The 144,179-nt window shown below is 40.0% G+C and overlaps 2 protein-coding genes across 8 annotated transcripts; both read left to right on the forward strand.

The window, feature by feature from the left end:
* Positions 1 to 531: 531 nt before the first annotated feature.
* gmcl1 (germ cell-less, spermatogenesis associated) lies at positions 532 to 67,330 on the forward strand. 6 transcript variants are annotated; one of them, XM_039768392.1, is made up of 18 exons: positions 532 to 621; positions 4,977 to 5,064; positions 8,065 to 8,235; positions 20,932 to 21,055; positions 22,218 to 22,314; positions 26,040 to 26,132; positions 27,789 to 27,886; positions 31,526 to 31,638; positions 43,209 to 43,274; positions 50,230 to 50,314; positions 51,384 to 51,474; positions 51,633 to 51,776; positions 51,904 to 51,973; positions 52,226 to 52,270; positions 56,245 to 56,320; positions 58,658 to 58,803; positions 66,334 to 66,421; positions 66,701 to 67,330. In XM_039768392.1, the coding sequence occupies exons 3-18, from the start codon at positions 8,075 to 8,077 to the stop codon at positions 66,833 to 66,835; spliced, it is 1,632 nt and encodes a 543-aa protein (XP_039624326.1). In that variant the 5' UTR covers positions 532 to 621; positions 4,977 to 5,064; positions 8,065 to 8,074; the 3' UTR covers positions 66,836 to 67,330. The 6 variants fall into 6 exon arrangements, with proteins under 6 accessions (XP_039624326.1, XP_039624329.1, XP_039624330.1 ...); XM_039768393.1 differs by having other exon boundaries at positions 585 to 653; XM_039768394.1 differs by lacking the exon at positions 532 to 621 and adding an exon at positions 664 to 892.
* A 47,458-nt stretch (positions 67,331 to 114,788) lies between these two features.
* tgfa (transforming growth factor, alpha) lies at positions 114,789 to 133,066 on the forward strand. Of its 2 annotated transcripts, none has more exons than XM_039768398.1 (6): positions 114,789 to 115,084; positions 119,900 to 119,956; positions 122,172 to 122,289; positions 125,734 to 125,883; positions 126,627 to 126,736; positions 132,449 to 133,066. In XM_039768398.1, exons 1-6 carry the CDS (start codon positions 115,045 to 115,047, stop codon positions 132,454 to 132,456), a joined length of 483 nt encoding a protein of 160 aa, XP_039624332.1. In that variant the 5' UTR covers positions 114,789 to 115,044; the 3' UTR covers positions 132,457 to 133,066. The 2 variants fall into 2 exon arrangements, with proteins under 2 accessions (XP_039624332.1, XP_039624333.1); XM_039768399.1 differs by lacking the exon at positions 114,789 to 115,084 and adding an exon at positions 119,220 to 119,663.
* The last annotated feature ends 11,113 nt before the right edge of the window (positions 133,067 to 144,179 follow it).

Consider the following 144,179-nt stretch of genomic DNA (forward strand, 5'->3'; position numbering starts at 1 on the left):
TTTTTTTTAACAAAGGTTTACCAATTGTCCTTTTACTGCTTTAAACCTTCCTTTCAAACCATGCTGACTGCCTCACGGCGTACTAACTTCCATCTATTTTCCTCTTTTCGTCAGCTGCTTTTTCAATTACTACAACGTCTTTTGCCTTACCACCTGCCTCCTCAGTGAACTGCGTGACTCATCCTGCTTTCCTTGTTTCTTTTTCCTTACCCCATCTGCGAATCACCATTTTACTCAAAATTTAAATATATTTTTCGATTTCACAAGTAAAACCTGGCCAAATTGGAAAAGTAAATTTTTATCTGTTCAGAATCAAATTTGAACAATAGCACCCCCTCTCTTCCGTATACTTAACTTCTTTTGTCAACTTTAATTATCCGATAAATGTTTGTCCCAAACAGCGTTCCATACTTCTCTTTCACTAACGGTTCGCCATCTCATTGGTTAGATGTTCTTGGTAGTCAAACATGATTGGACAAGAATGAATGCAAACGAAGGCAGAATCAGTCAACTATTTGATTGGCGAATGTTTTTTTTTTAGCCTTGCCCTGTGATTGGTGCATTGCTCACGTGTAATTTGTGGTCATGAATTGGCTGTGGTGCAGTTCAGCAAGGCAGTGTGTAAGTTCAGCTTTTGTTGGTTGAACCTTGAAGTAAGACAATAATTACAGTTTTTTTGTTCTCTTAAAGTATTAAAGTGAAAATGATGAAAGAAATATGCACGTTAGATGTGAATGGATATATGTCGGTTTCGATGTGAATTTAGAAGAGACCGTTGATCGAAGAGTACAGTATTTGTTTACGTGGATAGCGGAAGCTGTTGTTTCAACGGCAGAAACATTCAGTGACTATTCAGTTTAGCTAACTTCAGTGAGGAGCTGTTAAAGCCTTGGTAAGATAACCCTGTACAATTGTACAATAAAAGTAAGGTATTCACAGTATAAAACTTAACTCGTGGGACGTTCAATAAACACGTTGAAAAAAGTAAAGATTGTTGCTATCGCCTGTTTTAAAGAATGATTTGCCAACATGGTCTTTTTTGTTCAGTTTTTTATTTATTCTTTTTAATTTTTAAGAGTTCATGCTATTCTAAATTATTGGAGTCACAAAGTGTCCCTGAGACTTTTTGACCGTGTACGGGTGGTACAGCTGGACAGGCTGTAACAGCAATAGATGCTTACGAAAATTACCGTTTTGGGGACTTCACTACCTTGTACAAATACTATACTATACTACCATCTTAAAAAGGAAGGGAATTTTGTAATGTAATATTTATTGTGTCTTTATATTGTAGGTGAATGTAGTGTTCTTAAAAGCGAGAGACGCGTACAAGTGTCCACAAGTAGATATCAAATATTTCTATCTCTATTTTTTTCCGTCTTATCTTACATATGATGATAGCTGAGTAAATGCTTGTATGACACCTTGAACATAATGCTTCATAAAGACGATGTCATCCCATTACAGTTCCACGTCAAGCATTTACTTGTGACAAAAATTTCATAAATTTATACTAGCGATGTCTAGGATGTTCAGTATCATCTCTTTTGCATTATTGTTATTGTTTTTTGACCCATCCTTAATATAAAAATATTTACTCGCATTTATGGGGTTATCATTGCTACGTTTGTAAACTATGGTGAAACTTAGTAAACAACAAGCAACACCTATCACCTCTCTAGGACCATAATTAATGAGAATAACCTGTTTCTTAGTACACGTTTGCCACGTAATCAAAAAAACACAGTTGCAGACCTGATGAGCAGTAAATTTCAAAATCAAGCTTAGGAGCAGAATATTTAGCAGGACTTATCCTTTCTCATCTTCAGGTTTATTTTTCCTGTTTGTACTTGTACAATTTCTCGCAATATCTTTGATGTCACTGTTCTTCTTTAATATCCTCAGTAAGAGATTTTGGCAGTTTCCAAGTGTAGCAGTGAGAGCCTGGATGTTTATTGGCCTCTTTTGCTTTCAGTCTGTTGACTACAGTGTCACAACAGAGCCTGTTTATCTGTTTTGTCTTCACCAGATTCAAATGAGAAAAGACTGTTTCAATACACTCTGAAGAGTGTGGCAACATGAGTAGCTGACACATGAAGCTAGATGCACGTTAAAATTTTTACTTCTGATTACCATCCAAAGATTCTTTAAGAACATTCCAAAAAGACATTGGTTCAAGCCAACTAAATAAGTGGCTATCAGTTTCTGAAGAAAAGTGCAGTGTTCTTCATTGTTCTGGTATCAATGACAGAAAGTGCATAACCACGTAAATTGTTTGAGTTACACTTAATCCAGTCTTTAAATTCATGATCCTTTAGCCATTATCATCGAACACTTGTTTGTAGTATGACTTCTTTATTTTTTTGCTGGTCCACCCATGTACAAATCTAAAAAAAAATCAGAATCCGATTCTGAAGTAGTAGATGTTGGAATTGCATGCTGATAGCTGTAGGGTAATTGAATTACACAGCAAGTAGCAATAAAATGTAAAATGCCAAAATCTGAAAATATCAAGAATACTGTGACTTCCACAAACTCTGACAAAATGGTGTTTGTCAAAGTGGCGTGTTGATGTGCACATTGTGTAGTGTGCACTATGTCAGATGTGACATGAAGGCATGTGTTACCCAATACCATGTGATATAATTTGGTGTTTTTTAGACTAGTAATTATGTCGTAGTGATGCACAGAGTTAATCAATTTCTGTTAGCACGTACAAAACAAATCAATGTACACAAGAAATTGTTGTTCAGAAATTGCAAAGAAATAAATGACTGAAATGAAGAAAAAAAAAAAACAGATCTTGGTGATAAAACATAGCTTTATGTGGAATAATACAGGAGTGGCACCATTGGTCCTTACCAATGCAAGTTCATCCCAGCAAGATATCAAAACATCTACAGTATAAAATACAGCTTAAAAATGGTACACAGCATTAGCCGGGGAGACGCATCTGCTTTAATGCACCAAGAAACTGGCTTCAGATCCAGGCCTAGTCACTGCCTATATGGAGTTTTCCTTCCACACCCTAGCCATGTGCTTGTGCCAGGTTAATTGGTGACATTGAATCAGCCTATTGTGAGTGAATGCTTCTAAATGTAGACTGGCGCCATTTACAGAACTGTGGTGCAGTGGTTAGCATTGCAGGGTCAAGGATCCAGTGTCCTTGGTTTGACTGCCACACCCCATGTCTGTGTGACGTTTTTGCCTGCTGGCCGGTTTCACTGTTGATTCCTAATTTTTCCTAAGTGAATGTGAAATTGCCTGAGCCCTGTCTTTTTCCCGTTCTGCCTTGTGCCTATTGCTTGCTGGTTTAAGCTATAACCCCAAGTTTCAATGACTTAGGCCAAGCAGGTTTGAGAATAGGATGTCCATTTTAACTAATTCAGGTAAAATTTGCGGATACACTAATTATGTGACTGAATTTTTATTTGACCAGTTGAGCTTTTAGTATTAGTGAAACTTTTTTTTTTTCTTTTGAATACAGTTTAAGAGTTTTCAGTTCAGTTTAAGAGTCACTTTTGCAGCAGTACTCAATAGAACAGATCTGGCAACTAATCATGTATATTTTAAATCAATCTTTTTCTTTAAAAGCTTCTGGTAATGCACAACATGTCCTGGTAGAAGTCATTCCAATTGATTTAATTAAAAAAGGAGCAAATTACATATTCATATCAATGTTTAGATAAAATGAAATGCAACCCCCCTTTACTCATTTTAAATCTAGATTTATTGTTTTGAAAGGTACTTGAATAGGAATTCACGACCTACTGTGTAGTGTGCCAAAAGTTCTTTTCTCATCAGAATTTTCTTCCAATGCTCAGGCTTCATTTATGCCATATACTTAAACGAAAAGTGCCCTGAAAGTCAAACTCAAAAGAGCTTCAAACAAGTGATAAAAACAATAACCGCAACAGTGGTAAATATTCAGATCTTGTAGTAAACATAGATATAGTGCACACACAAGATATGTAAAACAGCAGGCTGATCTGAGAAAAGCTTACAGCTATCTGAACATTATTTATATAGTATAGGCTGAATTAATGTCCTGGTGTTAGATTAGAGGGGTGTTAGGTCAAGCCATTTAGGGTGGCTTGGTACCTTAGTAAAACTGAAAGCTGTGGAATTTCAATGTCTGATGAAAAAGTCTTTGTGGTCGGACCACGCTGAGCCACAGAAATTGTGCACTGATACTAAACTAATTTGTCCAGGTAGAATTCTCATGTAGTACAGCAATGCAAGGTAAATAGAGTTACACTGATATTGTTACTGTTTTCAGCACTACGTATTTTGTGGTGCTTCTTGCCAAATATTCACTGGAAATTTGAACTCCCAGGAAAACCATTACATTTTTAAACATCTACATATCTTCAGACATGATGGAGTGATTAACACTGAATTTTCTAAAGAGAAGGCTTTTTGTTTTTCCATCAGATTATCAGATTTTTATTAATTCCATATGTACAAATGAGGTCAATCCTTTATGATGGCATATGTTGCTTTAATGATGCAGCAGTTACTGGTGTAGCTGGTTTTAGAGTCTTATCAAAACGAAATATTCAACCTTGGGTTAAGTGGGCCCGGAGACCAGCACTGGATAAAGCTGCTATTGCTGAGTTTTTATTGCCTTTTTTTCATAACTTACCTCTTTTCATTTAAAATTCAGAACTTGAGTAAAACATATAACATGATTCCATACATCTTAAAGTGAATTTTAAGATTATATATTGTGTATATCTTTTGCATATTTACATTTTTTTACTGTAAAGACAACTTGTGGGGTGATTTGTGAAAGGTACTGTATGCTAGATTTACTATCACATCTATAGCAACTGTTTTAAACATTATATCAGCATCCATATTTGATAGCCTGCAGGTATACCTTTAAGTTGTGAACTCTGGAAGTCAAATCATGGCTTTTTAAAATTACGTGTTAAATGTATAACTCATTTTTCTCTCTTATAAATCTGTTTTAGTTTGAAGCTGTATGTGCCCCATGGAGCTTGTAATTATGTCCTCTTGACTGGCAGAAGAACTCTCGGCACTGTATGGGCTTTACGAGAGGCAAGTTCAGAAGCTGCTTTCTTTTATCTGTTGCTTCAATATTGCTAAATTTGTTTAAAACCCAGCATACTGAAAAAGATCTTTGAGCTATCGGGACACCCATCATTTTTAACTTGCATTTATGTACTTGTTCCAATGTTGGTCTTGCTCTACTTCCTTTAGTGTGTAAATGCTGCAGCCTTGTGAGTGTTTACCATAAGGATTGTGGAAAAAAAAATAGGGAGATGTATATTTTTTGAGTATACTATATGCTTGAGGTGAACATGTAATGGGAACCTCTGATTTAAAAGAGAGCTTGATTTTAGACTTGTTTGTTTTCCTAGTTAGTTGCAAGGCAAGAGCTTCAGCCATCTTCAGGAAGTTTATCTTTAAGGAATGAAAAAGTAAACCAGTACAGGTATTAATTAGATATTCAGTGAGCTGAATAACCTCAGTTAGAGACAGAATTGCAGAGCCTAACCATCTAAATTTTGCAACTACAGTGCATCTGGAAAGTATTCACAGCGCATCACTTTTTCCACATTGTGTTATGTTACAGCCTTATTCCAAAATGGATTAAATTCATTTTTTTCCCTCAGAATTCTACACACAACACCCCATAATGACAATGTGAAAAAAGTTTACTTGAGATTTTTGCAAATTTATTAAAAATAAAAAAATTGAGAAAGAACATGTACATAAGTATTCACAGCCTTTGCCATGAAGCTCCAATTTGAGCTCAGGTGCATCCCGTTTCCCCTGATCATCCTTGAGATGTTTCTGCCGCTTAATTGGAGTCCACCTGTGGTAAATTCAGTTGATTGGACATGATTTGGAAAGGCACACACCTGTCTATATAAGGTCCCACAGTTGACAGTTCATGAATTGTCTGTAGACCTCCGAGACAGGATTGTCTCGAGGCACAAATCTGGGGAAGGTTACAGAAAAATTTCTGCTGCTTTGAAGGTCCCAAAAAGCACAGTGGCCTCCATCATCCGTAAGTGGAAGAAGTTCGAAACCACCAGGACTCTTCCTAGAGCTGGCCGGTCATCTAAACTAAGCGATCAGGGGAGAAGGGCCTTAGTCAGGGAGGTGATCAAGAACCCGATGGTCACTCTGTCAGAGCTCCAGAGGTCCTCTGTGGAGAGAGGAGAACCTTCCAGAAGGACAACCATCTCTGCAGCAATCCACCAATCAGGCCTGTATGGTAGAGTGGCCAGATGGAAACCACTCCTTAGTTAAAGGCACATGGCAGCCCGCCTGGAGTTTGCCAAAAGGCACCTGAAGGACTCTCAGACCACGAGAAACAAAATTCTATGGTCTGATGAGACAAAGATTGAACTCTTTGGTGTGAATGCCAGGCGTCACGTTTGGAGGAAACCAGGCACCGCTCATCACCAGGCCAACATCATGCTGTGGGGATGTTTTTCAGCGGCAGGAACTCGGAGACTAATCAGGATAAAGGGAAAGATGACTGCAGCAATGTACAGAGACATCCTGGATGAAAACCTGCTCCAGAGCGCTCCTGACCTTAGACTGGGGCGACGGTTCATCTTTCAGCAGGACAACGACCCGAAGCACACAGCCAAGATATCAAAGGAGTGGCTTCAGGACAACTCTGCGAATGTCCTTGAGTGGCCCAGCCAGAGCCCAGACTTGAATCCAATTGGAAAATCTCTGGAGAGATCTTAAAATGGCAGTGCACCGACGCTTCCCATCGAACCTGAGCTTGAGAGGTGCTGCAGAGGTGCTGCAAAGAGGAGTGGGTGAAACTGGCCAAGGATAGGTGTGCCAAGCTTGTCGAATCATATTCAAAAAGACTTGAGGCTGTAATTGCTGCCAAAGGTGCATCGACAAAGTATTGAGCAAAGGCTGTGAATACTTATGTACATGTGATTTCTCAGTTTTTTTATTTTTAATAAATTTGCAAAACCTCAAGTAAACTTTTTTTACGTTGTCATTATGGGGTGTTGTGTGTAGAATTCTGAGGAAAAAAATGAATTTAATCCATTTTGCAATAAGGCTATTTCATAACAAAATGTGGAAAAAGTGATGCACTGTGAATACTTTCCAGGTGCACCGTACATTATTTTAATAAATGCTATTGTTGACCAACTGTAACCAAGCGCTCTGCTGATGGAGTTTCACCTCTCTCTGACATTTTTATTATTTCTGCTTTATTTCAATGGTGATTTTCTCTTCTTTACTGTACCACCAGCACTTGCATCAGATTTGTGTTTCAGAGACATTCTTGAAGGGTGAAGACAAAAGGTTAAGATGAGCTCTTCTAGACAGCACTGTACATGCTATCACAGCAGGAAGGCACCTGTCATCAACACGTCTGATGTACTGAGAAGAGACAGCTTCCTGCTATGTGCATAACAGTACAAGCAGGTTTGCTATTGTGAATGAATGGGGGCGGTGCGGGGCGGTTCATCACCAGCCCACCTCACCGTCGCCTCTACACTACAGTATGCTGCCTGAAGCATCCACCCACCGAGAACGACCACGGTGCGGCAAAAGGCGTGTAGTGAATCGCCCACCACTGCCCCCATTCAACAGGCAGCCATCCGAGGCACACTACAATGCTACCCCCGCCACCCCGTTCACCCTCAATGGCCTCCATTCAGCCACAACCGGGTAACTGCTTGCAGCATCACCAGCCGCCCACCGAGATTGAATGAGGCAGCCATGTGTGGTGGGCGGGCAGGCAGTGAAATCGCTTGCTACCGGGAGCCGCCCAAGGGACACTACACTGCTTGAGCAGCGAAATCGCCCCCCTCCAGCCTCCATCCAGCCACCGCTGGCAGTGTCCCCAGGCTGAAGATAATGGAGCTGCAGTTACTGAGGCGCATGCGTCGCAACTGCGGACCCGTTTGTATGTCGTAGGTCAGATGTCCATAACCCGGGGACTACCTGAATATATATATTGCAGCTAAAGAAACACTTTACGTTAAGCATGAGTTTTGGAAATGGTATATGTTACCAGATCACTGTCCCGTATGTTTTTTACTCTTATAGGTTTGGTGGAATGGGATCTTGGAGTGCTAAATTTTGTGGGACAGAACGAGCAGACACCTCTACTGAGCAAAGAAAACCATATGAATGCAGGAAAAGGAAACGTAGGTCTACCTGCCAGTGTGACAGTGAGAGTGAAGAAGATCCAGATCGTCTCCTCAACACACCCCGCAGGTAAAATGGTAATTTAGTGGCATACTTCAGGTTAAACCAACTCCATTGTGGGGGAGAAAATAAACCTGAAATGCATTGGAAATAATTAATGAGTATTTATTTTCCTCATCAGTGTTACTGTCTTGTTCCCTAGTGCAGTTTTATGCTGTTAGTTAATCTGGTGTATCAGAAATACTACATACATAAGAACATAAGAGCAAACTAAAAGAGAGCAGGCAATTTAACCCAAGAAAACTCGCCAGTCCTATCCACTTAATTCTAACATCAATAACATCAAGTCCAGTTTTAAAGGCTCCTGAAATACTCCTGTTTTCCACACTACTCGGTAGCTTATTCCACGTGTCTATGATTCTCTGTGTGAAGAGAGACTTCCTAGTGTTTGTGTGAAATTTACCCCTTAACAAGTTTCCTGCCATGACCAGGTGTTCTTGTTGAAGTCATTTTAAGATAACATTCTCAAACCAGTGTACTAATTCCCTTCATAACTTTAAACACTTCAGTCATGTCGCTGCTTAATCTCCTTTTGCTTAAACTGAAAAGGCTCATCTCTTTTAATCTTTCATCACAAGTCATCCGTGTAGCTCTGGAATTGGTCTAGTCATAGTTCTCTGGGCTTTTTCTAGCACTGTTCTGTCTTTTTTGTGGCCTTTACACAGTATTCCAGATGAGGTCTAACCAGTACGTTAAAAAGCTTAAGCCTCCTTTGACTACACATTGTGCTGTATTACATAGCATACTGTTAGGCTTCTTAATGCTTATGAGCAATGTCTGGAAGTTGATGTAGACTTAGTTTATATACTATAAGTAACAAGTACAAGTTCTGTTTACAATATTTATAGTTTGATATTATTGGTAGGCATTGTGGTGGTGGAGTGTTTAAGACTTTGGACCTAGGACTTCAAACCCTGAGGTTGTGGTTTCAAATCCCGCTATTGACACTGTGATAATGGGCAAGTCAATTTACCTGTCTGTGTAACGCCATACATCCATATCAACATTCTTATTTCTACCTCATCTAACTTCTTTTCCAGTGCTCCCTTTACTGGCTATGTTTCAGCTCCATACATCATTGCTGGTCTTTGTAGTTTCTTATAGACCTTACCTTTAACCTTCGTCTTAGTTTTTTCGATCACACAATACTCCCGATACCTTCTACCAATTCTTGCATCTACACTGTAGCTATGGATTATGTGATTTTACATCTCGGGCTACTGCTGATCCTAGATATTTAAATTTATCCACTCTTTTTAATAGCTCTCCATGCAGGCTAACTTCTTAATCCTGATTATCATTAATCCTCATGTGTTCTGTCTTATTTCTATTTATCTTCAACTTTCTTCCAAAGCTTTTCATCATTTTTCCAATTTCCTGTAAGGCAACAGTGAAATAATAAGTGAAAATAATATTATTGGGTCATTGGACCTGCTTACCCCTGAACATGCAATTTGCAATTGTCCATGAGTAAAACACTCCTTAATTAGATCAATTCCTGCTTTTCCTAGTGACTTGGTTTTTGATGTTGGCAATTGCAACACAGAATTTTACAGAAAAGTGTATTGAAACAGGTAATTGATAGAAATAATGTGAAAATTGAGTATACATTATAATTATTAGAAGTTTAAGATTTTCATTTGTTTACGTTGTTCACTCAATTGTGCATGGCCGGTTGATGATTTTTTGTGGTCCCTCTTAAATGTCTGCAGATGTAAATGTTTTTACAAAGCAGTACTTGAAGTGGATATACATAAGTGCTGGTTCCCTATGTGTACGGTGTGAGTGGAGTATCAAGAGTGTCAAAATTTTTTCCAGTAATTAAGTTTCTAATGAGGCTATTCTCATGAAATTCTCACCAGACGTTGGTATAACTCTGGAAATCCACAAATATAAAGAACTCACAACATTAAAGTCCATAAATACATTTTTGTGTAATAAAGTGGAATAACACGGAGGAGAGGGGGAAGTATTTTACACACTAAGAAAAAGCAGTATAGAAAAGTAAGGAACCAGCTGAAATCCTTAGGTAGTTAGAAAACAATTCCACTTCCTGTCAGTGCAAATTGATATCGGCTGGGTTAGTACATATTGATGGGCTATAAATATGTGTTTTGCTACCAAGATGTCGCATAAGAAACATCTCATGATGGGTATAAGCAAAGAGCTCTCCCAGGGTCTTCACAACCTGATTGTTGCAAACCTTATCAATGGAACTGGTTTCAGACATATTTAAAAACTTCTGAATCTTCCAGTAAGCACCATCTGTTATCCGCAAGTGGATGGAATACCACTCCATCAACCGGCCATGCATAAGAGCTTCTCATAAGATTTCTGACCAGGGTGTCAGAAGGATAGTCAGAAGAGTAAACCAAGAGCCAAAGACCACATGGAAGGAAGTAGCGGCAGAAATACTTGGAGGCAGCAGGTACAATTGTTACACAGAAAACAATTGGCAGTTCACTCTACCGGCGTGGCCTTTATGCATGCTCACCCTGGAAGACTCCATTACTGAAGATAAGACAAGCTCGCTTAAATTTTGCTACACAACATTTAGACAAGCCTTTGAAATAGTGAAAGAATGTAATCTGGTCAGACGAGACCAAAGTTGGACATTTTGGCTGTCATACTACAAACCTTTTTAGGAGGAGAAATTGCACTGCACAACACCCGAAAAACACTACACCAACAGTAAAGTTTGGAGGTGGAAGCATCATGGTGTCGGGCTGTTTCTCATCTCATGGTACTGGCAAATTTCATGTAATCGAAGGAACGAAGAATGGGGCCATGTACAGAGATATTCTTTAAATAAATTTACTGACATCCACCAGGATGATGAAGATGTGGGTGGACCTTTCAGCAGGGCAACAATTCAAACCATAGAGAAAATGAAACTCTGAATTGGTTTCAGAGAAAGAACATCAAGTTGCTAGAATGTCCCAGTCAATCACCTGACTTAAATCCAATTGAACATTTGTGGAAAGAAGTAATGGTCAGGGGGCCGGGAGAGGGCCCCCCAAATCTTCAAGATTTAAAGACAATTACTTTAAAAAAATAGGTCAAAAGTACACCTGAGCCCAGCAGGCGAATGGTTCCTTAATACAGGAAGCATTTTGAAGCTGTCCTTACAAACAAAGGCTTCTCCACTAAGTATTAAATTAGCGTGTTCAATACTTTTTCCTTTTGTCTTTCCATATTATTACACATATCTATTTATGGCCTTTAATATTGTTAATTCTTTATATTTGTGGATTTCTTGAGTTAATAATAATGTCTATGTGAATTTTCTCACTGGAAATATATTTCCCCCACTGTATTAATGCGAGGAGTGCATTTCTGTGGTTCCCTATTAGAAATTCAAGTGCTATGATGTAAGACTGGCACTGGGACATTGCAAGATTTAATAACCATGATGGGTAGGGTGGCCGTGGTTTCGTGGAATTAGGAGGTCAGGTGTCCCCTTTGGAGTTACCAGTTATGCGTTCAGGTTCACAAAGTAAAATAAGGACGAATAACCATGATGAGAGTTGGTATGCTAGAAAACACTGCTGGTATGCATGCCAGTAATCAAAAGTAAAAAAATCTGAAATGCTGCCCCACTTGAGGCACTTATGCAAAAATCTTTATAAAACAACATTCTCAGATTGGCATATACATGTAAACAATATTGGAGGTCAGGAGTGGGATTCTTCTTTCAAAATCTGTAGATGTGAATGTATATTGCAATAGGGTATCAGGGTTTTCAATCCTTTTGTGATTGAAGCTGTAGCACATGGTCTTTCATGTATAAAAAATCCAATTGCTTTTCCCTTTGGGCTTTTGCACATGTTCATATAATTGTGTAACATTGATCGGGCCTATATCGTATATGAGGAACAAAAGGATCAGGGCTTACAGCTTTTGTCATATATGTAATCAGGAAAAAGATTAGGTACTGGGCGCAATTGAATTGGGACCTAAGTGTCTGAAACGCTACACTCATTCCAGTTCCTGCCTTGGTCTGAATTGGAGGACATCACTTTCCCTATTATTTCTCTTTCACTCACTTTTTGCTTTTAGTGAAGTAACACCTACTTACAGCCATGTTGCCTGGCACTGGCACTGAAGTTTTATGGTGCCCCTGATAACCATTGAACTTTGCATCTTCCTTGAGCTTTGCCGAACTTTCTCCTTTCATTTCTTATTTGATTGTAGACATTAAACATGACCCGTCTTTCCTGTCTAGGACACTGCCTCTTCTTTGGTCATTCATCTGCCCTATTAATTAGTGCTGCCTTTTGGTAGGTCATCGCTTCTACTCTGCCCTTTGTTTGTAAAAAGCATGCTTTTTGCACAGCACAGAGCATGCAAGTTAACATTATATTAATAAATATTGACAAATGTAATATTTGTCTAAAAATATAAAACATGTTAGCCATTTTTATTTTTTCGTCAACAAATCTCAAAAATTGATATGTCAAAATGTCCTTTTTTATTGGATAACTACTTGCCTAAATGTACCATTCTGTCAAATTTTTGATTTTTAACAAAAAGGGAAATAGTGGATGTGTTGATAGTGAGTGATTCAGTCAGCTTTGCATTATATATATATATATATATATATATATATATATATAAAATGTGTGTGAGTACAGTTGTACTTGAAAGTTTGTGAACTCTTTAGAATTGTCTATATTTCTACATAAATATGACCTAAAACATCATCAGATTTTCACTCGCGTTCTAAAAGTAGATAAAGAGAAACCAGTTAAACAAATGAGACAAAAATATTATACTTGGTCATTTATTTATTGAGGAAAATGATCGAAATATTACATATTTGTGAGTGGCAAAAATATATGAACCTCTAGGAATAGCAGTTAGTTTGAAGGTGAAATTCGAGTCAGGTGTTTTCAATCAATGAGGTTACAATCAGGTGTGAGTGGGCACCCTGTGTTATTTAAAGAACAGGGATCTATCAAAGTCTGCTCTCCACGACACGTTTGTGGAAGTGTAGCATGGCAAGAACAAAGGAGAATTCTGAGGACCTCAAAGAAAAAGAGTTGTCGATGCTCATCAAGTTGGAAAAGGTTACAAAACCATCTCTAAAGAGTTTGGACTCCACCAATCCACAGTCAGACAGATTGTGTACAAATGGAGGAAATTCAAGACCATTGTTACCCTCCCCAGAAATGGTCGACCTACAAAGATCACTCCAAGAGCAAGGTGTGTAATAGTCGGCGAGATCACAAAGGACCCAGGATACCTTCTAAGCAACTGAAGGCCTCTCTTACATTGGCTAATGTGCATGGCAGGGTTGCAAGGAGAAAGCCACCGCTCTACAAAAAAAAAATTGCTGCTCGTCTGCAGTTTGCTAAAGATCACATGGACAAACCAAAAGGCTATTGGAAGAATGTTTTGTGGACGGATAAGACCAAAAATAGAACTTTTTGGTTTAAATGAAAGCGTTATGTTTGGAGAAAGGAAAACACTGCATTCCGGCATAAGAACCTTATCCCATCTGTGAAACATGGTGGTGGTAGTATCCTGTTTTGCTGCATCTGGGCCAGGACAGCTTGCTTTCATTGATGGAACAATGAATTCTGAATTGTATCGGAGAATTCTAAAGGAAAATGTCAGGACATCTGTCCATGAACTGTATCTCAACAGAAGGTGGGTCATGCAGCAAGACAACAACCCTAAGCACACAAGTCGTTGTACCAAAGAATTGTTAAAGAAGAATAAAGTTAACTAGCCAACCCGCGGCGTACCATACGCCGCATAATCAGGCCAGTTTTTTAATGATTTTTAAGCACAGGGAGAAAATTAACATTTGAAAAATCGGTAATGGTAATAAATCGGCAAGAAAAGCAACATTGTAACAATGCACGGAACGAACCAACACACAATCGTCTGTGACTGAAAACTGGTGGACAGCCATCGCGCCTTCTCCTCCCAGATGGAGGGATGGGGGTGGATGGCGCTCAGGCACGGAGGGTGGAACGGGAGGAGAGGAGAAGGATGTCCATTCCGCTCCCTCCGTCATGCTAGTTTGCTGATGTCTCGTTCACTAGACGCTGCATGCTCATGTGCCCACCTCCAACTCGTCACTTGAGTCGTTGTCGTCTTTGCACAGTCCAGATGCACCTGTGACTCACGTAGACTTTTCGTTGCTCTGTGCGGTTTTGGCTGCTTTTCTATATATTAATCCACCAAGACATCCGACCACGGTAGTAGCGAGGAGAGAGGGGGGTGTGTACAAAGGGTAGGAGCGTATGAGTTGCACTTAGTGGGAATTCCATGGTTTGCAGCCTGAATGGGGTTCAACGGCTTACCCACGCCTCTCTGTGCCGGGTAGACGCACGTTCAATCTCATGCATAATTATTTATTGAATGCTAAACAGTTCTGGAAAGACACGGTTGTCTAAAATGGGTTGGTGTGAGAATACAACAGTAAGTGAATGAAAAGATGGAACTCTGGAGAGAGCAAAATACAACACAATAGTTAACCCACGGCATAACAAACGCCACATAATTATTTATTGATGGTTGAACACTTCTGGAAAGACACAGTTGTCTAAAGAGGGAGGGTTTGAGGATACAACAGAAAGTGAATGAAAAGATGGAACTCTGGAGAGAGCAACATATAATTGTCAGTGAGTGAAGACTGGTTTTGGCAGATACAGGCATATCTTTTTAAAAGTTTGTCCTTGTGCCTTATTAATTGTCATCGCAAATGCCAATCGAACAGGAAATTGTCTTCGGGTAAAAGTAAAAGGCAAATTAAAGGAAAACAATGTGAATTCAATGTCACAGGTGTTCCGTTTTATCCCGTCTCCAACGTCAAGGAACCATTGTGCGAAATGTTGTTCTTCAGGAACAGCTCTCATATTTGTTGTCAGTGTAAGAACATGCATGTGACGCCACAAAGGGTGCTTGTTAATGCAACTGGTGACAATAAGCGCGCAGGAGCCACGCATAATGACGGGGAGAATTTGTCGGAAATCTCCACCCAATAGTATTGTTTTGCCTCTAAAAGGCTGCATGTCACCCATGAGGTCACGTAATAACCGGTCAACTGCCTGGAATGCGTATGCGTGTGTCATTGGCGCCTCGTCCCATATAATAACTTTGGATTGTAGAAGATGTTGAGCATGTGGTGAGGAAAGTTTGATGTTGCATGTAGAAGTAGTAGTGAGCTTCAACGGTATTTTAAAAACAGAATGGGCAGTTCGTCCACCCGGTAATAATGTTGCAGCTATTCCTGTAGATGCTACGGTTGTAGGAAGGTCTCCCCTAGCTCTGATGGTATGAATCAAGGTTTTGTACACAAAGGTTTTCCCTGTTCCTGCAGGACCATCCAAGAAGAAGCATCGGGGATGGGAATTGTTCTATGCCGCATGTAAAACAGTATCAACAGCATGTTTCTGTTCTGTGTTGAGTTTGTCATAGTGTTCTATAGCGTGTGAGTTTTCAGCCTGAGCGTCGAAGGTGGGAGATGAATGACACAGTGGAGGAATGTCGGGGCTGGTGTAATTTGTGCAGGTTGAAGCCATGTGGTTGCAGCATGTCATTAATGTCAGCGAGAGCATACATGCAAGCAGTGGTTGTGGAATATTTTGTGAGAAAGTCTTCGGAAAGGGAGAGTTTATGTGTGTCACGTTGTGTGGTTCACCGAAGACACAGTTGAAAACGAACATTTCTCGCAAGAATCGTGGTATTCGTATCTGGGATGCCTCTGAAAGAGTATCATGCCATATTTTGTCATCTTTAAGAAGACCTAATTCTTGGCAAGCTTCTTTGAAAGTGTCACATTCAATACCATTGACTGTTCATAGATGGTGAAAACTTGTGATACCCACGCAACGGGTAAGGAGAAGTCTGAGGTAGTAACGTTCGGTGTCGTTAATGGCAACAACAGGCATTCTACCGATCACTTTTGTTCCTCCTCTGATTCTCTTTTTCCATTTTCCAGAGGATTTTTGAAATGTGTAATGTTGCGGAACATCAGTGTAATGTAACTCTACAGCTTCAGGATCTGTTTTGTTGAGTTCAAACCATGCTAACAGCATAGTGTTTTTGTGGACGTGTCTTTGGAGCGCTTGTTCCTCGTGACCCTCATGAAAGAAGACGAGTTGTTGTTCCGGCAAATAAACTGGTAGTCGGGTAATGACATGAGATTTTTCTGATAGGCTGTACTCGCTCAAACGCCACATAGCCTCAAGAGCACTAACATACCTACCGTCAAGGAAAGTCTGTATTTCGTCATGTTGAAAAATATCATCGGCTGGCTCCCGCGGCGTAATTGATGCAGCGTCGTGTCCTTTGTACACATACTTATAAAGATACTTGATACATTGAATGGACGTGCAAACTTCAACGTTAATATGAGCATTGAATTTCTGAGAAAGCCACGGATTGTAAGGAACAATCCAACGGTTGTCGATATCGTATTTGCCAGCAACGGCAGTTCTCCCTTGTCTTCTGCGGTATATGGGGTAGCCTTGTTTGTTTTCTTGAGTCTCCGCATTGAAGTCTTTCGGGAAATTTTTGGTACATGCGCCGTCTTTAATGCAAGGTGATTTGGCGTTGAGCGTGTCACAAGGACCATGCATTTAGTGACAATTTGGAAAAGTCGAGGGTGTATTTCAGGATTTGGAGGCTAAGCACGAACATATTTGTCTATATCATCCTTGGCCCTTATTTTGGATTGTGAGTCAAGTGTAAGTAACATATGGCAATGAGGTAATCCTCGTTTTTGGAATTCAATGACGAAGATGTAAGCGAGAACATTGCCGAAAATATTCCTTTCCAGAATATGTGTTAGAAAATGTCGCGCTTTGATATGAAAGACGCGAGCAATGATGTCAGGTCTGTGTTCTATTTGCTCATGATGGGAAATGGCGTTGCAGATTTCCGGCCATGCAGGATTGCAGGTGAAGGTTAAGAATAAGTCAGGCTTTTCACATTTGCGGACAATTGCCATCGCGTCTTGGTAGTTCTGTTGCATGTACCTTGGACTGCCTTGAAAGGTAGAGTGAAGAATGATCAATTATCCAGGGCGGAGGTCATGGTGATGTGCTTTCGCAGTGACAGCATCCATAAGTCCCCTGTATTGCTCTACACGCAAATCTTGTTGATGTGAGTGAAGGTAATGTAGACGCGCGCCTTCTGTTCTGACATATGCGTCGACGATGTATTGCTGAAAGAGTTTGCCACTGGAATGCAAGACACTGAATGAAGATCTCGTGACAAGCCTGAAAGCATAAAATTGGAGCTGTGTGACTCGCGTTCTTTTCGCGGTTCGCTTTTCCTCAACATGGGTTAATTGTATGTGCCAGCCTGGATCTCCGTAAGGGAATAGCAGTGGATAAACCATGGGATCACAGTTCATATTGAGAACAGAAATACGCTTGCAAGCATCTCCCCTTGGATATATGCAAATGTTGCGTTGTGCAGGAGGTTCCCCGTCTTCACCTACAAAGATAGCAGCAACATCAGTTTGACAGGACGGGGCGTTTATACCTTCTCATATCCAGACCTGGATTTTCCATAAACACCATTCGTACAGCAGTAACAGGGTTACCATGAGTGATAATGTCATGCATTTGCATGTAAGACTTTGTGAAGGGATTAACCTGTCGTATCATGTTGTCTAGTTGAAGCAACAAAATGTCACTGCAAGCACTATTACATTCCTTTTGCAAATGTTGACTGGTAGCCTCAGCAGAATTGAAGATATATAGCTGACCGTATTGTGGTGACTTGTCAGGATTGTTATATAAAGGAGAGACCTGGTGATAAATTTGACTGTGGATTCTGAAAGGCATACGGTCCTTGTCCAGATGGTTGAGCGATGTGTGTGCCCATTGACACGAAAGCTAAAGCGGAGTAGTATTCCCTGATATGATCACAGTAATTTCGGGACAGCGGATTCTTGCCAGTCAAGAGGTCTTCTAATAAAAGAGGGGGTTTGGATAGCGGTGGCAAAGACACCTTGCCGGCATGACAACACTTAGTGTAATGTCCGGATTTGTTGACCTCTGCTGGCCAATGAAGAGCATTGCAAGAAGCACATAGTGTGGAAGGTAGGCCAATGTTATGTTGTTTTGAAGCATTGTTGGCAATGTTCACATTGCATCATTCTGTTAGTGTTAGTGTTGCCCAGAGGGGACTGGGCGGTCTCTTGGTTTCGAATCCCTGCAGATTTTATTTTTTTTCTCCAGCCGTCTGGAGTTTTTTTTTGTTTTTTCTATCCACCCTGGCCATCAGACCTTACTTATTCTATGTTAATTAATGTTATTTTTATTTTTTATTGTGTCTTCTATTTTTCTATTCTTCATTTTGTAAACCACTTTGAGCTACATTTTTAGTATGAAAATGTGCTATATAAATAAATGTTGTTGTTGTGTTTTTTTAAATGTGCGTTCAGATATCTGTGCACTCTGAAGCTTTTGGAACAAAAGGTGCATTGAAAGTCCTGTGTGGAATGCGTGTGTTCAGGAGAGTGTGTCTTTAAATGTTTTTCAGGAAGAGGAGAGTGGGTAGGTGACGTCACATTAGTGTGGCGAGCAAGTGGGTGTGCACCCTGTGTGCACATACCGACAGAGTCAAAAGATGTCACCAGAAGGTTATCACGTGGGTATTTGAGAGGCATGAGAACCTCGTAATGCCCATGATCCAAAGGACCGCTAAAGAGCAGGGATATGAAGAGATGCTGGGCCAGATTGTAAACTCGAGGAGAGGCATGAGGGCGTTCTTGGAAGTAAATGCTGATAGTAGCTGGAAGGATTTGGGACATTGCCACAATTACTGCCTCGCCACCATAGACTCCGGACGTATTCATGTAGTCAGCGTATTGTTGAGCAGACTGTATAACAATGCCTCTGTGACTAGCAACAACGGACACCACGTCACCAAAGTTATCCCAATGTTGGCAAACAAAGCTAACAGCCATGTTACAAAGTTTCAGAGCAACAGTTTCGTCAATGACATTTTTCCAGAAAAACCCGCCTGACAGAAACAGTTACCTGAAACAGGAATTTCTATAACATTGAAAGAAGTGTTGTTTCCATGAAATACATTTGAAGCGGTAGCCAAGGAGGGCAAAAGAATAGTCAACGTGGCTCACAGCTGGATTTGGACCGCAGCACAGACCAAAGCGAGTGAGTATGTGTTTGATGAGCTGTTTGAGTTGGCGGGCAGTGGTCTGAGGTGTGTTCCTGAGCACGTGGGAGGAAGGGTAGAGTTTCTGGGCTGGGCTTCGTTGTTCCTTTCGCATGGTTTTTCATGGTGGACGTGGTCGGGTGTCGAAACTGAAAAGAATAATGAAAAGTCAACGTGGCTCAGACTTGCATTGGACTCCAAGCACAGACGAAAGGGACTAACTGGGTGATTGGTGAGTTTTTGCGTCCGGGCACATGGGCAGGCAGTGTGAATGCCTAGAGAGCGAGGGTAGACGCGGGCCGGTAAAAAAGGAGTGTTGGTGGGCAGGGAAATGTCTTCCATGTTCCAGCAGGAGCATCTAAAAAAACGCATGTTTGTCGCGGATGCGAATTTCTGTATGTAGTGTGTAAAACAGTTTGCTATGGTGCACGGGTCGCATCGAAACAAAACTCAGTTTTTAAAGACTGCTTACTTCATTGTGTTTTAATCTCCGTTGTAAAGGATTGTTTTAAGGATCACATGGGATACCCCTTGCAAACCATTTTACACGGTGCATTTGGCGATTCACCTCCGCGAGAAACATGACTCTATGAACAGTCAACATGGCTTGGAGGTGCATGTGGCCTCTACGACAGACGAATATAAATGACGCCGTTTTTTCTGTGTCGTCGTGTCAGAGTTGGTGGGCGTGGCTCTGCGAGTTGTCGTCGTATCCAATGGTCTTGGAGTTGGTGGGCGTGGCTCTTTCCTGCGTGCGCCATAGGTATCTTACTTGTTGGCGGCTTAGTGAATCCACACCCCTTCCAGCGTGCTTTCCATGGGTGTCTTGCCAGGTGTCTTACTTGTTGGCGGCTTAATGAATCCACTACCCTTCTGGCGTGCTTTCCATGGGTGTCTTGCCTTAGTGAATTATATATATAGATGTTTTGGAATGGCCAAGTCAAAGTCCTGACCTTAATCCAATCGCGATGATGTGGAAGGTCCTGAAGCGAGCAGTTAATGTGAGGAAACCCACGAACATCCCAGAGTTGAAGCTGTTCTGCACGGAGGAAAGGGCTAAAATTCCTTCAAGCCGGTGTGCAGGAATGATCAAAAGTTACCGGAAACATTGCAGTTGCAGTTATTGCTGCAATGGGGGTCACACCAGATACTGAAAGCAAAGGTTCACATACTTTTGCCACTCACAAATATGAAATATTTGATCATTTTCCTTAATAAATAAATGACCAAGTATAATATTTTTGCCTCATTTGTTTAACTGGTTTCTCGTTATCTACTTTTAGGACTTGAATGAAAATATGATGTTTTTTTAGGTCATATTTATGCAGAAATATAGAAAATTCTAAAGGGCTCACAAACTTTCAAGCACAACTGTATATGTATGCATACAGTATGTGTATATGTAAATATAAATAATAGCTACTATATTGGAGGCTTGTAATGTTAAAAACAGTGCAGTTTTTTTGCGTACAATCTGTACCATTAGCAAAAGAGAAATACAAATGCAGGGGTGTGAATTGAATAACATACTCAAGTGTTTTTATTTTTTGCTGTTTTCAGAAAAATGCTGAAAACCACATCAACTTATATTTACCAAACCTTGTTTCTAAATGGGCAAAACAGTGATATCCGAATCTGTGCTCTGGGACAGGAGTGGGACTTGCACAAGGTATACCTGTGCCAGGTATGTCTCTTGGAATTTAAGATCATGTTTTAAAAATCTTCATCTACCATAATATTATATCTCTCTTTTTGTCTAATAAAATTCTTTGGGGAAGACAAATTCATGTTCTTATGTTCAAAGAATGTAATTTTATTTAGGTCTGATCCTATCATCAGAAAGGAAAATGTGTAAGGAAAATGTAACACTATTTCGGGTTGGTCCAAGTCAAGTACTACAGCACATATTTAAAAAAACTACGCCAGATGCATTCTCAAACTGTAGTTTATACCAAATCTATACCAGATTGCATGTAGGTGTAGTATATGTGTCCTTCATTTCGGTCCTAAAGGGCTGTTTTATGGCATGTTAGTGCTTTCATTTTGCCAAGTTATTTCTGTTATTGTAGATTTTCTTTTCCAAGAATATTCTCTAAATTATTTATGGACAGGAGAAGAGAAGCAATTTATAGACTCTCATTATTTTCTTTTCCATTTCTTTCCAGACATTTTATTAAAATAAATTCTTAAAAATGAATACACAAACTTGTAACTGGGATTAAGACTTGGTGAGATGCTGGCTCTTTGTCATTTATACTGTGTATCATTAGCAGGTGATTAAGAAAGCAAGAATCTGTTAAAACCAGTGAATTCAGATGTTTGACTAAATTAAATAATTAAAATTAAAGATAACTAAAATGAAGGACAAAGTATTATTGAGCATTAATTTTAATTTTTCTTATTAGGAAACTGTGGAACAAAAGCTATAGCCATTGTGGCTCTCAGTGACCTTACTTGAGAACCCTGGTGTAGTATATGCTTCAGGGACCTGATTTTGATCAGTTTTCATTCCACATCCTTTGCCTGATTGGAAAAAAGAAAACAAGAGGAGGTTAGGCATACAGAGCATGTATGTGTGTGTTTTATGATAATTGAAAAAAGTATTTGCTAGTAGTTACTGGGAGCAGCACATGGAATTGATGACATCAGAAAGTAAATAAAAAGAGCAAGAGGATTTCTATAGTACTCCGTTCTTCCTATTTTACTGTTACAGTTTTTTTGGCTGTTGTATTTATATGGCATGGAAATACTGTGGTCAACTTGGCAGCACAAAACTTATTTTAAATAAATGCCATCTTTTAATTATTTATCAATGTAATATTTTGTTCTTTTTTGACATTTGGTAGTCTGGCTACTTCTCAAGCATGTTCAGTGGTTCTTGGAAGGAATCAAGCATGGCTGTCATCCAGCTAGAAATACCTGATGAGAACATCGATGTAGAAGGTGAGTTTAGTATATTAAGAGGACAGCAATTATCATGTTGATCCCTAACTATAATTTAATATTTTTTAGAAAAGCACTGATAAGAGACTTGTGAGCTCTTATTTTTGAAAATTCGTAGTATACATACTGTATTTACAGTGGTGTGAAAAACTATTTGCCCCCTTCCTGATTTCTTATTCTTTTGCATGTTTGTCACACAAAATGTTTCTGATCATCAAACACATTTAACCATTAGTCAAATATAACACAAGTAAACACAAAATGCAGTTTTTAAATGATGGTTTTTATTATTTAGGGAGAAAAAATCCAAACCTACATGGCCCTGTGTGAAAAAGTAATTGCCCCCTTGTTAAAAAATAACCTAACTGTGGAGTTCAATTTCCGTAGCCACCCCCAGGCATGATTACTGCCACACCTGTTTCAATCAAGAAATCACTTAAATAGGAGCTGCCTGACACAGAGAAGTAGACCAAAAGCACCTCAAAAGCTAGACATCATTCCAAGATCCAAAGAAATTCAGGAACAAATGAGAACAGAAGTAATTGAGATCTATCAGTCTGGTAAAGGTTATAAAGCCATTTCTAAAGCTTTGGGACTCCAGTGAACCACAGTGAGAGCCATTATCCACAAATGGCAAAAACATGGAACAGTAGTGAACCTTCCCAGGAGTGGCCGGCCGACCAAAATTACCCCAAGAGCGCAGAGACGACTCATCCGAGAGGTCACAAAAGACCCCAGGACAACGTCTAAAGAACTGCAAGCCTCACTTGCCTCAATTAAGGTCAGTGTTCACGACTCCACCATAAGAAAGAGACTGGGCAAAAACGGCCTGCATGGCAGATTTCCAAGACACAAACCACTGTTAAGCAAAAGAACATTAGGGCTCGTCTCAATTTTGCTAAGAAACATCTCAATGATTGCCAAGACTTTTGGGAAAATACCTTGTGGACTGATGAGACAAATGTTGAACTTTTTGGAAGGCAAATGTCCCGCTACATCTGGCGTAAAAGGAACACAGCATTTCAGAAAAAGAACATCATACCAACAGTAAAATATGGTGGTGGTAGTTTGATGGTCTGGGGTTGTTTTGCTGCTTCAGGACCTGGAAGGCTTGCTGTGATAGATGGAACCATGAATTCTACTGTCTACCAAAAAATCCTGAAGGAGAATGTCCGGCCATCTGTTCGTCAACTCAAGCTGAAGCGATCTTGGGTGCTGCAACAGGACAATGACCCAAAACACACCAGCAAATCCACCTCTGAATGGCTGAAGAAAAACAAAATGAAGACTTTGGAGTGGCCTAGTCAAAGTCCTGACCTGAATCCAATTGAGATGCCATGGCATGACCTTAAAAAGGCGGTTCATGCTAGAAAACCCTCAAATAAAGCTGAATTACAACAATTCTGCAAAGATGAGTGGGCCAAAATTCCTCCAGAGCGCTGTAAAAGACTCATTGCAAGTTTTCGCAAACGCTTGATTGCAGTTATTGCTACTAAGGGTGGCCCAACCAGTTATTAGGTTCAGGGGGCAGTTACTTTTTCACACAGGGCCATGTAGGTTTGGATTTTTTCTCCCTAAATAATAAAACCATCATTTAAAAACTGCATTTTGTGTTTACTTGTGTTATATTTGACTAATGGTTAAATGTGTTTGATGATTAGAAACATTTTGTGTGACAAACATGCAAAAGAATAAGAAATCAGGAAGGGGGCAAATACTTTTTCACACCTCTGTAGATCTAAACATTAAAGCCGGCAGAGTAGCCCGGACCTGAACAGTAAAAATACTGCTACCTAATTTTTTTTTTTTTTTTCCATCTAACTTTTTTTTCTTTACAAGTTAGAATAAAATGTAACAGCTAATCGCCATAACTGATCATTTTCAATTATTAGAGTTGTTGGCAATGGATCAGTTTCATCAATTGATTGATTATGTCATTAGGCTGTGTACATTGTGGTTCAGTATTGCATTACTACTTCATTCCGTTGCAAATGCATTTGAAAAGTGTCTGCCAGTAAGCAAATGACAGAAAAAATGGTGCAACATGTGTGTAGATCTGACCTTGTATGGCACGAGAACACAACAGTTTGAAAGGGAGAGATACTGTTACAGGGTCTGTGGAAGAGGAAGACTTGCCGTCATCCCATTAAATTGAATGTTACTTCAGTGTTATGTGATACAGATACATGGATGCAATGTTTGCTAGGCCAGGCATAATGACATTGCTTTCGGTTTATAATGAGGAATAATTTGAGTCATAGTTCAGCCCTCAACAATGCAAATAAAATATTTGCATATGCAACAGGCTTTCATGATAGGCGACCAAAAAATATGTATCATTATCCACTAGCTACTAAATGTTCAGAATCTCACCTGCCAAGGTTTTTTTTTTTGAGACCCCATAACTTCCCCAGCTCCATGCTGCACCGAAGCTATGTCAATGCAGGCAGGGATTGCTTGTCCATTGCCAATGCACCCACAGGTTTTCAGCCCTGCCGCGTAACACGGTTGATGCGGGACACAGTCTAACCCAGCCACTAACCTGGCCTCTTTATGGTTGTTTGCTGTGTTTGTGTGTATTAAAGTGGTAGCTGTCATTTGAATAAAGACCTTGACAGTGCCTGGTTTGATTGGAATAAAGCTGGGTTTCCTGAAGCCTGTGGGCCCAGAGTCTTCTCTTGGGTGCAATTCAGTGACTCCTGTGTCACATGGTTCCAGGAGTGGGGTCTTAACACTGATGGATCCTCGGCAGGCATACAATGTTCCTGTCCCACTAAAGCCAGATTAGGCTTCTGCAAGTACTCCTGCCCTTGCCCATCCCCGGGACATGCAGATGAAGATTGCTCCCTCAGATGACCCAGAGTGTTTTCCTACTTTGGTTTTAATGTACAGCAGTACTGATGCTCTGGGACAAGAGAGTCGGGGCAGCTATTTTTGCCCATTTTGACAAGTGAGGCCCTACAAGTGATGTGAAATCTTTCTTCCAAAAGGCTTGATGATTATGATTTCTTGAAGCAACAGATCCAAATGCAAAATCCAGGCCCTGTTGGACTCTCTTAGTGACATCTGCATAGTCTGCCATGACTTGCTTTGGGAGATTACCCACACATATATGGACCGGGTTAACATTCACTGTGTTCCTAGAGACGTTGAAGAATATGGGACTATTTTACTGTCTCTGATATTTAAGGGGAGGAACTTTAGTTTAGACCACTGTATCAGACACTTTACTCTAGCCTCTTTTAATTAGAGAGCGGAATGCTCTCTTCCTACACATCCTAGCCACCTGCAGGGCTCCCGAGACAAGGAGCTGGATGAAAGAGTGAACCTGATTTGTCCATTGAGGTAGGGGACAACCCCTCGCCTGAGGGTCCTGGACATTTGGAGGATTGTTCGCATGCCTGAGGGTCCAGGACAACTGGAGGACTGTTTGCATCAGGCACCCACACCTTCAACCTCCACAGGCATGACAAGAGCTACGAGTCCCAGAGAAACAGTTACTGGAGAAGAGCAAGGTGCTGCATCAGGCCCAGGAGAAGTGGGGACTGATACTCCGACTAAATTTGTGCGCTTGCTACAGGCCGACAGCAGCTTAGACTTTCCATTAAAACAAGCACATTTCGCAAATGGCTCTTACTGTATGGAGTGGGAAGGCCAGAATTTCAAAACAACACACTTTCTAATTAAAGATGGTTTCTTATATTGGGTGATTTCTGATTTCATAGGTGGGGGTCATCTCGACACAGAGAAGACCAGGGATCACCTCTCCAAACACCTTTATTGGCTGAATATGGTCCGAAATGTTGGACAGTTTTTTTGTAAGTCATTTTGTAATTTGTTTCCACTAGTGCTCCTCTGTCACCGATGCCAATTTTGGATGTCCCTTTTGAGAGGGTTGTGTTAGACATTGTTGGTCCTCTAAGAATGGTTATCAGTACATGCTTGTGTTGGTGGATTATGCAACAAGATACCCCGAAGAGGCCACTCTGCAGAAGGCCAATGCCCAAGCTATTGCTAAGACTTTATCAGAAATATTCACACATATTGACATTCTTCACAAGATTTTAATTGAAAAGGTAGCAGTGGGGTGGAAAGCGAAAGTTGCAGACTAGTTGGCCATTGCACTTTAACTTTTATACAATCTGGAGAAAGATACCGTGATGTGCAAGGACTACTGCAGCTAACCTAGTTTAGCCTGTAAAACGGATTTTGTGGCATGATCGCACCATTTCAAATGTGAAGGTCTAATCGCACACTCCCAACAGCAAATTACATACAGCAGACTTCTACAGTTTGTTAGCTGCAAGCAGATATGCCAAAGAATCTATGGTAGCAAAAGGTTTCCAGACACAAAAAGAAGAAAAATGATGCAGAAATATACAAACTTTTAGTTAAAATAAACCCAGCCTATTACACAGCAAAGGAAAAAATTAGTTTCACACAAATTAAACCATTTGCTTTACTGCAAAAGAAAAATACTCTGGACATGTGACAACAGAATGAAGAAGATGAGACTAATAAAATCATGATGGTCGAATATTGTGGTGGACGAATATTTACCTGAAGCTTTGTCAGTAAACTGTCTCTTTCAGAGAAAAGAAGAACAAAACAACTTACAATGTAAATTACATGTATCATTTGGAAGTAATGGTTTAATATGATTATAAACAAATAAGCCACTTTGTGAGTTTAATTTACTGACAATGTTTTGTATTTTTAAGAAAAGTGTGTGTTCATTGTACATCCAGAACCAGAAGTGCTTTATTTTTATTACTATTTATTTTCAATTTTTTATATAAATGTTTTATAAATAAACAATATTTTGTTTAAAATATCTTCAAGTATTTCTTTAGTTAAAGTACTATTTGAAAAATTTTACACTTTTTGTTGAAAAGTTCCATTGCATGCACTTTATGGGTTTTATTTCAAAAATTTTTTTTTTTAAAAAACACTCATTCGGTGTAATTAATTTGATATCTAGTTATGGCTAGTAATGATTAATTTAGGATATGAAAATTAGTATGTAATATTATCTTGAAACTTCATAAAGCTGTTTGCAACTAGTAAAGGTGTCTAGCATAGCTATTTTGTTAGCCATATTCTATGGCTAATTGAGTTGCTGTCCTTATGAACCATATATTTTGATTTCTATAAATATTCAATCGATTGCAATTTTGGTGTTTGCTTTTTTCCTTAAAACCTTATTCAGTAAGTATGTTTCCTTTACAAATGTGGTCTTAGCAGTCAAATGTAAAATTTTTGGTGCCTAAGTAAATACAAATGTGTTCCTGCTGTTACACAAGCAATTTCTTTCCACCAGTAGTTGGTTTCACATGAAATTATCACATTTGTACTGTGTTCCTAGAACATTATGTATACTGTACAGTACAGGACATACAAAAGTAAAATATTACAAATTGTAATTGCTGTAAATTTTAAAAACTTTTTGCTTTTTTCCCCTTCCTGTGTCCAAGCTCTACAGGTGGCATTTGGATCTTTGTACCGTGATGATGTCCTGATCAAGCCCAGTAAAGTAGTAGCAGTTCTAGCTGCTGCATGCATGCTTCAGCTGGTGAGTATTACAGTGTCAATACTCAACTCTCCTGAACAAACGCCTCCATATAAGCACAATGAAAAATGTTGTTTATGTCATCAGTTTGTTTTTACTTAAAGGGTATGAACATATATTAGAATTGTACATAAGCATATATACTTAAAGCCACCTCAGGGTATATTTACATTTAGTAATCCATATATGTAATTCACTAAGGGCATGCAAGACAGTGAGCGCACACAAGACAGAGAGCCCCGCCCACCAACTCTAACTAAGGGCAATCAAGGCAGAGAGCCCCACCCACCAACTCTAAGACCATGGCATACGCACGACAGAGCCCCGCCCGCCATCTCTAATCCTCCTTCTGCATCCACTGTTGCTCTCGATCAAACAGCAATAATTAGCAAACAAAGATAACTGGCAGTAACAGTGCAAAATTCACAATAGGTATGCCAGTTTGAAAAGATAAGTTTTGAGGGTAGTTTTAAAATGTGTTATTGAATCGACCCGTTATAAATGTATAAATGGATATAAATAATTGCGTGTAAACGGTTCACCAAAATCTGTTGTATGTAAACGATACTGTTTAAAACGTTATTGTTTTTTCATCAGAAAACCTGGTTTCCACATCTACCTGTATTAGTTTTAAGTGGTGCTTTTACCACTCGCAATAGGGCGGACACGTTGACTTATCGTGTCGACTGGGCAACACAGTGAATGCGGTGTCTATCTATATACAGTATGTCTTTGTTTTCCGTAGCCTGCTACAGGAAGGTACTCTCTCGACCATTGGCATTGGTTTCCCTCCTTGCTATTTTTGTTATACTGCAATGGTGATTTTCTAAGCCTTTGTTATACTGAATTCGTTTCTCACCCTTTTCCATTCCTATTCTTTCACCGCCGTATGCTACGGCGGGCTTCGCTAGTATAGCTAACATTTGCTAAAATAACACAACAGATATTTTCTGTAAATATGGAAAAAAGTGTCAAAAAATTTTATTTTCTAAACAGAAAATGAGCTGTTGTTGGCACGGCTCTTAAATTTATGCAAGTGAAAGCGTAATCATTATTTTTGTGTTAGCAAACAAGGGAAACTATAAGTGGCATATGTTTTTTATGTGTAAAGCTATAACCTAGAAGAAATAAACTTCTGCAGGCCCGCAGCTTAACAGAAATTTCAAAAGATTCCGTATGCACTAGCACTGCAAATTAACACCCATAAATTTTTTCAGTTTCACACTGCATTTCGCATGGGCATATTGAGTTATTGCAGTAATTTTGAAAGAGGAAATATGTGCAAATTGCAGTAAAGGGTGTTTACCATTCTTTTTAAGTTCATTTTAATTTTATTTCTTGTGGAAATAAAGAACACAATTTTTTGCTTTGCCGTACATATTTTCTGTTAGTTAATCCATCTGAAATTGTACATTTAGATGTAGGAAGCACTGTTGATCCACCACAGTGAGTAGTAATTAAGTAACCAAATAGCCGTAAACCTTTGACATGTGCCAAGGAACAAGTGCTGCAGATTGATAATGCAACATCACAAATTCGTTTTTTTTATATATTTACTACTTATACTGTTAATGAATTTGTGGCTCTGAATTGACCCCCTGTTTGTGTACATGTTATTGTGCCTTTTAATGGACTAACACCTTAGCTGGGATTGGTTTCAGACTTGTGTCCAAAATTGCTTGCAGAGACTCTGGCCTCATTGTCCTGAGGTGGACAAGAAGGTTATGAAATTAAAAATAAATGAATAGTTAAAATATATTTGGTATTTATGGCCTTTCCAAGAAGAAGCAGTGTGAACTTTTGCCAGCTCCAGGGAACTTGAGTGGAGAACCTCTAGAGAGGCCACATAAAAACAATGAAAATCCATTTCACTGGCAGTTACTAGTATCACTGTGGGAAATTTGAAACCATAGCTTATTTTGGCAGTTAGATTAAAAAGTCTGTTAGAATCTATAAAGGAGATTACTATAGTCTGATTGTTGAGCACTAAATTGTACCTCACAATGTAAATATGCAAAACATGCAATTAACTGGCAACCAAACACCATGGACATTTGTTATGGTCAGGTGATTCATCCTTTATCAAATTAATGAACCTGAAGCCTAGAATTCACGGTTATATCATTGTTGGGTCTATTTCCTTCAGATGTTATTCACGGTAAAATGTGAGGTTATTTCTAGTCACTACTTAGTCACTCAAAGGGATCACCTTCATCCCATTTTAATATTTCTTTTCTTCGCCCAAAAGTACGGGTCTTAAAGTATGGCTGTGGATCTGTCATGTAGTTATTATTTGGTTACTATGATAAGAAGATTGGTAATGTGTCATGGCCTTCACATTTGGCAGATCTGTGCTTAGTCATGTATCTAAGGTTCTGAAGCAGTGTTTCTATCAGCACTAGTTTAACGGTCTTGTGGAAGAAATTTCCAAATCATCTGTGTTGGATGCTGTTGGATCCTTTGTTACAGTACACTGAAGAGAAGAATAACAGATTGCATGCTGCAAACAAGACTGGAAAGTAGAAGTAAAATATTTAGTGTGTGTGGCAGGAGGTAGTGTCAGGGGAGTAGTATATGAAATGCTAGATCGATGTACTTGTGACTGAAGAATGGATGGACATAGTGTTTAAGATTGAGGTAAGATGTAGTTTTCAAATGAATTATGAAAACACTCCAAGTATATACTCAGAACTTTGGTAGGGAAAACGGACAGATGGATTTTGTATGTATATATAGTATATGTATATTTTTCATAGTGGAGTTTTTAACATTTGCATCATTATGATTTTTATTCACTTTTCCAGGTGTTCTGGTTATTTAGCCCGTTATTTATTTATATATGACCACACTAGTAAATCTGGTACTGAAGTATCTGCAGCCTTTTGGTATTCAGTGTCATTTGAACTGGTGTCTACTCTGTTAATTGTTATTATTAAGGTACAGTTAAAGGTGCAAACCCCACAGACAAAAGTTAATTAATAAAATAAACATTTGCAAAAATACATACATTTCTAATTTGTTGACAGTGAACTGTAAATCATACTAGTGCTCTTTTCTAAATGCAAAATAGAGGTAAAATGACATGCTGGTTAAGAAGTTGCTTGCAAGAAACACTTACTGCAATAAGGATACCCTCAGGACTGAACTTGGAAACCACTGGTGTAAGTTTACTTGTCAGCAAAGGTTTTCTTTTAACTGTCAAGTACTACTCTTGGGTGATTAGGTTAAATGTAGGTCAAAGATGTATACATGGCAGTGGTAGTAAGATGCATATGCATTGAATAAGTTCATGCAGATGTTTGTTTTTTGTAATATTATATATATTTCCTGCTATATGTAAGGTATGACACTGTATACGAGAATGAAATGTGGCTAATAAATGCAGCACATGATCAGAGCTTTGTGGGCATGAAACAAGAGATTATTGGTATGATAAATACCAAGGGTGCTCAAGACCATGGAATGTAACAGAAAGAATTTCAACATGTGGTATCCCTGGATGAATTCAGATTATTGGCTGAATGTTACTTGCGTAAAATCACTATGGTTTCAAATGCAGAAATGTATTTCTATTACCTTTGTATTAGCTATTTCCCTGCATATGTTTTTGTTCATATTGTGTACTCTTGCCTTTCCAAACAGGATGGTTTGATTCAGCAATGTGGGGAGACCATGAAAGAAACAGTCAGTGATAAGACAGTCTGTTGTTATTACACATCTGCAAGCACCTATGGCCTGGACTCTGTCAAGAAAAAGTAAGATCATTTGTTTTAATAATTTTTAGTTTTTGGAGTTTACTATAATTATTATACACAAAATAATCTTCTTGACCATTAACCACTTCCGTGTGAAAATTAAATGAAAGTTGTACAAGTACAAAAGAGAAGAAAAGGTTTAAATATTTCAAAAACAGAGTTTTAACCCCGAATGACTTCTTTTCTTTGTAAAGTTACTTCAGTGTTAATTTTTTCCCATTTTGGATAATACAAAACATTCCTGCAAAATACAGCAAAAAAAGTAATTTAGCCAGCAGTTAGATGATCATTAAGGAAAAGGATTTGATTTGAGATAGCACCAAGCAGGGCTACTGACACAGTATAAATTTTGTGAATTTGTTGTATATATGTGTTTGTGGGTATATATTCATAGGGCTGGTTACATGAGAGCTTTTGCTATGAGGTTGAATCGAATGGTTTGTTGCAATGGTGCATCCACTTTTCTTAACTTACATTACAGTTTCCTTTTCATCCACAAGATGGAGTAGAGTGCTATGATCCAAATAAAGCATGTTAATGCTTGTACTTGTGTCATGTGAGCAGGAAACTGTCCTTAACAATATGGTGTATTATGAAGAATATACTGTACCTTTTCATTAATAAATTTAATATTTTCTTTATGTGAAAGTTGTCTGTGTTGTCACTTTATTAATGAGCGGGATTATAATGAAAGGTGGTATAAAATAGCCATCAGTTTAAGAAAAAGCCTAGAAGGAATGTATATTTTCAGTCAGTCAACATTAAATTTGCACTAAGGTAATTTATGGTTGTTGACTGTTTAATTTGTGTACCGTGTTGTAGTTGATTCACGTTATAGAAAATATTACAACTGCTTTGGTATTCACATGTTTATTTGTTTTGCTTGCATTGGAACAACACTAAAAAGCAAGAAAAATGTCAAATCTAATGTCATTTCAGCACAGAACTGCAGAAATGAACTGGACAAAATTATTGTCACCCTCAACTTAATATTCGGTAGCACTTTGGGAAACTTTGGTAGCACCCTTTCGAAACAGAAACTGTGACCATGAATTAGTTTCTTACAACTCTGAATTGGAATTGTGAACCACTTTTCTTTTGCTATCCACTACAGGCCTCTTAAATTTGAAGGGTGCCTTCTCTCAACGGCTGTTTTGAAATCTTTCCACATGGATTGTCTTAAACCAGTTCTAGGTACTTTTTGAAGTATGTTTTGGGTCATTTTACTGCTGGAAGACCCATGACTTCTGACAGAGACACAGCTGTCCATCACTGGACCCTATATTGCACTCCAAAATTCATTAATAGTCTTTAGATTTCATTATTCCATGTACACAGCCAAAGCATTCAGTGCCATAGGCAACAAAGGAAACCCAAAATATTTGTGAACCTCCTACATGTTTGACTGTTGGGAATGCATTCTTTTCCTGGAAGGCCAGATTTTGTTTTTCGTAAATGGTACATCGATGTACTTTACATCAAGCTAGTGCTGGGTTGTATGACCAAAATTCTATATCACAGTATTTTTCGAAATTATACCAGTTTCGCTGTATTCAACTGTTTTTTTTTCCCATGCGTGAGTGAATGTTAGCCACATTTTCCACTGCAATTACTGCAGTGGACTGGCTCAGAATAACCTATTCCACTGTCATGTGAATTGTACAAAAAAAAAAAAAAATGTAATATGCACACTGGTATTAATAACAGGTTTGCATGGCCCCATAAAGTGATAGTTTTCAAGGGGGTGGCACTAATGAAGAGAATGAATCACATTGCATCACAGATGCAGTCAAAATATAGAACCTTTTTATTGAACAAATTTTGCAAACAACTTAAACTATAATTTTGACAACATATTTTCAACCATCCAAAGAGGCATTTAGACTTAGTAAAATATCCAGAGGTGCTTGTCAAAAACTGTATTACACTGAACATTTCAGGATGAAATGCATTAAAGCAGGTATTAAACATGCATGGTAGTGAGGCGGTAGTGCTGCTCCCTCACAGTAAGGGGTCCCCAGGTGTATGTTCAGTGTAGAAAACTTTATGGCAGGTGTGACGAGGCTCCAGAAAACTGGATGTATGAATGGGTATCGCACAGGTTTAACTGAAATATTGTGTAAATGTTGGGTTCGTGTTCTGGTGGTCGGAGACACGAACACAATTCAATGGATGTTGTTCTGAGCGGGCTTTATTTATTGTATGCGCGCTGTCTGTCTGACGTACCAAAACCCTAGTTCCTATTCTTCCTTTTTCTTTCTCCACGTAACCAATCACCACATGATAAACGTCTTTATGAATTTAAAACTAGTTAATAAATTTAGCCCATGGAGTATTCAGATCATTAAAAAAAATCTTCGTTATAAATGTTTAATTATGCCATCCATTCAGGGTTGCACCTATCCCAGCAAGCATCGTGTGCGAGGCAGGAACAGTCTCTGGAAGGAGCACCAGCGCAATGCTACCACTGTGCCAATGTGCTTCAATGTTTTATACGTGCTTTAATTCCTGTCATCATGAAAATGATATCAAGTATACATCTTAGTATTTGAATTGTTCAGAGAGTTGTAACATCATGAATGTAATGTATTCTTTGTCCTGTCAGCATAAGAGAAAGCCAGTTTAACACTGGAATTACCAGTGCCTACGAGAAAACATCGTAAATCCATCCCACCTTAAATCCGTTCGCACCGCTCCGTCAGCGTCTTTTGTCCTGTAAATGTGCCGATTAAGACAAGCAGCCTGCTATTCCATCCCCCCACCATCGCAGAACGTTCACAATGTCCTCCCAGCTCATGTCTTGTTTGATTATCTAGGAGTGAAGTGCTGATGTTTTAGAGTGGAAATAATAGATCGTTATTTGGAACACATGCATTTCATGTGTGTTCCGTTTCTACAGTAATCTATGTAAACACATTGTTAAAACAGAAACTTTTTTATATTTTAGTAATGTTGAAAAATATAGGCATAAACTGTAGAATGTGTGAACCCTGAAGTCCAAAGATCAAATAAACACTTTCACAAAAGGTTCAAGGACGATACAACAGCTTCCGTGGCGTAGCCGTAAGATTTGCTGACTTGTAATCAAGAGTCCACGGTTTGATCCTGACTGCCTCCTATATTTGCCGTTTTTAGTAGTGAGCTGCTCTTATCTATACTGATACAAGGCAAAGCCCTTACTGACTCACTCACTCACTCACTCACTGACTCATCACTAATTCTCCAACTTCCCGTGTAGATAGAAGGCTAAAATTTGACAGGCTTATTCCTTACAACGGTCGACAACATCCGCCATGTTGAACTTTCTTATTTACGGCCCCATCTTCACGAAATTTGGTAGGCGGCTTCCCTGCGCTAACCGAAACCGATGTATGTACTTATTTCGATGGTATGACGCCACTGTCGGCCGCCATATTGATCTTTCCAACGTCACTAATTCTCCAACTTCCCGTGTAGGTAGAAGGCTGAAATTTGGCAGGCTCATTCCTTACAGCTTACTTACAAGAGTTAAGCAGGTTTCATTTTGAAATTCTACGCGTAACGGTCAAAACGATCGACAATGTCCGCCATGTTGAACTTTCTTATTTATGGCCCCATCTTCATGAAATTTGGTAGGCGGCTTCCCTGCACTAACCGAAACCAATGTATGTACTTATTTCGGTAGTATGATGCCACTGTCGGCCGCCATATTGAACTTTTCAACGGTCTTTGTTACTTATGGGCCCATCTTCAAGAAATTTTATACGCGGGTTCCCAACACTAACTGAATCCTACTTGCGTACATATATACGTCCATAGCCTGCAGCTCGGTAACCGTGTGACGCGGCGTTGGGTCCCCCATCCCAACGCCTCCCACGTTGTTGGCTGCCTGCCTAGATAAGGCCGTCCATCGCTCCGGTTTCTACATTCCCTTCCTTGCTTCGCCACGGGATTCACGTCTCCCTGCTGATAACTACAGCCTTTTTATTTAATCCACGGCTTCTCCACTGTTTTATTGTTTGTTTAGTACAATTATAGTTATTATTTAGGTATTTTAGACTTACTTTACATTGTTCAGGTACCCATTTCCATTATCATTCCAACCGTACCCCCATTAACATGTCTATCAAGGTGATCACCATCGATCAAAGAATTGTCACTTACCGAGTGGTTTCCATGCTCGGAGATGGCACCTACCTTTTCCATTCTCTGTGTTACATATTGCACGGCCATATTAGGCTCACTCTTGATATCCGGAGGAACATTGTGTCTTATGTATTGAATGACTGGGACAGGTTTAAGGTGTGGACTGATAATGGTACAGGAGATAATTATACTACACAGGAGCACTATAAGAGTGAAATGCTTAAGCCCTTCACCTATGGTTCTGCATGTGAGTTGATGGCTGCCGCTGAATTGTTTGGTTGTCGCTTTCAAGTGTACCAAAATGGCCAAATATTTTACACCTTTCGACAACTGCCAGTGCCTCTTAAACATCTTAGACTCACAGGTGACGATTTCAGTTGTGGACACTTCGATGTTTATGAATGTTTAAACTCTCAAAAGCTGGATGTGAAGTTATCAATGAAACCGGTTGTATGCTTACAACGCTTGACAGATGCCGAATTTCACTTCAACACAAGTCCTGCAAATAGTGTCGTAATTGAAACAAACCATGAAACTCAAACCGATTATGACAGCAGCAATTCAAGCTGTGAGATTTGAAACAAGATTACTGTTCACATCGTCAACTGTACGTTGCATGCTCAAGAGTAAGCTCAGCACACAGCTTGGTCATATTACAACCGGAGGGCCGAACTCACAATGTTGTATACAAAGAGATCCTTAACAAATAATTATTGGTATATTTTCCCTCAGTTTAAAAAGGTTTAATTTTCTTCTTAATAAAAATTTTAAGGCATTACTTCGCCGCTGCGAAGCGGGTATTTTGCTAGTTGTTAATATTATACAGTACAACCATACATTTGGTTTGCGTCTGTAACAGACCGTGTACATTTATAGTACTGTACTTTTAAAAGTTACCGTTTTTTTTTTCTTTTCACTTTTATTCTCTCAGTCACAATCACAATACATACTACCGCCCTATGGATCTGAAGCTGTTAGTTTTTATTTGAATTATTATTTTATTTTCATGCAGACAGAGATTTATGGAGCAGAAGAATGTGGAAGTTGGCATATGCACAGATTTATGCATCTGAATTTTTTTGTGCTTACTCATATTTCCGCTTTTGTCCGTACGCCATGTTTTAGTGTGAATTCTATGCACGGCGCTATGCATGAGGCCCCTGGTTTTTCAGTTCTAACTTCACACAAACTCTCAATGTCTGTCCTTGTTTCAGTGAAGCAGCTTTTAGTGTATATGTTTTATTAGTCCACATAATCCAGTTCAGTTTGGGATGCATCAACACGCTTACGTATTAACAAAGAGCTAGTTTAAAGTTAACAGTCAGGTTAGCCGTCTTATCTTTTAATTGGGGAAGAAAACTGAAGAAACCCGGCAGAGAGAATGTGCAAACTCATTTTATTGAAAGAGAAAATAGGTTATTTACTTCTAAGACTGCAATAAGACTATATCAATACAGTTAATAAAAATGCCACACATAGGGGAATCAAAATCCATATTAATTTTTTAAACCACTGGGTTTTTGTTACAAGATAATCGTACACAAGAGAGGATTCATAGAGGAAGCTGTACAACATAGTTAAGTATTAGTTTGAACATAAGAAATTTAACAACAATAATAATAATAATGCATTTTATTTGACAAGAGAAAGGAGACCAATTCAGTCCCTAAAGTCTGCTTGTTTAGCTATTAGCTAAGCCATCCCAATATCTCATCCAGTTCCTTCAGCTACATGTCTCGCTAGTTTGTTCCAAATTCCCACAACTTTGTTTAAAGAAGTGCTTCCTGGCTTCAGTCTTAAATGTGTTGTTGAGTATGTGATTCACCCTTAAACTGAAATAATTCAGATGGATCTACTTTATTAATGTCTTTGAAGATTTTAAATACCTGGATTAGATCACCAAGCAGTCTTCTCTGTGCGAGTAAACAGGTTTAATTCTTCTAGTTTGTCAGAGTAGGACATGCTCTGAAGACCCAGGATGTAACTGGTTGTTCTCCTCTTCACAGCTTTAAGTACTGCTATGACAAAGGGATGACCATATATATGAGGCGGCATCAGCTGTTGCAGAGGCAAAAACTCGGGCATGGGAGGAGTTTGGGGAAGCCATGGAAAATGACTTTTGGTTGGCACCGAGAAGGTTCTGGCAAACCGTCAGGCGCTTCAGGACGGGAAAGCGGTGCTCCACCAACACTGTGTACAGTGGAGATGAGGACCTGCTGACTTCAACTGCAGACGTTATTGACCAGTGGAAGGAATACTTCGAGGATCTTCTCAAGCCCACCAGCATTTCTTCCTTAGAGGAAGCAGAGCTAGAGGACTCCGGTTTCCTTCCATATTGGGGGCCGAGGTAGTTAAAAAGCGGAGCCCCTGGGTTGGACGAGGTTCACCCTGGGTTCCTCAAGGCTCTTGATGTTGTGGGGCTGTCCTGGTTGACACGTCTCTCTAACATCGCATGGACATCGGGGGCAGTGCCTCTGGATTGGCAAACCGGGGTGGTGGTCCCCCTTTTTAAGAAAGCTGACCGGAGGATGTGCTCCAACTATAGGGGGATCACACTCCTCAGCTTCCCTAGTAAAGTCTATTCAGGGGTGCTGGAGAAGAGAGTTCGGTCGCAGGAGCAGGTGCTTGGTCCGCATTGCCGGTAATAAGTCAAACTCATTTCCGGGCTGCCGTTTGTTACCGACTCTGTTGATAAGTTTTATGGACAGAATTTCTAGGTGCAGCCAAGTAGCGGAGGGGGTCTGGTTTGGTGACCTCAGAATCTTGTCTCTGCTATTTGCGGATGACGTGGTTCTGTTGGCTTCATCGGACAGTGACCTCCAGCTCTCACTGGCGCGGTTCGCAGCCGAGTGTGAAGTAGCAGGGATGAAAGTCAGCACCTCTAAATCCGAGGCCATGGTTCTCAGCCGGAAAAGGGTGGAATGCTGTCTCCCGGTTTGGAACACATTACTGTTGAGTGGAGGAGTTCAAGCATCTCTGGGTCTTGTTCACGAGTGAGGGAAGAATGGAGTGGAAGGTTGATAGACGGATTGGTGCGGCATCCGCAGTAATGCAGGCTCTGCAGTGGTCCGTCATGGTGAAGAGAGAGCTGAGCCAAAAGGCGAGGCTGTCAATTTACCAGTCGATCTACGTTCCTACCCTCACCTATGGCCACGAGCTTTGGGTAATGACCGAAAGAGCAAGATCGCGGATACAAGTGGCCGAAATGAGTTTTATCCACAGGGTGACTGGACTTTCCCTTAGAGAGAGGGTGAGGAGTTCATTTTTCAGGGAGAAACTCGGAGTACAGTCGCTGCTCCTCCACATTGAGAGGAGTCAGTTGAGGTGGTTTGGGCATCTGGCCAGGATGCCCCCTGGACACCTCCCTGAGGGGTGTTCCAGGCATGTCTCAGGGCCTCTCGGTCCTCCCAGAGGAGCTGGCTGGGGAGAGGGAGGTCTGTGCTTCCCTGCTTAGGCTGCTGCCCCCGTGACCCGACCTCGGATAAGTGGTGGATAATGGATGGATGGATGGATGTATATATAAGATGCTAAGATTTTATTTTATTTACCCTCTGTCATTAAAATGAATCATATGACTTAGTATCAGTTATTCAGCAATTTTCTCACACAAGGTAATTTGCAATCAGAAATGTAATCATTTTTTGTAAACCTCTTCAGGTTTCCAAGATTACTTCTTTCAATTCTAAGTTTCTCTCTGTGTTGCTTCCTCTTATTCATGGAATGGAGTGTTATTTGGCCTACAGTACATGAATGTGAAGTATCTGCTGTAGAGTCCTAATAACATAAGGCCATTAAAGGTTAGCACATAATAAATTGATGCAAAAATAAGCGAGTTTTATTTTATATATATATATATATATATATATATATATATATATATATATATATATATATATATATATATATATAAAAACACGGTGGCACAATGGTAGCGCTGCTGCCTCGCAGTTAGGAGACCCGGGTTCGTTTCCCGGGTCCTCCCTGCGTGGAGTTTGGATGTTCTCCCGTGTCTGCATGGGTTTCCTCCGGGCGCCGGTTTCCTCCCACAATCCAAAGACATGCAGGTTAGGTGGATTGGCGATTCTAACTTGGCCCTAGTGTGTGCTTGGTGTGTGGGTGTGTTTGTGTGTGTGTCCTGCGGTGGGTTGGCACCCTGCCCTGGATTGGTTCCTGCCTTGTGCCCTGTGTTGGCTGGGATTGGCTCCAGCGGACCCCCGTGACCCTGTATTCGGATTCAGCGGGTTAGAAAATGGATGGATGGATATATAAACACAGTACATCACAGGCAATAAATTAGCTTGCTTGGTTTTCCGATATGATGTGCAAAGGTTTTTTAAAAGACAGTTGTCTTGCCCTTTTTGAAAACTGTTTCTTATTGTGTTACAAACCAAATATGAAATTAATAGAGACAAATAAATATGATAATTGTACAGTATTAATTATGCTATTTTCCTTTTGTTCAGAATATGAAAGGGCATCTTTACCTGTGTGGCATATGTGTTAATTTCTAAATTTCACAGTTTGCTACTCTTTTCCACCTGCACATACTAAATGAATAGTCTAAAGTTAGTTATTTTTTTTAAAAATAAGCAGATCAAGAAAACAAAAAAAAATTGGAAACCACACCCCCTACAGTTATCTCATGAGTGATATATCACCAAATGAAATACAATTATGTACTGGTAGCAGTCTGTACATAATTCATATCTACAAAGCCCCAGTGTGTAGTAAGACTTTGGATTCTCAAGGGTTTATAAGGAAATGCATTTTGTTACTGAATATAATCGGAAAATACGATGAGTATTTCATATATTGTGAGTTTTGAAAATATTTAAGTGTATCTAAATCAAAAAATCTAAACTTTTCAGAAAATTTGTAATATTTCTAACCAGTATTATGTGCACCACTATATAGTATTGTTCAGATGTCAACCTCACATTTCCATGTTACTTCCCAAAGTATTCTTGTTCTTATCTTTCGTTGTCTTACTTCAGTTGTCCTCAAAGAAACCAATAACTTTTGTTCAATACGAAGCAACCTTCTCATCCTGAATGTACAATACATTCTTGAGAGCCCCTCTTTCATTTGGAAGTAGTGCTAGAATATTGTATCTAAACTCCCGTAGACAGGCATATGTTTGAAGGGTGAAATATTCTTCCTGCGTAGGGAAACTTAACCCCAATTTCGAATTCTTTCTGCGCACAAGCTAACATTATCAATAGGAAAGCAGAGAAGTATACATTTTGCTATTTGCATATTGTTCGGCCTACTATGTACAGTGGGGTGGCATTAATTGCCCATTTAAAAAAAAAAAAAAACACCTTGCAGTATTGCTTGTAATTACTGAACCACATTAAATACATTTGCATCTTTAGGTGGTGTTAGAGGCTGGAACATTTTATGTAACCCACCATTCTTTGTATTATATTAATTGTGGCAATGTCTTTCTCTTGTGTCTTTCAGAAATTGAAGGGTTCATTATGCTAAATGTCACGTTGTAGTGATCACTCAGTGGTTCGTCATAATTCTTTAGTAAACATCTCTATCCAGAATAATTTGCAAAAAATATATAATATATATAAAACATTTAAATAATTACTAAGATTAGACTAAATAATTTTGAAGTAGTGCACAATAAACTTAGAATAAAGACTAGATTCTGGCTAGTGGTCTAATTAAAATATTCCCAGTTGACTGTCGATAGTCTAGCTGTAAGAGAGCAGGAGAAGAAAAGCCTATAAGGTGTCAAGATGTATTGTGAAAAGACATATATTTAAGGACTGCAATATTTTAACAATGTGTAAACTGTAAATACTTAACACTTTGCTGGAGCTGTTTTGATGCAGTGGGAAGTGTAATCTTAGTCTGAGGCTACATCCACACTACTGTGTGTCTATTTAAAAACAGCTTTTTTAAATGAGAACAATCTCTGTCACATTAACGTTTTCACATCATTTATAAAAGTATTTCCATCCACACTAAAACGATGAAACACACAGATGATGAAGATGTTCGCCTACCTGGAACATGCACATATTGGCAAAAAATCCTTGAATGCTGCTGGCCATGGGATTTATCACAAAGATGTAGTAATTATTTTTCAATTGCATACAGTACAGGCCAAAAGTTTGGACACACCTTCTCATTCAATGTGTTTTCTTTATTTTCATGACCATTTACATTGGTAGATTCTCACTGAAGGCATCAAAACTATGAATGAACACATGTGGAGTTATGTACTTAACAAAAAAAGGTGAAATAACTGAAAACATGTTTTATATTCTAGTTTCTTCAAAATAGCCACCCTTTGCTCTGATTACTGCTTTGCACACTCAATGGCCCCAAACACACCTCCAGGCTGTGTAAGGGCTATTTGACCAAGAAGGAGAGTGATGGAGTGCTGTAAATGGTCATGAAAATAAAGAAAACGCATTGAATGAGGAGGTGTGTCCAAACTTTTGTCCTGTACTGTATGTATGCAATATTCAGGCTTTACAAAACACAATTTAGATGCATACAGATAACTGCTGTATATCTGCTATGTTGGAGGAGGATGTTTGTCTTCCGTGAAGACTGACCAATCAGGGAACGAGCAGGATCTAATCAGGGAAGGGCTATGTAATAAATATGAACATATAGAAGAGTGATTAGACTTGGCATTTTTGTACATCTACATTTTTACCCCATCCACATTGCATTGCTGAGCTACTGTTCCAGAAGTATATGGCTGTGAAGAGTGTTTTAAAAAAATCTCCATTCTTGGGGTTTAGAAGCACTTGGGGTAGTGTGGACAAAAGACAAAAACTGAGACTAATATATGCATTTTTATATGAAACTGTAGTACTGTGGACAAAGCCTGAGCTACAATAAAGCTGTGCAAACAAAACAAAAAAGTGAAAAAATACATTTCTTCCACAACCCCACCACTCTGATAAGTGGTTAATAAATGAAGATTTTTTCAGTTCAGAGAAGCAAATGGAGTTCATGAAAGTATGACAGACTTGCCATAAAGACCACATATTAACAGTCTCATTGCTGACATGTATCGTTTTCAAGAACATTAATGTTATCTATATTTAATCATTTTGAACTAGATTTTAAGTATTTCACAACTTTTTTTTCGTATTTAAAGGGACATGTTTATTATTGATTATTTATTTTGACTTATAATATTATGTTGTAAGAGACTTGTATGGTACTTGTGTCTTCTTTCATGGTTGCTACTGAAAAAATTAATGTAAATAATGAAGAATCCTTTTCCCTTCCTGCTTCAAGAATGACATGTCCTCTTAGTTGTTTAAGAATTATTAACCTCCTTGTGATACATACTGATACCATTATAAGTATATCATATTAAAATTATTATAAATGGAATCTGTGAAATTAGAGTAAGGAAACTGTTGAGGAAATTGATATTGGTTCTTTAATGTGGTTGTGTCTTGCAGGTGCTTGGAATGGCTTCTAAATAACCTTATGACTCACCCAAGTGCTGACCTACTGAAACAGCTCAGGTAATTTATACAGAAAGGTTCTTTAAAGTTGACAGGTGAGCCCTGAATTACTGGATCTTTTCTGCATGATTTCCATTCCTCCAAAATAGTTTGCAATCATTTTAAATATTTCTGTGAACTTCAGAACCATGCTTTTCTGTTGCTGGCTACTTTAGATTGTTTAAACTGAAACTCATTATCTATAATGCTTCTCTAATGCTTATGAATATTGTCATTAGCATCAGTGCTGCATCAGCTTTAATTGTGTGCCTTGATAAGAACATTCACAAAGAGTCTAAAATGCATGCAGCTAGTAGAATGTTTGTTTTTTTGGTTCATAATTAAGAAGGTAACAGATTTTAAAGTAAATCTTTCCTTTTTGTCAAAAAGTGTTTGACAGGTTTTGTGATTTAACATAGGGAGCAATACTATTCAATTTTGAAGAAGTGATTGACTTTTTGTAAATATAAACATCATCAAGCAAGTCTTAAACATTTTATGCCACATGATCTCTTCCACAACCACCTTTTTCTCTGAAAGAAAAAAAATTACCTCCCCCCCCGGGAGAGGGGTGTGTGTGTGTGTGTGTATAATTTAAATTACACTCTGTGTTCAAAAGCAATTGTGAAAGGGACTTTAGGCATTGTATAGTAAAAGAAGAGATGTGCTGAGGAGAGAGTAATGAAAACAGAAGTAAAAACTGAAAGAGAGAGCTGACTAGTCAAACTGAAATGAAATATACAAGGGTGAATTTCGTACAACTGTAATAATATCGGTGGCATGATGGCACAGTGGTAGCACTGCTGCCTCACAGTAAATAGACCAGGGTTTGTTACCCAGGACCTCCCTACATGGAGTTTGCATGTTCTCCCTATGTCTACACTGGTTACCTCTAGGTGCACCGGTTTCCTTCCACAGTCCCAAGACATGAAGGTTAGGGGTACTGGCAATCCATATTGGCCCTATTGTGTGGTTGGGCTGAATGTTTGTGTGAGTTCACCCTGTAATGGACTGGCACTGTGTCCAGGGTTTGTTCCTGCCTTGCGCATTATGCTAGCTGGGATAGGCTCCAGCAGACCTATGCGACCCTGTTAAGGACTAAGCAGGTTATAAAATGACTGATTAACTGTAATAATAAGATGCTGCAGATGTTCTATCAGACGGTTGTGGTGAGTGCCCTCTTCAACACTGTGGTGTGCTGGGGAGGCAGCATAAAGAAGAGGGGCGCCTCACACCTGGACAAACTGGTGAGGAAGACAGGCTCTATTGTAGGCACGGAGCTGGACAGTTTGACATCTGTGGCAGAGCGATGGGCGCTGAGAAGGCTCCTGTCAATCATGGAGAATCCACTGCATCGACTTAACAGTATCATCTCCAGACAGAGGAGCAGCTTCAGCGACAGACTGCTGTCACTGTCCTGCTCCACTGACAGACTATGCGACTCTTCAGTTCCACCCCTGCGTAACCGTTAACATTATACAAAGTTATTGTTTGTTTTACCAGCATTTTTATCACTCTTTAATATTTTTTTTTTATTTTTTTTTATCAGTATGCTGCTGGAGTATGTGAATTTCCCCTTGGGATTAATAAAGTATCTATCTATCTATCTAATCTATTTATCACGTCAAATAGGCATTGTTTTATATTGAGTTCCTCAACTCACTACTTACATTCAAGATACTTGAAAATTAATTTTCTAAACCATTCACTATTAACTACTTTACATATTCTTGCCTGTGGCTTTTTTCCCATTTAACTCCTAGTCAAAGTTTTCTTATGAACATTAAGCATATTCTATTAAATGGACACACATTTTTAAACTTTGTGATTGTCTTTGCCTTTTAATATATTTTTATAGTTTATCTAAATGCATATTAGGCTGCTTCATACACTACTGTAACAACTACAGTATTTGCATGATTTTCACCTGTTATCGCCCCACATAGCTGGAATCTTCATACAATGTGAAAAATATGATATGCAATCTGTTGAGTACTACGATGAATTATGATAGTAGGCTTCTGTGTTGTTAGACACATTGTAAATGTCTCACATTTCTTTTGCAGATATACATATTATATAAAGTTGTGGCCTCTCTTGGAGTCTGTTTTTATTTAAACTGTATATATAAGAGCAGACAATGTGATGCAACGTCCTCAGACCGTATGCAAGAGTAGAGATTGTGATGTGTGTAACTTCCATGAGGTCTTGCATTTTGCTAGTCTATATATATAATTCACTAAGGCAAGACACCCATGGAAAGCACGCCGGAATGGGCGTGGATTCAGTAAGCCGCCGACAAGTAAGACACCTATGGCGCACGCAGGAAGGAGCCACGCCCACCAACTCCAAGACCATTGGATACGACGATAACTCGCAGAGCCACGCTCCCCAACTCGGACGTGACGACACAGATAAAACGGTGTCATTTATATTCGTCTGTCGTAGAGGCCTCATGTACCTCCGAGCCACATTGACTGTTCATATAGGCATGTTTCTCGCGGAGGTGAATTGCCATATGCAGCATGTAAAACGTTTTGCGAGGGGTATCCCATGGGAACCTTAAAACAATCCTTTACAACTGAGGTTAAAACACAATGAAGTAAGCAGTCTTTAAAAACCGAGTTTTCGGTTACGATGCATGACCGTGTGCGAGGTGGGCACATGAGCAGGCAGTGCATACTGAACGAGAAATCAGCAGACTAGCATGACGGAGGGAGCAGAATGGCCGTCCTCCTCTCCTCCTGTTCCACCCTCCGCACCTGAGCGCCGTCCACCCCCATCCCTCCGTCTGGGAGGAGAAGGCGTGATGGCGGTCCGCCAGTTTTCAGTCACGGACGATTATGTGTTAGTTCGTTCCGTGCATTGTTACAATGTTGCTTTTCTTGCTGATTTATTACATTACCGATTTTTTAAATGTTAATGTTCTCCCTGTGCTTAAAAATCATTAAAAAAGACAAAAGGTAGAAGGCGGTATGGCTCTACCTAACTTCCAGTTTTATTACTGGGCGGCAAATATACAGTCGATAAGAACCTGGACACAAATAGAAGAACATACACAGGCATGGACCGCAATAGAAGTAAAATCCTGCAGTACTTCTTTGTATTCCTTGCTTTGTGCACCAATAAACACACGTTATCGGCAATACACTAATAACGCAATTGTGCTCCACTCACTTAGAATCTGGAACCAATGTAGAAAGCATTTTAAGACGGAGAAGCTTCTTTCTGTGGCACCCTGCAAAAGAACCACCTCTTTCAACCCTCACAAACATGTGCAGTTTTTAATATCTGGAAAGATTTTGGAATTAACTTGCTTAGGGATCTTTATATAGACAACGTCTTTGCATCCTATGAACAATTACATTCCAAATTTAACATTCCAGCTACAAATTTCTTTTACTATCTTCAAATCAGGAACTTTGTTAAACAGAACCTTCCAGATTTTCCTCATCTGGCACCCTCATCCACGCTGGAAAATTTATTGCTCAATTTAAAGGAGTTAAGACTCCATCTCTACAATATATAAAATCCTTTTACAATCCCTTCCTTTCAAAGATCCAAGAGGACACTGGGAAAATGATCTCTCAATTAATATATCAGAAAAGGAGTGGAAAGTAGCAATGCAGAGAATTCACTCGAGCTCCATATGTGCAAAGCATACAATTATACAGCTCAAAATTATATATCGAGCACATCTGTCTCGACTAAAACTCTCAAAATGTTTCCAGGACATGATCCAACCTGTGAACGCTGCAAATTAGCTCCAGCCTCACTAGGTCACATGTTCTGGGCCTGCACCAAATTAACATTATTCTGGACAAAAATTTTTAATTACCTCTCAGACAGTCTTGGACTCACAATCCCTCCTAACCCATTAACAGCTGTGTTTGGGGTTCTTCCAGAGGGTCTTAAAGTGGAGAAGGACAAACAAATTGTGATTGCATTCACTACACTTTTGGCACGCAGACTTATTCTGATAAACTGGAAGAACCCAAACTCTCCTCTTTTAAGTCAGTGGGAAACTGATGTGTTATATTATTTAAAATTGGAAAAAATCAAATACTCAGTTAGAGGATCTGTGCAGACTTTTTTCAAAACATGGCAGGATCTAATCAGTAATATTTTGAAATAAGTTTATAAAGTACAGAGAATTTGTTGATTTAGGTATTTTTTAAAAGCCTTAAATTTTACACCGTTTGGCTTGCTCTCTCTCTCAAGGGTGGGGATTGATCTGTTCTTAGCATAATTCTTTTTTTCTTTTTTTTTTTGTAAAAATGTGATTGCTATGTATTGATTGTAATAAAATTAATAAAATTAAAAAAAAAAAAAATCATTAAAAAAACCGGCCTGATTATGCGGCGTATGGTACGCCGTGGGTTGGCTAGTTGTTTTTATTTAGCATTTAAAGCTGTTGGATCTTAGAAGACATGTTTAATAAATTATTTGCTAAAAAAGGTTTTGATTAAGTGGAGGTTTTGCCTTTTTAGAAAGTGAGGAGTAACTAGATTTAAAAAAAAGAAAATCTGAAAAGGATTTTGCAAAGCATAAATAAAAAAACTAGGTCTACTGTTTAATTAAAAATGTCTTCAAAGTTAACTGCATATTAATCACAATTAATCATATTTTCTTCAAGAATATTGGTATTTTTCTAAAAAGTAGAAGTAACTCTGTTGTTAATTTCTGATAAAAAAACGTGGTAATAGCTTTAAATGATTTCAGTTTACTGAGCTGTTTTCTATAACTGAAACAATGACCACCAAACACCAACTCCTAGGGGTTGCTATAATATTTGGGAATACCAATCCATATGGTTTGGACTGCTGTGTTGCAAGATAGCATACCAAAAGCACTTAACAGTTACACAAATAAATATTCAAAAAACAGAAATATAAAAGCATGCTTCAGCTTTTGTGCACAATCAGCACTACTATACTGTAGCTCAGGTTGTGCTATCACAAGTCAACGCCACAGCTTTTCTCTGGACCGTAAAAGTCAACAATTAGATTGTAAATATGTATAAATTAGGCTTTTAAATAGTAAGGAATAGACTAAAAATATGTATTTTATAGAGTTATTTATTTAGATGTTTTAATTACATGCCCTAGAATGTGTCATTTATGAATTACAAAATAAGTACTTCTCTTAATCTTCACCCCAAATGGGTGGAAATATTGGCATTATCAGTTTGCACTGATTATTGCCTAGTTTTATTGGTTTCACTATAAAATAGGCTAATGCAGGATAACAGTAGGTGACATACAATTAATTAACATCCACCTACCATGTCTGCTGTAGGGAGTTCTAAGTGAGGTATAAGGAATCGAGCGATTCCACTCTGTGTCATCTGCTTTTTAGTCGCATGGAACTGGGTAGCATGTGGGCCATGCAGTTTCAGGTCAGATATCCTGTAATGGGTAACCAAAAATCTCCACGGCAAACGTATTTGTTGGCAGTCTGCTTGTATAACTGGTTTGATTTTAATTCTTCTCATGTTATTCTCTGCACTCTAAATAGATAGTGTATGTATGAAACATTGTACAGTATATGAAAATATGGGTCAAATCGTGTCACTTGATGATTCAGTATGGTACACTGTATGTTGTTTCAGTATATGTTGATCCCATATTACAAGGGACATGTGACGTTTGTACTGGTGTGTAGATGAAGACCATTTTCAATAAGTAACACAAGAAAAAAATCAAGTGCTATTGATAGACTTGGATGCATTTGCCGCGGTTTCATTAAGCGAGGTCATATTGAAAAGATTAAATTAACACATTTAGAATTTACATTAAAAAATGTAGAGGCAGAAATTTTTAGCATTAATGGCAATCAGCAGCTCTAAAATATATATAGTGTAGCTGAACCTCACTCTTAAAGCCTAATATCACAAATTAACGAGTGTATGACTGATTAAATGCACATGCATTGTAACTTATTTTAAAGAGATTATCATGCAGTGGTTCAAATGTAGAAACAGTGAACTATCGTTTATTATTAAAGTCATTCTCCAGTTGATTTAATATTCAGCTTTATTAGTGAAATGCAGCCACATCTATTTATTAGTGCTTAGCATCCATATGTGTCTTTAAATGCACACACACATTTATCCACTAAAACAATGTGGGGAACCACTGAATGGCACATTTTCAAGATAGCCTTTTCCAAAAATCTCTGCTTTACACCTCCAGTTGAAGCCCCCTGAATGATGTCACAGGCTTCAGTGTCACGAACAGACACAGAAGGGTCTGCTACTAGAGGTCTTCACTGAGTCTCTTTTGCCAAGGAGAGAAGTCAGAAGAGTAACCAATGTAATTTCAAACAGGAGTGATGCAGTGGTTTCTGCAAATTATGAAATAGTTATTAAAATTCTAAACTAAACCAGCCAAGGACTGTGCCATACAGACCAACATAATTGTTAAGGATGTGTAATAAAATATCACGGTAAGTGTATCCATTTTAGAGATGAAAATAAAGCCATTTTTATGTTATTGTAATGAGGTATCGTGTTACATTTATAATGGATGGGTGAAAACCTGCCTGTCTATTTTTTAATCCCATTTAATTCAGTTCATCTCAAGAAAACATAATTTATCCAGCAGCATTGGTTGCTTCAAACAATGCAGCTCTGCAGTACACACACACACACACACACACACACACACACACACAGTTATGCAGAGGCAAGTTAAAATCACTAGTTAGCTAATTTGAATATTAAGCGAAAGAGAGTTGCACAGAGATGGAGAATGTGGGTCTCCTGGAGCTGTTAAGGGGCAGCACTGACTGCTTTTCCCACTATGCAGCACCAAGTAAAGTATTATGTAATTATTTTAAGATATACAATATGTTGAAATTCTTTACTGTTTTATTGAGCAGTGTGTATGTTTTGTGTCTGACTGTCTGCCATTCTTGAATTATTTGCTGTAACACTATCTTTTTTTCACTATTTCACTTTCTCTGTTGTTCACAGTGTACGTATGATGGAGCAGTTAGTGAGGTCACCAGATCTCTTTGTAATGCAGGTGGAGATGGATGTTTACACCACCCTCAAAAAGGTATAATAGTGGCATTTGAGTTTTTTTAAAAAAAACTAGAAAGGCATCCAATCTGATTTTGGTAATTAGTGACATCAAAAGATATACATTTATTGTTTGTCTTCCTCCATCTTAAGTTCTTCTAAAGATCTCTTTTAAGCAAGTGTAAACTCTTTAATTGCACTGATTATTAAAAAATAAGAAATAAAGATATGTGTGCTTTATTTATACAGCATAGCATGTAAGTTTGTGAATTTTATACATAGAAAACGCTTGTTTCCCCTTGGATATTCTTTTTGGTAATGCTAATGTTTCTTTGCAAGTTTTCGTATCTAATTTTGTTTTTATTTACACCTGGATTTGCTGAGTTTTAAAATGGTGTAATAAAGATGGAAAACCTTGCATCCATTTATCCAGCTGGAGCCTATTCTAGCAATCACTGGGCAAAACACAATAACAAAAAGTTAACAGGGCATCAGTCCATCTCAGGGTGAACACACGCACACACACAGTATGTCAATCTAATTAGTAGTGACAAAAATGGGTGTTTAATAAAAGCAGTGATTAACATTCCGGTCCCGCCATCCGTCTTTAAAACGTTCATGTAGAGCAGGAGTATGGGGCAGCTGGAGCTGATTCAAGCATGCAGTCAACGCAAGGCAAGAACATTTTTCAGGCTGGATCCCAACCCAACTCTTAACAGGTTGAACACACACACACTTTAACATCACCGATGCACTTGATCTGCAAGTCATTGGACTGTGGAAGAAACACATGCAAACATGAGGAAAACATGCAAACTCCATACGGGTAGCACCCAGGAGGTTAACCTGAGTCTGCTTACTGCAAAGCAGCAGTAACACTGTGTCACCTAGCACACTAACGTTATTAGAAAAATAAAAGACCAGCGTAGTGAATTTTGACTGTTCTTTTAAGACAAAAGGCTGATTGATGTCTAATTAAACAAGAAGTGCAAAATATAAAATTAAAATGAAAATCAGCATGGACAAGTAGTTCTTTTAAAGACTTTTAAGTTAGCTCTAATGAGTGAAAAATCAGTTTTTAATTTTTACAATCATGTTTGTTTCAGTGGATGTTTTTGCAGCTGGTACCTTCATGGAATGGAAATCTGAAACATCTCCTAGTCGATGCTGACAACTGGATATCAAAGCAGCAAAAAGGTGGGATTTTTAAGGTTTTTGGGTCTATATCAACTAGTGGTTATTTAGATGAACATCAGCATCAAAATATGCCCAGATTTACTTTTCAATATTCATTCTTTGTCACAGCATCAATGCTATAATTTACCCTTTACTCCTTTTCTGTCATTTGTTTTCAGAGTACCATGAGGAGGGGATTTCATTCTTAGAATCTGAGCGGGGTGCCCCGTTTACCTCTGTGTTCAAGCATATTCGCTTACAGTATGTCATCAATGATTTAGCATCTGCTAGGATAGCAGAGCGTGATGCCATCATTCCATGTGGTGAGTATTAATCCATTACTATATACTTAATAGGTGTTTTTATCAATAACATTTGTTGCTTGTTCCTACTTTTCTGTTTTTTATATAGTGTAACAAGCTCTTTATACTTGTTTTTATTTTTTTGTAGAGTGGCTACTAGCAGCATACAAACAGCAGTGGTTTGCAATGTTAAAGGCAGAGCATGACAGTGACTGGGAGTAAGTATCTAATATAGCCAGTTTTATGTACATTGTGTTGTTGAGTAAAGAAGAAAGGCACATGAAATAAAAAAGTGATTCTTCGATGCTGTACTTAATCTTTTAGCATTTAATTAACAGAATGTGCATGTCTGAGCTAAAGTTCTGCTTTTGTTAGATATAGAATGTAATTGTATTATGTAATTCTGAGTTTATAGTGCAGTTTTTGATGCTTTAAACATAACATTTTCAAACTTGCTTAATCTAATACAGCATTATGCAGGTACTGGCATGTATCCTGGCAGCTTTGGGCACAAGGTAGGTGCCATCCCCTGGACAGGGCACTTGTATAGTGTAAACACTACTCGCATGGACCAATTTAGAATTACCAATTACCTAACAAGTATATTTTTGGGATGCAGAAATAAAACTGAAGTACCCAGAGAACTTGCCAGATAGAAACTGGTCTGGCATTCAAAGTTTGTGAAGCAACAATACTAACACTGCAGTCAGATGATTCATTAAAACTTTACTTTTCTTTACTACCAAACTGATTGCAATATTGCTAAATATATTCTATATACGTTAAAGAGAAACTATGTGGTTGATTAGCTACTGTACGTTTTAGACTTCCTATACAGCATTAATTTTTACTGGAAAAGAATGTTTTAATTATTTTATGAATGCCATAGAGAACACATACAATTAAAACATTTCCTTTCTGAATCCCCAGATTAAAAGCCTTATTCTTATTTCTTAAATTCATATAACCAACTTAACAGGAAATGCTTTGTCAGCTTTATCAATATTTTCTTTGGTATCTGGAATTCATAAAAGTTCATTCATATATATATATATATATATATATATATATATATATATATATATATATATATATATATATATATATATATATATATATATATATAAAATATCCAACATCCGTTTGTTTGTTTGTCTGTCCACTTTTCACGAGAGAACTACTTAATGGGTTTAGATCAGGTTTTTTTCTATAATTTGCTTGAACCTTCTGTGTGATTTTGTGACTTATCTCATCACACCAAGTATCATAGTTCACTTGCAGTACATATTTATTTACTCAAATCTGACAGAGATGCAGTGGGGCCCTCCTCACTCACACGCCAGCCTTGGGGCGTATCTTACATCGGCTTAGCTAGTGAACGAGAGAATTACTTAATGGATTTAGATCAGGTTTTTTTTTCTTCCTAGAATTTGCTTGAACATTACGGTTGTTTTTGCAACTTCTCTCATTGCACTAAGAATCATAGTTCGCTTGTAGGAGTGATATATTCTCGCTAATCCGAGACAGAGGCTGTGGCTTGAGGGGAGGGGAAAGTGTGACGTCAGCAGTGGGGAATCGGTCTACCTCTGTGTTTTTGTAGCGTAACTTGTCTCCGCTTGGCTAGCAATACCTTTTTTTTTATTGATTTTCAAAGTTTGTCCTGTTTCACTACTACATGGATAGATCCATGAGGAACAGCTAGTTATTTATATATCATTTTTCAGAGCATTGGTTGTTAGCTCAAAGTATAGCAAAGACATAATATAAAATTATAAATAAGTTTTAAAATCACCAAAATTGAAAAAAAATATGGTAAATCGTCAAGTTGATGTAAATGAAGGAAATAAAGCAAAAGTTGGGAAAAGTATAATATAGCATCTTGTGTACAGGAAAGCAATCATAAGACATAGTGGTAATATTATATGAAAGGTTAAGTGGACATAACAGGAATACAAAGAATGTCACTAGAAGTAAGAGTCCATTCACATTTGATTGTAGACATGTTGGAGTTGCCTGTTTTAACCAGTCATCTTCTTGGTACCATTAATACTTATTAGACCCTGCCTCTGCCTCAATAGGCATATACAGTGCATCCGGAAAGTATTCACAGCACATCACTTTTTCCACATTGTGTTATGTTACAGCCTTAATCCAAAATGGATTGAATTCATTTTTTTCCCTCAGAATTCTACACACAACAGCCCATAATGACAATGTGAAAAAAGTTTACTTGAGGTTTTTGCAAATTTATTAAAGATAAAAAAATTGAGAAAGCACATGTACATAAGTATTTACAGCCTTTGCCATGAAGCTCAAAATTGAGCTCAGGTGCATCCTGTTCTCCCTGATCATCCTTGAGATGTTTCTGCAGCTTAATTGGAGTCCACCTGTGGTAAATTCAGTTGATTGGACATGATTTGGAAAGGCACACACCTGTCTATATAAGGTCCCACAGTTGACAGAAGTCAAAGAAATTGTCTGTAGACCTCCGAGACAGGATTTTCTCGAGGCACAAATCTGGGGAAGGTTGCAGAAAAATTTCCGCTGCTTTGAAGGTCCCAAAGAGCACAGTGGCCTCCATCATCTGTAAGTGGAAGAAGTTTGAAACCACCAGGACACTTCCTAGAGCTGGCCAGCCATCTAAACTGAGCGATCAGGGGAGAAGGGCCTTAGTCAGGGAGATGACCAACAACCTGATGGTCACTCTGTCAGAGCTCCAGAGGTCCTCTGTGGAGAGAGGAGAACCTTCCAGAAGGACAACCATCTCTGCAGCAATCCACCATTCAGGCCTGTATGGTAGAGTGGCTAGACGGAGGCCACTCCTTAGTAAAAGGCACATGGCAGCCCGCCTGGAGTTTGCCAAAAGACACCTGAAAGACTCTGAGAAACAAAATTCTCTGGTCTGATGAGACAAAGATTGAACTCTTTGGTGTGAATGCCAGGCGTCACGTTTGGAGGAAGCCAGGCACTGCTCATCACCAGGCCAATACCATCCCTACAGTGAAGCATGGTGGTGGCAGCATCATGCTGTGGGGATGTTTTTCAGTGGCAGGACCTGGGAGACTAGTCAGGATAAAGGGAAAGATGACTGCAGCAATGTACAGAGACATCCTGAATGAAAACCTGCTCCAGAGCGCTCTTGACCTGAGACTGGGGCGACGGTTCATCTTTCAGCCGGACAATGACCCTAAGCACACAGCCAAGATATCAAAGGAGTGGCTTCAGGACAACTCTGTGAATGTCCTTGAGTGGCCCAGCCAGAGCCCAGATTTGAATCCAATTGAACATCTCTGGAGAGATATTAAAACGGCTGTGCACCGACGCTTCCCATTCAACCTGATGGAGCTTGAGTGGTGCTGCAAAGAGAAATGGGCGAAACTGGCCAAGGATAGGTGTGCCAAGCTTGTGGCATCATATTCAAAAAGACTTGAGGCTGTAATTGCTGCCAAAGGTGCATCGGCAAAGTATTGAGCAAAGGCTGTGAATACTTATGTACATGTGCTTTCTCAGTTTTTTTTATTTTTAATAAATTTGCAAAAACCTCAAGTAAACTTTTTTCACGTTGTCATTATGGGGTGTTGTGTGTAGAATTCTGAGAAAAAAAACAAATTTAATCCATTTTGGAATAAGGCTGTAACATAAAATGTGGAAAAAGTGATGCGCTGTGAAAACTTTCCGGATGCACTATATAAAGAAAGTTAGAAACCCATGCAGTGAATAAAAGATATTTCTTCCCACTTTAGCAGAACCAGTCCCATCTGGACATTCCAGTATCAGCTGATAACTGCTTATAAGGTGCCAGTTTTTCTAAGAAAATACATGCGTGTTGAAAAGATACCTAATCAGGCTCTGCTAGGCAGAAATGTAGTTACACTCCAAATGGAAGAAGAATTGTTAGATTTATTTATTAAACCACAAGTTTCTAGAGTCTGGTATAGTCAGGTCATGCCAAACACACATCAGGGGCCTTCCTGCAAAGAGGGGAGGAGTCGTTTTAATCCTCCTATACTGTTGTCTCCCCATCTGTTCCAGCATGTTTGGTATGAGGAGACAGGGTGGGCATTACCTAAAGGAAAAGATTTTTATTTGGAATTTAAAATTTGAGCACTTGATAAGTTATTGTATTAAAATACACTTAGTGGTAGCTAACATAATTTAAACTAGTTAAGGCTGCTGTTTTACAATTTCAGGAAACTGGTTTTAAATCTCATTCTGGTCTCAGTCCTTGTAAAATGTTCACATTTTCTTGAGTTTCAGTGATGGTTTTCTAAGGAAACTCTGGTTTACCTCCAGCATCTCAAATATGTGCAGGTTAAGTTGATAGGTGACTCTAAACTGAAAAGGGTGTGGATGTGTACCCTGTGATGGACCGGCACTCTGGTTTTCTGCCTTGCACCTGATATTTTGGTTATCGGTGAACCTAACCTGTTTTCAGTGGGCACTTTAATAGCAGAATTCTCTTTTATCCCATGTTTAATGTCTTCTACAGCCCACGAGATGTAAACAAGGAGGAGTTCGAGTTAAGCAGTATGAGATGTGGCAGGAAACTGACCAGGGATGGTGATGTGAGTACGGCATACCATTCTTAATGTGACAAGAGTCCCTAGGAAAGGAGTCTAAACTGGTTTTATTTTGGTTTGTTCTAACAATAAATCAGGTTTGTGAAATAAATCAGTTTCTCTTACTCATTAACAATTGCATTCTGAGCACTGTTTTCAACAGGTATCTTTTGTTAGTGTGTTTTATGATGCAGGAAAGGGAGTACAATCCTGGATGAATTTCCATTTTAGTGTTGGGTGACTTAGTGCAAGCAAACACAGGAAACAAATTCTGTACTTTTCCATATATACTGCTGCTCAATTTGCTTATGTACAAACTTAAAATACAGGCATTAAGAAGATTTAAGATCGCAGGTAATGGAAGAGAGAAAAAACAAAATATACATTCATATGCAAAACATAGAGAAAAAAGTATAAAAAAGAAGTTTCTCTTTTGGAGTATTTGCTGTTGAACCCTTTCTTGAATATTATACATGACGAAATTAAAAAAATGAGCATTCCATAAAGATAACAGATAAAGTCTTGCTGGTCACACCCCTCTAAGTTTAGCCTGACATATTCTCTACCAAGATGGTTAGAAGAACTACATGAATATCTGAGCACATTATTGTGTTATAGATTTAATTTTAAATGAATAAATTTGATATTTTTGCACATCAGTATACACACGATAACCCATAATGACAAAGCAAAAAGATGTTTTTGGAAAGGTTTGCAAATTTATTAAAAATCAAAAACTATGCCTTGTGATGTGTGTAGAACTTGATTGGAGTCCACCTATGACAAAGTGAATTGAATAGACATATTTTTGAAATGCACACCGCTGTGTATATAAGGTCCACAATTTATACTGCATGTCGGGACATAAAACAAGCCATGAAATCCAAGGAACTCTCTGTAGACCTCTGTGATCAGATTATGGTGAGGCATAGATCAGGGGAAGGGTTTAAAACCATTTCTAAAGCTTTGAGCGTTCCCATGAGCATAGTCACCTCAATAATTGAGGAATGGAAGAGTTTGGAACCACCAGAACTATTTCTATAGTTATCCATCTGGCCAAACTGAGAAACCGGGCACACAGGGCCTTGGTTCATGAAGTGCCCTGCAACTCTGTTAGAATGACTATTGGTTTTTGAAGTCCTCTGCTAAGATGGGAGAACCTGTCAGAAGGATGACCAAATCAGCAGCACTTCATCAGTCAGGTGTTCATGGTAGAGTGGTGAGACGGAAGCAAGTCTTAAGTAAAAGGCATATGACTGCCACGTGGAGTTTGCCAAATGGCCCACCATGCACCTAATACCATACTACCTGTGTGAAGCATGATGATGGCAGCATCATGTGATGAAGATGCTACTTAATGCCAGAGACAGGTAGACTGGTCAGAATTAAGAGAAGGATGACTGTACCCAATACAGAGAGTTTTTTTTTTGAAGAAAACCTGTTCAGAAGTGCATATGATCTCAGATTAGAGCAACAGTTTATCTTTCAGTACAACAATGATCAGAAGCCCAGACCTAAACCCCACAGAACATGTGTGGAAAGATCTAAAGATGGGAGTTTACAGATGCTTTTCTTCCTGAGCTTGAGAGGATCTGCAATGGGAATGGGATAAATCGCCCAAATCTAGGTGTGCAAAGGTTGTAGAGACTTACCCAAAATGTCTTGAGGCTGTAAATGCTGACAAAGGTGCTTCTCCTAAGTACTGAATACTTATATGAAAGAGAAATTTCAGTTTTTGATTTCTAATAAATTTGCAATCCTTTGCAAAAACATTTTTCACTTTTCATTATGGGTTATTGAGTGTAGATTGATGGACAAAAATGGCAAATGTATCCATTTAAAATTTAATCTGCACCACAACAAAGTATGCAGAAAGTGAAGGGGTCTAAGCATTATCAGAATCTGTTTGCAGGATAAAGATCTTTTCAGTAAATAAATGGCAATAAACTTGGACATTTTAGCATTTTCACTAGTAAATTCTCTCCTTCATATTAACAAAAGTAAACCTCTGTTGTTTACTCCACATTAAATGGTGTAGTAAGCATTTGCCTAAAATAAATAAGGTCTTTGTAAGAAATAGTTCATTTCAGATGATTTTAATAAACAATTATGAGATATATGGTAATATAGGCCCACAAGTTATTTAGCAAAGGTACCTTTAAGTATATTTTTAGTAACTAAATAAAATCATTTTAGGTCAAATGTTTGCCTTTATTTTTTACTGGAGTGTTTTCTAGGATTCTAGCAGTTTTCTTTCTATTGATGGAAGTTTATCTAAACCAAAAAATGGATATGCCTTAACTTTTCAGTGTGATGCATCAATAGTGTCTTCTTTCTTAACAGTACTGCTGGAGGTGGACTGGGTTTAGTTTTGGCTTTGATCTGTTAGTGACGTACACCAACAGGTTTATTGTCTTCAAAAGAAATACACTGAGCCAGCCTTGCAGTGGTTCTGTCAGTCTACAGCCCCACAGGAATATTACATACAGGTACTGTTTGTCATGTTTGTTTGTTTTTTTTAAATAATAGTTTAAGTTGTAGTTTGCATTTAAATTGGTACAAATAAATCTCATTCAAGAGGAGGAGGCTTTGGGAAAGAAAAAGATTTCTGTACTTTGAGACAGCTGCTTATAGGCACTAAAGACCTTATTTTTTGTATCCCCTAATCAGTTGTCTTTTAAAAAAATACATTCAAAATATCCACTCAGTGGAAACTATTTTAGGTACACCAATCTAGGTTCGTGAATGGAGCACTTTGCCTGAACTCTTTGAGGCATGTTATGAGCAAGGTTTGGAATATTGGTCCATTATGAATTAATAGCTTCAGTTCTACTTCCTGTGGATTTTTATGCAATGCATTCCTGATGCGTTTCACTTCATCCCTATTGGCTTATGATCTGGGAGCTGTGTATGTCATTTGAGTAAACGGAAATTACTGTCATATTAATGGAAAGAGTTTGAGATGATGTTTACTTTGTGACATGGCATATTACCCTGCGGGAATTATCCATTTGAGGAAGGGTAGATTGTGGCCTTAAAGAGTTGTGCATGGTCAGAAACAGTACTTGGTTATGTTGTATCATTCAGAGCTTATTTGGCAATAAGAGGCCTAATGTGCACCACCAGCCTTTGTTATTGACACGGGGCAGAATGGATCCATGGGTGAATGCTGTTTGCACCAGATTCCAATTCTATTATCTACATGTTGCTGCAGAAATCAAGATTTGTCAGACTGGGGCAACAGTTTTCCAGTCAATTTATTTAAGTTTGGTGGCTTTGTGCTCACTGTAGCCTTATCATCTTATTCATAGTTAATATTAATGGAACACACTATGTTTTTCTGCTGCTACAGCCCATGTGTTCAGAGATGCCCTTCTATGTAGCTGGGCCATAGTCCCTTAAATCACTTGCTTCATAAACATATCGAGTTAAAGGCACATGATTAACTAATTGGAGCAGGGTAGGCTGTTTGCATTAAAGTGTGGGCGTTCAAAATACCAGTGTGATGAGGTAGTTGAAAAAAGCTTCTGACTGTTGCAAATGTATGCTAAGTTTCTAACTGTAGCTTTTATAGGAAACATTATTATTCTATAATAATTGGTTGGTAATTAATCATGTATAGAATTGTAAATTTTGTAATCTAGTATAGTACTAAGCAAATAAGGGTGCAAGCGAATGAAGATGTGCATCTGTGTTGTACATTATAACTGAGATCCCACAGGGATCAACATAAATGTTGTGGTAATACAACATTTTTACTCATGACAAAAATTGGCAGTCGTCATTTGGAAAAGCTAGATGGCAAGTTTCCTATAATGAAGGTAAACTCCAGTTAAAAAAAGGTGTTTTTTTTTAATATGAACAAAAAAAATACATTATAAAAAGTAATCTGTCTTGTTTACCTATCCAAAATGTAATTGTTCCGTTATATTCTTAGAAAATGGACAGGGCACATATGCAAAGATCAATGACATCTAGCCAGTAGAGCTCAACTAAATTGGGTGATTTTTCACTATCAAAGCTTCAATCAGTGATCACTAAATTGGCCAACCAAAAATACCACTTTTCGTTAGCCTCTGCTTTTCTAAGCTTTACAGCAATTTAGTTGCGGTGTTCCTGTATATGCAGTATTACAGTAGTTGAGCTTTTTGTTTTGTTAGTTTTTTTTTTTGTTTTTTTTTGTTACTTCAGACATTCTGTAAACAGGGAGCAGAAAGGTAGACTACCAGTGGGAAAGAAGACAGAAATATTAGCCTTTACATTAAAGAAAGTGGAGTGATAAACTGAAAAAAGAGGAATTGTCCTCTGCAAGTAGACAACTAGCAAAAAATGCTTTAATGAATTTGTGCCTTTTTATTTTGTCCTTTAATTTAAATGGACACTGCTTGTCTGAGTTCAGTTGGTGAGCAAGCTTGTGTTAAGTACAGCAGCTCATATTTTCAGTTAGAAAAAGATAAAGCTAAAGACGAATTTGAAATTGCTGCTCTGTAAAGAAACGTCATGTTAGCTTAACAGCAAAAGTGTCTATTTAACTTGTAAACATGTTATGGTTTTATTCTCTTGATTAAAAAACATTTGAAAGATTTGTCCATTTTTTAAGGGTTTATACAGTATTTATTATTTGTGTGTGTCATGGTACTTCAAAAATGGTAAGAAACAAGTACTATATAAGTAAGATGGTGATCCGTATTTATAATCTAACCTCTAGAATTAGGAATGTCTAGCTAGCAGATTGTAAAAAAATAATACAACACCTTCATAGTAAAATCTATTAATGCATGTACAGTCATATGAAAAAGTTTGGGAATCCCTCCTAATTCTTTGTATTTTTGTTTATCAATGGCTGAGCTTTCAAAGTAGCAACTTCCTTTCAATATGTGACTTGCCTTATGGAAGCAGTAGTAATTAGCAGTGACATTAAGTTTATTGGATTAACAGAAAATATGCAATATGCATCATAACAAAATTAGACAGGTGCATAAATCCCGACAGAGATATTACATCAATACTTAGTTGAGCCTCCTTTGCAAATCTAACAGCCTCTAGACATCTCCTGTAGCCTTTGATGAGTGTCTGGATTCTGGATGGAGGTATTTTTGACCATTCTTCCTTACAAAATCTCTCCAGTTCAGTTAAATTTGATGGCTGTTGAACAAGTCAGGGGACCGTGACGGCCATTCCAGAACATTGTACTTCTCCCTCTGCATGAATGCCTTTGTAGATTTCGAACTGTGTTTTGGGTCATTGTCTTGTTGGAATATCCAACCCCTGTGTAACTTCAACCTTGTGACTGATGCTTAAACATCCATCCATCCATTTTCCAACCCGCTGGAGCCAGTCCCAGCCAACACAGGGCACAAGGCAGGAACCAATCCCTGGCAGGGTGCCAACCCACCACAGGACACACACAAACACACCCACACATCAAGCACACTCTAGGACCAATTTAGAATCGCCAATCCACCTAACCTGCATGTCTTTAGGCTGTGGGAGGAAACCAGAGCGCCCAGAGGAAACCCACGCAGACACGGGGAAAACGGGCAAACTCCACGCAGGGAGGACCCAGGAAGCGAACCCGGGTCTCCTAACTGCGAGGCAGCAACGCTACCACTGCGCCACCGTGTACTTGAACATTATCCTGAAAAATTTTTTGATATTGGGTTGAATTCATCTGACCCTCCACCAAAGTAGGTAGCAGGTGTTGTTCTTGGAATACGGTGTTCTTCTTCCACCATGCAAAACACTTTTTGTTATGATCAAATAACTTGATTTTTGTCTCTTCAGTCCAAAGCACTTTGTTCCAGTATGAATCTGGCTTGTCTAAATGAGCATTTGCATACAACAAGCGACTCTTGTTTGTGGTGTGAGTGCAGAAAGGGCTTCTTTCTCATCACCCTGCCTTACAGATGTTCTTTGTGCAAATTACACTGAATTGTAGAGCGATGTACAGATACACCATCTGCAGCAACATGTCCTTGCAGGTCTTTGGAGGTGATGTGTGGCTTGTCTGTAACCATTCTAACAATCCTGTGCATATGCTGCTCCTGTATTTTTCTTGGCCTGCCTGACCTGGGTTGGTTTAATAGCAGCTGTGCCTGTGGCCTTCCACTTCCTGATTACATTCCTTACAATTGAAACTGACAGTTTAAACCTCTGAGATTGCTTTGAGTAGCCTTCCCCTAAACCATGAGACTAAACAATCTTTGTTTTCAGATCTTTTGAGAGTTGCTTTGAGGGTCCCATGCTGTCACTCTTCAGAGGAGAGTCAAAGGGAAGCACAACATGCAATTGACCACCTTAAATACCTTTTCTCAAGGTTGGACACACCTGTCTATGAAGTTCAAGGCTTAATGAGCTAATCCAACCAATTTGATGTTTCAAGTAATTAGTATTGAGCAGTTACAATTCAAATCAGCAAAATTACAAGGGGACCCAAATTTTTGCACAGCCAGTTTTTCACATTTGATTTAATTTCATACAACTAAATACTGCATCACTAAAAATCTTTGTTCTGAAAACACCCCAGTACTCAGATGTTCCTAGCAAATGAAAGACATACCACTGTTATCTTTTTTGTTGAAAGTAAATTATTATACAGGCTGAGAGGGGTTCCCAAACTTTTTCTTATGACTGTATGTTTACATTTTTTAGCAGTGTTTAACTTCCAATATCAATTAATTGACTTAGTGTGTGGGAATATTGTTTTTTCAGAGAAATGGTGAAGACTACTTTATTTTTAATTAAGTTTTGTTTCAGATAAGTACATTGCAGACAAGATGAAACAGGATAACAAGTTGTAATTATGATAAGCATTTTTTTCTTTTATGTCTCATGTATTATGGATAAATATTTTCTTTTATTACTTTAAGCATTATTTTAAGGGGTTTGTATTTATTTTGATGTTTTTATGGTAACTGAACAATAAGCCTACATAATTTAATTTTGTTAATAAAAATGAATAGGTAGCACCTGTGGTCTGTAGTTTAATTATAAAAACACTTTAATACAGAACATAAGGCTTCTCTGTGTCTCGTCATGCACGGATAAAGATTAAAAAAAAAAAAGAATTGGAATTGGCCAATCCAGTATCATTAAATCAGTATCAGCCCTAGTCTGATCAGAGTATCCTTATTAAAAGCAGAGGGGATTTCATTGATGCTTTTCGAAAACTTTCCTATTAAATTCACAGAAAATCTCCAGTCTCACACCTTCACATGGGCCCTGATTGGCTTTCAATTTTACTCATAGGTCTTGAACTTTCGCCATGCTTGGAATTCTGGGAAACATTGTTTTAATGTAATTTAAGAAAATGTTTTAGGGACATTAATGTGCAGAGTGGCACATGCAAATGAGACAATCAAATTTCATATTTTACTTTTTATTTATTAGAGTGATTTGTGAAATTAGCATGTTTAATGTGTAAAACATACATTACTCTTGTATTTCTTTTATATGTTTATGATTCAAATTTAATATACTGCAGACCATTTAGCAAATCAAGTCAAATCATCTTATAAAGTGGAATTTATTTGAATTCAATTCTGTTTCCAGACATTCTAATTCCATTCCAATTACATTTCCCATCATTCAATTCTAATTCCAATTCCAGGAAGTGAATTGGAATTTACCATTCATTGTCAATTAAATTCATGAATGGCACTATTTTTTAAACTTAAGCTCCATTTCCCAAAACTCTAAACTCATATCCATATCTGCACACTCAACTCCCTCAACTTCAAACTTTCAGGTCAAGACTAAACTCTCTACTCAAAAACCATGTAATCTCACATCAAAACCAAACTTTGCCTTCAGACATCACACAAAAGCCCTCAAAAACACACACACTACAATATACACTACAACATAACTTTACATCATGCTGAAATCAATTCAAAACACTACTGCAAAAGCTAGATACTGCAGTTAGTAATGTTACTTATGTTGCTGAATCTGGGGTTGTTGGTGAACCAGTCAAGAACCAGAGCACCCCGGTGGAGACTGACTTTTTTCCAAATTACAATGTAGTACGACTGTTCTGGTTGTGCTGGCTCCCTCTGATCAAGTTGGTATAAATGATCTCGGAGACCATCACAGAAAGCCAGTAGAAGCATGGTGTCACATAGACCAAGGATGGCATGTCAGTGAAGGACCCCTCAGTGGATAATGGCGGCACACATTGTCACATTCCCTCTTCGTTGACCAGGGACATTCACAATGGCCCGTTGGGTAATTGTGTTCCTCCCCCCACTCCTCCTTTTAGTAAGGTTGAAGCCTGCATTTAATAATAATCATAATTCTTTGCATTTATATAGCGCTTTTCTCACTACTCAAAGCACTTAGCAATTGCAGGTTAAGGGCCTTTCTCATGGGCCCCACAGAGCAGAGTCCATTTTGGCATTTGCGGGATTTGAATCGGCAACCTTCTGATTGCCAGTGCAGATCTCAAGCCTCAGAGCCACCACTCCACCTAGAGTTTAAAACAAAGATGAGCTCATGAGGAGTGTGTCTTGCTTCTTTTTGAAAGATTCTTCTTAAAAGATAACACAAACTACTGTAAATGGCTACCATCAATCGCATGAAAAGAAAAGGAGGCCATAAATAGTTTATTCTACACTGTATAGTCAGTACAGTATTGTATAACATATTGTAACATATAACATATTGTACACTTTACACAGTATGAAAAAAATCATGCCTGCACATATTCCAGGCGTTGGTTTATAAAAGGATCACGATAGGCGTGCATATGAATCTGGCACACTAGTTTGTTTTTATTAGATTGTTAGACACTAACAAACTGACAGAAATAGTGTTTGTGTGCCCTGTGTTTGAAAGCACTTAAGTGCTGGAGCTAGAATTGGGTAAAAATGGCTCAGACTCCCCAGCCCTGCATTAATGCACTAGACCTGTATACATTGACTACCACATTGCTTCCAAAAATCGATTTATTTTGCATATAGTTCATTGTGGACATGCACTGAAGTGAAAGTGAGACTTTAATGTAGTGGACTACTGAGTGAGCACAGCTTTTAATAATAAATACATGCATGCTGTAGGATAAGAATGGTTTATTACATAGGTGGGTACGCCTGTCTGGAAAGACAGATAAATTGGCCGACAGGGCGAAAAAATAACTTTGTGCCTGGCCAGTATAAAATAATGGACTGACCAGAAGAAGTTGGGAGTAGTTCAGTCCCTCCATACATCAGGTGGCAGTGATCCTCACATGGGAACCCAGTTGGGGCACCTGCTGGGGTTCTTGGGTTAAGGAGTCCGGAAGTGCATTCCTGTTGGGCTCCCTACATTCCAGTAGAGGGGGAGGACCTCTGTACTTTAATTATGACCTGGACGTGCTTCCCAGAAGACATAGCATGGCCCCAAAAACATTCCCAGGTCCGGCAGTAAAGGAAGCCTGCTGCCGCACATTGACAAGTCAAAGTTGGGTCGGAGCATTCCGCAAAGGAGGAAGGATTGGTGATATATTGTTCATTTATTGTATTATTGTGGTTTACATGTGGAGAGGACCGTGGAAAGTGCCTTGGGAGAGAATAAAAAAGCCTTTATTGTATTCTAATAACATGTGGTGAGTAGCTGGGTCAGTGGTTTGGGGCTTTCTGATGCCTCCTTGTGTTCACAATGCATAGCTAAGTTCTGGATCTGTAAATCAGGATTCTCAGCTGATTTGGAGCAAAAGTGAAGACTGGCAAGGATGTATTAATGAATTCTGTCTTATTAAAGTGTTCTTTAATCTCAGTAGCCAATCACTCCTTTTTTTATTTATTTATTTATTTTTTTTAAACACTGCTATCCCTTTCCCCACTTATTGTACATATAATTGTGACTTTGTTACTGTATTATTCTTGGGCAGTTTGTACCTTTTGGTTTTCCTTGTCTTTCTGTTATGTAGTAGCAGAAGCTTACATTAGGGGAGAGTATATTCATAATTTTTATATGGTCTTAATTTTCTTTTTTTGTGGGGTGGTTTAAGCCCACTGTAATTGTTACGTACTTTTTGACAGGTTGCGATTGGCTTCCTTTGATGTCAGTGGTAAGGTTATCTTCAGCCGCTCTACTGGTTGCCAGGTGCTCTCACTTGAGAAGGACCAGGTGAGTAATGTAACACCACTGCGTATGATCAAGGTGGGAGTTTAGTGCCGTCATTGGCTGCGTTTCTAAACCCACAGCTAGAACAAAGGAAGCGGTATTCTGGCTTCAAAACCTGCATATAAGTTATTTGTAATGTTTCAGCACAAATAATTTATCTCGCAGGGTTTCTTCTTCCCTTCTTCTTGCAGGGTGTCGGTCTTCTGTTTTTTTGTTTCTTGTTAAAAAGCATGCAGCATCTAGTGAATTGCTTACCATTTCTTTGACTTCTCCTTTTTGCAGGAGTATGTTGCGATGAACCTGGACAGCCGACTGCTTGTGTTTCCACTGTACATTTGCTGTAACTTCCTCTTCACACAGCCTCGCAACAGAGGACAAGAGAGTACAAGACAGCGGGGTCAAAGTAACTCCTCTTGACTGCGTGTCTTCCTCCATCCTGTCTACCATGTAGTACGTTACCAGTTAAAAGCCAGTATGTGACATTTTGCCACTTTAAGAACTTCTAAAAATACCATTGCATTTTATATAATGTGTGTATATATATATATATTTTTTATGCTTTAAAATATTAAAATGCAATGTGGGCATAAGAACTCAGTTCCATTTTCACTGATTTACATTGGCTCATCATTTGAGGGTTTGTAAACAAGTTGTGCGACAGTGTTGCAAGTTGTTTAAGCAGTATTTTGTTAATCTAAAGAGTATTTCTTCTTTTTTTATTTTACAACTGGATTTGGAAGTTAAGACATTCCTTTGCATCAAAGCTCGAACAATGGCTACATTTTGTTCTTCCTTCTGTATTCTCAATTTTCTGCCTTGTTTTTGTAATTTATGAAACTTTGCTAAAACAAGGAAACGCATCTGTTGCTGTGTCTCCAGGTCATTCAATAAAAACCAGACTAGTTTACCATCTGTATTGTTGTACTGTATTAAAAAAAAGAAGATACATTTTGTGTATGCAGGGGTTTATCAGTGTACCGAACGGCAAATGGCCTACAGGACCACAGTAAATCTACCTAAATGTGTGTGTGGATGACAATATCACAGGAATATGTAAAACAGAGCCCCGTGGCTGATGTTCATGATCATAGTTGAAATAACATGACATAAGATGAAATTATAATGGCATTCTTTAGAGTATAGCTCATTTGCTGCGAAAACGTATGTTGATACTTAATGTACGTTATACATGACTCTGCTGATTTTGGGAAAAATATGCTTTGAGCAGATGACTGTAAAGTTGATCATTTAGCTATTAAGATAAAAAACCAACTTGTCACCAATCGCAGCCACCCGTATAATATTCCCTGCCTGCAAATGGGTAAATTGCTAGCACTGATGTGCTCAGAACGGAGCCCAAAACAGAAATGATTAGGTTAGTCAAATATGGCGGCTTTAAAGGCCAGAAAATGAAGTGAAGTCATCGAGGGCGGAAGTGGAAGGGTCCTCTTCCATAAGGTTTAGACCCGGACATGACATCATCAAAAGGGCTGGAACCGGAAGTCTCTTTGGTCATTGGTTCTTCACCGGAAGTGATGTCACTCTGTCTGGAACCCAGACGTGACATCATCAGGACCCGGTGGAATTTCCTGTGAATGGTCTGCAGGAATGTGAGAAAAAAGTTCAATCAATCAATCAATCAACATTTATTTATATAGCACATATTCATACAAAAAAATGTAGCTCAAAGTGCTTTACAAAATGAATAGAAAAATAGAAGACACAATAAAAAATAAACATAAGTCAACATTAATTAACATAGAATAAGAGTAAGGTCCGATGGCCAGGGTGGACAGAAAAAACAAAAAAAAACTCCAAAAGCACTCCGCCACCCCTTGGTCTGGTGTGGAATTGCTCTCATTTAGACCCTTTTAGCTGCCTACCACATGCTTTGTAAAAAACTTGACCGTGTCTGTTGTCAAAAATAACTTGATCTCCTCTGCTGAGCATGGTGACGTCAGGGCTGCCATTCTTCCCATTAAACTCTTTATCAGTAAGAGAGCTATGAATTTGGAGTCTCAACACAATCTTGTGAAGGTGAACCTCAGGCTTTCTTGCATGCGTTGGAGTTGAGCTCTAAAGGGGTCCTCCAGGATAAATCTCTCTTCAGTGTCCCAGCAGATCTACTAGATTTCTGCTCAAGAGGGGACACATTTTGTGTTTTGTAAAAGACGAGCCCAAAGTCCAGATCTTGGCCTGATAAAATGTGTTGTTTATGTAGTAAGACAGCCGACACCACAAGAGCAGTTGAAGCCATTTTGTAACAAAGAGTGGCCAAAATCTGCAAGGCAGACGATTAGTAACTAGAATTGCTGTTGGCACTGCCCTACCCGCCTAAATTAAAACTTACACTTTTGAGCATGAGCTAGTTTTTGCTTACTGATTTTTCTGCTACAGACGTGAAGTTACCTTAGACATAAACCTTTCGATTTAGAAAAATAGGACTAGGTTTGAATGAACAAAAATCTATTCATAAAAATATAATAAAGCTAGAAAGTCTTGACTCTGGTGTGTAACTTGGAGTCTTGTGTCCTTGTGGTAAAGACAAAAGAGGGTCTTGCAGCAAAATACTTTCTAGATGTGTATGGGATGTCACAAAACAAGCAAGCAACTTTGAATATTGACTCTGGGTCTTAACAAAAAAAATAAAGTATTTTTTTAATAATAAAGTTCAGCCAATTAGATTGCAGGGCACAGAATAAATACCCATCCATCCATTTTCTAAGCCTTTCTCCATCACAGTCATGGGATGCTGAAGCCTGTCTTGGCAGTTCGGAGCACAAGGCAGCAGCCGCCCTAAGCAATCCACCAGTCAGTACCTGACTCATACTGGGCAGATGTAAAGTCTCCTGTCATCCTTTGAGTACAATATAATCCCACATAGTCCAATTTAAGACACAGAGCACAAAGTAATGGAAATTAAAAAAAAGAAACCAATGGAAAACCTGCTACATTTTAAAGGACCACAAAGCTGAGCCAAGCTAAGTTTCCATAACGCGCTCCGCGTATCCAGCTTCCCCAGTACCTCACTGTCGCCAGCATTTGCTGTTTCCTTTTTCAGGTGGTAAATAGTGGCTATGGCAGAGCTGCATCTGGTGGTGAGCTGGCTTAACAATTTCTTCCATAGTTTGAAATAAAAGCTCTCATAAATATATGAATTTAACAGGCAATTTTAAAAGACGATTTAGAAAAATAAGTTTCACTTTTTTTTTCCTTTTTTCATTTGGTGATGTCTGTTATGATTGTTTCACTTACGGAAATGTCAGCGTGTCATAAAAAAGACATGATGCTTTATGTGCTTTCCCTGGAATCTTTATTATTATTGTTATTATTATTACACCTCCTCCCTCACGTAAACCAACTGGGAAGTTCCAGATGTTGGGAAATTGCTGTGACAGCTTTTCTGTGACTTTTGATCTGGCTTTGTTTATACGTGTGCTTTGAATAAGAAGTTCACTTGTAAACTTGTGGAGTAATCTGCATATCTGAGAGGGGGCTATGGCCTGCAAGCCACCTCTGCACTTCAATTGGTCCAAGCTTAGCTTTTCTCAAGACTTCAGCGACAGATGAACTCGTCATCTTATGAGTGTTGTGTTCTTGTCTGACCGTTTTCCTTCTAGCTGCTGCAAAAGATGCCTGATAGTTATTGGTAATTCTGAATTTGCATTGCATAAAGTAGTTTGGGTGTAATACAGTAGTGTGCCCTGTCCAGGGCTGGTGCGGTGCCTACTGCTGCCGTGATAAGTAAGCCCCGTCTCCTTACAGCCCTGAGCTGGACTTGTGAACCGTGATGCAGGTACACTAGCAAGTGCTTTATTGTGTTGCTTGTATCTAAAGACCGCTTCACAATAAAAGTAGATAGGGAAATTTAAAAAGAAAAGCAAAACTGGACCCTGTAGGTTTTAAAGCAGAGTGTAACTGCTCTAGTGATCTGCAGATTTAGGTGTCTCTCCTTACTGTTTGTTTAAACTAGAAGTCTCCAACACGTCGCTCGCGAGCTACTGGTAGAGTCCTACATAAATTTGAAACCTTGATTATGTCAAATTAGGGGAGGGTGGTCTTTCCAAAAAATCATATCGTAATCCTTTTAACACAAAATCACAATCCGCAATTTGAATTGCAGTCTATCTTTGCAGTGCCTGATACACTTAAGAGAATATCCGGACTCAAACTCATCAAGACCTAAGTAACACTTTATTTTAAATATCAAACCAAGTTGAATTCAATTGTTCTCTCGTTCGCTAGATAAGCGGAGTTGAGGAACACGTCCCGAAGCTGGCGAGTGAGTGAGAATAAACATTAGAAAACATGAGTAGCTCTCGGCCATTTTCATTTTATCAAAGTAGCTCACAGGGGAAATAAGGTTGGAGACACCTGATCTAAAGACAGCTTCAGAATAAAAGTAGAAAGGGAAATTTAAAAGAAAAGCAAAACTGGACCCTGGACTTGAATTAAATGTTTGTATAACAATAACATGAGAAAATGTGCAAGGGGCTGAGTACTGTTTATTTGTAAGCCCAGCGACGGACATGGCGCCCTCTCTTGGCCCGTTTGATGCCTTACACCCTGTGACGTCAGGACTGTAGCATTTTTTTCCCCCCAAGCCTTTAAGGGATTTTTCCCTCTCACATCCCAGAGGTGTGCAGGTTTCGTTGATTGGCTAATTTACTTTACTGTGCCAGTTAGGTTGATTGGCAAATTTACTTTCATAGTACATCTAAGTGCGCAGTCAGAGAAAGAGTTTTGGAACCATGTTATCGCAATAATCCAATACAACCTGTTCTTGTATAGCGCTTTTTACCGAGGTCAGGCTCAGAGCGCTGTGAGCAAGTCTCAGTTAAAATACAACTGCAGATTATACCAAGGTGGATATCCGACTTAAGGGGTATTCCAGTTAGAAATTCCGAATTCCCACTGCAAATGAAATGCAACATTTGAACAACATTGTTCAATGCAAAATGGTCCCAAAGAGTTCTAGGGCCCTACAGAATCCGTTTTTTTTTTTTTTTTTATAATTCCGTTTTACTTGTTTTTTTATTTTCGGTTTTCATGCAGTATCATCCGTAAGGATGACACTGCAGTTGTGACCCACTGGGCTGGCTACTTTGAACAGTTGTTGAAAGCTGATCCTCCGGCTAGGACGTTGGATATCTCTGGGTTCACAGTTCTTGAGGCTGATCCTCCAATTAGCTGTGAACCACCCAGTCTCACTGAGATTGCACAGGTGGTGAACCAGCTGAGGGGAGAAAAGGCGGCAGGGATCTGTGGTATCCGGGGTAAACTTCTCCAGGCTGGTGGTAAGGTTGTCCTCCTGGCATTGCAAGAAATCTTTGCTTCCATTTGGGAGACTGGCATCATCCCAACTGACTGGAAAACGGGACTTGTCGTCCCTATCTGGAAAGGGAAGGGTGATCGCCTGGATTGCAACAACTACAGGAGGATAACACTGCTCTCGTGCTGGGTAAGGTCCTTGCTAGGGTTGCCCTCAATAGGATTAGTGATCACTTGCTCACCTACCAGCGACTGGAACAGTCTGGTTTTACGCCTAAGAAGTCTACCATCGACCGCATCCAGGCACTGAGGGTTCTCATGGAGCGCAAATGTGAATATCGGTAGAGTTTCTTTGCAGCCTTTGTCGATTTTCGTAAAGCGTTCAACTCGGTTGATCGAGCTGCCCTGTGGGACATCCTGAGGGTTCGCGGGATCCCTTCTAGGTTGCTGGATATCATGGCCAGCCTGTACACTGGTACTGTGAGTGCTGTGCAGAGTGGTGACAGGACCTCTGCATTTTTCCCAGTTCATTCTGGGGTTCATCAGGGGTTTGTTCTGCTCCTACTCTGTTCAGTGCTTGTATGGACTGGGTGTTGGGAAAGGTCATGGGGTCCAGAGGCTGTGGGGCATCTGTTGGTGAAGAAAGATTCACAAAAGATTAACTTTGCTGATGATGCTGTGATCTTTGCAGAATCAATGGAGGCTCTGATCGGGCCGCTCGAGAGACTGAGTGAGGAGTCTGAGTGTCTGGGCTTGCGAGTGTCCTGGATAAAAACGAAGATCCAGGCCTTTAATGACTTCTTTGGCACAGCTATTACAGCAGTGTGTCTGTCTGCGGAGAGAGTGTCGACCTTTTCGAGAGGTTTACTTACCTTGGCAGTGACATTCATGTCTCTGGTAACTCTTCCTGTGAAGTCAGTAGACGGATTGGGAGAGCATGGGGAGTCGTGAGGTCGCTGGAAAGGGGTGTATGGCGCTCCCAATTTATATGCAAAAAGACGAAGGTCCGAGTCTTTAGAGTCCTGGTGCTTACTGTCTTGCTATATGGTTGCGAGACATGGACGCTATCCAATGACCTGAGACGAAGACTGGACTCCTTTGTTACTGTGTCTCTCCGGAAAATCCTTGGGTACCGCTGGTTTGACTTTGTGTCGAATGAGTGGTTGCTCATGGAGTCCTGAATGAGGCACATTACCTGCATTGTGAGGGAGCGTCAGTTACGGCACTACAGCCATGTGGCGCATTTCCTCGAGGGTGATCCAGCTCGTAAGATCCTCATTGTTGGGGACCTGAGTGGCTGGACTAGTTGGAGGGTAGGACTGGACGGCGTGTCTGCCTGGGGGGCTGCCAACCTGTACCAGTATATGCTCCCCAACTTGACTTGGTTTTCATGGTTTTATTTTTCCTTGATTTGGATTTTTGTTTTTTACTGTAAGTAGCAACAGGTACAGCAAAAAAAAACAATACTGAAATGGCACGTTACATTCCTTTTAATGAGACCCCGACCTAAAGACAGCTTCAGAATAAAAGTAGAAGGGGAAATTAAAAAGAAAAGCAAAACTGGACCCTGTAGGTTTTAAAGCAGAGTGTAGCTGCTCTAGTGAATTGCAGATTTAGGTGTCTCTCCTTACTGTTTGTTTAAAATAACCAGCAATGGTTTTATTGTCATCCCTTTTTCTGGGGGGTGTTGCAGTTCAGTTGAATTTAGCCTCATAGTATCATTTTTCCTTAAACTCGTTACATATTAGATAACTGTGTGTCGTGGGTGGTATCGTGTTGTGTTTTTCCCACCACAGGTAAAATGCCTGCTTTTTCCTCTTTCTAGTCCCATTTGTGGATATTCACAGTTGGGTTTTTGCTTTCAGTGGCATTTACTTAGATGAAACTCGATAGAGAGGAAATACTTCGTATTCAAATGACACTGCCTTATATCGCCGCCAAATGTCACGATTTTCTTTCCTGTTCACGCTTCTGAATTTGCTCTAACGGGATGTTTAAAACATTTCTTGTAAACCAGCCACTGTTTCCTGATGTTTCAGCATGCAAATGTTATCTGATCACAGGATTTGTATGTATGAATGTGTATTTGTAATTGCAAACACATAATCCACCCTAATATTTAGACATTTCTGACCTACTCTTTGTGGCCTTGAATGGAAGATGTTGCCACAGTAGCGCTATTGTGCTTTAAATAGACATCAGCTATTGGGAATGCTTGTGTGTCGTTTCTTTTTCCCTACAGTATATTGTGGGACTTTGTCAACATGCTAATGCATATACAGTATGTGGGCATGCGTTCAGCGCCTATAGAAAGTATCCACACACCCAGGGCGATTTTCACATTTTATTATTAAAAAAAATTGAACTATACTGGATTTAATTTGTCCTTTTGGACACTGATCAAAAGACAGAGACTAATGTCACAGTGGAAACGGATCTCTGCAAAGTCATCTAAATTGTTTACAGATACAAAGCGAAAAATAATTACTTAAGTTTTCCCCCTCTTCAAGTCCGTATTTAGTAGATGCATCTTTATCAGCCTTGCACACCTGAAGGCTGCCATTTTTCAATGTTCTTCTTTGCAAAACTGCCCATCTCTGTCAGGGTGCATGTTGATTGTGAGTGAACAGCCTTAGGTCAAGTCAACCCCCAAATTCAAAAATTAGATTGAGATCTGGACTGACGGCCACTCCAGGATGTTTGAGGTCTTTAATCTCTCGAGGTGCTGGTTTCTTGTCGACTGCATCAGGTTTTCCTTCCAGGATTTCCCTGTATGTTGATGCAGTCATTTTCCCCTCGCAAGTCCTGCAGGGTCTGCTGTAGAGAGGCATCCGCAGAGCGTGATGCTGCTACCACCATGCTTCATGGTGGGGATTGTGTGTTTCTGATGATGTGCAGTGTGTGACTTGTACCAAGCATGGCGTTTAGTCTGACGGCCAAAAAATCACCAGTTTTGGTCTCAACAGACCATAGGAACTTCTCTCAGCAGACTTCTGTTCCTTCTGGCAGATTCTACTCGAGTTGTCCCACACATTTATTTACTTATTTATTTTTATGCAGTGTCATTCTCAGGGGCAGCACGGTGGCGCAATGGGTAGCGCTGCTGCCTTGCAGTTAGGAGACCCGAGTTCACTTTCTGGGTCCTCCTTGTGTGGAGTTTACATGTTCTCCCCGTGTCTGCGTGGGTTTCCTCCCACAGTCCAAAGACATGCAGGTTAGGTGCATCAGCGATCCTAAATTGTCCCTTGTGTGTGTGTGCGCCCTATCCAGGGTTTGTTTCCTGCCTTACTCCCTGTGTTGGCTGGGATTGGCTCCAGCAGACCCCCGTGACCCTGTAGTTAGGATATAGCGGGTTGGATAATGGATGAATGGCTTTCTCTTTGCCACTCTTCCATAAAGTTGCCACTGGTGACACACCCCGGCAGCAGTTTCTATCTGCAGAGTCTCTCCAGTCACTGTAGCTTATAACTCCTTCACGGTTCTCAGAGGTCTCTTGGTGGCTTTCCTCACTTGTCGCCTTCTTACATAACACTCAGGTTTTGTAGATGACCTCTTCTGTGCAGATTTACAGCTATGCTGTATTCTTTCTGTTTCTTAATGGTTGATTTAGTTGGATATTTTTAGACTTCTGTTTTCCAATCATCTTTTTCATGGAGTCACTTGGAAGTTAGGCTGCCATACTGACTCGCCACAAGTTGCAGCGTTCAGATAAGGTGAATTTATAATACAATCAATTGAAACCACAGACAGGCGGTCTCCATTGAACAAATTCTGTGATGTCTAAAGCCATTTGGCTAACCTCTGATTATTTAGGTGTGTCCTAATAAAGGGACAAATACTTTTGCCACCATTTATTTTGCATTTTTCATTTATAATTAATTTAGAGCACTTTGTGTTGGTTTGGACATGTGCAGAGGAGAGATGCTGGGTATATTGGGAGAAGGATGCTAAGGATAGAGCTGCCAGGGAAGAGGAAAAGGGAAAGGCCTAAGCGAAGGTTTATGGATGTGGCGAGAGACGACATGCAGATGATGGGTGTAACAGAACATGATGCAGAGGACAGGAAGATATGGGAGAAGATGATCTGCTGTGGCCACCCCTAACGGGAGCAGCCAAAAGAAAAAGAAGAATTAATTTAGAGCACTTTAAAGAGATCATTTCTCACTTTGACATTCAGAGTCTTTTTCTGTTGATCAAGGTCAGAAAAGCCAAATTTAAATCCACTCGGATTAAGTGTTGTTTGTATAACAGTAACATGAGAAAATGTCCAAGGGGCTGAGTACTGTTTGTTTGTAAGCCCAGCGACGGACATGGCGCCCTCTTCTGGACCATTTGATGCCATACACCCTGTGACGTCAGGACTGTAGCATTCCACCCCCTCGTCTTTAAGGGATTTTTTCCTCTCACATCCCAGAGGTGTGCCAGTTATGTTGATTGGCAAATTTACTTTCACAGTACATCTAAGTGCGCAGTCAGAGAAAGAGTTTTGGAACCATGTTATCGCAATAATCCAATACAACCTGTTCTTGTATAGCGCTTTTTACCGAGTTCAGGCTCAGAGCGCTGTGAGCAAGTCTCAGTTAAAATACAACTACAGATTATACCAAAGTGGATATCTGACTTAAGGGGTATTCCAGTTAGAAATTCCGAATTCCCACTTCAAATGGAATGCAGCATTTAAACAACATTGTTCAATGGAAAACGGTCCCAAAGGGTTCTAGGGCCCTATGATTTTTTTGTGCAAATTCCATTTTATTTATTTATTTATTTTGCATTTTCGGTTTTCATGGTATTATTTTTCCTTGATTCTGATTTTTTACTGTAAAACGCATTGAAATGGCACATCACATTCCTTTTAATGAAACAGCACACTCGCACAACTGATCCTTATTTTGCAGTTCCATTCATCAGGTAGGAGCCCAGATCCTCCATGATGCTGTATGCTGAGATTGAAGTAGGACAGCGAGTGCTCTCCAGAATTGTAAGAGCTGTTACAAGTTTGATGCATCCTTCTGAGATGAAGGTGAACTTCATTTTTAGGGTCTATGGTATTTGTTACAGCCTGAGCTGATGTGTTCTGAGTCAGAAAGAACTTTTTGTGGAGGTGAATTTGATCAGCGAGGTCACCCTACTGATCTGAAGCAGCTACTCCGCCTGGTGTTTCCTGAAGAAGGCACACTTTACACACGCCACTAGTGATGCAGCCTCACTGAAGTATTTCTAGTGCTACCAAGGTCTCTTCCACCAAACTGATGTCATGACACAAGCAGGTTTAATGTACACCGTTAGGCATAACCCCTTTTAAAACCTACTGGTCTGTTTTCATGCAGTGTGATGCATTATCTGTAATCACTGCTAAAATGTCATTAAGATTCCGCTGGTTGTTGTGTCAGCAGAATTTTTGAGCTGACTGCAGATTGTTTGCAAGTTTAGCGTCATAAGAGACAATAAAGTGCTACAACAGTCTAGCCTTGATGTGATGAATGCATGAATTAGGATCCCAGCCACAGAGTAGGACAGTGAGGGGCGAAGTCTTGAAATGTTACAGAGGTGATAAAAGGCAGCACAGGATATAAAGTGTATGTGAGATTGAAACAGCAGGGCTGTCAAAAACAACACCAAGACTCTCGACTTGAGGGCATTAAGGAATTGGGCTGTCCAAATGCTGAGAGGGGAAGTTCCGACTTGATACCATTAAGTGTAAGCAGGTGATGTTTCATCCAGATGTTAATTTCATGGAAGGCAACTAACTGAAAAGGATAGACAATAAATTTGAGATGGTTTGGTAGAAATTGAATGTAGGTTGTTAACAGCATAACAAGGAAATTGCATACCAAGGTGTTGTGATGTGAAATTTTGTATACAATTTGATAAATATTTTGTACGTCTTTATTTGTAACTTAGACAAAGCAGTGTCATATTAGTGTTACATTATTGATAATAACAGCAATAGTTTGATGGTTTAAGAACCCCTTCCCCCCTTTTAGGAATGAGTCTCTTTGTAATTTTAACAATAGGTTTGGGTGACGTGCTTCAAACAAGTTTGGCCAATATTTCTCTGCTGAAGTCTCTCAGTCAACCCCCACAGGAAAGCCAGGCTGTCTAACTGCCAAGCTTTACCTTAACATATGGTATGGAGGGCAGGTGTGAAGGTATTCTGTCCCCCCGTTGGTCTGAAGTATGGCTGTTTGGAATTGGCTTGTATCAGAAGCCTTTAAGTGCCATGACGCCCTATTGGCTCTAGGGGTTGGACAGAAAACCTATAAATTTGCTTGCTTTACCTCACTCTCTCTCTCTCTCTCTCTTACCAAACTGATGAAAGACCTGAACTGAAAAGGACAACACAATGAAGAGCACAGTGCGGCAGCCATATTGAGACAGACATACGGCCTGTTCTGAAGAAGGCTGACCACCAATAATGCCTTAATTAAATTTTATTGAACTAAAACGTCTCTGTGCCGCCTGAAACTACACATCACTATTTATCAGGTTGTATGGTTGCCAATATTCAAATGTACTGTCTGAGATTATACATGTAGAAGGGAAGGTGGGGAGAAGTTATATACTACAGTATAATACCTTATAAACAGTGCTAAGTCTGTGAGATCTGAGGCATTCTGACAAAGGCTACATATTAATAATACAAAAAGGGAAAGTAGAGTAATATATTAAACAAACAAGGGGAAGAAGCTAAGTGATAAAAAGCAAGGAGCCCTATACGTTTAGTTGTGTATTTAGTGAGTGGTGTCATCTATTCTTGCATTTTGCCTTGTAGTTTCTACTGTTGAAGTGACTGACCACTTAGCACTGTGAAGAGGGTTACCTCTGTTCTGTTTTGTGTATTGTATTTACCCCATTGTTTGACACCCATTGCACGCCCAACCCCCAGTACCTTGAGGGGGGTCTCTCATTGTGTTGCTTTTCCATTTTCTTTTTTTTTTTGAGGTTTGGGAGAAATAAAAAAAAAAAACACAGGGCCTGTTAAAGCCCATTGAGGCATTTTGTGATTTTGGGCTATCAGAGAAGTAAATCATCGTTCTTCTTCTTGTTACTGTGGCACACCACGGTGATCTGTGAGAAATGCAGATATTCAGTTGAATAAAATGGAATTTATTAGCTAAGTAAGACTGAAACTATGGTGGTAACAGTTATAGGTAAAAACAGGCGTTCCAACAATAGTGTGCAAGAAATAGTGTCAAATACTGACCTAAGATCAAGATGGATAAGAATCCTTAGAAATCTGGAATCAACAGCCCAGAGAAGATCATTTGTTATGCTAGCCAGAGCCACTTCAGTGCAATGTTTACAACGGAAACCAAACATTAAAGGTTCATAAAATGTATTAATGTTCAAGTGGTCCTGTAGTTGGAAAGCTACAATATGTGCCACAATTTGGGCAAGGCAGGGTAGATTGGAAATTGGACGGTAATTGCCGAAGTCGTTTGCAATACTAGCGGCCTCCTTTATAAACAGGGGTGACAGCAGTAATTTAAAGACACACCAGAGGAAGGGGAGGAATTAATAATGGTAGTCGAAAAGAAGAACGTTCGCTTTGGCTAACAGAGCAGGAATAGGATTAAGCTGACATGTAGATCAGTCAGGTTTATGAATCATCTCTGATATCAAAAAGAATTACGTGGAGAGGAAAAAGGAAGTGACATGAGGCAGGATGGAAGTGAAGGCAGCTGTGAGGTGCTGAGTTCCTGATGAATGAACTCCGATGTTCTTCAATTAGAACTTCGGGGCACACATGGCAAGCTAAGGGAAAAGCTTGCACAAGCACTAAAGGGTTTTCTTCACGCAGACAGCAGTAGATTGAAGTGCAGAGTGGCAGTTTAGAAACCTCTTGATCTCCGCTGCATGATATTTTGTAAGCAGGGATGGAGATGCCCTGTTCTCATTAAACTCACTTTAATGATCTTACACAAAGACAAACACACACACACACACACACACGGTTAGGGTTCCAGTGGGGAAACTCTAGTTAGTAACAGAATAATTTCCTTTAGTGAAGTCCTCACGCACTTGCCTCCTAATCTCGTGAGCTCACTGATACATTTAGGTGGTATAATATGAAGTGGGCAGCTACCTATCCTGTCTGCCGTTGAGGAATTATCAGGGCAAGGACATGTAGTAAACAAGGGGCTTCACATTCGTGTCACATTTGAAATGACTCCTTACAGAGACTGAAGCGTTATTGGGGGCTATCGACCCATTCTTTGAAATGAAGCCCAATAGCAAAGAGGATTTGTATGGCTAGAAGGCAGCCTGTCACATCCTATTATTGCCTGGCTAAGGTTGCTTTAGCTACTGCGAAACAAAAGTGCTTTGTATGTGCTGCATTTGGGCAAAGTGGTGGGGTGAGGGGGGTGGAAGTTTATCTAGTAATGCTTTTCTTTTCTTTTTTTTTGGTGTAACCCTGAATTGCATAAAATGTAAAATATGTCTTTAGGGAATGTAGTCCCAGATTGTGGGACTAAAGATAAAATACAGCGCCCTCCATAATGCTTGGGACAATAAGACATTTTCCTTGATTTACTCCCCTCTGCTCAACACTTTAAAATTATAAATCAAACAATTCAGTCACGATCCAAGTGCACATTGCAGACTTTCATTTTCGGATATTTGTATACATTTTGGTCACACCATGTAGAAGTGACGACACTTTTTCCACATGGGACCCCCCAACAACCCCCCCAATTCCAGGGCACCATAATGTTTGGAACACAGCAATGGCAGCTCTGCTGAAGCAGTCATATTTAGGACTTTGTCATGTATCCCTTGCATGCAAAGACTGTGTGACAGATACAGGGGGCTATTGTCCCATTGAACCCTCGGACCACACGTCAGACACCAGATAAAAGGCCAAGAAATGAATTTAATATTTCTTTAATATGCACAAAGCACCTCCACCTCCACAATACTTCCAATAATACACAATAATCAATAAACACAATCCTCCACTCCCAACTCGCTCAATCTGCTGGGGCTTCCCAGAGTCCTTTTAAAGTCCATGACCGGGAAGTATTTCTTTTCCGAGTCAATGCCACATCTTCTTTTGTCAAGTGCTCCAGAAGTACTGCAGGCTTCCGTCCTCGTGACCATGAAGTACTTCCGGGGTGGCGTAATCATAAAAGTCCCCGGGTTCTTGGTGAGCTCCCCCTGGCGGCACCCACGGCACCCAACAAGGCCGAAGAGACGGACTCCATGTCCCATGCTGCCCTGCAGGAATCCGAGGAAACATTTCCAACCAGGGGAGCTGCCATCTAGCGTCCCGGGGGATGCAATGCCCTGAAACGGTTGCTTTCTTCTGTAGAGGGATGTCCCAGCCGGACTGAAACGCCGGCTGTCCATCACAACTGCTTCTAGTCTGCCATTCGTAGACATCACCAGGTGCTGTGGATCTTCTCTGGTGATGCTCTGCCAAGCCTCTAATGCTGCCATCTTCATCTCCTGCTTCTTTTGGGGCCTCGTCCTCTTAGGTTTTCTCTTCAGCATATGGAAGGCCTGCTCAATAAGATTTAAATCAGCTAACTGGCTTGGCCATTCAAGAATTTTCCATTTGTTAGCCTTATTGCAACTCCTGTGTTGCCTTAGCAGTATGTTTGGATCATTATCTTCTTGTAGAGTGAAGAGCCATTCAATGAGTTTGGAGGTGTTTACTGCCATCAGCATTTATATCATCAATGAAGCGATGTGTGTCAGGACCTGTGGCAGCCATACATGCCCAAGCCATAACACCACCATGTTTAATAAATCAGATTGTGAGCTTTGGGTCTTGGACAGTCCCTCTTCAGCTCCACACTTTGCTCTTGCCATCACTCTGATGCAGGTTCATCTTTGTCTCATCTGTCCACAAGACCTTTGTCCAGAATTGTGCAGACTCTTTTAATTACTTTTTCACAAACTATAATCTGGTCGTCTTGTTTTTGTGGCTACCTATTTATTTGTATCTTGCAGTGTGGCATCTGTATTTCTGCTCATGAAGTCTTCTGCCTCCTGAAGACAGTTTCTGATCTGTCAGATGGGAGTTTGGGGCTTTTTCTTTACCAAAATGAGGATTCTTCTGTCGTCAGCAGTGGAGGTCTTCCTTGGCCTACCAGTCCCTTTGTGATTACTCGGCTCACCAGTGTTTTATTTCTTCTTAAATGACTAGGAGGTTTTTCCCCCTGCTCACATCGCACGCCCTGTACCCCCGGGTTTGGTTAACCGGATATACAATTTTAAGAGATTGTTATTATACTTTAAAACTTTAGTAAAAACAATATTTGGAATTAAGTTTTCTTCAAGATCGCATTGAATTTTGATACTGTGTTTGGACTTCGTGGCATTGTGACAACACAACGTATAACTGCCTGTGAGTGAATATCATTTCTTTCTCTCTAATAAATAAAACAACTTTTTCGAATGTTTGTCCATGCTCTTTCTTCTTCGCTTCGTTGTTGACGTGTCATCTAGAATGTGTAAAATTATTGTCCTGATAAAATTTATAGGAGCTGAGAGCACAGGAAGTGTGTCTGGCAAAAGCATTCACATGACTGAGGTTAGATGACTGTGGTCTTGTTTGACAATAATTGCAATTTGGGCGTGACATGAAAGAATCTCATGTTAAAAGTCTCCGTCTCACGGGATCTTCATACCGCGCCAACGTGTTTGGAATCTTTTAATTCTCGCTGGCAACACAAATTAGATGATCTACAAGTCTCTGAGTTAAAATTTAAATCCAAACAATATATTTGATCTCTTTCCGCTGTTCTGTTATTTCACTGAGTAATGATTTGTTTGTTTGCGCTAATGCGATCTTTCCTATCCTTTTTTTTTTTTTGAGTTTCATACTTCCATTATCTCTAACCTGCTCTGCGTGTGTATCGTGCCAACATTTCTGAATTCTTTACGACATTCTACTTTGTCATCTACTCTTTCTCCTTTATTTCCGGCCCCGGGTGTGGACTCGTCTCACGGGACGTATAGGTGTCTCTCCGAGAAAATCACGTCTTGTCTCCTTCCAAGATTTTTTTTTAAATAGAGAGATATTCCACCCAGTTGATTTAGGCCATCCTAAGGTTTTTCCACTGTCTCTAATGGTTTTATTCTTGCTTTTCCCCTCCTCATAATGTCTTCTTTCACATTCATTTGAACAGCTCTTGTGTGTTCCTGTTGAACAATGTCAACTGCAGACTCAAAAGAGCAGAAGGAAGGCAAGGTATCTTGTGAAGCAATGAATCCCACCTGAGGAATCACAAACACTTGTGACACCAATTGTCTCTGAAATGGGGGACTGTGTATAAAACGTGTTGTCATTTCTACATGGTGTGACTCAAATGAATGTAAATCCCCTTAAATGAAAGTCTGCAAAAACTCTTGAATGGCCAAGCCAGTCAGCCAATTTGAATCCAATTGAGCAGGCCTTCCATATGCTGAAGAGAAAACTTAAGGGAGCAAGCCCCCAAAGCAAGCAGGAGCTGAAGATGGCGGCATTAGAGGCTTGGCAGAACATCACCAGAGAAGACCCTTGGCACCTGGCGATGTCTATGAATCACAGACTTCAAACAGACATTGAATGCAAGGGGTATGCGACAAAGTCCTAAATACGACTGCTTCAATAAACCTGCTGTGTCCCAAACATTATGGTGTCCTGAAGTGGGGGGTAGGAACCATGTAGAGAAAATGCTGTACATGGTGTCAGTGAAATGTATGCAAATCCCCTTAAATCCAAGTCTGCAGTGTGCACTTTAATAATCACATCTGAATTGTTTGATTTGTCATTTTAAACTCTGGAGAGGAGGCGTAAATCACGAAAAATGTGTCTTTGTTCCAAACATTATGGAGGGCACCGTAGCACCAGAGTGTTCTGCTCAGGCAAATGCAAATCGCCGTCAGTTTTCAGTTCCGCATTTTAAGAGGCTCCCCTGTGAATGTGTGCTAACTATTGTTGAGCATATTCTGGACTGCTTATATTATAATAAAGAACTGCAGCTATAAGTCAGTCTATGCAGTGACAAGGCGAACGGTCAGTTTCCAGGCATACTTTTCATTTCTTTTGAATTGAAGCAAGTTGCAGCATTCTGCCTTATTTTATATGCCTAACTTATCTCTACATGGATGATTTTGTTTGTCTCCTCAATTATTAAACTTCTGACAGCTAACTGTGTGAAATTTAGGAGCTATAAAATAAAACAACAAGTGGCACAGATTCTCAAAACTAAGTAAAGCAGATGATTCAGATTCTCATGAAATGTGTTATGAATTTCACAAGCTGGGTGGAGAAAATGTGAATCACTTGGTCATACTTAAGCCCCCATCACATTACACGACTTTTCCAGTAAGTTTTACGAGCCAATTTCATTGACATATTCTTAGTTAGTCGGGAGCAGTTACAGTGCACAGTTGTGTAGTCGGACATCTCCAGCGGCTCACCGTCACTCTCCCCAATAAAATCAAGTTGGTGTCATGTCTTAAGTTCTAGGGACAGGCTCACCTAGACAGTAGTACAATGCATACAATGTGGCCACAAGGAAATGAGGAAAGGGGGGATTTCTGGACCATGCAAACAGTAGAGAGGCCTGGCCATCCACTTTCTCAGGTTTGTCATACCCTAACAGAATCGAGAATGGAATATGACCATCAGAGACTGTGACTGAGTTTGCCACACCAGGAGAGCCTTCGTAAAGGCACCACCACTGTCGGGCAGCACATTATTTGGTTGTCAGAATGCAGCAAGCTAGAAATGTGAAACTGTGCTAAAGAAAAGAGCCATCCCAGTGTCACATAATGTGTCATCCCATGTGATTCCTAGTCGGAAGCCGACATCCTCAAGGTGACGTAATCCAGCAGCTGCAGTTGTTAAAATTGACACACCGTCCTACTAGAAGTCATGTAATGTGCCGCCAGCCTTAGATGTTAGTAGAATTCTTCTATGATTAGGATTAAACGACATATTTCTCTATCCTATATTTTGGAATACCTGTCACTTTACACTCTCAAGTCATAACCTTAGATCTTCAAATGAATGTCTGCTTAGAATTCCAAGAGCTAAACTTAAAAACAGTGGTAAGGCAGCCTTCTGCTGTTATTCACCTAAAATCTGGAATAGCTTATTGATAGAAATTCGCCAGGCTACTTTAAAAAACTGCTAAAAACACATTATTTTCACATGGCTTTCTAAAAGGCTAACCCCGATATTCTGTATATGCATTTAATTATCATTTTTATTATGGCTCTGTAATCCGTACTAACCCCTACTTTCTCTGCTGTTCTTTTAACAGTTTTCTGTGGTGGCGATCTGCACAACCACCACCTGATCAAAGCACCGTGCAGTCCCTACATTGATGGCTTGAAGGACAGAGGTCCACATAGCCATCATCGTCTAATTCTTCCACTTGAAGACTGATTGAGATCATTTATGTTAGGTAGAAACCAAAGTTGGGGCTGGGTGGTCTCGTGGCTTCGGTACCCCTGCAGATTTTGTTTTTTTCTCCAGCCCTCTGGAGTTCTTTTTTTTTTTGTTTTCTCTGTCCTCCATGCCCATTGGACCTTACTTTATTCTTTGTTAATTGGTATTGCCTAATTTAATTTTAATATTTTTTACTTTTTTCTTTCTTCATCTTGTAAAGCACTCTGAGCTACATAATCTGTATGAAAACGTGCTTTACAAATAAACCCGTAATGGCACACTGCGCAATAAATTGCAGCGATTGCACTTGACTTGAGTTTTCATGCATAGTTGTCATCCCCTTTCTCTGTGTGTTTACCATTCGTTTGCTCAGAGGTTGATGCGCTTGCTGTTTCCTGAGCATCTCTTCTTTCTCCACCCTAGCAGCCCGCGTCTTCTCTTCTTCCTTCGCCATCTTTTCGTGTGTAAAACTGATGAAGTCAGTGTTTGTGTTGCAATTGCTTAGTACATTTATCTTAATTCTTCACTTAAGCTGGCACTTAAGTCTTCAATGATTTAAGATATGAAGAGTTAGGGGAAGTGACGGCGAAGGTGGTAGGGATGAGAACGGCACCCGTACACATGTGCCGCACAGGCACCCTGCTGGCCGCTGCCGAGAGTTGACTCTACAATAAAATTAAAATAAAAAGGGGAATAACCTTGGAGGTCAATCGTCACCCCAAAATCGGATAGTACACATCACGTAGTATATGTGTACCAAATTTCAGGTCGATAGGTGAAACGGTTTGCGAGCTTCAAGTGATGTAAAATCCTCGACAGACAAACGAACAGCCACGGTAGCGTATGATATTAGAAGATGATGTTGTTGTTGTGAAGTTTTGATATGTTCTGATATGAATACTTTGTCCTGGAGAGATACAATTATTATTTTGGAACTACAGGCACTATAATAGCTGTAAGTTTTTACTCAGATGGACTGTAATGACCTATAAAATGAACTCTTTGGGACCGTTTTACATGGGACAATGTTTAAATACTGCATTCCATTTTAAGTGGGAATTTGGAATTTCCAAGTGGAACCCCCCCTTTGTGACTACTGAGCTCACAGGTGTTTTCTTTCTTCTCAATGATATTCCACACAGTTGATTTAGGTCATCCTAAGATTTTTCCACTGTCTCTAATGGCTTTATTCTTATTTCTCAGCCTCGTAATGGCTTCTTTGACTTTCATTTCCACAGCTCTTGTGTTGATGTTGAACAATGGCAACTACACACTCCGTAGGGCAGAAGGAAGGCGAGGTATCTTATGAAGTAATGAAACACACCTCAGGAATCACAAGCACTTGTGCCACCAATTGTCCCAAACATTACGGTGCCCTGAAATGGGGAGGCTGTGTAGAGGAAGTGTTGTCACTTCTATATGATGGGAGGTGTGTTTCATTTTTCCCTAAGTTGGATTTCCAACTTCGTCTGTCAAGTCCAAGTTTGTCTTACTTCAGATTATGACGTCAATCCAAATTGGTGAGGTATGCTGTGGACTTTAGTGAAAGCTGCATTGCATACTGTTTATGAGCACTTCTGTCTACAGGGTGGTCCAGATCTAATTGTGCAGCTCCAGATCGTCTGGGTGACTTTGATTTATGTGGAGACGATTCCAGTTCGGCACAAAGACGATTCTTCATGTCGTCAGTTCGCACACTTCTTGATGGTCCGGGATTCTTCAGGTGATTTTCTATATAATAAACTTAATAAGTTATAGCATAATGAAAATTGCATAATCAGATCTGGACGACCCTATATTTACGTCTCATTAAATCAGTTGTACACACAGCACTGTCCAACTTCTATCCGTAGAAATTTGCTGCGGCGTTTGGATGTAATGCTTTGTTATCAACTGCTATTTATTTCAGTGGAGCAAGCACAACAAAGGTTTTCCTAGACATGTCTATATTGGTTTTCCAAAATACTTCACTAGAATGTGGTCAACTCGGGTGTGATATCATTCTGAGCTCCGACTTCTGACTTCTGAGGTAAATGGAATGCAGTATTACTCTGTGCTTACTTTCTTTCATTGTTATTTTATCTTAGTTTAGAGCAGAGGTAGGCAAAGGTGATCCTGGAGAACCACAGTGGCTGCAGGTTTTTGTTCCAACCCAGTTTTTTAATGAGAAGTCAATTATTGCTGATGAAGCACTTGCTGCTCAAGTGACATTTTCTGCTTCATTTTAGTGGTCTCTCTTGTTAACGCTCCCCACCCTTAATTACTTATTTCAGTCTTAAACAGCTGCATTCACTGTTTTAATGGCTTCTTATTAGCAATAAGACGCAAATGGCAATGGATCATTTATGGGTTGAAGCCTAAAACAGATTAATCTAAAACATTTTACTCTTAAGTGTTTGATTAAACCAAATAGTGCATGATGAATCCACACAGGTGTATATGGAAATAAGTTAGATGGAGAACTGCTGGCTCCATTGTCATTTGTATCTTATTGCTAATAAAAAGTCATTAAAACAGCTGAATGCAGCTGTTTAATACTAAAATAAGCAATTAAGGGTGGGGAACCTTAACATGCAAAACCACTAAAATGAAGCAGAAAAATGTCACTTGAGCAATAAGTGCTTAAATAGCAACAATTGACTTCTCATTAAGAAACTGGGTTGGAACAAAAACCTGCAGCCACTGTGGCTCTCCAGGATCGCCTTTGCCTACCTCTGGTTTAGAATGATAAGGCAGTTCACACACTAATAGCAAAGGGAACTGGAGACGGCAAGAGAATTGTATAGCTAAAGTACCCAAGATCAAAGCTTTTAGGCAGAGCTGTCCATCACCAAAAAAATTAGCCAATCATCTATCTGTGTGTAACATCACAAGATCTGGAAACCCATGTGGGACTTCAGAGAGCAGAACATTGAAGAAGGAGAGGCATCACAGAGAGAAACTCCACTCACCTAGACATTGAAGATGCCATCCATGCATCAGTTCGACTGTTGAATTTAAACAGGCCACCCGGGACACTGATGTTTCCTTTACTTCTTCTTCAGCAACCCTCCTGACCGTAAAGCAAGAATGAATTTTAATTTAGGACCTGTAAATGCCACAGGGGTTGGACGGGCATCCCGATCAGAAAAGAGGATGGTTCCTTACCTGGATGGGAGGTAAAGAGCAGGCAGATGGGCATCCTGATCAGGAGATAGGAAGGGGCCAGACCTGGAAGTGATGGCTGGAGTGGGTGGACGGATAGCTCACCGGAAGATGTCACTGGGGATAAGTTATTACCCCAGACCACAAGATGGCAGCAGCCCTTCATATCAGCACCCATTTGGGAACCAGCAGGCAATGCTAGGAGATGTAGTCTGGCAACACAGCCCTCCTGGGGACCATGGGTGTCGCTAGGGAGTGCTATCAGGAGATGTGCTCCCTAATAAATGGGACTTCCATATGACCCAGTAGTGCTTTCACTGGGCAGTAGCACTGGCACCAGAAGTACTCTTGGATCCTTAATAAAAGGGACCGCACTGCCTTATCCAGGTGAGTTGGAGCTGGGAGGAAGTGGAGCAACACTCGACTGGAGGAGGGCATTGTGGTGGAGAGAGAAAAGAGAGTGTTGTGGAGAGAAAGAAAAAGAAAACCTGTGTTTGTGCTTTTGCAACTTTGTGGAGGTATTCTGTGAAATAAACCTTCCTTTATTTGAACCCAGGACTCTTTGTGTGTTCAGGGTTTGGGGTTCGAAGACAGCCTGGTTCCATCACAGACAATATATCCAGAATTTACTACTCATTTGTATTTTCCATTAAATTTTCTTCTGCTATTACTCTATTCTTAAGAGTGAGTGACTGAAGCAATAAAGTTGGGGGAGATCATCCAGTTTCTTTCTCCCAGGTTTAGCAGGCTGAAGGTGACGTTCCCAATAGAGATCAGCATCATTGCTTGTGTGGAAACGTTCTTCTTTATAAATAAAAAGAAGCGTCACCAAAAGAAGTAGAACCCTGGACACTGTGACCATCCATCACAGGGCACACAGTCACACTAACTCACACAGGACCTTTTGACCTAATGTTCATGAATATTGAAAAAAGCCATATTATGGAAACATTGTACAGACAGTGTCTAAGATGGGGTTTGATTCCACAGTTGGGCATCTGTGAAGCAACAAAGCTGACCACTGCACTACCCTGCCCCAACTTAATTAGATGCTTTAGCAGAACAATAACACCACTAAATATAAAATCAACGTGAAATGGAATAAACAGATCAATTTATTGAGATGAACTTAATATGACTTCTTGATCCAGTGAAAAGAATCAATGAGTACACATACTCTGACACACTGGGGGCTACACTTGCCCTAGATAGCTGTGTGTGAAACCTTTGACCAGCAAATGAGTCAGAATTCTGGACACAGGTTTTTAGGACCTCTGACCATGAGTCACTCACTGTGACCGGAGATTCAAAATACACTCCATGAGATGGAATGAATACAATGGAATTTGGTGGCGTGGCAGTTCAAACCTCCTGATGTCTTATTCTGTTGTGTACCAAATACAGTCATGCATAATACATCTGATATTACGAAACTGTACATTCATAAAGAGATATTGTGACAGAAGAATTTCCTGTCTACTACATAGTCGATCATGCATGGTTTGGTAAGTAAGAGCAAAGTGACTTTCTGACTAACATCTGTGAGGAATCCTGATTTATTTTCATGCCAAAAGAAAAGTGGCAACAGTTTTGGTGAATGTATACTATCAACTGTTCATTCCTTTCATTTGTGTACTAGCTGTGCTACCCGTTTAAGATGGGTTGAAATAAACGTAATCAACGTAGACCTGTTAATGATTGCAGTGTACCTTCCATTGGAATGTATTTTGTAACGCATGTTTAATAAAATGTGTTGCATTTGCCATTCCAACATTTAATGACAAATGCAATGCATTTTATTACTACAAATGTTTGTGATGCGTCATCTGTTGGAAACGCAGAGACATAGCAATAGGACGGACTCACAGTACACAGACACACATACACTTTTCCTTCTATTATCCATCCATTCATTCATTCATTCATTATCCAACCCACTATATCGTCTTTCCCGTGAACCCCACAGGCACAACACAGTCCCAACACAAATAAAGCACCCAAATCACCACACTCTTCTCCTCCACTCCTCTTAGGGCAGCTTCGTCCACCTCCTCCCGACTCTGGCGCCCTGAGTAGTGGCTGCAGGCTCCTCTTATAGCCCACCCGGAAGTGCCGCAGGTGCTCGTTGACCTACTTCTGGCTGCACTTCCGGGTGTGGCTGCGCTCCTGCCCAGATGGACTCGTTAAGCCATGCAGCTCTATGCAGCTCCCCCTGGCAGAGGCCACAAAGTCCAACCAAGATGAACTCTGGTGTTCCATTAAAGTGGCCCCAACACAACCCAGGGGGGCTGCCACCAAGTGTTTCAGGGGATGTAGCATGCATCCCATGGCTGCTCCCCCATATCCAGTGTTGAAGGGGCATCCTGGCTGGCCATGGGACCCGGTCGTCTGCCACAGTGCCCCTACATCAGCTGGGCGCTGTGAGACACAGTGGCTCGTCCCACGAGGGCTGGTCTCCTCCAGGATGTGGATTCAGCGCCCTCCTGTCCACGGCTTTGTCTTGAAATGACAAAAGCACAAGCGCGGGAGGTGCTGCCCTGACACCTGCATCCTCCAGGCATACTCCACGGACAACACCTCCAGCCATGGCCACAGCAGTTGAACTCAAAGCAACGGCATTCCCCTCTGGTGCAATCCCTGTGGGACTGGAAATGGGACAGGAAGTCCTGCCCAATGTCCACCCAGCTGAGGGTGGCTGGTGGTTCTGCCCCTCTGCAGCGCAGCCCTCCACAGTCTGCAAGCAAACGGGCTTATGCTGCACACTGTTTGGAGGCCCCTTTTTCCGAGGTCTCCTTTTGTTCTGGGGTGCACCAACAGTCTGGGTTCCCTTACTGGAAGAAGAGGGACCCCATGCCGTCTGCACTCCTTTGGACGCCCACATGACTGGTGCCGACAGTCGGAGCAAGGCTGTTTGGCAGCCGATATCAAGCAGCTGCCTCCCTGCACACTCTTCTGCCGCACTGTCAGTCATTGCAGTTGCGTCTCTTGTTGGAGGTGTGGCTACGTGGCATGTGGAACCAATCAATACCGCTGCTCTATCGATCGCCCCTCCCATATACTCTACACTACAGGCATCACTCACCTGTACCACTGCATCAGTGCAGTCGGATATTCCAGCATTGCGCCTCCTCAGCCATTTTGTTATAGCACTTAGGGGCACGCCAACCTTCCTCTCCAGCCGCTCGAGCGTCTCCTCAAGCAGTCCCAGAGCCTGAAACAAAGGCTGTACGGGTTGGAAAAGCTCATCCAGTTCCCGTACAGCCAAACACAAGTTTGTCTCGTCGGCCGGCGATGGACTTGGGCTTACCTCGTTCCAAGTCGCCGACCGCAAGTCCTGCAGCTCCTGCTCCTTTCTCACCAGCACCCTCGGGTTTCCATCGGGTTTGGGGAGAGAAAAGTTGCTCCCACTTGTATTCCTTTACTTGCGGGAAGGCGACACACATCCTCCACCCCCGGACCTGCCATGAGGAAGCGGCCTTGTTCCTCCACTGCCCCCTTCACCTCGGTGAAAACTGCGTTGAGGAGAACACCCGGGCTCTTGTCCTTCATCTGCTGTCCTGCAGAGAAAACGGGGACCAGACTTACCTCGCTCAACCTTGAGCTCACCCTGCTGTCGCCCCATGAATTGGCGCCCCAATGCCACCGAGGCAGCCCCTGCAAGGATCTCGTCTTCCGGACGACCTCTTATCCGTGTGGCCTCTCTTCTTGGAGTTTGCCTGGCTTTCTTCCTCCTCATACCGGCTCTGACGGGGTTATGGAGCCCTAGAGTGTCGCGGCCTTCCTGCCGCTGATGCACACTTCAGTACGCAGTCTCGGGGTGAGCGCCTTGCACTTCTGTGCAGTGAGCGTGCCTCACGCTGCTGTCACCACACAAAAATATATACAGGTCCCGGCCAAAATAGACGGACCGTAATACTGCCGACTATGCCAGTGTGAAAATAGCGCTATATAGCGCCCGACCCGGCACAGACTGAAACAGAAGCACGTGTAAAACACAGAGACTTTCATTTTCTTCATCTGTGGGGCACGTCTTCCCCGTGAACCCCACAGGCAATACACAGTCTCAACAAGCACTTTCAAATCAGCACAACACTCCCGTTTAGCACCACCACTCCTTCTTGGCAACCTCGTCCTCTTCCTCCCGATTCTGGCCCTGAGTGGAGGTTGCCGGTCCTTTTTATAGCCTACCGTGCAGAGTTGTCCAGGCCGCCTCAGGGACCTATGCAGCACCTCCCTGGCGGCCACCCCAGATCCCAACAGGGCTGTGGACAACTCCATCTCCCATGGAGCCCTGCGGGAAACTGAGGCAATATCCTCAGCCAGGGTGGCTGCCACCAAGCATCCCGGGAGAGGTATTGAGCAGTCCATGATTGCTTCCCCGGAACATGTGTAGAAGAAGCGTCCTGGCCGCCGACCACAGCATATATCATTTCTTTTATTCAATCTGTTGTTAACATTGCATAAATAAGAATTGTTTTGTATTAACTGCACTGGACAGCAGCAGTTTAAAGTAAGATGTTTACTAGTGATTACCTCATTCTTAATGCTGCATGTACTCCAGGAAAAATACTGTTGCAACCCAAGGAGCAAACAAGAAGAACCAATGCTCAGACTCAAAAAGTGAGTGAATAGGCCTGAACAGGGCAGTTTACCGGAAGGCACATCCTTAGTTTAAGTGCCCATGCTACTCCTGCTGCTATGACTTTGAAAGGTGCCCTAAGAGACAACCAAACTCACCACAAACACAGCTCTGTCAAACTAGCACTTCCACGTGTGGCAGAAGCTTGACACAATAGAGCTCTGCAGCCTCCACAGCACCCCCTGGCAGCACCCATGAAACCCATGAGGGCTCCAGCAAACTCCAACTCCCAGCATGCCCTGAGGGAAGCTGTGGTGCCCCAGTAACCCTGGGGGGCTGCCATATACCATTCCAGGCGAGATAATGCCCTGAACACACTCTTTCCCCTGGTCCTTCCATCCATCTGACCACCTGGCCGGGCAGGCCCCCTGGCTGTCTGCGACATTACACATCTAATCCCTGTCACTGAGCCATCTTTCATACTGTAGCAGCTCAACCTGTGTGAGAACAGACTGCTGAAAGTCCACAAGAGCAGATGAGACTCTGCAGGAGCTTAGGAAGAGGCGCAATGAACAGTGCAACAGACAAGATGGACACAGCAGAAGGAAAGAAGACAGCTAGTGTGACATGAAGGCTTGTGAGGGCAGTGATCACACTTGAGAAGGAAGAGCAGCATCTCCTCGAGGGATAACATCGGGAGTCGATTGGAATCCTTTCTTAAAGAACCAATAAACTTTCCTTTCAAGGACCACTAAACAAATGTTTGTGTCTGTGTTTTAGTTCTTCCTCTGCCATACCTTGGGCTGTTGCAATATGTTTATGAGTAAGTGAAGTTTTTTTATTTGGGTTTTTTTTGTTTCTTACGTTTACAGACAGGAAGCAGGTAAGTGACACGCTGTTTGATTTCAGAGAACAGGGGAAGTGAACTGCTGTGACTGAGGGTTGTGCAAGACCACCTACAGATATGAGCATGAAATGGGGCAGAAGCAGAATCCAGACTGTTAGCAGATAAGAAGACCTCCCCTTGAATTCAAATATATACTGCTCAAATAAATTAAAGGAATACTTTTTAATCAGTATAGTATAGCATCAAGTCAATGAAACTTCTGGGCTATTGATCTGGTCAGTTAGGAAGCAGAGGGGGTTGTTAATCAGTTTCAACTGCTTTGCTGTTAATGAAATTAACAACAGGTGCACTAGAGGGGCAACAATGAGACGACCCCCAAAACAGGAATGGTTTAACACGTGGAGGCCACTGACATTTTTCCCTCCTCATCTTTTCTGACTGTTTTTTCACTCGTTTTGCATTTGGCTACAGTCAGTGTCACTACTGGTAGCACGAGGTGATATCTGGACCCTACAGAGGTGGCACAGGTAGTCCAACTTCTCCAGGATGGCACATCAATATGTACCATTGCCAGAAGGTTTGCTGTGTCTCCCAGCACAGTCTCATGGGCATGGAGGAGATTTCAGGAGACAGGCAGTTACTCTAGGAGAGCTGGACAGGGCCGTAGAAGGTCCTTAACCCATCAGCAGGACCGGTATCTGCTCCTTTGGGCAAGGAGGAACAGGATCAGCACTGCCAGAATCCTACGAAATGACCTCCAGCAGGCCACTGGTGTGAATGTCTCTGACTAAACAATTAGAAACAGACTTCATGAGGGTGACCTGAGGGCCTGATGTCCTCTAGTGGTCCCTGTGCTCACTGCCTGGCGCTGTGGAGCTCAATGGGCATTTGCCATAGAATACCAGAATTGGCTGGTCCACCACTGGCGCCCTGTGCTTTTCACAGATGAGAACAGGTTCACCCTGAGCACATGTGACAGACGTGAAAGGGTCTGGAGAAGCCGTGGAGAACATTATGCTGCCTGTAACATCGTTCAGCATGACCGGTTTGGTGGTGGGTCAGTGATGGTCAGGGGACGCATATCCATGGAGGGATTCACAGACATCTGCAAGCTAGACAATGGCTCCTTGACTGCCATTAGGTATCGGGATGAAATCTTTGGACCCATTGTCAGACCCTGTGCTGGTGCAGTGGGTCCTGGGTTCCTCCTGGTGCACGACAATGCCTGGTGCCATGTGGCAAGAGACTGGCACCCATGTTCACTTGCCTGACCTAAATCCAATAGAACACCTCTGAGACATTATGTTTTGGTCCATCTGACAACTCCAGGTTGCACCTTAGACTGTCCAGGAGCTCAGTGATGCCCTGGTCCAGATCTGGGAGGAGATCCCCCAAGACACCATCTGTTGTCTCATTAGGAGCATGCCCCCCTGACGTAGTCAGGCATGCATACAGGCACGTGGGGGCCATACAAACTACTGAGTACAATTTGGAGTTGCTGCAATGAAATTTTGGCAAAATGTACTAGCTTGCTGCATCATTTTTTCACTTTCATTTTCAGGGTGCCTTTGAATTCAGCCTTTTGTAGGTTGATAATCTTCATTTCAATCAAATGATGTGGCATCCTTTCGTTCCTAACACATTACCATATCAGTATAGATATCCAGCAGGATTTTTTTCCCAATGAGATCTGATGTGTTTTCAAAGTGTCCCTTTAATTTTTTTGAGCAGTTTAGTTAGGAACAGTGGTGAACCAATAAACAATATACCATATATACTCATATATAAGTCAGATCTTGATACCTGAAAAATCGATCATAAAATCAGACCCAACTTATACGCCCATTCAAAAATGCGATGCTTACATTTTTTTTTTTTTTACATCTTGCTTCCTCCAATCTCGCGCCAGTTTCTCAGACACATAGAATTTTGTTGCAACAGCACAGTTACCAATTTCTTTCATTATTTCAATGACATTTAATTTAAAACCAGCTTCATATTTTCTTCTGATAGAATGCTCCATCGTAGATAAGGGATGCTCTTTCGATAAAGGTATATGAGGGTGTGAGATACAAAAAACACAAATCGGTGCAAACGTTGCTTCAAGAAAAAGGGAGTGTGCTCCATGGTTACTCTCTCAGGTGGGAGTTAACATATCATAATCTCTTGGACTAATAGCGTGAGTTTTCTGCATTTGATTTATCAACCGACATTAGAAAATACCAGAAATTATACGGCAAAATCAGTCCTGACTTATCCGCTGGATAACTTATCTGCGGGTACATATGGTAATTAATACCATGTTGAATGAAAAGGATATCATTAATAGTGAACTAAACAAACACACATCTAATTCTTACCTTTCTTGTATGATAACACTCTCTAATCCAACTCCGCCTACCTCTGACTCCGCCCCCTCACGTATCCTGCATTAGCATAAACAACTGCTGGTGTTTCACAATTCCACTGTCAGGAGTAAAAATAAAATACAGTATAAAGTTACTCAAGTCACCACTTTCAAGGTAAAACAAACAGTAAACTAATTCATAGCTGAAGTCACACCAAATGTTTTTGTTTTAAGACAGACGAGTTTACAAATTCACCAAAGATTTTCAATGGGAGATTTTCAAATTTCAAACATGTTTACAGCGAGATATTTCAACGAAAACTGAATTCTCTCAATAAATTTCCTTGCAGAATATGTGTGGCAAATTTCTACAAAATCTAGTAAAATTATTTGAAGTAGACAGACAGATAGACAGACAGACATGGCTATTACGGTAGGTATTTTTAATAATATGTGAATGCACCCAAAAACTACTAAAAGACAGCTTTCTAACATCCATCCATCCATCCATTATCCAACCCGCTATATCCTAACTACAGGGTCACGGGGGTCTGCTGGAGCCAATCCCAGCCAACACAGAGCGCAAGGCAGGAAACAAACCCCGGGCAGGGCGACAGCCCACCTCACAGCTCAATAACATTTAGATTCAAAATACTAATATAGTTAATTAAAATATGTATGAACACTTTAGAGCAACAGTTTTCTGCCTCACTCCGCACTGTCTTGTGCAATGCGGCCGCAGAAAGCTTAAACAACTCGCCACATCCACATAAAAAACGACAAGGGGTGAGCGAGCTATCTTGAAGGCTCTTACTGGAGGTACTTTGTTGTAAACTGAAATATATACAAAAGGAACATATAGACATGTATAGGTGTACAATCAAAAACAATAAAGAATGATTTACAAAGCAATACATAGCAGACAGTGTACAGTAAACAATAAAGCTTTAAAAGACACTTACAAGGCGAGTGATTTCCACGGTTGGATCAAGACGAAAAGAAGCGCGTAGACAGAGGTTCAAATTGCTGCGTACCACTACTAACCAGACACAGGGGTTTATATACCCTAAGGATACGCTTCATACATGACCGAAACAAGAGTTAAAAGGGGTGCCTATATGAGACACATGGGGTATATTATATTCAAATGTTTATTATGGGACCTACGTGCTTTACGTGAGTTTCATAGACTTTTATAATACCACTGTGAGTGTGAGACGTGACTGACAGGTGCGTTAATAAATGACAAGATGAAGGGGGAGCACAGTTTAACAAATAACAGTCTCAACTAACAAGATGTGGGGCAGAACACTCCCCGTCTGATATAATAACATTATATCACTAAACAGTACATATAAACAAATATTGTCTGAAGTTATCCGTCTTTTTTAGGGACTAGCAGAATGACTTCTGTGATAGGCCTGATAAAGTTTTTGGGGTTGCCTTGAGAGGCAGTTTTAACTTCTATTTTTCTTATAGTACCATCACTGCTAGGGAATACCGAGGTGACTAATCCCATAGGCCATTCATTGAGTGATAGTTGATTCTCCTTTAGCAACACAATGTCTCCTATTTGTAAATTTCTAGATGGGTGGGCCCATTTCCGCCTGCTTTGCAGAGTGTGGAGGTATTCACGTCTCCATCGTGTTCGGAATTCATTTGCCATGGCTTGTACTTGTCTCCACTGGCTTTCAAAAAGGTCATTCCTTGTGAAATTACCTGGAGGTGCTGACACACCAGTTTTCTGCGTAAGCAGCATTGCAGGGCTCAATAAAAATGGCATCTCTCGGTCAGAGGAAATTGGGACAAGTGGTCTGGCATTTAGTATCGCAGATACTTTTGCCAAAAAGGTACAAAGGACTTCATGAGTGAGGTGAGACAGTCTGCTCTGTAGAAACATAGAATCAAGTATTCTACGTGTCATGCCAATCATACGCTTCCTGGCACCTCCCATGTGTGATGCGTGAGGGGGGGTTGAACTCCCAAGTATACCCCTGTTTGCTTAAGTATCGTAGGATGCTCAGATGTTTCTCAGAGTCTTTTACAAATCCTAGTTCCCTGATAGCTCCAGTAAAGTTTGTTCCACAGTTAGACCTAAGTTACTTTACAGGGCCACGTATTGCAAAAAATCTTCGCAAGGCATTGATACAACTGTCAGTGTCCATGGATTCTATTACTTCAATGTGCAAAGCTCTAGTGCTCATGAAAGTGAAGAGTATTGCCCAATGCTTGTTTTGAACCACACCTCCTCTTGTGCGTCGTGTGGTAACTGACCATGGGCCAAACACATCCAGTCCTATATAGGTGAAAGGAGGGGATGAGTTGATACGTTCTTGGGGAAGGTCTGCCATCAATTGTTTTTCCATCTTGCCTCTGAGCTTACAACAGGTGGTGCAAAGATGAAGAACAGAACTTACAAGTCTCTTACAACCAACTTGATGCTCTAATGGCTCCTTCTGTGAATAGATGGCCCTTGTGTTGCACGTCTTTGGGATAGTGCTCCACTAACAAAGCTGTAACATAACTTTTCCTTGGGAGTATAATAGGGTTCTTTTCACTTTGGTTGATATCTGCATGCTTCATTCGCCCCCCTACTTTGATAAAACCATCATTCAGCATAGGGTGGAGTTTAAGAAGAGAACTGCTTATGGGGAGGTCCCTCTCTGCTGTGAGTGAATCAATTTTGTTTAAGTATGCCTCTCTCTGGACTGACTTAAGAATAACATTCCTTGCAGCAGTGAGCTCATCTGGGGTACGCGGTTTGTTACACTAGTGACAGCCATTACAGTTTCCGTGTGAGTCAGAGCATGACTTGAAAGAACGTACTACATGGATGAGAAGTGCAACAGCTCTTAGGGCAGAATGCCAGGTGGAGAAACATTGGAAGCGCTTAGGACTGAGTGGTTTCTCTCTAGTCAGAGTGATGAAGCTGGTTATTTGTGGGCGTACTTCCGCATCTAGCTCAGGATGGATAAGTTCAAAGTTTTCTTGTGCTTCATGGGAAATTTGTTGTTGCTTGTATAGAAAAGCTGGTCCGGTAAACCAAAAAGTGTTGGCAAGCTGAGAAACAGGTACTGATCTTGTTGCAAGATCGGCAGGATTCTGATCTGAGGGAACATAATGCCACTGCTCTGGCTTTGTCATCTGACGAATGCGTTGGACTCTGTTGTGTACATACACAAAGAAACGCCTGGTCTCATTGAATATGTAGCCGAGAACGACTTTACTGTCGCAGTAGAACTTGAGTCCGGCTGGAAATCCATCTCATCTAGAATGAGTTCTGCCATTTCTACTGCGAGTACTGCTGCACACAGTTCAAGGCGCAGTATGGTTGGTTCTGACCGGGGAGTCAATTTGGCTTTTCCCAGAACAAATCCCACACAACACTGTCCACTCTTAGTGGTAATTTTAAGGTATGCTACTGCACCAATGGCCACATTAGATGCATCTGAGAAGACACACAATTCAGTATGCTTTGCCTGGGCCAGGTCATGAGGAGCATATGTGTGTGGGATATGAAGATATTTTAAATCCTGTAGAGAGTTTTGCCAGATCTTCCATTCTTTTAATTTATCCTTTGAAAGTGGGGTATCCCAGTCAAGAGGGCCATGGGAGATTTTTCGCAGCAAAGCCCTTCCTTGTATGGTTACTGGGGCTACTAGACCAAGGGGGTCAAAAAGGCTGTTGACTGTGGATAAAACTCCACGACATGTAAATGGTTACAATTGTAAATGTAAATGTGTCAGATTCTATCTCCCAACTGTGTCCTAGACTTCTTTGGGCTGGAAGAATCTCTTTAGTAATATCCAAGTCCTTTATGCTTTTGGCTAGGTCATCTGCTGTAAAGGCTTTCATTACTAAGGTACTGTTTGAAGCGATTTTGTGTAGCTTTAGGTTAGGTTGTGCCAAAGATGCTTGTGTCCGTTTTAGCAGACTAATGGTTTCAGTTTCCGTTGGCAGAGAAATAAGACCATCGTCTACATAAAAATGTCTCTGAATAAACTGCTGTGTATCTGCTCCATGCTCATGTTCACCTTCCTAAAGCTGCTCGTCTCAACCCATAGATGGCAACTGCAGGGGAAGGACTATTTCCAAAAACATGCACTCGCATCTGATATTCAGTTATGTCTTTAGTTGTGTCATTGTCTTGATGCCACAGAAACCTCAGATACTTTGTATTTCCGGTGGTCTTTTCTCACCATGAAACAATAGAACATTTGCTCAATGTCTGTAGTTACTTCTACAGGTTCCTTTCTGAAACGGATCAACACGCCAAGCAGAGAATTATTTAAGTCTGGTCCTTTCAGTAGAATGCTGTTTAGTGACATGCCACAGTACTGTGCACTGGAGTCAAAAACTACCCTTATTTGACCAGGCTTCTGTGGATGATATATTCCAAAAATTGTCAGGTACCAGCATTCCTCCCCTTCTTTCAGTGGAGGGGCTGGTTCTGCATGTCCATTTTCGAATATTTTCTCCATAAAGCTGGTGAACTGCTTTTTCATCTCGGGTCTTCTGTCTAAAGAATGCTGCAGAGAGACAAGGCGAGAAAGAGCCTGTTCACGATTACTGGGGAGACGAGGTCTGGGAGATTTGAAAGGGAGTGGTGCAACACAGCTATTTGCTTCATCTCTGCTAAGTTCTTCTTCCATAATTTTTAAAAAGATTTCATCTTCAAGAGAAGGGGCAAATTTGTTGTCATTTTTAGTTTTCTCAAATATTGACTTGCCCACCACCTCATCATGTGCAGACTTGATCAAAGGGGCCAATGGTGTTGGCTCCCCGCCGTAAGTTACCCATTCTCTCAAGCAAAGGTGGTTGTAGCAAGGCGTGAAAAGAGAAGGTCGTCCATTTTCCAGCACACTTGTCTTGAAAGTACAAACTGCCGGCTTGTGAACATTTCCCAGGCAAACTTTGCCTACAAGAACCCAACCTAGATCAAGTTTTTGAGCAAAGGGCGCATTATGAGGGCCATTAATTTGCTGCCTCACTTTGTGCAGTCTGATGACGTCTCTTCCAAGCAGTTGCAGAATATGGGCATTATTATCCAATTCTGGGATGTGACATGCCACAGACTGTAAGTGAAGGTGGCGACGTGCTGCCTCTGGTGTTGGTATTTCAGAGCGATTGTTCAAAATCTCATTGCATTCAATAAGTGGAGGCAGGGCTATACTTACTCCTCTATTCACAGCCTCTATTTGGAAGCCAACTGCTTTCCTGCCAATTGTCTCCATAACTCCAGCACAGGTTCTTAAAGAGTATGTGAATGGGCTGCTTTTAATGTCAAACATATCAAAGATTTCTGATCTCACTAGCGACCGGTTGCTTTGATCGTCTAGAATGGCATACATTTTAACTGTCTTCTTGGGCTGCCCTTGTGGATACACTTTAACAAGGCATATCTTTGAGCATGAGCGTGCCTGTAGATCCTGGCCACATACTTCAGTGCAGTGAGAAGAAACTGTAGGTGAGTTGCTGAGGTCTTCTTCTTCATTCGTCTCATATATGGACTCCTGTGCATCAGATTTTGATGACCAGGGAGCAGGGCCTGGATGCATGGCTGTGCTGTGTCCATCGCTCTCAAATTCGTTGCACTTCAGCTCCAAGTTATAGTTTCTTGCTATGTGAAAAGATGAAGCGCAGTATCTAAAACATATACGATTCTCTTTCAGATATGTCTTGCGCTCCTCTATGGTCATTTCTCTGAAACCTCTACAGTTTGCCAGGGGATGAGGCTTGTTGTGGATGGGACACTACTTCAGGAGTTCATCCTTTTTTCCTGGTTTAAGTGTACTTGAAACCATAAATGGGACAACATCTGTTTTATGGACAGATATCTGAGCTTTTTGATTAAAATTCTTGTATAAAGGCTTGCCATGCCTGACTGGATCACTATAACTTCCAGATAGTGCGAAGCTTGGGTCATTCCTGATTCTGGCTTCATTGCATACAAACTTTGTGAAATAAGACAAAGGAGGGTATCACATGTCATGTTCCTCTTTAAACCTTGATCCTGCTGATATCCATTTTTCTTGGATGCTGTAAGGTCATTTTTCCACAATTGGATTAATTTCACAAGCTGTATCTAAGTAAACAAGACCAGGTAGATATCCATCTTCTTTTGCAGACAGCAACTCCATGAGAAGGTCTCCTAGGTCTCTTAGCTGGACATAATCTTTGCTGGATATGCGTGGGAAGTTCTCTAGTTTCTTAAACAGAATGCCTTCTATCACTTCTGGTGCAGCATAGCATTCTGTCAGTCTATCCCAGACCATTTTAAGAGCTGCACTTGGATTATTTATATGAACAGCTCTGATTCGGCGGACATGTTCTGCTGATTCTTTCCCCAGCCATTTTATTAACAGATCCAGCTCCTCAGTGGCAGTCAGGTCTAACCCTCAGATAGCGTTCATAAAGGATGACTGCCACATTCTGTAGTTCTCAGGTCGGTTATCAAACTTTATGAGTCCAGTTGTAACAAGTTCTCTGCGTGCCAAATACTTTGCAAAGTCAACCATGTCTGAAGCCTGGACCTGCTGCATAGAATGCTGGTTATGCTGGGGTAACAGTCCTGTATTTAAGGCTTGATCTGTGAGAGGGCTGCTCTTTAGAGGAGGAGTATTGATGTGCTGATCAGGCAGTCCTGCTTGTTGGGGAAGTTTTGGGTAAATGGTGTGTGGTGAGTGTGATGACACTCTTTGGACATCTTCACTTTCTCCTGCCTGAACCCTCATAGAAAACAGATGGTATTCAAATGTTTATTATGGGACCTACGTGCTTTACGTGAGTTTCATAGACTTTTATAATACCACTGTGAGTGTGAGATGGGACTGACTGGTGTGTTAATAAATGACAAGATGAAGGGGGAGCACAGTTCAACAAATAACAGTCTCAATTAACAAGATGTGGGGCAGAACAAACAGCTAAAAGGAAATTCAAAATGGCAAGAGATAACTTAAGGAAAGTAAGATTAATAGCACAAGAGAAAACTTTACAAGTATTATAAATGTGTATTTAGACCATGTGAACGATAAGGGGCGCTCTCGCTCCCTTGAATCACTGTCCACGACTCCAGACACCAGGTAAAAGTCCTCAAGCTGACTTTATTTTGTCGCCACAGTGCATGAAGCACACTCTCCACCACAATACTCATAAATCACCAATACAATCAATAAACACAATCCTCCAGCTCCCAGACGCGTTGCCACCCTTCCACCCAGCTCAGCTCATTGTCTGGGAGTTCCCATAGTCCTTTTATACCTCCTGACCCAGAAGTGTTTCTGCCCAATAGTCCACAAGTCCTTATTCCTTCCGGGTCAGGGTAAATAGTCCTTTTCTTCAACCCGGAAGTCCGTCGCTCTTCCTGTGACGAACCTCCGGGTCACAGGGCACGAAGAAGCCCTCAGTCCTCCCTGCAGCTCCCTCCTGTGGCCCCCACGGCATCCAGCAGGGCTTTGCATAAAAACTCCAATGTCCATGATGCCCTGCTGGTCTTCTGGGGACCTCCACTCTGCAAGGAGGGCTCCACCTGGCGGCTTGGGGGTATTGGCCGGGATAAATGGAAAGAAAAAAAACATGCAAGAAAAAAAATAGCAAATAAAATGAGGTACAATGCTGTAAAAAAATATTCAACCCTCTGTGATTTAATGCATCATTGCACATTGTTGAATTTAATTAGATTGTCACCTAAAAACTTAAATGAGATAAAAGTGACCCCAGGTGAACAAATTATACAAACCTTTGATATTTTTTAAAATGTTATGCAACTCTTAGTGGCCCCTATAAAAATGTAATTCAGTGGTTCTCAACCTGTGGGGCGGGCGTGAAGTAACAAAAAGGGGGGCACGAAGATGTGAAAAAAAGAAAAATATGAAAAAAGCATCTGTTTAAACCAAAACAAATTAACTTAAACTACATTCTGATACTAGAACAATAAATATAGAGTTAGATACACTGCCTGACCAAAAAAAAAGTCGCCACCTGGATTTACCTAAGCAAATAGGTACGAGCCTCCTATTGGATAATTACTGCTTGGGCGATTATCCTTCAGCTGGCAACACGTTATTTAACCCCAACTGGTGCAATGAGTTGCTTCTCATTGCTTAAACAACCATGTCGAAAGACACATCTCGTGGTCGTGGAAAAGATGTTAGTCTGTTTGAGAAGGGTCAAATCATTGGCATGCATCATGCAGAGAAAACATCTAAGGAGATTTCAGAAACTACTACAATTGAGTTAAGAACTGTCCAACGCATTATTAAAAACTGGAAGGATAGTGGGGACCCATCGTCTTCGAGGATGAAATGTGGCCAGAAAAAAATCCTGAATGATCGTGATCAGCGATCACTTAAACGTTTGGTGAAATCAAATCGAAGAAAAACAACAGTAGAACTCCGGTCTATGTTTAATAGTGAAAGTAAGAGCATTTCCACACACACAATGCGAAGGGAACTCAAGAGACTGGGACTGAACAGCTGTGTAGCCGTAAGAAAATCACTAATCAGTGAGGCAAACCGGAAAAAAAGGCTTTATTTTCCTAGGGAGCATAAAGATTGGACTCTGGAGCAATGGAAGAAGGTCATGTGGTCTGATAAGTCCAGATTTACCCTGTTCCAGAGTGATGGGTGCATCAGGGTAAGAAGAGAGGCAGATGAAGTGATGCACCCATCATGCCTAGTGCCTACTGTACAAGCCTGTGGGGGCAGTGCTATGATCTGGGGTTGCTGCAGTTGGTCAGGTCTAGGTTCAGCAACAGTATGTGCTCCAAGAATGAGGTCTGCTGACTTCCTGAATATACTGAATGACCAGGTTATTCCATCATTGAATTTTGTCTTCCCTGATGGCATGGGCATATTCCAAGATGACAATGCCAGGATTCATTGGGCTCAAATTGTGAAAGAGTGGTTCAGGGAGCATGAGACATCATTTTCACACATGGATTGGCCACCACAGAGCCCAGACCTTAACCCCATTGAGAATCTTTGGGATGTGCTGGAGAAGGCTTTGCATAGCGGTCAGACTCTACCATCATCAATGCAAGATCTTGGTGAAAAATTAATGCAACACTGGATGGAACTAAATCTTGTGACATTACAGAAGCTTATCAAAACAATGCCACAGCGAATGCATGCCGTAATCAAAGCTAAAGGCAGTCCAACTAAATATTAGTGTGTGTGAGGTTTTTTTTTGGTGGTGACTTTGTTTTTGGCCAGGCAGTGTAAATGTCGATAAAAGTTAAGTAGGTATAATAAAATATGCATCTATATTTCAAAAACATGTTGGGGGGGAAGGGGGGTGCAATTAAAACTGTTATGAAAACTCGGGTCGCAAATACTTAAAGGTTGAGAAACGCTGATGTAATTGCTTCTTTGGGTCCTTTGGCAGATTTAGGACTAAAAGCTGATCAGTCTCATGACGCCGGCCCCGCTTCTCCCCTTCACTGTATTTCTTCACCTCACTGACAGGGTTTGTTTGAGGTCCTCACATCACATCTCAGTAGGGTTTTGGTTTTTAATTTGATTAGGCCATTCAAAAACTTAAAAGTTATTTTTTCCACCATACTGATATAGACTTGCTTGTGTGTTTTGGATCATTGTCCTACTACATTAACAAGCCGCTCTTCGGCTTCATCTAACTGATGGATGACCTAACATTTTCCACAAGACTTTACTGATACAGACCGAAAATAAAGGTTCCTTCAGTGTTGGCAAGATATCCAGATCCTGATGAAATAATCCGTTCTGGAACTGAACATGACAACGCCATAACTATGACTGACTGTAGAATGAACTGTTCGCTTTTCTCTAAATGTAAAAAGGCCTGTGCCAAATAATCACTTTTCTCCACAGAAAATGGTCTCTCTGTTATAAAAAAAAATCTTGGAAGGTTGGAAGGAGACGAGACACGATTTTCTCAGAGAGTCACGTTCACGTCCCATAAGACAAGTCTTTGTGCCAAGAGATTTAACCACGCCTGGGGCCAGAAATAAAACAAAGAGTACATGACAAAGTAGAATGTCGTAAAGAATTCCAAAACGTTGGTGCGATACACATGCAGAGTAGGTTAGAGATAATGAAAGTATGAAAATTCGAAAGTCTCAAAAAAATTATAGTAAAGATCGCATTAGCACAAACAAACAGAAATTATTTCTTGGTGAAATAACAGAACAGCGAAAAGAAATTGAATATATTGTTCGGATTTAAAGTTTAAGTCGGAGACTTGTACATCGTCTAATTCATGTCACCATCAGGGAAAAGTAGTGTTTATTCCCAATGGAGAAGCATATCCTCCAGAATTAAAAGATTTGGTGTTTGTTGAAAGTGAAATCCCGTGAGAGAAATTATTTCTCATTTGTGTGAATGCTATTGTCAGACACATTTCTTGTAGAGAGAACAAAACAATATTCACTCATGAGCAGTTATACGTTGCACTGTCACAATGTAATTCCAAACACAGAATCAAAATTTAATGCGATATTGATGAAAAGGTAAAAGTGAAAAGAGATCAAATACCGTATATGGACTTAGGTGATATGACAGAAGTGCGCCGTGTGAGATGCACATCACACGACATGGCAGCAGCAGCAGCAGCTGATCGAGCAAAGAGGAGGTAAAAAATGCCTAAAGGGACTCTGCTGGGCCCTTGAGCGAGGCCCTTAACCTGCAATTGCTGAGCGCTTTGAGTAGTGAGAAAAGCGCTATATAAATGCAAAGAATTATTATTATTAATAATTAATTAATTATTTTTAAAAAAATTGATTTGAAATCCCCCTAGTTTTACCTATAATGAGGATCATTCAGGTGTGTTTTGCTCTCCAGTTTTTTTTTTATTGCAACCCTGCTGCCCTCTCATATATGTCTCATGTAATTTATTGCATTATAAAGGATGCATTAATCAGAAGCAAAAGAGGTCCGAGGAACCAATGACTTAATGGTAAATTGTATGTCCACCTTGTGTTTAGAATTACTAGTCACTTTGCCCGTCTGTAAAGTTTTGCATTTTTCTGTACTAAACCTCCATTTTCCAAGCGTTCATCCAGATTTGTAAATTGCTCTGTTCTTTGATACAACTCGATAAGATTTAAAGATTGACTGCTGTGCCAGATTTTCTCTAAGGTTCTGGTGGAGGACCACAGCCTTAGACATAACTTTGAAAGCCTTCAAATCCAAAATTATAAAATTCTAATTTCAAATTCAATAAACGATTATTTAAAGAAAGAAAATGAATACACAGGCCGAATACGAATTAGGAAAGTAGATTAACAGAAAAACTGCAATAACTGAAACCAAAGAACTGATAGAAGTTAATAAAACAGAAAACTGAATTTGCACTCAAGCCAAATAATCAAAGTTCAACAATCCTTATAACAAAGGTGATGGACGTAACTCTCAGTTTGAGAGTTTTTGAGTTATTATGTCATGTTTTTACGTATTTTCTATTATGCCTATTATTATGTACTGTCTTTTTAAGTGTACCTCTGTGTTTTATGGCTGGTGCCACAGGAAGCAGGGCCACTATAACATCACCACTCCTGAACCCTTCCGGTAAGGAACCCAGAAGAAATCAACACATAATAAAGCATAAAGAATATGAGGGCAAGTAAGTTGTGGAAAATGAGAAAACAATACATGGGCCAGGGACACTAACAACCTTAACACTTCACAGGTTTGCTTCAGTCACTTGACCCTTCGACTTTACACACACACACATTCTTGTTATACAGTTAACTTCTAATAAGATATGGTGAAAGTACAAATGGCATAACTGCCAAATAAATACAAAGACTGCCTGGATTTAAAACAAAGTTGTCCAACTCCAGTCCTATAGAGCTGTGGGTGCTGAAGGTTTTCTTTCCTGCCACTTTCTTAATCAGTCGCCAGTTTCTGTTGTTATTGGACTTATTTTCCCTTCATTTTAATTTCCTTGCATTTTAAGACTCGAATTGCTTTTTTTCCCTTAAATGGCAGCCAAACTAAAATGAGATGTGAAGTGAGCCAGCAGATGACCAGCTAAGTCAGAGCCTCAAATTCCAACTCATTTCTTAATTAGAAGCTGATTCTTGTTAATTAAAACCATTATTTAATTCAGTTATCTCCTGCTACTCTCACTCTGCCACAACAGACATTTCCAAAATGGTTTACTTTAAGTGCACCATCAAACTGTTTTGATGACATGACTGAGAACATCACCTTTCTTTATTTCCAGGTATTGTATGATGGACACAGGTTATCTAGTCCTTTGTTTGCTCATTTTGTATCTCAAAATTATTTGACTGTGTAACAGGCGGGCCGGCAGCTCAATTCGGCTGGGACACCCACAGAATGGAAGGATGGGGAATGGCAACCTCTTTGGGACACTACTTCCCCCAAGATGTTAGATGGCAGCTTCCCTGCAGTGTAGTGGTGCCCCAGATTCCCGCAGGGCACCATGGGACATGTAGTTTAATACCACAGCCCTGCTGGGTACTGTCGGTGCCACCAGGGGACGCTGCAAGAGAACCTGGGGAGTCATGTCTCACCCATAGCCCGGAAGTACTGCCAAGTCAAGGGGACGAAAGGCCAGAAGTACTCGAGTTCGTCATCCAACCCAGAAGTGCTGGTAAGACACATGGACAGAAGGACAGAAGCACTTCTGGGTCGGACCATACATAAAGGACTGCTGTGAACCCTTGAAGTGAATCAGGAGGTAGCTGACAACACTTGCTGGGAGGTGTGGAGGAGATAAAGAGAAGGGAAATAGTGAATATTATTGTGTTTATTTGGCTTTTATTGTGGCTGTGGTGCTTGGAGGGCACTGTACAAGAAGGAAAAGGAATAAAAATACTTCTTGGTGCTTTTACTCTGTGTCCTGAGTGTCTGTCTGTTGGGGTTAAAGGGCACAACAACTTCTAATTACAGAAAAAAATAACAATTAAGTGATCTGGGTCTTAAATAGCAAGTCAATTAAAATTAAGGCAAAAGAAGTTAATCAGCAGCAAGAATTGATCAATAATTAAGAAAAGGGTTGGAATTAAAACCTGCATTCATTTCGGCCCTCCGAGATCAGAGCTGGATACCTCAGATTTAAAATGTCACCTGAATGATGTTGGGCTCTTTGTGTGATCAGAAAAGCTCCCAGTTTTTGTGCCTCTGGAATCTTTTATGACATAAAACATTGCAGCACTGTTTTGCACATGATTGCTTGTATCTCAAGGCATGCATCAGTGCAACAGTCACTGAGGTTACATCATGATACTGTAACCATCTGGAAAGACTGAAGAAAGCAGCGTAACACCAGGAAGACAAAATACTAATAAACAATAAAAACACAGGCAGGAAAAGAGCATATTGCATTCAAGCAACTGTCAAACCAGACAAAATGTTGCATAGTTGATGAGAACAAATTTGGACAAACTGAAAAAGTGTTGTGGCCTGAGGGAGGCGTAACAGCAGACGGGAAGGCTGACTGCATTACAAGAGAAACCCTGGAGTCCATGTTAATAATTATTACATTTTGTTAATTACATTTATAGCACTCATGTAGCTACTTAAAGCACTTACCTAGACAGTGGGGAACCACATCAACCACCATCAATATGTAGCACCCACCTGGATGATGTGACGGCAGACATTCTTCTACATGTAAACTTGTAACACATTAGCTATTAGGTGGTGAAAGGGTGAGAGAGTGAGTTGGCCAATTAGAGGCAGGGGATGATTATGGAAACAGAATGACCAGGCCATTGTAGGCAATTTAGGTAGGACATTGGGGTACACCTTATTTCAAAAGAGGCCCAGGGATCTTTTATGACCACTCAGAGTCAGGACCTGAATCTGAATGACAGCACCATTTTTCAGCACAGTGTTCCCATCACTGCACTGGGACATTGGGGTCCATGCACATACCACAGGGTAAGTGCACCCAAATAGCCTCACCATGACTTTTTCCAGCAGAAACTTATGTCTTTTCCTAGATGGTCTGCCACCCAAGCACTGGGCAGACCCAAATGTGCCTAGCTTCATGTGGAAGACCTGTTCTGAAGTGCAGGAGATAATGGCTGCTGACAGTGTCAGGATATGAAATGTCTGAAGTCCAAAGCCTTAAACCACATTTCCTGCTGTTTCAGACATTTCCTCATATATCATCAATACGAGCACACAATAGACCAGTAAACAGTAAAGGAATTTGCAATGTTATAGATGTGCACATTTGCTACTACCCACCGCAGGAGAAAAAAATCTTATATCCATACAGGTTTCAACACAAATTCCAAAAATTGTTACAAACACCAGTGCAGAGGAGAACATGAATGTTTCAATAGACGTCGCCACAGTTTTGGAATCAAACTACTGCAGTCCAAACTTTCTGAGGTATAACTGCTACTTACTGCCTGCTTGATTACTTTTTTAAGTAATCATTTGTAACCCCAAGGATCACAATGCACAAACAGCTACTAAGTACATACGAAAAGGAATTAGACATCACAAGAGTGCACATTGCAAATAATTGTGGAAAGTTTAACATGAAACAGCAATGAAAAAAACGACATTGATTGCTATTAACAATAAATAATTAAATGGTACTGTCTGAATAAAAAAATGGGTATACCCTGCATATTTTTCAGTGACTTTGATCAAATCTATCTATCTATTATATAGTGCCTCACATATCTCTCTATCTATCTTATAGTGTCTTTCCTATCTATCTATCTATCTATCTATTATATAGTGCCTCACATATCTCTCTATCTATCTATCTATTGTGGTCTATGGTCGGCTTGTCATCCCGGCCAATACCCCCAGGTATCCATACCCTGCAGTATGGAGGTGCCCCGAAGACCAGAAGGGAATCATGGACAATGGAGTTTTTATCCACAGCCCTGCTGGATACCACAGGGGCCGCTGCAGGGAGGAGCCAAGAGTCATATGTGCCCTATAACCTAGAAGAGCGTCATAGGCAGAGCGATGGCAGAAGTGACGTACTTCCGGGGTGAAGAAAAGGACTTGTACCTGACCCGGAAGTGATGAAGAATCACATGGACTGGGGATTGGGAACACTTCCAGGTCAGGGAACATAAAAGGACTGTGGGAGCTCCCAGACGGGGAGCTGAGCTGGGTGGTAGGAGGGCAACGCGTTTGGGAGTGGTGGAGAGTATTATTGTAGTTATTATTGGTTTGTTGATGAGTATTGTGGAGGAGAGGGTGCTTTGTGCACTGTGCAGAATTAATAAAGCCAACATTTGGACTTTTATTTGGTTTCTGGAGTCTTGGACAGGGGTTCAAGGGAGCGAGAGTGCCCCCTATCTTTCCATTATATAGTGCCTCTTATATCTATCTATCTATCTAATATATAGTGCCTCACATATCTATCTATCTTTCTTATGTCCATTTTATTTTGAGCTTTTCACAAACATACAGTTTGTAGCACAGAAATACTTGTGTTGTGTTTACAGCAGGTTCCCATTCCAGTCAGAAAACATCTGGTGAGCTTCGTGACCAGATTTCCTTTTTAACATTCATATGAAGCAGATGAGTTCACAGTGAGTCACAGGTATATGCACTTTGCAGATGCTGTGATCGTTGTGAACTTAAAAAATATAAATCAAAGGTTAATTTTTGTTACCTAAGCAAGATGAAGAGTCAAAATAGCAGAAGATGAAAGAACATCTGGACAGAGCTGCGAGTGAGTTAACAGATAAGAGATAAAACTACAAGTTAAAAAAAATCTTGAAATAAATATTCAAAGAAATTCGCTTCCCCAAACTAAACAAAAAGGACTTTTCTTGGAAACAAAGTGTAGAGAACTAGAACCATGACAAAACTATTAAAACATAAAACAAAGGAACAAAAAATTAAAAATTTAAAACCTAATCACTCATCTAATTACAGAAGAGCTGTCCAGTGTACACGGCTGTTATAAGTGAAACATGTCACATTTATGCCCACTCTCCAATTCTAGAAATTAAATGTTGTACAGACAATTCAGATGTGAATTCAACAGTGTAGGTTTATTGACAGCAACATCTACTGACACACAGTGGAACTACAGTTTGTTTGTACTCAGATTATTTAGGACCTTTAAGAAGGTGAACTGGCTAATAATAAAAGTAACAAGAAGAAAATAAGTTTTGATTATCCTCCAGAATTGCAATGATAAGCCATACTTACTGTATGTTGTGACAGGATTACAGTACAAGACTTGAAAAGCAAGGAGTGAAAGGAAGTATACAGCTGTGAAAATACATAGAGACACCTTGCAAACATACACTGAGATTTGTTTGCCTAGATGAATGATTCTAGTAAAATTATTTAAATTTAAGGGTCCGTGTGCCAGTTTGATTGCTGTGTCTCAGTTATTCCAGCAAATGGCACATCACAGTTATAAAACGCATTACAATGGTCATTCCAACAGGCGGAACATAACAAACGTGGTTAGTAATACAGGTTATTACTAGAAATGTTTGTGATGTGCCATTTGTTGGAATGAAAATGCAATGCTTGTTATTACTACATATATTACAAAATGTATTCCAACAGATGATTCACTGCAAATGGTAACTCTGAGATCTACATTACTTAGATTTCAACCCGTCTGGGTAACACAGCTAATTGAATATAAACTATATCACAACTTGTATTACATTTAAAACATTTCAATACAGAAAAATAAACAACCACAGTAGGTTTCTCAGTAATGCTGCACACGTCAAATTCTATACACAGGTTTTCTTCATGTAAAGATTTAAATTAAAATGAGTCATGTCAAACCATTATAATCCTAAAGAAGATTCAGGAGAAAAACAAATTTAAAATACTTAAGAAAAATAATCAAGAAATAAAATAAAATGCCTCGATCGCATAAGCGATAACGTGGTTTGAAAACTTTATTCAGATTTAACCAATCGCATTCCACACAGGTCACTTTCCGAAAGCCTTACAGTAAAAATGAACATCATTATAAAATGTTAGGTTTTAATTCTAACATAAATGTATCCACTGGACTGTTTTCCATTCTGTTTAGAATATAATATTTTAACGAGTTAAACGGCGTAGGTTGGGTTCTCAGGCTCCTTTTTCTTACATGGTTTTTACTTTTACAGAACAGAGAATCAAATTCACTTAATGAACGTCGGAGGGCGCCATTTAAACTGAAATCGAAACACGTGGTGAAATGGCCATCCAGTTTGAAATAATCGGATCCTATTAACCGGGATGCTCATTCTGAGCCGTTTTAGAGTGGATTTTGGACTTTCAGTTGATGCGATCAGCTCGCTAGACAAAAGCACGCAGGCTGAAATGAGAAATCTGAAAGCCTGGGAAACGGTACCTCGTAAACCTTGCGTATTACTGGAAAAAGATAGATAGATAGATAGATAGATAGATAGATAGATAGATAGATAGATAGATAGATAGATAGATAGATAGATAGATCTAAATCCTTTTCGTATGTACTTATTAGCTGTTTGCGCATTGCGATCCTTGGGATTAGAAAAGTTAGTTTAAAAAAGTAATCAAGCAGGCAGCAAGTAGCAGTTCTGCTTTAAAATGTTTGGACCGCAGTAGTTCGATTCCAAAACTGTGGCGACTTCTAGCGAAACATTAATGTTCTCTTCTGCACTATTTGTAACACCTGGCATGCAGTGCAAAAGGTTCATGGGGGTACCAAAATGGTAAAGTGTGAGCAAATTCTGAAGTGTGACTGCAAAACGAATTTCGGTAATTTTTTGATTAAGGGTGTCCAGTCAGGGGTGCGCTCCGGGCGTGAGATCCGCATGCAGACTGGTGCTCAGTCCTTGAAGCCGAAATGTGTCTTACCGTTCGCTGCCCTGTTAAATACGCTTGGATTGGTTGGCTGTCTTAGTTACTCATCTTTTGAAATTTGTGTTGAAACCTGTATGGTTTTAAGATTTTTTTTCCTCCTACGGTTGGCAGTAGGAAACGTGCACATCTATAACGTAGCGAATCCCTTTGCTGTTTCCTGGTCTATTGTGTGCTTGTGTGGAGAACAATCCGGGAATGTCACGACCAGCAAAGGACATGAGTCCGGTTTTTTCTAGGGTGCACGTTGCAAAGATATGGATAACATTTGAAGAAATGTCTGAAACGGCAGAAGATTTGGACGTTCAAATACCGACACTGTGTGACCATGAGCAAGTCACTTCACCTGCCAGCGCTCCAATCGAAGAAGAAAAATACGTGTAACCAATTATATCTCAAATGTTGTAAGTCGCCTTAGATAAAAGTGTCAACCAAGTAATAAGTAGTTTAAACATCTTAAGTCTGAAATAATACATCTTTAGCACCAATATGATAAAACTAAATAGCGACATTGGTGATGTGATGATGAAATTTCTTCCATTTTACACGAAGACGGAAGCCTGGTAGTTTCTGATAACAATTAAACAAATGATATTAAATTGTGCAACACTATAGTGGAAATAATAACTGCTTAAGGTTCTATAGGGATGAATGTCTGGCCGGGCAGATGGATGGAGAGAGGATGAAAATCGCCGAAGTAAAGGAATTATCTATTATCTGAATTTAAAAGGGGGCTCTAATATCTCGCTGCGATGACTCTCTTTGTATAAATGGCAGTGCCAAAAGTCACGCCTCTCCTCTTGGGACTGCACCCTGAAACCGTTCGTACATGCCTTTAATGTGTCAAGGTGACCGCCTGTCATAGTCTGCGGTTTAGTCGGTAGGTGAGCTGAGGCAGGGGCGGGAAAGGCGGAGCTCACCTGTCATGAGTTCTGCCGGGGCCTGGAGGGGGTTAAATAACAGGCAGAGGCGAGCACGCCAGAGCCCATTTCTGCCTGCCGGGTCACAGACGCTCCATAGCAATGCTCTGGAAGCCAGAGGCGCAGCATCAGCGAAGCAGGAGTGTGAGAGCTCATCAACCCGCAGCACACCGGACAGTGGAAACTGGGGCAGGGACCCTGTAACGAAAAAGACCACGAAACTACAGAGATCACTCTTGGGTAGCACTGGAGTGAAAGCGACGGGACAGCCATATCGGTGTACGGATTTTGGATAGCTGACCAAGGAATTAATACACTTTGCATTTCAACATGCGGGGTGCAGTGGAGGAAACCCTTCTTGTATTAATAGGTAAGATCACCCGCTACTACTGAGAACGTGCAGAGGATGCACCTGTGACCTCCCTCGAAGGAAACCTACAGAAAAATAACCAGCTATACGAGCAGATACTCTTCTCTAGTCGAACCTAGATATTTAATATAAGACTCTCTATGGCAGTAGTGAAAGAGATAAAGAGGACTTTCAGAGAAAACACACGTAGGTGTTCATGTGGAGATCCTTTCCAGTAGTTTCGAGAGTATAGTTTAATGAAAGGATACGCACTTCGTACGAGTTATGCAGTGCAGTCGGGACTCAAAATGCCACCGAGGGCCTTACGGCTCCTCCACTGCCTTCACTCTATACCCTAACCTTAAAGCAAACACTGACCGGTTTTAATAAGTTTAGAAATAAAGAAGTCTTAGATCACATATTGCCGGTTGCTTAAGAGTTTACGTCTGATCCTCTTGACTAAGCAAGAAGAAAATTAACGAAGAAATAATACTAGCGCTTCCATTACATAGGATGGGGATTTGTGCCATGTAGGTATGGCAACCAGAGAGAACGTTATAGTTGTCCTGGTCACGAAACCGTGCATTCGGCTAAAAGAAAAATGTGCAGGACCTCACTTACATAAAAGTTTGGTCTCGCATGCTGCATTTAACGCAGAAACCGAAAGCAGTGCTGCTGCTGCTTCTATATTCTTAAAAATAAAGGTTCAAAACCTGTCTTCAGAGCGATGATACTGTATAGGGAAACTATGATTAGTCCCCAAAAGTTCCAGCCACGTGAAGGTTACATAAAAATCATTTTATTTAGATCCACTACAAGTTCTATAAATCACAACGTATGGAATACAACAGATTTGTAGCTTACTGATTTTAAAAGGTCTCTTGCTGCATACAATGACCTATGTTTTCTTAATCTGTCAGTATCTTGCTAGGTCGATTAATATACATTAAAGGTCTTGTGCACTCTCCATATTAGGAAACTTCTCAAAGCCCAAAGAACCCCTGCTAGAATGAAATGGTTCTTTATTAAGCGATGGTTCTACGAGGAACCACGCAAACCATTGACTGGCCAATAAAGAACCGTTATTTTTAAGAATGTGAGGAGAACTTTTTATTCCGTATTTAAAAGCTGGTAACAGTTTTTCATTGTCGATTTTTAGGCCTTTGCATTCACTCTCACCCGTCCGAGTGTGACTGAGTTAAACGATCCCGAGTCCGCAAACGCGATTAATCCCGTTGCTCCACACTGTTGACGTTATGATAACTCAAGTGTCACATTTTTAATCTCTGTATCCGGTTACATTATCGACTGGGTTAACTCTTATTTAACATTCCTTGTAAAATGCTCATCATTGATGATTCATTCAGTGGGCAACAAGAACGAACATGCAGCAAATTTTACCCAAATTCTGGATGCAACTGTTTTTTAGTAAGGAAAAATAGAAGACGTTTCTCGGTGGTGGTTGATTTGTTTCGAACCTAGTTTTGTAAAACTTGACTTGCTTCTATGGAATGTTATTTGATTTTGATAAATTGAAAAAACAGAAGACATTAAACAAGATGAATCGTTGAAAATCATTTTAAAGGATCAACGTAACGAGTTTTTGACACGCCTAATCAGAAATTATCTTCCGATTAAGTGCATTTAATTCTCGCTAAAATATTAATATCCCAGTCTCTCTCTCTCTCTCTCTCTCATATATATATATATATATATATATATATATATATATATATATATATATATATATATATATATATATATATATTTTATTTCCTAATATTCTGGGGTTTTTTTCGTATACTGAAAAGATTGCAAATGGGCTCGGCCCATCTTGTTCGTGAACTGTGGTGGGAAAATAAACTTAGGACCCTACGGGTTTCAAATGAAATAAACTCCGCAGTACGTTCTTTAGATGCTAATCTCTAATGTACAGTATGTTACACACAAGGAGAGCATTCAGCAGATCCACCCGTTCGGTCAGCTAATATTTAAACTGTCCCATATAGTCTTGAAAGCTGTCTGTTTCAGTTATGTAACTCGGTATTGTACTTCAATATACGAAACACGCCCTTGTTTCCGTCTCTTAAGCGCATCCATGTTTTACCCAATATCGGTGGCACGAGTCCCCGTTTACTGTTCCCGAAAATAAACTGTCAAATTTAGTGCCGTTTTTCAAAATATGCGTATCAGATCCCATAGGCCCACCATATACTGTGTTGTTTTTTTACGTAGGATATATTTGGCATTCGTTATATTAATTTCTTTTTGCACTTCAATTATGTTTTTTTTATGTTCCATTGTAATTATACAAACTAAATGCACTATATAAACTAAATATTGTTAGATAAGATCCGTTTTTTTCGTTGCTCTGACTTATTAGAGACGCGTTAAGGTTTTTGCCTGAATCTGCTGGGTCAGGCGCTATAACAGAAGGTCTCAGTCTTCAGATGGTAAGCAGCCGGGGAAAGACAATAAGTCTTCCCGGTACAAAATGTAGATGCGATTAACGTAAGTGAACTGAGAACAAACTTAATAATTTCTCACGTTGCAGTGTAAAATATGTATAGTCAATCATCAAGTAATGGACTTCTGTGGGAAGAAGATGAATGAAATATTTTTGATACAGCAGGGCATAACACAGAGAGAGCAGCTTGGTTAAAAAAAAAAAGTTTAATTTGCATTAAATAAACAAGCTAATTTCGAACTGAAATCTGTTTTTTTCTGGGTACATTTAATGAACTTATGTAACTAAAGAGAGTAAACTAAAATACACGCCAGATTTAGAAAATATTAAAATGTATTAATACCATATTCAAAACCTTAAACTTGGAAAAATTCTAATCCAGAACAGGGTTTTGAGGAAGCTGGAGCCTGTCCCATCATGCATCGGGCACAAGGCAGGAACAATCCACGGGCAAGGCGCCAGTGCGAAGCAGGGTCAACACTCACACCAGAGACCAATTTGGCAGACCTGCATGTCTGGAGGAAACCCATGTGAACATGTGAAGAACATGCAAACGTAATGCAGGGAACACTTGGTACTTGAACCCAGGTCTCACCACCATGCCGTCCTATGAAAACTACCATGACTGAAAAGCCACGTATATGTGAACGGACAAGCTCCTAGAATTAATCATATTTTCCCTTTTATTAATTATATCATAGCTCATAAAACTGTTCTGTTTTCACACTAATATGTACGAGACATTTAACTCAGACTGTCAGAATGTGTTGAACTAAAATATTCTGTATGTTACGGTATTTACATTAAAAACTATACCGACCATGCATCCCACAAATAAATTGATCCACCACAAATAATACTGGAAAGTTAGTTCACAGAATACCTGGAGATATGATTACCAATGTGCATTTTGATGGAAAAGTCAGACTGTCCATCCATCCATTTACCTAATCGCTCTGTACAGGGCTAAGTAGCAGGGAAGCTGGAGCCTGTCGGCCACAAGGGACAAGCAATCCCTACTTTATAAGAGTATATTTTTATTTATCCGTATCCCCTTAGTGAAGGGGTTGCCCAGGGTCTATTCTAGCACTGTTTGACATAGGGCAACCAATCCCTGTCAAACACACATACAGCCAACCCCACCTTTATTCTGTTTTCTTTCTAAATTATGTCGTTCAGTGGTGTCAGACAGGAAAAACAGCTACATTGTAATGGGACGCCAGTCAGTTGTCAGGTACTGTAAAAATTCCCAAGCGGGGTTAATGGTCCCCCACCCGGTGTATTAATCGCGATGTTAAGTGTCAGAAGGTGTCTTTACACCGTGAAGTTCGGAACGTTTCAGTTCCAAAACATCACTACGCCAAATCGATGTTTTACTCGCTTAGACCTTTTAAAACTAGCCCAAATAATTTGCACATTTTATCAACCTGTTTGACTCTCAAGTTCCGTAAAAGCCCTTCTATGGACTGTGATAGGAAGGCAGGGGACGCGAAATCCCTGCCATTGAATATTCCATCTCTACCTTGTAGTCCAGAATCTTAAAACGGACTTGGTCCATTTCAGCGGATGATCCCAAAGCGCCGTCACCTGTAAAGATCGATCGATCGATAATTCCGAAAGTATTGTGTAGATATAAAGAAAAAAAATAGCATGGTTGGAGACAAACCGGGAAGATTGCAGGACGCATCCTGTTTTGTCACACTGCACGGCGTTTCCTTTGATTGGGCTGTAATTGCCTAACTAAGAAAGTTAGGACGAGAGGAATTTATGTGATCAAAGTAGCGATGATTGTTAAGTCAACCCCCGGGCGACCACATAACACTCATACACTTAAAGGAAACATTTTGTTTTTTCTCGCAAACCCAAGAATCGATCATTTGCGCATTCGTTAACCTTTAAAGGGCATTTTTCTCCACTTACAATTGCATTAAAACGTGGCGGTGCAGGCAGAGAGAAAGGGACAGAAAACCGCAGGTAACTTACCAATCAGCCAGGCAGCGGAAGTGCGACGTCCTTTGATCTCCCGCCCGCGCGCGAGGGCGCGCGCTCGGCGAAGGGTTTGGAGTCATAAAGCACTTTACGCACTCAAACTCGTCTTGGCAGCAGGCTGCGGTAAACACAGTCAGGCCACAGGTGAGTTCAGAGCCTGTTCTCATGAGCCCTGAGGCTCATTTTACCTTCCTGCATGACTATTCCAGGAGGTGTCAAGTTTGTTTTTTTGCTTGCTTTCTGTACACGCGGTGCCGAGGGTGTGAGAGGTTGTTAGGCGCACAGGGGAGAGAGAGAGAGAGAGAGAGAGATGGTGACCCATGCTGGACGTTTTCCCTTTTCGCACTGTTAATTTGGTTTGCACTCTTTTTTTTTTTCAGGCTTCCTGTTAACTGTGGCCCTGGGATTTGAGAACAGCACCACAGCAGAAATGAAGCGTAAGTCCCCATGCATTTTCTCCAGGCTTCTATTCTTCCATATGCATACAGCCAGAGGAGAGAGGAGCCACTTTGGGACCCAGACGTAGATTATGGCCTTTTTTCACCCATTTCTTGTGCTGTTTTTTTTTGTTTTTTTTTTTTTAAATCTGCGACTCTACATAATGTTCATAATGTCAGCGTTTAAATCTTCATTTCTCAGAAATTCAATCAAAACATAGTATGTTGCAAACGCATGAAGCTTTGGACTTTATTTTCTTTTCAAGGGTAAATCCTGAAATGAAATCTAACTTTTTTCCTGCTTAAAGAAACAAACTTCAAACTGATTTATAATAATGACTAGTCAGGTAGTTAGAATGTTTAGCCTCTGGGTAGTAAACATACGGTAAGGAAATTGGGATTGAAAAAGGCAGGGTGAAGATCAGGAAACAATATGCAAATCCAAAAGTATGACAGCTATGTGAATGAAAAAAACTCTTCTCTGATGATGAGCTGGCAGTGAAATGTGAGTTTTAAAAGCCTCTTTGAAATATATGCTGTGGCATCTTTCTCTTCCTCCTTCTCAGGTTTGCTTAGGCCAGAGCCTATCCTAATGCATGAGGTGCAAGATCATTGCAATGATGTATGCATTTACCATAATTAATGATGAAATATAATATATTAATCATGTTTGAATTAAATTATCAATCATTTTCAGAGCATGTTTTTTAGTTTAGGACAGTAGGGAGTTTTAACTTACCAGAAACCCAGTACTGACAAGTTAAGTCCCAACAGTGGATGGAATGCACGTTCATCTCTGGTCACACACCAATCTTAAATCGTCTAATGTGCACTTATTTTAGGTGTGGGAGAAGACTCAGGTACCTGGAGAAAACCCACATGAACAGGGCTGTATGCTCCATTTAGACTTGGCAGTTACCATGACCTCATATCTTTAGGGTTTGGGAGGTACCTGGAGAAACCTCTTCTGAACATGGAGAACGGGTTCAAACTCAGCATAAATCCTAATCAAACTGGTAATTGAACCCAAATTACTGAAGTACAAGTTACAATACTAGTTGTAAGGGAATTTTGTAAAGGATTAAATTCTGGAAAATGTATGGCAGAGGCTTTAAGGTTCTGTTTCAACTTGGAGCCATAAAGGGGTAAGGGGGTTGCATGTTCTCCTAATGTATTAGGTGGGTTTCCTTTTGCAGTCAAATTCTTGTTAGATGGTGTGGTGACCATTGGTGTTACATTCTTTGTGAAGGACTAACATCTCATTCAGATTTGGTTCTTGCACTCACAGCTGCCAGGATGAAGCACCCTACAACCCTGTGCTTAAAAAATAAATAAAAATGGTGGATAGGTGGAAGTTAGTTAAGTATGTTTCAGTCACATATTAAGGCTAGCCTTTCATGGGTGGAGGTGACAGTGGCCTTATGATTTCTTTCAGAGGATTTAGTGTTTGCCTTAGGGCACAGTAGTGCCAAGAAAACAATCTTTTTCTTAATGTCAGCAAAACCAAAGAGCTGGTCACAGACTTCAGGAGGCAGACCACAGCCCTGTCTGCATGAGAGGGGATGCTGTGGAGAGCATTCACAGCTTTAAATTCTTAGAGATCGCCATCGCTGACCTGAAGTGGACACAGCACATCTTGGCTGTTGTCAGGAAGGCTGTGCAATTCCTTTGGATGCCCCCACTTAATATCACCAGTTTCTTTAGTTTTACAATGTAGTCCACCCTCTGAGGCTGCATAACATCCTGGTATTGCACCTACTCGGTGCAGAACTCAAAGATGGCTCACAAAATTAGTGATGCACCATTCTGTACATACACTACACAAATGGTTTTAGGAAGACAAACAACATTATTAAAAGCATTCAGCCATCGTAAATAACCATTTTCCTCCCTCTTCCAGCCATCAAGTGATTCAGGATAATTAGCACTAGGACCATTAGATTTTGGCACCATTTTTATATTTGGGATATAATGCTATTCAACAGCTCTTTGTATTTATAGCTTCATGAATGTATGTTTCTTTGTTTCTGATGTATTCATTGTGTTACACTACTGTCACTCAGTCAGTGGGTAATATGCAAATCCAAATCCCAGCATACTGTTAATACATGTTTGTAAACTTGAACAAATGAGTATCTGACGGCTGATAGCCAGTAACACAGTTACCTTTGTTGTCTTCTGGGTGGTTCTGATAACTCATTTTCTTGGCTTGTAGGTCCTCCTCAAGCAGCAGCTTTCCGCTCACACTTTGATGATTGCCCTGATTCCCACAGCCAGTTCTGTTTCCATGGTACCTGCCGCTTCCTGGTTTTGGAAGACACCCCTGCTTGCGTGTAAGATCACCTGTTCTTGCAGTCTCTTATGGCTGTTCTGTTTACACTTGTTTGTGTGTTCTTTCATAAAACGTGTTCAGTTAAATGTTCTTCTTTATATGAAGTTTTTCTACTGATTTGTTTTCTGTTGATCTGTTCTTCCAGATTATTCCTTGCTTTTTCTTTGCATCCTTCCATTTGTCTGCCCAGCTACTGTAGTTTTTAACTATTCAAGTTACCCAAATGTTTCTGCTACACTTTGATAATTATTTACCGCTCTGATGCTTATCTTTCTGATTATAAAATAGGTCATTACGATAGCAATTCATAGTTAATTATGGAATTAAGGTATTTGAGAATTCCTTTAGAGTGCCTTTATCTCTTGCATGATTTGATTCATAAACTAATCATCACATTGTCATCTCATAACAGGCTTAAGTTTCGAGTTTGGTATTTTTTTCTCCAGTCGTTTTAGCTCTAGGCCAGGGGTCCTCAGTTGCAGTCCTGGAGGGCCGCAGTGGCTTCAGGTTTTTGTTTTCACTTGGTTACTTAATTAGAAAGCAATTCTTTCCAATAATTAAATTTCTTGGCTTGTTATTGCTTTAACTCTGCTATGTCTGGTCATTCTCATATCCTAGATTTTCTTCCCCTTTCTAAGAATATCATCCAAATAATTTGAAAGCTAAAATGGAAGAATAATTCTCAGTCCTTCACTTTTTTCTCTTCACTTTTCTTCCAAGTATTTAATTAAACCAAATAGTGCATGATAAATACACAGGTGTAAATAAAGCTAAATGGAGAAATGCTGCTATCTTTTATTTGCATGTTATTGCTAATTAGAAGCAATTAAAAACCAAGAATACAACTGTTTAAGACTAAAATAAGAAATAAGGGTTCAAAATCTTAATGAGGGAGACAATTAAAGTGAAGCAGAAGTGTTACTTGAGCAATAAGTGCTTCTTATTAAGCAATTGGGATGAAGCAAAAACCTGCAGCCACTTCAGGGCCATGACTGAGGACCCCTGCTCTAGACCATCATCAAGAGTCTGTGACAGACCCATCATCGAGATATCAATGTTTTTGGTATCGTGGGACTCTTCCTTTACCAACAGTCCATTCACCACATACAGTTACCTTCACGTGTGCCAAAGCTATTTTGCCTCAAAATAAATGACTCATGGGTTGACCCAGGCCACTGAAACACATTTTTCAGCCTCATCTATGTGTCACAATGACTTGTGCATTAATAGAATATCACTGCTCATGGCTAACAAAAGCATTCTCACTAGGTGCTCATATCGCAAAATGAGTGCAGTCAACTGCTTCGATTATGTTAAGATACGTATACACTGCAGCAAATCGCCTTTTTATGTTGGCAAAAACGTGGTATGTTATATGCATGTGCACCCACGCCATAGAAAAACTGGAAAACCGCAAGCATGACAAATTGAAGCTTGACTGAGATATTCCTGACATTTCGGAGAGATCTTTGAGAAGTAACGGGTAGCCAATATGAACTGACGAAAAATCAAGCAAGCTCTTTAGAAGTCCTTATTATATTTACTGTTTGTTTTTAAATGTACAGTATGTGGTTTTGATATGTAAGATGCATTGTGATAGTACTCTTTAAAGAACGGTGGTAACCAAAGTGAAAATTGTAGAGAATGGGTGACTTTGACAATTTTTAATTGAATTATTATAAAACAAATCCTGCTAAATAAAGTATATGGATTTCCAGCTGTAATCCACAGAAAAAAAGGACCTTCTATAGCTGCTGTTGTTTGCATTATTTGTTTTTGTCTGCTTAGTTATGTATTCTACAGTGCTTTGTCTGTACATTTTTAATGTAATTTCCCTAGTCGGTTTGCCCTGCCTTTCAGTTGATTTTGATTGCCTATCTGTCTTTATTGTATCTGAATTACATTTATTCAGGCAAGCCTACAAAACTATTTTCTTAAACATCAAATTGCAATTAAGGGAAAAATAAAAGCACAATTCATAGCGGGTTGGAAAATGACTGACTGACTGACAATTCAAAGATGAATAGGGACTATTCCATTCAGTGTGGATAGTTAGCATGTCTTCTGTTGTGATTTTTAATAATGGCTCCTAAAACTATTTTTCAATAATTGTATTATTTGTAATGCTTTAATACAGTAACATTGAAAAAATATTTATTTGTGCATATTGAATACAAGAATGTGCTGCCTTCTTTACCATTTCAACATCTTTATTGAGAGGGCATTCAGCTTAGCATCTGAGATTCCATTTGCCTTGGAATAACAATTATAATTTTTCTTTGGGCAACAACTGAAAAAATAAGTACTGCATGTCCACCAGTTAATAAATGCACACTTGTATGTATGTTCTTTGCTTTTTACTGTTCCAGACAGTTTCACTTAATGAGTAAGGACATGTCTATATAGTCAAGAGGTTTTATTATTCCCATTCAACTTTTGGCTCACTTTCCTATGACCTATCTAAACATCTTTGTTAGGGTTTTATTATATGAGTAAATTCTATTGGCTGTAAATCTTGTATATTGCTCTAATGTTTTATTGGGGTGCTTTAACAAAATCTTTATTAAATTTATTGGACTAAAATCTGTGTGCATTTATCTGTACACTGTCTGGGCTAGGTGGGTTTTCAGATTTCATTCCTGAGGGCCTCAGTGGCTGCAGGCATTTTTTCCAATCTCCTTTAATCTGAAGCCAGTCCTTCCTGGTAACAAAACATGTTATTTAATGTTATGGCTTGTTTGTGCCTTCATTCTGCTATGTCAAGTCATTCTTGCATTGCAGGTTTTTCTCTTTTCATAATGTTATCCTAGTGCTTTGTGGCCCAGAATAGATTAGCAATTCTCAGTCTTTCATTTTGTTTTCCTCCTTCAACTTCTTTCCAAATATTTTATTAACGCAGATGCATCAATGATGAGTACACAGGTGTAAATGGAATATGTTGAACTGCTGATTTCTTTGTTATTCACATCTCATTGTTAATTAGTTGCTGGTTTGGAAAACAAAGCAGTTAAATTGACTACATCTATTTAAGAGTAAAAGAAGTAATTAAAGGTTGAGAATCTTAACAAGAAATTTAAATCAAGCTTAAGCCGCAGTAATTGGTCTCGAGTTAAGAAATGGGGTTGTAACCAAATCTGTAGTCACTGCAGCTCTCAAGGATTGAACACGAGGACCCCAATACTGTATATACAAACAGGCATTTGATTATTATGCACAAATTTAAGTAAGATTTCTATCTGACAATTCAGCTTACTGATATCTCTGCATTATCAGGCAGTGTGGAAATGGCAGTATTTTGTCCCGAGTTGCTCACTTCTACAATACAGTAATGCATGATTCTGCAGCAGAGCCAAGCTTCCTATCTTGGTGTTTATTGTGTGATACTGTATGTTTCATAGTAATAGCCATCTAACTTTATTTTCTTGATCTTCCCTTATGTTTTAAGGTGTCATCCAGGATTTATTGGAATGCGATGTGAACATGCAGATCTACTTGCAGTAGTTGCAACCAATCAGAAGCAACAAACCATTGCCACCTTGGCCGTGGTGTCAGTAGTGGGATGTGTGTTGCTCATTCTGCTCCTTGTCCTATTTCAGTAAGTAGTGTAGAGTCTCTTGCTTTCCTTCCACATCTAAAAGGCTGACAGGTTAGGTTGTTTGGCATCTTTTAAATTCATCTTTTGTGCAAAACCATGTGTGTTCCCCTGTCCAGGGTTGGTTTCTGCCTTGTGTGTGATGCTACAAGGATAGTCTGTAGTTCTGCCCAACACTGAACTGAATTAAGTAAGTTCAAGAAATGGATGACATGAACTGTGGCACAGTGGTTACGACTTTCAAATTTCAACCCTGGTTGTGGATTCAAATCCTGCTACTGATGCCGATTGACCATGAGCAAGTCACATCACCTACCTGTGCTCCAACTGGGGGAAAAAATATATAATAAGTATAAGTAATTGTATCTCTGTTGTAAGTCACTTTGGATAAAGGCATCAGCACAATAATAGCGCAGTACGTTTTAGCTATGTATTTTCATTTCACCATCCTCTTGTTCCTAAAATCCATCCAAACTGAATATATTGTGAAATCTATCCCTTTAACAGACTAAGTTTACTCCATGCTTGTCTTCTTAGCAGATGCTCAGTTTGTCATGTGGCTTATCAGTTTTCATAATCCTACAGATAAGAAATAAAGAAGTTGTATGGCAAGGGTGGGAGCAATGTATTTTCAACAGGGTGCAGGTTCAGAGTTTTAATGGGTAGGATATACAGTATGGTTGGATCACTCTGCTCTTCAGGTGCTAATATGAAACTTGCAAGGTGATAACATCTTTCTCTTATAGCTGTTGTCGGAAACGCTATACCTGTAGTTGGAGCCATGCCTTGACCTGTCGCCATGAGAAACCAGATGGTCTCCTCAAGGGTGGAGCTTCCTGCTGTCATACGGAAACAGGTAATGATGGCCATTGCATCACTAGTACCAGGCAGGGGAATGCATTGAGATCCCCATGAGTTCTTCCTCTTTGGAAACTCTTTTTGCCGTTTGTGTTTCAGAGAAATTGCAGGGAGACGGAGGTCAGATTACAGACTATTGATGCATTTGGACAGGCAATTGAGGGATTAGGGGATTTGCAATCGAGCAACCTGTTGTCCTGCTCTGTTTGCATGCTATAAAGGAAAATCGGGTAATTGCTGTTAGCATTCAAAAAAAAGACCAAGTTTGCAATTGAGTGGCTTTTGCTAAATTTAATTTTATGTGACCCTCTGTAAACATTGAAATTCCCAGATAAAGATAGTAACTTTTCCACTTGTCAACCAGGGTACAGTAGAAAGTATATTTTTAGAAATCTAACCTGTGTATTTTTATTTCTTAGCACCTCACATAGAGAAAACAAGGCCCATTACAAAGTATGCAAAGGAAAATTCATTATGTAAAATGAGCATGTTGTTAGCACAGATGCATAACCACTTGTGCAATATGGAATTTTAATTGATAAATCAGTAAGTGGTGACATCTTAGAAAACTGGAGGTTATCAGGGTAGTGATAGGGTGGAGTCAGCGAATGATGATTGTTCAAGAGGAACTGCATTGCCTGTAACAAAATCATCTGTATTATAGCTTTGCTCCTCCCTGCTGTGCACTGCCCTGCTTACTGGTTAAAACCTCACGGGCCTTCATTTTTGGTTTACAGTGTGTGACAGTCTACTTGATTAAACAGACAGACAGCCTGTACTAAAAAGCCATGCCTTGTTCTGGTTAGTACCGTTTATTTGATCACAAACGATGATCTTTCTGTTGGACACTTGGAGCACAGTCAAATTTGACTTGCTGTTTTGGAAAGCCATGTACCCCCAGAGGGCTATAACCTCTAGGGTCTGTATAAACTGGAGCTTTGTTCTTCTTTTCCTTCTTGCACAACTAGCCTTGGCTTGACCTTACTTTGCTCGGGTAATTGAAAATATTTAAAATGCATGTGCATAATTTTACAGTATATTAACCACTCTGCAAAAGCCTTGGACAGACTATTTATCTGAGATATGCATTTTTCTGCATTAGTATTAATAGGAGAAAATTTCAGATTTTGAAATGTTCATTTTTCCGGAAATAATTTAACAAAACACAAAAATGTTTGTGTAAGATTTAAGAAAAGAACTAAAGTAATAGTAACTTTTCAGGTAATACCTTGATTAATTTATAGCCATATGGCCCGATGAATGATTAAATAAAGATAACAAACATAATGACATAAGTTGATTGAATTAAACTATCTGAAATAAGTATGAGTAGAAAGAATCAAACTGGACATAGGACAACTAAACAAAAGAGTGGTGGTGTGGCAGATGTGACAGTTTAACCTTCCAATCATCAGTTCTTACCTTGGCAAACGTTAACATATCAACAGTATATACTGTAAGGTGGTCAACCAGCATCAGGAAGGTCTGTCATAAGTAAATATTTTGTGGCAAAGAGGAGTTTCAAGGTCTTCTGAAGATGCGCACAGTAGTAAACCAAATAAACACTACAGCAGCAGACAAGAGAAATTAAACCGACATCCCAGAAATCGGAAGAAGTCCAACATTCTTTTTAGCTCTGAACTTATAGAACCCCCTGCTGCTCTATAATGGCAGTGGCTCCATGTGGGTTTGGGGTTGTATTTCTGCAATGGATTTGGTATTCTGGTCAGATTTCATTTAATCCTCATTGATGAGAAGTACACAGGGATTCTCATCTATCACAACATAACATCAGAGAAACATCTGACTTGGTCCTAGCTTCATTTTGCAATGGGACAATGACCCAAACACATGAACAAGGTTATAAAGAACTATCTTCTGCAAAAAAAAAATGTGCATCAGATGGTATGGTCTCCACAGATCTCTGATCTCCACATCATCTAGAATTACCTGGAGAGAGGCAGAAGCAAGCAAGTCGGCCAAGTCTGCAAAAGAACTGTGGCAAGTTAACCCAAATGCTGGGAATAAACCATCAACCATTTTTTTTTTCTCCACATAAAACTGCACAGAAACATGCCAAAATGAATTGATACAGTTTTAACAGCAAAGCAAGTAGAACATTTTGATTTAGATTTAAATGTATGTTACTCTTTATACTACCTTTTTTTTTATATTTCGAAACTTTTCATTACATTATTTTGGACAGCATCTTCACTTTGCAAAGTTTTTTTTTTTTTGCATGTGCCAAAGATCTCTTATGTTGTGTGTGGGCTATTTGTAAATGCGTATTTCACTATGCATATTTAACAATATATTTGATTGCATTAATATTTGAAGCTGCATTTGGGGACTAATGGTTTACCTATTTTGTGTATTTGTCACCATCATGAAAAAGTACCAGCAATAACCAATGTGTATGTTTGTGCATGGTTTCCTTTTTTTTTTTTTTTTCCTTTTCAAAAGACTTTGTGACGCAGAAGAGAAGTGTTGAGGGAGATTAAATCAGTAGTGACTTTCATCTTCCTCAGAGAGCCTATTATTTTTCTTTGTTTAAATATATTTCCTAGGGACAATCTAAAAATAAAAGAAATGGTATACAATTATTTGTAACAAATATCAATTTAATTTTGGAATTTAGAAAGAACTGCATTCATTCATGTTGTTGTAGGCGCAACTTGGAAGCGTGCCTTTTGGGTCTTTGTATTCCCAGATACTGTATTTTTGTCTGCTTGTGGGTATTATTTAATGAAGCAGTGCCCCAGACATGAGGCAGAAAAATTGGAGGAAGGATGAATGAGAATGACCAACTGTCAACAATAAACTTGTCAATGTTCTTTGAAACACTACGTTTAGAGCAGGATCTGAAACCTTGCAATCAGTGATCTCAAAGTTTGGGGCATTTAAAATACTGATCGCTACAATTGGTTTAATTCAGTAATTGGTCTGATTAAGACTTCTTAGGATAGTTGTTTTCAGACAGGAGGAAAATAAGGTTTAACTGTGCTTGTCTAAACCTGGCTTCATAGGAGGTCAAAAATGGGATATCCTAATCTGGCTAGTTGCAGCTTGGCCCTTTTTATGTGAGAAAGTAGATAGGCTTGTGGTAGAAGAGGGAGATGACCAGGTTGATTATGCTGTTTTACCTTTGCATCTTTGCAGTAGTCATTGGTGTATGCATCTAGGCAATTTTTTTTTGTGTATATATATATATATATATATATATATATATATATATATATATTATATAAATAATATGCATGCATAGGTCTGATCACAATCTGATATTTGGGTGGTGACATACCAGGTAATGCTTGTGGGTGCTTGGCCAGTCAGCATACATCTGCTGTTTCCTGGTGGTAGGTATTGTGATTAGACTTATTCATGTAATACTCTGATCTACACCCAGTCAAGTAAGTGAGCCAGCCGCCATGGCACAATGTTTGAGGCTTTCAGGCTATAATATAGTGTGGGGGGAATATGGCAGAAACGCTTTTAACAGTGATAGTAACCATGGTTATTTTATTATGCTTGTTAATTGCTAAATAAGTGTGAAGTCGAAAAGATTACACAGTTGAATATTCTTTACATTAAGTAAAGATTTGTTGATCCAGCATGGTCTTCAAGCTGACTTCCACTGTACTGCCGATGTTTGGCAGCTGATGTCACATTTTATATCTTCCTTACCAAGAAATGTTCAACACAGAGTTAGTTACCTTGCTTCATAATTGCACTGACAAAAGTTACTGCTGTCTGCATTTACTGTTGTTGCCTACTATCGAGTGAGTTTTGGTTTATTGTTATTGTGTATTTTAAAATAGCCCAGTGCCCTTTGTGGCTAAAATCGTTTGCACAATTAAATTAGTGTTATTAAACGCTATCTAGAGCTTTACTCCTTTCTCAGGATGACAGAAGGTCTGCTATCCTTGGGATGAACAACCCAAGGTGGTTTCTTGAAAATTTGGTATTTGTTGCAGAAGAATGGCATCACAACACCATACGCGCTAGACTGACATATTTAAAAAAAAAAAAATATGCCATAAGAAAGCTGTAGCATATCCCAGAAGTAAAAGGAGCAAGGTAGAGCCCATGCCCAACTAAGACAAGTCCCTTGTGGGAGAGATCCAGAGGCCTGAAAGATGTCCAAGTGACAATGGGTAGAATATGTAAACTCCACAAAGATGGCACTGTAACTAGAAATCCGCTAACCATTCCAGTGTAAATATGGCAGTTATTAGAACCTAACTATTCAATTCAGTGTCACAGTGGGTTTATGTTTTCATAGTGACCAGTCTCTGAATTGGAGACAAACTGGTTATTCAATTAGACTGCTACCTTTCATGGTTTGAGATTTTAGATTTCTGATTCTGAGTGAGCTCACAATTTGAGTTTTGCTTTTTTACAGAACTTAGTAACTTTAATTTCCATTCAATTTAAAGCCACTGACATGTTTTTCTGTGGTGTTGATTTTTGTCTTATGCTTGCTTTAAAAGTGATTTTAAAATTAGGGTGTTCATTTGCAGTAACCAAACGTGGCAGCATGCAATGAGCCCTTTAAATAACCACCACATTTTCATTTTAACTCACATCTGAACCTTTTAAATGTAAATTGTGTGAAATTTTGAAAAAGAATAATGGCAACATACTAATGAGTTAAAGAGTAAGTTTACTCTCACGGACAGTCTTGTGGTATTACTACACAACATTGCTATGTTTCATATTTCAGGTTATTTTCAAATTCATATATTATGCAGAGAGATAAGGAAACAAGAACTCGGTTTCCATGCGGTTCATTTATTATTAGCCTTTTGATCATTTGCAGTGAAAACCTACTAACACTGCAGGTCGCCTGTTGAACGTGTTTAGTCAACTAACTTCAAGAAGCTTCAGAGGGGTTTGGAATCGGTTGGTACTATGCTGGTACTGTCAAGAAGGGGTTGTGCATTATTAAATATTACTGTTTTGTTTTTTTGTTTTGGGGGTAGAGATCAAGCAGACTAAAGGAGGTTATCAATCTGATGTTTGCCCAATGCTGTAAATGGATGTTTTCCTACTTGTTCATTTCTTCTTTTGATTGCCAAGAAGAAAGTTTGCATCATTGTTGGAATTAATTCATGTATTGGTGTAAATGCAATCAGACAGCAGCAACAAATAGTTGATGGGAGTTTTAAATATTAAGTCAATTCTTCCAGTTAGTATTTGGGACATAGGTTGGTTAAGGTCTATTTTTTGTTGTACATTACACTGAAAAACGTCACCATCAGCCCAAAATAGAACTAGTGACTAAAAATAAAACACGTCTTGTGGGTCATATCTGGCATCCACATCCAAGGTGTCCATGTGACTCACAAAAACATTCAGCATCAGTTTTTACAAATTCCTGTCTACCATTAGATCACATTGCTTATGGACAAGAGATTAAGCAGCACATTGCTGAGTCAATTTCCATGACAGACTGATGCCAAAACCCCACAAACAGTAATGGACAGATACTACTCGCTTACCCAGGAACAGTTTAATGTAATGTATGATGACTATTTATTTTATAGCTTCTGTTGAAACTGCCCATTTATCCATGGCTTTTCTAAGTCCTGAACAGTTGTTCCACGGGTTTGCTAGATCTCATAAGTAAAGTGGTTCTCTTAGTGCTTGCCATCATTTTTGGTTGCATCTCAGAATACTAATGCTGTATGTACTCTGTTTTGTCTTACAGTGGTCTGAATGGCTATCCATCCCAGTCAATGGCAACTCAGTGGTGGAACTCCAGGTTTACCTCATCACCTTCAGTTTGGTTTTACAAACCGAAGAGAAATTTTAATTGGTGTCCTTGGTGTCTTAACGGACTCTGGAGAGAAGAGGGAGCTGTAGGAAGCCAGTATTGTGCCCTTTTCCCCATTACTCCCAGTGTATGACTATCACGGGGCTGTCCTCTTCAGCAGCGCTGTTTTTAGCTCCATTTTTGTTTCTTGGCAATTGTACTCTGAGCCCAGCCAAGGTGGAATGCACCAAGTGTGAACGAACCATGATATTCCTGGATTATGGAGGTCTGCTGTTCTCACTAGTTGTGTTTTTTTTTTTTTTAATGAATTTTAATTAAAAAGCCTTCTGAAGGTCAGAGTAAAACCATAACAGATGTCTAACCGGACATAAAGAGGTGTTCCTGTAAGGTGATTCCTGACTATCTAGGACCTGAACAGCAAGAAATGGTCTCCCTTTTATAGTTGGATGGACATCTACGGGATGCTCTTGGAGGTTTCATCTTTCGATGTTTCTTCTCAGTCACTTAAATTCAGAAACCAGATTTGTTGACTTGCTGGCTCCCCACCCAATTGGAAGCACTTCATTAAAAATCTACCTGCGTCCATGCTTGTTAGTGGCAGAAGTGGGAATCGTCCTGTTTTGAGGTTTCAAATGGACCTGAGCATTTGCTAATTTCATCTGGTGTCTCCAACTATGAGCTTATTTTTAAAAATTTAAGCTCACTTCAGTTTTTCCAACATGGTTTCATTCTTGTACTTTGACATTTGTAACCATACCTGGGAGAACCCAATGCTCTCGGCTCCCAGCTTGCAACATTTGAGACTTCTTGTAGCTTACAGTATTGGAGATGCATACCAGCACGTGTCTGACATGCAGCATCACTGTATGTTCCGTGTCCACTTAATTTTACTGAAAGCACAATGGTAACCATAATGGGCTGCATTCTGTGTCAGAGACCCGTCAATTTAGAATAAGCTGTTTAATACAACCTTCATATTATAGCTAACCACATTCACAGTTTCACGGCATATTTGTTTTCACCAAAATATTAAAATGAAACACATAATCTCACCACACTTTTTATAAGTAGCACACTGCTTATCACCTGTAATTCCTTCCCACCCATAGCCCTCACCTCTCATTTCTGCACAAATACATAAAACCTTTGTACCACATTCATTTTATCACTCCCAACTAAGTCACAGCAACCTCCATGGCCATATCCCTAGCATCTGTTAATGTTAAATTTGAGTGATTGTGAGTTTACTAGACATGCAGCAATCTTCTAAAACGTTAAAGTAAATTATGTGATTGAACCGTAGGGGAGTGCACACATAATGCTACTGGCAGGATGGCAGGAAGTGACTTGCCTCGTAGATGTGCCACTGGGTCTCTGGCACAGTGCAGAGTTTGTCTTCTGTATTGGAAAGTGACTGCAGAATTTTGCAAAGACCTTTTTAATTTATTTTCTGTGTAAATAAACACTTTCAATATGTATGTCATATGAATGGAATGAAAGATTGCATTTTTTCTGTAAATCTGGAGCATGACATAAATTTGAGTGTGATTGTTGGGAACAGCACAATATTTTAAAAAAGTATTTTTTTGAGATAACAACTCTGGCAGTGCCAGGTGTCTGGCAAGAATCAATCCTGAATGAGATGCCAGTTTCAATACTAATGAAACTGACAACATTTGGCAAAATGACAACAACTACGGTTAGCAGATCGCTTCTGGTACCTTTTAGCTCATTAATCCTCAGATCAGAACTGGCTCTTTAACTGTATGTCTGTCTGTGTGTATATATATTTCATTTGATTTAAAATAATAAAAAATAGCTTTCAAACAAAATTGAAGTTGTGGGATCCAGTGCCACCACTGCTGGCTTGGCTATAGTTTTCATCATCGCTACTTTTAGAAGAATGTCTGGGGAGGAGCTGGTCTTGTACATTGACAAAACTCTCTTGCCTCACCCACAAATTGTAATCGTTGGCCTGGGATGGTTAAAACATTTTTTGATGGTAATATGTATGGAATGAAAACTATGCCTGAGAGTTCAAGACTTCTTTCTCGGTTAGATAAGACTCCGTGATAAAGTGGGCAAGTGCAAGCTTGTTTCATTCAGCTCTGTCTTTACAACACCATACAAGTGCTGCTCTAGATGCACTGCCGCTCTTCTGGCTTTGGCACTGTGACCTGCTTTAGGATGATGCAAAATTCATGCTGCTTCCTGAGCTTGTGCTGTTTTGCAGTTTGGTTGATCAATAATTAATTGTCTTTCATTCCGGCCCTAAAGGGCACTTGTATAAACTGCTACACAGAAGGGCTGGGTATAACATACTTGCAAAATCAAACCGCTGAACAAGACTTCTGTGCACTTTATAGATCTGGGGGTGCATTTGTTCTATGATGACTTTTATATCTTTCATTGTGAACATTTTTACAAAGGCAGGTCTTTCTACCGCTGATATTAGCCTGGTATAACGGCGAGATTCAGTTGTGGGCACTGAATTTCAAACTGTGGTTTTTATGCCATCTACTAAAGCTGAGATCTCTAGGGCTGGTTGTTACAACACAGTAATTTTCACTGACCCTGTGTTTCAAATAATCAATTAGTACTCAAACTGAGTTGGCCTTAGGTGAATAAACAGTGATGTACTCGATGCCACAGGTACCCAGGCCTTCCTTTGTCTGGCCACCATAGGGAGTGAGAATGGAATAGGAAAGCCAAAAGAGAAATAGATAATTGAAGTGTTTGATCTACTCACAACTGTACCATGTAAAAGACACAAGAATAGGAATATTCTAATACTTGCACCCATTTCCTTATCTTACATTTTCCTAGGTAGCCAAATGCTCATGGAATTATCTTGTTTCAAATTAGTGTTTATTCAATATCAGTCCCTCATGGGACACACGTGCTTACGATGGCTAATTTACTTAATGCGCAATTCTTTAAGATGTGGAAGGAAACTGAAGTACCAGGTGAAACCCCATTTTGGCAGTTAACAGGAACTGAACCCAGGTCTTAAAGCGGTGAGACAGCATTGATACCACCCTGATTAGCATTCTTAAAATCTTAATGGAATTGTTGAATGCTAGGATTTCCGTTATATAGTAGCTACCAACAAATTTCTTGGCACAATTTGTCTAAAAATACGTTTTAGGTTCTTTACAGAAACTCGTAATTTACAATTATAGCACACCAATATGAAGTGACTGGCTTATGGTAACACAGCGAGTCAGTGGAGGCAGTCAGTCCAAAGTCTTAAGCACTTGGATACACTGCTTAACTAAAATAAAGAGAGGAATATTTCTGTGTTCTGATTGCCTGAGGAGAAGTTGAGTACACCTTATGTCGGTGATGTTTTTAACCAAACGGCACTCTCTACTACTGCAAAACTTACATGGTGGTCTTCAGCTTGGGTTTAGGTGTGTTTCTAATGCTCAAATCAGCATTGTCACAAACTGGTTAGCATGGCTTCCTGACAGCACTAGAGTTATGTGCTCGGCACTGTCTGAGTGAAATTTGCAAATTCTTACCATTTTTTTCATGAGTTTTCCTTCAAATATTTAATTATCCTTCCACACCCCAAAGGCAGGCACATTATCAATTGTCTATGCTTAACTGAACCAGTGTGACTAAGTAGGTCCTGAACTGGGGTCCAGCCTAGGGTTCATAAAGCATCAACTGGATATGCAGGTTAGAAAATGGACATAGAGATTCTACTTCATACAAGAGTTCAAACCAAACCAATTTCAAAGTCCTTCTGAGGCATTTTTTTTTTAATTCCTTGTGCTCCTCTGTGTCAGTTCTTTAATTAAGTGCTGTCTTTGAAATCTGCCCAGACCCTGCTTTTTATTTGATTGTTGCTTCATTCAGCTCTTCAGGATTGAATCCCTCACACCCTGTTTTACTAAAGAAAATCAATGGATGCATTTTACTAACTGGAATGGAGCTGTTCCCTTGAGTTTGCTCATCTAGACATTTGCATTTGTGTAAATTATTTATTTTTTGAGATGTATGTTTCTAAATAGTTCAATCATGCATACAGTACATTGTTATAAATGAATCCGAATAAGGGACATTCGCTTGTTAAGCTCCCATTGCTATATGCACTGATGGCACCTCTTGGTTATTTTTAAGGTTTCTATTTAAAGGCAAATAAGAGAATAAACCCCAAAGCAATACATTCTTTTGAAGGTAGTTAATAAAATAAACTTACCGTTGCACATTTCCATAGTACTACCCCCCTGGCGCCCAACCTCCAGTTGCAGCCAGAATCTGTAAATGTACAAAAGAAGAATGATGATTTATTGAAGTCAAAATCACAAAATTCTATAAATATGTAAAAGAAAAATTAATTATTATTTAACGGAGTAAAAATCATGAAATGAGAATAAAATATTTATTTTCTTACCGATTGGAGTATTCTCGTTAAACTGAGGTCCACTGTACTCGATGAGTATTTATAAGGGACTAAATAAACGATCCATTCATTTTAACTGACATTCTAAAAAAAATCTCATTTAAATAACAGGAAAAATCACATGAAAAGTAAAGTGGTATGCAATGAGTCATCATAACTCGACCTTTAGCTAATTAAATGACCTAAATACAAACATTAGTGTTATGAATACATAATCGTTTTTTAATAGTTTGTTCCTGTGAAAGAAAGTGTACTCGATCAAAAATAAAAACCACGACTTTCTTGATTTTAAAAACTATGACTTTCTTGATATTTTAGTTTAGAATTTAAAAACTCAATAAGAATCTGAAAATCTAACAACATCACATTAAAGTTTGATGGATTCTGAAAAGAATGATACCAAACATATATATGTAGGTTTTAAAATAAGCCCGATTTAAAGCGTGAGAACAAACATCACATAAAATCGTTGCACTTTCAGGCTTAGGATTTTATATATATGGAGTAGACATTTATATACGTGTATGTGGCAGATGCCATTACCCTCAGCGACTTACGACATTTTGTGATCTAATTGGTTACATTTCTTTTTCCAGTTGGAGCACAGGCAGGTGAAGTGACTTGCTCAGGGTCACACAGTGTCAGTGGCAGGATTTGTTCAAAGTCTTATCCACTGCGCCACACTGCCCAGTAAATACTATTCTACTGTAAACTGTTACAAGCGCAGAGCTTTACAGTCCAGCTGTGTCAAGCCTGCTTTAACTATTCTGTGTCCACTGGAGACGCTTACAACATTGGCAACTGACGTGGTGTTGACCTCTCTGATCCACAAGCTATTTGTCGTTTATTGGATGAGCTATCACTGTTTTTTTGTTTTTTTGTTTGTTTTGTTTTTTTGTTTCTCGAAAATCTCTCAGTAAACCTTTAACACAGGTGTACAAAAAAGTCCTAGACTTTGGCCATTTGGGAGACAGACACACCAGTGCCAATATTCAAGGCACGGTCAGCCTCACTAAGATCACTAGTTTTGCCCATTTTAATTCCCAGTTGAACAATAATTAATGTAAGAAACACAGTTGTGCCTCATCTATACCACACATCACTATCATATGTTGGTGAATGTAGAATTTGTGTGACGGTGTACCTAATAAACTGGCAACTCAGTGCGTGTGTGGGTGCATAAATATATAAATAGTATGGAAAGTGGTAACTAGAATGTTATGTGACTTATGTGAGTCACACACTACGTCAATGGTGAAACAGGTGGAACTACCAATGGCTTACTGCCCAGTCAGTGTCTGAGCCACTGGTACCTTACCCTTCAAAGAGGCTCTTGTGTGGTGACGCATTCATTTTCAGTACTCAGTCATCCTAATTGGTAGAATAGGACAACATTTTGGGTCTTAAATGTGGTACAACTGCAGTTTTACACTCTACAGATGGAGTCCACAAGCTGAGCAAAGATATGGGGGGAAATAAAACAAACCATGATTACCACTACTGCCTCACAGCTATAGGGACCAGTATGGAGTATGAGTATTCTCTCTTTGTCAATATGGGCTTTCCTCTTGAGCTCTGGTTTCCACCCACATGCTAAAGACATGTAGATCAGGTTGAATGGCAACTCTAATTTGGCCAATTATGACAGAATATGTGTGCTTGGGCCTGTGCTATGATGGTTTTTCCTCCTGTTTTGCACTCAGTACTGAATGCTTCAGCTCTCTATAAGTGTGTAATGGAAAAAGCAGGTTCTTAAAATTAAGGGATGGATTAAATGTGACAATTGGCCTCGGATAAAAACAAAATGCAATTTGTCCTTTGCACAAGATTATAGTACCTGCCTAGACAGACACATAACCACGTAATTAGGTAGGCAGGCAGTGAAGCCTACCAGATAAGGCATTGTATTGTAAAACACACGGCTGCTGATTCAATCCGTGCTGACACCACTGCTCAAAATCACGTAGCTAAACATAAGCACATCGCCTAAAGATCGTAGTGTGGCTACTACTGGACTGCACATTCCATTGTTGGATCACTCTCCACCCCGAATCTTGCAATGATTGCTCACAGGGCATCAGTAAACGTCAGCAGCTTGCGTAATAGTAACAGTGTGGATTAGTGGCTAAGGCAATGGGCTGTTGTATGAGGCTGCGATTTCTGTCCTGTTCCCTAAATATTGCCCTAAATGTGAACAGCACTGCAGCATGTGAACTATAAATCATGAGGTTTATCTTTCAATCCCAAACCCACCCCAAATACTGCAATAAATGTGTAAAGATCATGTGGCCTAGTGACTGTGCGGACTGCTGGTCAAGCCCTGTGCCTGAATACTGCCATGAACGTGCAGCCCACTGCCACTCAAGATTTCTTAGTAGTTGGACAGTAGCAGAAATTTTGCTCAAGTAGCTAAGACAGTGGACTCTAAACCATAAGGCTAACGATCTGCATGAATGTTCAAGATCACATAGTTAAACTTAAGAAGTTTGCCCAGTTCCAGAAAAACTTACTAAATACGTCCATATTTCAAGCCAAACAGTTGCTGAATATTCATGCACATCTTGCAGTTACACGCACATTGTAAAATAGTTTATACATATAATTTTTAATTTATAAAAACACCACTATTATGAGATTCAGCCATTTTAAAAGAGGACCATCTGTGTGTGATTGCTCAGCACTTAGTCTTACTGCGTAACAACCTTTCACCCTGCTGGTGATAAACTTTATGTGTCTCATGTATGGTTTTGTTTTGACTTTCTTCTGTGTTTAGGTGAGAGCTCACACAGGAAAATAGAAAACGATTCCTTCCCACAAGAAAAATACTGTAGTACCAGGAATATACAACAAAATAATTTCCAGATCCCTGTTGTTGGAGACATGCATCAGAAACACGGAAAGCACAGATTAATACTCAATATCTTTCTTAGCTTAAAAAGTGGATGTTTCTGATACGTTTTTAAGCTTTTCCTCCATGTCCCACACCCTCCGTTGTAGAGCATCACAGCAGGCAAGGTTTTTTTAACTTACAGAAAGCATTTTAGAACATAATTTTGCATGGTGTGGCAAATGCATATACAGTATACCTTATTTGTGAAGAAATAACTTTGACTTGAAAAATACAGAGCTTATCATTTAAAGTATCCTCTACACAACCATGCTCTGTGTGATTGTTGAACCCCTGGATTCCTACTTCATTGATGGTATTAGCAGGTGGACAACATGAGGCATAGAAAGAAGAGTCTGAACAGGACTACTTTTCTATAGCTAATCAAGATGGTACAGTTTCATTACTTTTTGCTTCCTTCCTAAGTCTATGCACTGTATATCAGGTCAGGTCAGGTTGGGAAGCATGACTGGTACAGCGTGTAGCTGCCCCCACCACACAACGAAACAGCTTGCAATCCTGGTTGACAACCCCCCAGGCAGTACCACCCTCCAGAAATGACCAACTACCTGCCATAGCCAGGAGTTACATGGGTGTCCTCTTGGCCTGGTCCATCCACTCAGGTCCCCAACACTGAGAATCCTACAAGTCGGATCTCCTCTGGGAATCGCAGCACATGGCCGTAGTGCTGTAACTGACTGTCCCTCACAATGAAGGTAATGTGTCTCATTCGGGTGCCTGTGAGCAACTGCTTGCTCGACACAAAGTCAAATCAGCAGTACCAAAGGAAGAAGAGACACAGTACCAAAGTACAACCTGTGGAAAGACAGCCTCCGGGCACAGACAGACGCCAAATGTCCAAAAACACACGTTTACTTCTCTGAACACACCTCCACCCACAATATAGTGCTCAAACCCCAATAGTCTCTCTTCTTCTTCTCCTTCTCTTTCTCTTTTCCTGCCTCTACTCCCCTCCTCACAAGCTCCGTCTCCTTCCTCCCGACTCCGGCTTGTCTACTGGAGGGAAGCGGCCTTTTTTATAACAACCCAGATGTGCTCCAGGTGCACTGTAACGATCTTCCGAGTGTCCCTGGAATTCCTTCCGGCAGCACTTCCTGGGTGTGGCAGAAGTGCTGCCATCTAGGGCTCCACAATCCTCTGGGTGCCCCCTTATGATGGCCCACATAGGACTGAGATTCCATGCTCGGGTCCTGTGGCCCCCAAATAGACCAGGGCAGCTGCCCTCTCTTGGCTTGAGGAAATATGGTGCCTCTCCCAGTCTGTCCGCCACAAACCATATAGCAAAACAGGAAGCACCAAGACTCTAAAGACTTGGACCTTCATCCTTTTGCAAAAATATCGGGAGCACCACACACCCCTTTCCAGTGATCTCATAACCCCTATCTCCATCCCCCATACTCTCCCAATCCATCTTCTGACTTCACAGGAGGAGTCACCACAGACATGAATGTCATTGCCAAGGTAAGTAAACCTCTCGACAAGGTTGACACTCTGCAGACAGACACAGTGCTGATCACCAAGAGGTGATTAAAGGCCAGGTATTGTACTGTATTGTTAAAATTTTAAGTTAGACAGTGCTTCTGCACTAGATCTTTGTGGAGCTGATTTCTAAACCCATGGCCTCTTTGTATTCCAAATTAGTTTAGTTATTACTGTGTCTAAATTATATAGTATTTATGTATTGCTGTCCCAAAGGGTTGTCAAAGTTTCTGTTTCAACTTCATGCCTCAGAAGTTTGTTCCTGTCTCCTACAACTCGAAGTGCTTCCCAGCTTCAATCCTAAATGACAGGGATACTTTTACAAATGATGTGAAACACTAGTGTGGACAAAGATTGTTTTTGTTTAAAAACACCACTGCTAAATGAAAACATAGTAGTGTGTTTGTACCATCTGTATTGGACCCTGCTCAAGGGTACACCATGTCCTCTTAGGACTTTCCTCTAAAAAGCAATTGACTTTAAAGATATTACAAGGTTTTGACCCATCCAGAGAAAAGGGTGTCATGGAATTTAGATAACTGCCGGACAACGACTAGCAATAAAAATTCCAAAATGGGAACAGGGAGTTCTAGTCTGATGTCCATATTGTCCAAATATTTGGATTGTCCTCAACCTTGGAAAGGATATCAGAGCTTGGCAAGAAGTGACCCCTGCAAAATGTTGTAAAGCCACCTTGAGATCACAGACTTGTTAATGTTGGGGCAAGGGCTCAACTGGCAAGAGTTGGGGAGGCCTTAGTAAGGATAGAAATGGAGAGCAACTAGAGGAGAGAAGTGGGATTTCCCATACAGCTGAGGTCAGCAAGTTGGTGCACCACTCCGCTGGTTAGACTGGGACTGACCCCTGTAAAGTGGAGTAAAGCTGATTTGCTGCTTTTTCAGTAATTTTTGTACTTTCTAAAATCTTCTTGCTTATCCCCACCTTTTGAATTGTTATTTAATAAATATGCAACTTATTATTATTTTTTTAATTCTGGCCTATTTGGTGTTATTTTGGCAAGAAATATTATCACTTGAGCTTTCAAAATGGACAAATTTGCACTGCTGAGCTAGCTTTTCACATTTTTCTTATTTTCATGAATGTGCCTGCCATCTTTCCATCCTGATTCACCTATGAAATACTGGGAGAGAAAAAAGGTTTTGTCTTTTTAAAAGCAGGCATGTTTTTCACTATTAACAAGGCAGCAGACTTCCGCTGCCTGACGGTGACTCTGTGTGCCCATGTGGTTTCCATATAGTCTTACTAATTGCTAACGTGTTCAACAGCATCAGGTTAGGGAACTGCATATGCTGTCTGGAGAAAAGTACAAGTCTGTCATTAGCTTAGCATATTGGTGGTACACACTTCTGTAATGGCCAGCAGGGCATTGTTACCCCAATTAGCTGTTCCAGCTGTCTGGAGGCAGCTAGGTCTTCTGGGAAATCAGATGAAGCAGGATTGTGTTTTTATTAGTTTATTTAAGTCCCTCCCCTTTTCACTTTGACTCACTGTTACTTAACACTCAGTCTGCTCCAGTACCAACATGGTGCAAGTGCCTTTAGGTGTGACTTTCCCTGCTCCTCATGTTGAACTTGGAGTGAAGAAACATTGCTGGCACTTATCCAGAATATGATGACATTTTGTTAAACAACCCCAAAATCATTTGAATGAAGAGACCCTGTGGTGAATGACAAGGACTAAGAATACTGTATATCTTATTTGTATATGGTAGCATTATGTAATAAACTAAAAGTTGGTCCATCCATTTTCTGAACCTGCTTATCCATTTCAGGCTAGCATTCAGCCAAGGGCAGGAGCCAAAACAGAGCACAATACCAGTCGATTGCAGACATGCTCACATCCATCCACATTCCCAATCAGCCAGTTTTGGAGCTGCTTTAATCTACACGTCTTTGGAATCTGTCAGAAAAAGAAACAGACTACTGAAGAAGAAATCAATACAGGCACATAGAAACACTTGGAAATTCCAAACAAAGAGCAACCTTACTTGAAACCTAAACTAAAGTCTCAGAAGAGGTGAAGCCACAAGTGAAACACCATTCATTAGCAACTAATCATTTCAGTTTAAATGTAAAAGGCATCTACTTAATTAAAACAAATTTTATTTTTAAAAACTTCTATTTGTAATGAAGGCTGCGTCATTGCCAGAAAAAGTCATTGTGCCCATAATAAGTGTTGGGGAGCCAAATTGGGCAATCCAGCCTCGAGTTTCTTTACAAGTGAATTCAAAGTGATAATCTCGTCTCGGATAGCTCAGAAGCTCCTTCTGTGTCCCAGTATAAGGTCAAAATGTGACATGTCACTCCGGGCACGCCTGCATTTATCTGATCTCAACCAGAAGGGGCAGGGTTTTCTCTTGCCTGAGTGAGTGGGGGGTCATTTGACCTCACTGGGGTTCTGTGGAATCGCTTACCTTAGTTAAGTCCCGAAGGTGATCCACAGGCATGCAGGCATGACAAGTGGCAGAGTCTTAAGTGCCCAGTTACTGTTTGTGTAATCTCTATGTATTCTCTGTCTTGTGTCAAGTGCTGCTCAGATAGGCTTTGGTCTCACATTCTCCTGGGATTGGAAAATAAATGAATGAATATGGGAAAGGGAATGTAACATTCAAAAGGACTAATAAATGGCAAAATGTATCTTTACATAAAAGGGGCACACCTGCTATGCTGATATTAACAAAGAAATGTACAGTTTTACCTGCAGGACTAATGCTGGTCATTGTGACCACAGAATAATTCAGTCTTTCAGCTCAGGTCAAGTTATAGCTTTTCCATTATCCAGTAGACAATCCTTTTTATTCATGTAACCCTATTTATAAGGTATTGTATATACATTGACAGAGTAAA

This window comes from Polypterus senegalus, chromosome 11, assembly GCF_016835505.1.
Source record: "Polypterus senegalus isolate Bchr_013 chromosome 11, ASM1683550v1, whole genome shotgun sequence".
In the NCBI taxonomy this organism is placed as follows: Eukaryota; Metazoa; Chordata; class Cladistia; order Polypteriformes; family Polypteridae; genus Polypterus; species Polypterus senegalus.

Coding starts and splice junctions, on each gene's coding strand:
- gmcl1 (XM_039768392.1), top strand. CDS start 8,075: ATGGGATCTTGGAGTGCTAAATTTTGTGGGACAGAACGAGCAGACACC. Junction 26,133..27,788: donor AAATGTTGGACAGTTTTTTT/GTAAGTCATTTT, acceptor CCTGTGTCCAAG/CTCTACAGGTGGCATTTGGA. Junction 58,804..66,333: donor CACAGGAATATTACATACAG/GTACTGTTTGTC, acceptor ACTTTTTGACAG/GTTGCGATTGGCTTCCTTTG.
- tgfa (XM_039768398.1), top strand. CDS start 115,045: ATGCGGGGTGCAGTGGAGGAAACCCTTCTTGTATTAATAG. Junction 122,290..125,733: donor GAAGACACCCCTGCTTGCGT/GTAAGATCACCT, acceptor TTATGTTTTAAG/GTGTCATCCAGGATTTATTG. Junction 125,884..126,626: donor CTGCTCCTTGTCCTATTTCA/GTAAGTAGTGTA, acceptor TTTCTCTTATAG/CTGTTGTCGGAAACGCTATA.